The following is a 141,846-nucleotide window of genomic DNA, read 5'->3' on the forward strand; positions in this document are numbered from 1 at the left end:
TTATCAGAACCTGTATTAAAGATAACCACTTTTTATTTTTAAAACCTGTATGTTTGTTAAACATGTATTCTACCTTTCCAACCATCACTGCTCAATGCAGCTAACAGCAAAACAATATATAATAAAATACAAAACAAGAAAAGAAACAAACCAAAATCTGCTGACAGATAAAATTGGGGTACTTATTTTTAGTTGATCTATCTATCTATCTATCTATCTATCTATCTATCTATCTATCTAGATGAATTCAACAAAATAATCAAATAAATATTGGAGTCCTATAAGTAAGAGGGCCACGGGGACCCACTGGGTGACTTTGGGCCAGTCACAGCCTCTCAGCCCAACCCACCTCACAGGGTTGTTATTGTGATGATAAAATGGAGAGGAGGATTATGTATGCCACCTTGGGTTCCTAGGAGGAAAAAGGGTGGAATATAAATGCAATAAATAAATAAATCAGTGCAGAAACCTCAGCCCATAGACCTCACTGCCATTCCTCGCTCCTCACCATCTGCCTGAGGTGAGTACTTCACTTTGCTTAATAGTAGGCCCCTTGCTCATGCGTGACCGTAGGCAGGTACCCAACAATGCGGACTCCTGGTGCTATCAAGACTTGTTGCCAGAGAGGAGAGCCACATGGGAAATCTCGTAGTCTTCTGGAGAAGAAACCCACCTGCCCGGCACAACTGGAAAAGTTCAATCTAAGCTCCTGCCCTGTTCTCCTGGTTTCTTGAAGAGGCAGGCACCCATGTGGGCTCTGCCTGCAGTAAATTCCTCTATTATTTGTAGAAAAGTAAGCTCTTAAGGGGTTTAGCTTGATTACTAAGCAATGTAGGTAGGCAAATCCAAGCAAGCTTGAATGTGGACCAGCAACGGGCCACGTTAAAGAGGAGGTTTAATTTATTTCGGTGGGCCTTTTCAGAGTTTTGACATTGTTTAGGATTTAATTGCTGCTGTTGGCTGGCTGGCTTTCTTTTAATCTGCTGTTTTAATCTGGTTTTTACAGTCTTTATGTTGTTGATATTAAGATTGGTTCTTTTTTGCAGTTTTTTTAAAAAAACTTTTAATTTTGTTCTAAGGTTGTTTCCGTGACTGTAAAGTTGCAACCCTATTCACACTTACCTGAGGTACCATAAGTCAGATTGAAGTCAATGAGACTTTGTTAGTCACTTTGAGTAGTTTGCACTCTGGGGAAATGATAAACAATAACAACATTTTTTTAAAAAAAAATTACTGATATCTTTTCTTGGGGTTCCCAGCAATAGCTTTCTATTTAATTTTTTAGGAACACTGGTATTATCCAGATAAATAAAATACCTTTAAAAACAACAACTTAGAAACATTACTCTGTGCTGGTCAGGGCACATCTGGAAGACTGTGTCCAGTTCTGGGTACCAGATTTTAAAGAAGACATTGTTAAAATGGAGCATGGAGGGAAGCCAGAATGGAGAGGGGTCTGGAAACCAATTCCAATGAAAAACAGCAAGATTAGCCTGGACACGTTTAGCGTGAAAAAGAAGAGAATGAGGGGAGACAAGCCAGCTGTCTTCAAATATTAGATGTCAGGTGTCTTTCATTCCGTTGTCCGCTAATTGATGGAATTGGATTTTTAAAATCAGAATTAAATTTTGTTCTACTTGCGCTAATTCACAATAGTGCTAATGTGAATTAACACAACCGCCACCACCCAAAGTGAAAAACTGGTCCAGACGTCCGTGGGACCTGGCCGACTTGGGATCCACAGAAATCTGAAGTCATTGGAATCCATTGCGGAATGCTCTAACATTCCTAGTTATTATGCAGAAGATGGAACAGACTTTTCCTCTGTTGCCCCGCAGGGCAGGGCTACAACCAATGGGTGGAAATTGCAGACTGGTAGATTTTGGCTAAAAATTAGGAGAACCTAAACTTAAGAGCTGTTCAACAACAGAGCATTCAGCCTGGGGCGATGACGGACTCTCCTTTGCTGGTGGTACTTAAGCAGCAGATGGACAGCCATCTGTCAGGGATGTTGGAGTTGCATTCTGCATTGCAGATCCTGCGCTGAACAGGGGGTTGGACTAGATGACCTCTAGGGTCCCTTCCAACTCTGTGGTTGTATAAATTATATACTATTTATACTTACTGTACTGTTTATAATTATGATAAACACTTCTATAATGTCAGTGTGAGCAAGTCAGGTCTGTTTATTTGTTTAAAACTTTTCTACCCCACCTTTCAACCAAGGTGGCGGACAATGTATCACATTAAATAATAACAAGTAGTAGAGGACTTCAACCACTATTTATTATATAGTTCTTTGTATTCTGAACCCAGGTCAAAATTTATTTTGAATCTGTTATGGGATATATCTGACAGTGATGATCAAGTTAAAGTTATATATTTGCTCTCTGGTGCTGACAAATTTGTGATAGACAGAGTTGCAAGATTCACAGTGGCTGCCCAAAAGTTGAGAAGATGATTCATGGATGTCAATATGGTGAACTGTCATGATGAAATTTAACAAGAAGTTTTAACATATCAGTAGTAGTAACTTTTATACATTTACGGACCTTTTAACGTAAATTCTTAGTATCTTTTATTTTAATTTTTTTGTATTAAAATGAACTTTTACATATTTGTGGGCACCTTCTAATGAAAACCTTTTTAGTATCTTTTTGTATTTTACTTCTTTGCATTGTAGAGTTTTGCATCTGTACTTCATCTGTAAAGTTGATATGACCATGATGGTTGAAACAACAAATGAACTTATTCACATTAAATAACTTCACAAAAAGGGAACGCTGCTTTCGGGCTATGCACACATTAAATTAAAGCCCTCTTCTCAAACGCTGCACACCAGAGGTGGGCAGATTTCAGGTTTGTAGGATCTTCTTGGTGGCTTTCCTGGCTCCTGAAATCTATCAACCAGAGCCTGGTGCAAAACACATATACTCTTAGAATTAAATCAATCTGAGCCCAGGAATTGGATTAGAGCACTAGAACTGAGCTCAACAGTCCTTTAACGATGACAACAAAATCCCTCTTTGTTACCCGCTCTCTGCAAGCTTTCTTCATCTCTGCAGTATCATTTCAGAGAATCATATTGTTGCCGCTAATGTTGAACAATTGGTTTCAGAAATCCTTGGCCATCTACTTCAAACCACCAAGAGATTTACCAGTAGATCCCAAATCACCTGTGCCTTCCAGAAAATACTTCTAGAAGAGATACAACACAATAAAGACCATTACAGAACAGCAAAATTCAGGTGGTAAATTATTGCTAGGCGGCCAGCTGATGAGAACGGTTTTGATCTGGCATTGAAATATGACTTTTATCTTCGTGTTGTGGGTTTGGTTGATTTCGTTTTGAAAAAGGAATAAAAATATTTTTTAGAAAAGAAAAGAAATGTGAATATCTTACATGACTGGAGAATAGAGACGGGGTAGGAGTTCCACAAATCAGGTAGAAGACTTGCTTCCTGACAGCCTCCTGCTGAAGATGGAGGAGATTGTGAAGAGCGGATTTCATTTCCATCGTGAAATGTACAAGACGTACAGTGCAACCTTATGCATGGCTACACAGAGGTAAGTCCCTTTGACTTCAGTGGGTCTATTTCTCAATTAAGTGTGTAGGTAGGATTGCAACCGAAGGTGTGCATTCAGGCAGCTGAATGTGGTGGTAAAACGTGTGCAATCAGATTGATGAATGTCACTTTTCATAATTAAAACCCACATGCACACCATGCAGCAGCTAGCATCGCAGGAAGCAGGCTGGACTGCAATGTTTCTCTCCCTGAGGTGCTAGGCTTTCTTTTTTCATTGCAGGGTAGGTGTTTTCAGACCAGAACTGTAAACAGCAACAACCCATCACCACCACCATTTATTCTCCCTCTGCTGTCTGAAGGAGTAAATTCTATTCTATCACCTCATGCTACCTCATATGTAGACTAGAGTACTTCCAGGCAAGGCTTCTATTCTGCAATCACCCTGCTTCATTTACAGAATTTAACGAGCGCTGGTCCAGACATCGTCATCAGCCTCGTGTGTTTTCCCATTGCTGCTTCTATCTTTTTTTTCTCACCACAGAAAATCCATTAAGGAGGGAAAGATGGAGCGGCTACACAACATCTTTTGAATGGAAGCGCTAAGAGGAACCCTCTGCCTGACCCGAAGCATCCTTACCTGAAACACACTTAACTTTGGCAGGGGGTGATCGGCTGCATCCCCCTTGTGCAAAAGACGCAGTTCACCGGGACACCGGATCCCCTAGCGAAGTACCAACAGCTCCATTCTATGCATGTTTACCCAAGAGCAAGTCCCGCTGGGTTTAATGGTACTTACTCCCAAGTAAGTGTGCATCGGCCTTAGAGCTTGAGAGAGGAAGGAAACGGGTGCCTAGGAAAACTAATTGTCAAAAGGCAGTGGCCATAAATAACATAGTAAGGATTACCAACATGGAGTGCTGGACAAATGTTCTTTCATTTTTATTTATTTATTTGTTTGTTTTGGTTCTTGCTCCCTTTAACATAAGAAGAGCCCTTCTGGATCAGACCAAGGGTCCAAGGGTCAGACCAAGGGTCCATCTAGTCCAGCACTCTGTTCACACAGTGGCCAGCCAGCCATTGGCCAGGGATGAACAAGCAGGACAAGGTGCAACAGCAACATTTTCATCGAGCTGTCCACCACAATCCACTTTGCTATGTGTTTGTGCAATAGGATGAAGCCGTCTTTTGTTTCATTTCAGCAAGGCTACACGCTTGGTTCCATAGTGTGTGTGTGTGTGTGTGTGTATACACACACACACACACACACACACACACACACACACACATGCTTGCCTTTTCAATGCCACATCATATATATGATGTGGCATTGAAAAGACAAGCATTCATCCTGTGAGCAACTCCCTGAAGTCAACTCTAGGAGCAACTACTACCTCTTGGAAGTCAGCTCCGAACATGCTGTGTTCTCCTTGAATGACGAAATGTTAGTAAGCAAAAAAAGAAAAAGAAAGGCAGAGTTCTTTGTCACGAGGGGACTGCTTCATAGCAACTGAACACAGAGAGCGAAAGAGTGTGCACAGTGAAAACGCCTGTGTGCTCCTTCGAGGGCTTCTTGCTGTTTCTGGCCTGGTTTCCTTTCACGCTCCAAAACGTAGCAAAATGTGTAGATGTAGATGTACATGTAAACACCCCTTTAAAACGAAGAAGAAAAGGAGGAGGAACAGTCCTTTTCACTGCCATTTCTCAGCCATTAATAGTGTTGTAGTGCAGGGGACCCCAACCCCTGGGCCATGGACTGGTATCAGTCCGTGGGGTGTTAGGAACCGGGTCGCGCAGGTGAGCTGCTTTCACCCCCCCCGACCCCAGCATACCTGGGCGCGGGGCGCCATCTCGCTTGCCCAGCTGAAGCGAAGCCAGGCAGGTGGCTTCGGAATGGCACGCCCGGCCAGAAGCCGCTCTGGGAGAGTGACTTCCGGGCACGCCGTTCTGAAGCCGCCTGCCCACTCCAGCGTCTTGGCTTCGCTTCGGCTGGGCCCACCCAGCTGAAGCGAAGCCAGGACGCTGGAGTGGGGTTTTTTTTAGGTTTCCCCCCCAAAAACCATCCCCTCAAACCCCCCCTCCCCGGTCCGTAGAAAAATTGTCTTCCACGAAACCGGTCCCTGGTGCCAAAAAGGTTGGGGACCGCTGGTGTAGTGGAACCAGGGCACACAGGAATAATCACCATCATCATCATCATCATCATCATCATCATCATCATCATCATCTCTATACTGCCCAATAGCTGAAGCGTACTGGGTGGTTTACAACAGTAGATGCTAAAAAGAGAAATCAACTCTGGTGCTTGACAAACGTATTAAAAACTATTTTATTCTTAAAATCCAAAAATGCTCTGCTCAACGCTGTAACTGCGGGTGAGAAAACCAGTGAGACACAATAGCTCCTGCTAGCACGGCAACTGTTTCCAGCTCCTGACGAAGGACGATACGTCCGAAACGTTGAGCAGAGCATTTTTGGTTTTTAAGAATAAAATAGTTTTTAATACGTTTATCAAGCATCAGAGTTGGTTTCTCTTTTTAGCATCTACGCTTATTGGTGCGTTTCCCCCCACCCCCCCTACATCGGCATACCAGCATCTTTTGGTTTACAACGGCTCATAATAAAATACAGCATTAAATATAAATATATACAAAATTTAAAACAATTTAGACAACTAAATTACAACCATGTAAGGCTTTGTAGGTTCAAAGCAGTACCTTGAATTGGGCTCAGATGCATACAGGCAGCCAAAGTGAGCAGTGGTCTTCGTTTTCTTTTTTCGATTAGCGGAGATGCTGACAGCATCTGCACCCTGAATTCCCTGCGCAATCAATCCTCACCGTAGCTGGGTGTCATGCCTCCCTCTTCGTCCTCTGGTGAGGATGTCTCTGGGGGAGGCATGATACTGTGGGAAATGAATTTTCCCAGGAATAATATATCGTTCTCTGTTGTAACACGTAGAATTTTCTGGTCTTGAATGGGCAGTTGACCCATAACCTTCACACAAGCCCTGCTTCTGGTGGAGGTGAAAACGGCTAGAACTGGTTTGTTGATATGGATCAATAGAGCAGGCTGCATTTTTGGACCTCCTTGGGGGCATGGCTCTGAGCACTGTCATGATGAGTGTCTGCAATTGAAAATGTACTGCTGGCCCCATTGGTTATGAAGACCAACATAGACTGGAACAGGCAGAAGATTCGTTTCACCCAGCAAATTATTTCCCTCAGATGTCTCTGGAAAGCTCACCAGCAGCAGTGAAGGCAACAGCATTCTCCCTTTGTTGTCCTCTAGCAACTGGCACTCAGAAGTAGGGATGGGGGGGGGATGTGTTCAATTTGCATTTTAATGCGAATTTACCTAATTTCGCACTTTCGAATCGCAATCTAGTTGTCCTTCGAAATTTGCACTTCTCTGAATTTTGCAATGGCGTTTTCCATTTTTGTGGGGAGGAAAAAGCATACAAGAATGTGTATATTTGGGGGAAATAACATTTTAAAAAAATGCTTGCAAAAATGTGTATATTAGGCAAAAATGCACGTCTGGAGAAATGTGCTGAAAATACTCATGCATTTTCATGCAAACTGAAAAAAATATATCTCAAAGTTTAGGAAACACCAAACTTAAGAATGGAGAAATTCTCAAAGTTTGGGATGAATCTTATTTACAATTGGAAAAAATAAGAAACTGACAGGAACTGAAATAGACCAATTCCTCCATGCTTCTGAAGCATGGAAGTTCTTATGGGCCCCTCTAAATGAGCAATTTATTGCACACTCATGATCAGCCACTCACAGAGGTTTCCGGATCCATTCCATGACATCGTCAACGACCAGGACGTCTCCCGCAATATCCCCTGGAAATCCTGGTATGAAAAGAACCACTTTAACGTGGTAATAGTCAGGAAAAAACAGGATCTTCTGCCACTAGATGGCACTGTCTCAATAGAAGTGAAGAGAGGGGAATTATTACATTCAGAGCATGGTTGCCCCTTTCCACCCATGTAATGCAGACCACAACAATCATGTTAAAGAACCAGGAAGCACAAAGCCCTGGGTAAGCAACACAATTTCCTCTTAATGTTGTGACATTCTAAAACCCTCATGACCAGTAGCCATGGATAGCCCTGTCCTTCTCCATGGATTCTTCTAACTCCACCCCCTTTAAAGCCAACTAAGCCAGGAGTGGTCTGAAAGTTGATCAGGAGTTAGTGGCAGATTTCTGGGTGATTTAAGGTAGATTGACAAAGGTTTCTGACTCCCAATTGTCTAACAATAGAAACAGCAAAATGGCTTTCCCCACCTTTAGGCTGCTGAAATGAAGGAAGTTTGGGGTACCTGTGAATGGACCTTTGTGTGAAAGGACTGTGAGCTCCCCAAGCAGCATATTGGAATCAAAAGCTCCGTGCAGTGAGCAATAACCCAGTTATGGTTGCCAACTTATGAACTGGCCCATGTAGATGTCTCTTTCTTTAACAGTAGTTTTATTGGGCAGAATTAACACGTGAGAGAATGTTTAAGACAAAAAAGCATTCCAGGTTGTGTTGTTTTTCTTGCTAGTCATCAACATTATACTCAGTATTTGCACTTTTTATTTCTTATCACCAGGTTTATTAAGCCCAATTCAGCCTTTCCCAACCTGGTGCACTCCAAATGAGGTGGACTACAACTCCTATTATCCCCCAGCCAGCTATAATTCCATAATCTTCTCCTCCCGGTTGGGTAACACCTAATTCAATGTGCCTTGTGATGATGATGATGATGATGATAGAAATGAAAATATCGACGCAGAGCCAAAGAACAAAAAACAAGTTGCACTACAATCGTTTGGAATTTCCAGTTCTGAACATCACCATATATGATAAATATGAATGAATCGTGCCATTTAAGGAACTGTTCTTGGGAATAGAGTTGCACAGTCTGGGTGCTATCATGTAAAAGACCCTGTTCCTGGTAGCTGCCTCCAATCACCTCTTAAGATAGGGGCTTCAGCAGATCCTAACATTGGGTAGGTTAACATTTCAATTCGTCCTTGTCAAGCCATACCTAGAATTATGCAAGGAATTTGCTGATTCAGTAATACAATCCACCATCTCTAATCATTACCTGGCTGTGGATTCCCAGCTCTCCTTCTTGAGTCCAGTCCAGTTCACTTTTCTTAGTACCCTATTTCTTTGATTCTAAGACGCACTTTTTCCCCATATAAACATCTCTAAAAATGGGGTACGTCTTAGAATCGTGGGTGTCTTAGGTTTTTTTTTTCTGTTTGGGGTACTGAAATTAGTGTGCGTCTTACAAATCGATGGCGTCTTACAATCGAAGAAATACGGTATTTAGCAGGTAGCTAATTCCCCTTTTGCTTCCAGAAATCTAAACATATGTGATAACCAAATTATTCCATTGGGCTCCTTTTATAGCCCTTTACTTATCATAATGGCAGCAGGGCTCAATTAATACCTGGCATCATGGTGACACCTTGTGGTAGAACCAGGGAAATACCATGCGTGAAATGTCAAAATGTTCAGGTTACTTATTTATTATGGTTCAGATTTTTCTTTTCCACTGACATTTGAATGGAACTCGTGGCCAAACTCTGTCCACCCATCATCTCAGAGGCCTATCTACATATCCATCTGGTGACCCTCAGAAGAATCTTTTGGTGAGTTTCTCTGTGCAGAGGAAGTGAACCTCATTCCTTCTGGACTAGACGTCCCCTGCTTGGGAACCACCAAGTGGAACACAGCCAATCAACCCTGGAACATGGCTTATCTAATGTGTATTTCCAGTTTATATATCTCAGATATATAATATTCCATAAGATGTGGTGATAGCCACCCATTTGGATGCCTTTAAAAGGGGGTTTGGATAAATTCCTGGAGGAGAAGGCTATCAATGGCTACTAGCCCTGATGGTTGTGTGCTATCTCCAGTATTTGAGGCAGTAAGCCTGTGTGCACCAGTTGCTGGGGAACATGGGTGGGAGGGAGCTGTTGCACCATGTCCTGCCTTGTTGGTCCCTGGCCAATGGCTGGTTGGCCACTGTGTGAACAGAGTGCTGGACTAGACGGACCCTTGGTCTGATCCAGCCTGGCTCTTCTTATGTTCTTATATATCTTAGTTTGCCGATATATTTTATGGTATTGCTTCATTGCTGTTTATGTTTAGTTCCTTTGCACTGCTTGTTTATTTTGATTCTTGTTAGAATTACATTTGAATCTACTTATTATTTTTACATTTTTATTTGTAAATCTTTTTGAGTATGATTCATCATAGAAACACAGGACATATTTTTTGGAAAAACTAAACCAACATGTGTAGGCTTGGTAGACATGATTGCGCCCAGATTTCCCTGCCAAAGGCGCATTTAGTGCACACAGTTAGTTATAATATGTGGCGTCTTCATGTTTACCTCTATGCCCGGAACATTTTGCCATGCTGATTTCTGCAGATCAAATCTCTCTTAAAGGGGGTAGAGCATGCCAGTCTGTTTTGGGGAGTTGTTTTTTCTGGCCAGCTGATAATCCTAAATGGTGATGGGGAGTCGACAGGTGTGACGTTTGGTGGTGGCAAAGAATGTTAATCCGCTGTTAACCTGCTGTATCTGCTTCCATTTTCGTCACATAATTGAGATCTGAGCACTATGTGACCAGTGTTTTCTGCTACATAACCCATAGGTGGCACTGTGGTATAGCAGAATAGCACAAATACACAAGATGGAAATTGCATTTTCTTTGGCTTTCACAATTAAATGCCCCATTTTCCCTGTTATAAAAAAAGACACTTGCTGAAAGTGCTGGTTTGACACAAATGCGAAAAAAGAGGATCAGATGTCGACTAAAGCGCCTGTAAACAACTGTGAATAAGGAATAACGTGTGCACGATAAATACCTTATGTAGAAAAGTAAAAACAAGCCGGCCACAGTGATGAAGACTAGGAGCATGGGGCTCTTGTCAGTAGGACGTGGGCCCTCAACAGCTCCTCAACCGCCCTACCCTTGATGCCAGCCCTGCTAGACATGATGGCTATATATTCCTGCCAGGATCAGGAGCAGTATGCCTTTGTATACCTGGGTGGGAGGCTGCTGTTGCTCCCATGTCCTGCTTGTGGGCTTCCTGTGGGCATCTGTTGGGACACTGTAGGAACAGAATGCTGGGTTAGATTAGCCCTGACAGTTAGACTGATTTTAAAATTTGTAGTGCAAACACCCTTTCTCTCAGAGCTGTTTACCACCTTTGCTGCTATAGCATGGTTTCTATGAGGATTCTGGGCTAGCAAATATCACCAGCTTTTCTTTTTATATCCTCCTCCTCACTAAGCCAATCCAGGGCTTGGCCTAGTGGGGATGCTTGACACTTCAAGGCATGAATGCTGAAGATGGATGCACAAACCCGGCAGAGGCAAAGTTACTAACTCACTTCTGCAAATTGCCAGTGAGCTTCCATTTGCCTTATCTCCCTTTTCTTTTGCTTTTTCCATTTCGCTTCGTCTTACTTGACACATCTGTCTCAGCAAAGCGCAGCCGCACGCTTAATTTGCGGAAGCTCCCCCGCCCCCCCCAAATGTGACATGTTGTAAATTGCCTCATACGCTGGATGGATGACTGGATGTGAATGCGGGCAGGAGGGAGAGGAATTAGAAACCCTGAAATGACTAATTTATTTCTATTCTTACTTTAACTACAATTATATTGTGCCGTTCTGCCAACGTTCCCGAGACGGTTCACGACTAAAAAAATGAAGTGCGAAAATTTAGTAGTCATACGCAACACCAAAGAGGAATAAGCAAATTCAGCCAGTTATGAAAACAAAACATAACACTACATCCCCCAGCATTCTCCAAACAGCTATGGGGAGAAAAAAGGTCCTACAACCCCCAGCATTCCCCAGCCAGCTAAGAAAAAAAAAGTCCTACAACTCCCAGCATTCCCCAGCCAGTTGGGGAATGCTGGGAGTTGTAGGACCTTTTTCCTGTCTTACCATGCACAAGATCGCACTCTAGATATATCAACCCTAACATTTGCCAGAAAGCAAAGATAGGGGCAGACCATAGAAACAAGCAGCGGGGAGCCTTTGAGGCCAGATTTCGTCAGGCTCCTCTTTTGCATTTTGCTTTTCTCTCCGCCCTCCCAAAATACACCTAGTAGTAGCTGGCTCTCAGCCTCTTGCCTAACCCAACACCCCCCCCTTCCTCCTCCAAACCAGCAGCATGAGATCATTGCTACGGAAATACTTCGCTCTTCATGCTCCGCCACGCGCACCCCTGCCCATGCGGCTGAGATGGTTCTCTCCTCCTCCTCCTTCTCCTCCTCCTCCTCCTTCAATCTCTCGCCACCTCCACCCCCATCCGCCAAGGCAGATGGTACATTCCTCTGGTACAGCATTCAGGCTGGAGAGCCATTCCCTGAGCAAAAAGGCTGCTGCTGCTGCTGGCTCCCTTTTTGGGGGGGCTTTTGGAGAGAAAGAGCCTTCCCCCCTCCCCCGTGGTGGGCAGCAAGGATCCGCAGCCTGGCGCCAGGCCTCCTTTCTCCCCTCCTCTCTCGGGTGGCATGACACTTTTTGGCAGCAGAGAAGGGTGCTGGAGATGTGAGTATTGGCTGCACCTCCATAATCCCATTGTGTTCGCTTGCGTGCATGGCTCGAGCCGCTTGCAGCCCCAGGACAAAATGGAAAGGATGCTGCCGCCAGGAGGCAACCAGAGGAAGCCAGGCTTTTTTTGTTTTTGGAGGGGGGTTGGGTGGGATTCGAGAAAGGAAGCTAAAATAATAATAATAACAACAATAATAATAATAATGAAAATTCAGGATCCCCTCCCCCACCCCCACCTAGCCCTGTCACCCACAGCCCCGTCTCCCTTGGGTGCTGGGCTTAGTGGCGCGTTCCCAGGAGGGTAGTACCCATATATATATATTTATATAATTTTGCTAGGAAGGAGGGTCAGGGGCGGGCGCGCGCGCGGGGTGGGGATGGCTCGGACGTTGCTTTTAATTTTTGCTCGTAAACAAAGCTGGCCATTTTTTTTATTTAATTTTTTCGCTCGAAGTGACTTAACTCCCGGTGAAAAGAAAGTTAGATCGGAGCAGCGATGAGAATCGGCCAGGATTTGGGCTGCTAAGGAGAGGTCGTTAAGGCGACTGGGGTTTAGTGGGTTTTGCTCAGTGGGTTTCCACCCAGCCTTGGGCAGGAAAGGGATCGGCCTTTCGGAACCACGGCGCGCACGGGCACAGGATGCCAAAGAACCGGGGGTGCAGGAGTGGTTTATTCTCCCCTTCGGGAAGCCGCTCTCGGGCCTTCGCGCATGGCTTGAAGACCTGGCCTTCCCCATGTACCGAGAAACGTATACAGTAGCAGCGCGAGGCTAAAGAACGCATCTTTGGGGCTGTGAACGAAGGCGAGAAGCCAGTTCTTAACATGCCTTGCAGGAAACGGGGCTCAGGACACCTGGGTTCATTTTGTGGCTCTGACACTTAACTTGCCGGAGGGCCTGAGTCAAGTCACTTGATGCCAAACAGTGCAGCGTGCCCTGTAATTTTAGGTGCCCGTTCCAAGAGAGTACGAACCAGTTTCAGAGATGATGGCAGAGCTCTCCTGCACCAGCAATTCACTGGCAATCTGGTGCCCAGGGGTGGCATCAGAAAACCCCCCAACAATAATTTACATGGGCAAAGGAGTGTAAAAGTAGTGTGTGTGTTGTTGTTGTTGTTGTTTTGAGTGGGCAAGTTTTATTTTACTTACTAAACCATCCCAAACAGAAATCTCTCTATTTTAAATTATTTACTTATTTATTCATTTCATTTATATCCCACATTTTTTCCTCCGAGAGACCCAAGGTGGCTTCCACGATCCTCCTCTTCTCCTTTTTATACCCACAACAACAACCCTGTGAGGTAGGTCAGGCTGTGAGTCAATGACTGGCCCAAAGTCGCCCAGTGAGCTTCAGGGCTGAGTGGGGCCTAGAATCCGGGTCTCTCCACTACACCACAACACCACATTAACACTCTGATCTTGAACATATGTAACACTGATTTCAGTATGATTTACATCTCAGTAAATATATTTAGAATTGCGGCCTTCGTTAAGATTTAAGGTTGTGTTCTATTTTTCAATGTAGATACTGTCTGTAGATGCAGTCTGGGCCCAACTCCCCATTCTGATCTGTCTTGTAGAAAGTTTTGCTTTAAACAGCATTCAAACTAGGAGGGAAAGCCGTGAGCGAGGCAGTTTTATCCTCCCTTGTGGTTCAGCCTTTGCAGGTGCCATTATTTAATTTATTTTTATTTATTTATTACATTTATATCCTACCTTTTTTCCTCCAAGGAACCCAAGGTTGCGTACATAATCCTCCTCTCTATTTTATCCTCACAACAACAACCCTGTGAGGTGGGTTGGGCTGAGAGTCCGTGACTGGCCCAAAGTCACCCAGTGGGCCTCCATGGCCGAGTGGGGACTAGAACCCAGAGCTCCCAGTCCAACACTCTAGCCACTACACCACACTTTTCATTTATTACATTTCTATATCGCCCAATAGCCAAAGCTCTCTGGGCGGTTCACAACAGTGAAAGCCATACAATATTACATTAAATACAATATAAAAGTTTACAACTATAGTATGAAATAAAAGTAAAAACCAAAATAGAACCTAGCAGCAATGCAAAGATTTCGGCTCTCAAACTCTGGACTGTAGAGATTAATTTTGACTTTACGTGAACCTGAAAAGCTGAATTGGTTTATATACATGGGAAAGGCTGTGACGTTTCACACTGCAGTGCCACGTGACCTCTGGGATTGGCTTTGAACGTCTGTTGAGTCGATTGGGAATGAAGTTGCCCAACCTGTCCTTTCATGCTTTTGCTCTGGTTGGCTCTGCTTTTTGTCTCTTGTTGCCACGTCTTTCTTTCTCCCTAGATCTAGACATGGCCCGAGAGCCTAAGTTGAGCCATGCTCGTCCTGGTCAGAAGAGACAGCATGGCGGAGGCCTCTACCCGTGAGTTCTTAATGGTTCTTGGGGGTTGAAGCAGAATGGGATGGTGCTATTTACTGTATTTAGAGAGGCTTTGTGCATGGTGTTGATGGGGTTACAGAAAAAAAGATCTGTCCAGGAATAGAAGAAGAGGGAGTTAGTACCCGCCTACAGTAGCTGTGGGCCGTATTCTTGCCTTTGAATTGGGTGTACTCGATCATATGCATTTCAGAGCATGTGTGAATATGCAGGACAGGAACAGCCAATAGATGGGACAAGTGAAATGCAGTAACTATTCCAGAGACAGAATATCCAGTTCCTCAGTTCCACATCTACTATTGCTCCCAGCAGCAAGGGATGTCAATCCAGGAGTCTATATGTGTTGCTTGCGCATGAATGAGCATGGTGGAAACGGAGACCTACGGGCTATATCTTCCCCATTAGTTCCTTCGTTACAATCTGAAAAGCAATGTACAAATTTTGATGCGTAGTCATGTGGGACTGAAGCTGAAATTTATCTATATCCCACCTTCTTTAACAGTTGCTCAAGGTTGCAGATATTCTCCTTCACAACCACCCTGTGAGGTAGGTTAGGTTGAGAGGTAGTGACTTGTGGCCCAAGGTCAACCAGTGGCTGAGTGGGGAATTGAACCCGGGCCTCCCCAGTCCCAATCTGACACGAACCGCTACACTATACTGGCTCTTCAAACATACTTACTAGGAATAAAGCCCCGTTGAACATAGTGGGACATCCATCCAAGTCAACATGCATAGGATTGTGAGTTTAGCCATGCAAATAAATCCAGGCTTGTAGTAAACAGAAGTGGGCAGTGTTGTTGGACTGCAACTCCCATGAGCCCTAGCCAGCATAGCCATTGGTGAGGAATGATGGCAGTTGTAGTCCATCAATATCTGGAGGGCCACAAGTTATCCACCTCTATTGTAGAGTAACAATTCGGAATCCACAGGAGACCGCTACAGCCAGAAAATGAAATAGATCTCAGAAAAGGAAGACTTTCATGCTTTATTAGTTCTGGACATGATTGCACAAAGGATGTGATTGGCGGGCACAGTCCCATGGCTGCTTTAAGTCTGTGGTAGACATGGGAACAGCACATGAAGAAGTCTTATATGTGCTGGCTTCATCTCCCTGGCTAGCTGACTGTGTGAGCACCAGATTCACACAACCACCTAGCCAAAGATTGGAAACAGACACATGTATTTTTCCTACTGACCCCATGTACAGAATTTGTTTGTTCAGAAATATGGTGCTAGGGGAAAAAAACTTTCAGCAGTGACACTTTCAGCTGCTGACCCCCACCCCTTCCCCTTGCCAAGCCAGGAAGTAAGAGTTACATCTAGTTTGAGCTAATGTGGGTTAAGACAACTGTCCATCCCAGTAGGCACAGCAGTTCCGAGTCCTTACCAGTGCCTGACATTTAAAACTGAAAATAACGTAAGAACATAAGAGCCCTGGTGGATCAGACCAAGGGTCCATCTAGTCCAGCACTCTGTTCCAGCTGTCGACCAGGAACCCACAAGCAGGAACCCACCAGCTGTCGACCAGGAACCCACAAGCAGGACACAGGTGCAACAGCACCCTCCCACCCATGTTCCCCAGCAACTGGTGTATATAGGCTTACTGCCTCGGATACTGGAGGTAGCGCATTGATAGCCTTCTCCTCCAGGAATTTATTCATTCCCTTTTTAAAGTAATCGAAAAGGTTGGTCACCACTACATCTGGTAGTGAATTCTATTGTTTAACCATGTGCTATGTGAACTGCTTGATCATTACACCGTGCTTGAAGAATAGAGGTAGGATCTCCATCTAGTAGGGGTTGGAGGGAAAGGTACAGCTCCTATCTTTTAACAAAAGTTTGATCTGTAGAAATCGACAGGTAATGCTATTCATGTTGAACATGCTCACTTGTTAATGACCCTGTTCAAATGACATGCTAAGCCATGGTGGTTAAGCATTCTGAGCTAAACATTATTGCTTAGCATGTCATGTGAACCATTATTTAGCATGTCATGTGAACCATTCCTAATCATGGTGGTTACATAACCACAGTTTAAACATACTCACTAACCATTAGCGGCCTAACCATGGCTTATTGTGTTGTCTGAACAGGCACCTTAGTTGCAGATGAAACTGCTGTTAAACAGGGGCCAATTCAAATTTGGCAACCCCAAGTAAGGGCAAGAGGACCCTGAGTATCCTGCTGTATTTCATCTGTGCTAAGCACGTGCTCAGGGCTAGTTCTGATATAGGACTAATTTTTTTGCCCTGGTGTTTCCTAAAATAGGGGTGGGCAGGAAGTAGATCTCCAGATGATTTAGAGGTCAACTCCCAGCAATCTTGACCATTGGCCATGGTGGCAAGGGCTTCTGGGATTTGAAGTCCAAAACATTTGTAGATCTGGCTTCTGCTTACCCCCTGTCCTAAACTGAGATGGACTGAGAAATGAGGCACTCAGTCATTTGCTGACTTACTTCAGGGGCCGCTGAGAATTATGGCTGCTCCTTTCTGTGCATCTCTGTCCAGGGTCATGGATAGCTCCTCTCAAAGCCAGCATGGGCATGCAGTGTCCTTGGGCGTCTGCTCGGGCCCACATGTCATGGTAGGGTTCATTACCATTGCTGCTTGTTCTGGGCCCCTACGCCTGGATATAACATTGGGGAATTGTGGAAAATTTAAATAGCATTTGCCTGGTGCAGCACAATCGCTTGGGTCCCATCAAAAGAGTGTCACCAGGTTCCTACCCCACCTAGCAGAGGGCAGGAGCACCAATGATAAAGGTAGTGAACGTTATGCCAAGGGCACCTCAGTGTTGCCGCTGGCCCTGTTTCCTATCTGGGCGTGTATACACTGCAAACCTAAGACAAATTCCTGGAGGAGAAAGGCTATCAATGGCTACCAGTGCTGATGGCCAGGTGCTCCCTCCAGTTTCAGAGGCAGTATCCCAATATCAGTTGGTGGAGAATTTTAAATCACAGGCACTCATGTCCTGATTGTGGGTTTCTAGCAGGCAGCTGGTTGGCCCCTGGGTGAACAGAATGCTGGCCTAGGTGTGCCGTTGTTCTGATCCAGCATGAGTCTTCTTATGTTTCTACGTTCTTAGATTTAACTGTCATGGTGACTCCCTGAAAGCATATTGGGAACTAATACTTCTCTACCAAGGCTAGGGATCTTCTAACAGAGAATTCTCAGCATCTCCATATAACTACTATCCCAACAATTTAAAACACGTTTATAGAATATAATGTACATTTAAGTTGTAGTATTGTTCCATGTTAGGCATGTATTAATCGTTTTATGCTCTGATACTATCCCTTTCTACTGGCTGTATTAGCTTTGCCCTATCGTTAAATGTCATAAGCTAATGCAGAAACAAAGCAATCTCTTTAAGGTGCTATCTTTTTTTCTCGCTTTACTTCCATACTTTTCATCGCAGCTAGGCACACAGAAATTAAGTAGGCAAAGAATTTAGGTGAAGGTTTTAGAAGATAGCAAGGGTATACGACGTGAGGAAGGTTTTCGACTGCTAAATTTCTTCATGGCAGCTGGAGCATCCTGGAAGTTGTAAGACTTTTTTTTGTCCAAACATGCATAGTATTGCATCCTTAATTAATTAAACAAACAGCCCATCAAACATAATTGTGCCTGCTCTTTTGCCTCTAATGGCATTTTTGAGATGCAGAATCTAGTAGGAATAGTTTTTTGTGGCATGGATGTAAAGTGAAGACAAACTCCGCTTCCTTTATGTTCTTCTTCGTGGTCTCTGTGCATCACACATATGGGCTCTGCGCCTGCGTAGGGCCAGCTCCGGACACTTCACTAGCTGAAAACATTTTTAGGCGGGAACTCCTTCAGATAAAAAAATGGCAGTCTTATGTTGAGTCTTGCTTTGCTTATTCCCCCAGAAGGATTTTGCTGGCCTGCCTGAATTTGCACAGACTTTTAAACTCTTTTTTAGATGCTGTTGAGAAATGATGCACGTGCACATATAAAGACACACACTGAACCGCATGTACTCAAACAACGCAGGAAGATTAAGATCTTTGGCAAAGGCATGATGTTCAGTTGGTGGACTACACACTAGACAAAGTGGGGAAATTTGCTTATTAACACAAAGAAAGCTTAAACGTGAAAAACACGTTTTTATTGTACCAGTAATATTTACAGAAAGAAAAGACTGTTTAATACACCATCCCTAGCATTCGATTGGCATACTATTCCCTTATGATCCCTTACAGTAGCATCAGAACAAGAAAAGACAGAGACAAAGAGGTATGGTTTACCAAACAGGGAGCAGGGAGAGAGCTAGGGCAAGCTTAAAGGCAGTGGAGACTACTCAAGTTTCAGTGGCAGAGGAGTAGACAGGGCCTCTTCCACAGTGGCACCACAACTCTAGAATAAGTTGACATCAGGGCTCCGCCAGGCCCACTTTTGCAGGCTTGTAGGAAGGCCCTGAAAACTGATTATTTTACTCCGTCCTTCCCCTGATTATATTTTATTGGACTGGGTTGTCAATTGCAGTTGTGTGTTGAAGGTTTTATTTTATGCTGGTGTTGGTTGGTTTTTATGATGTTTGTTGCTGTTGTTGTCCTTGCTGGGTTTTTTTTTTATTACCACACCAGTTTTATTCTGTGAGTTTTATTCTTGAATTCCACCTTGGGAGGGCTCCTGCTCTGAAAGGTAGCCAAGAAGTATTAATAATTTATTTTTTTTATTACATTTCTATACCGCCCAATAGCCGGAGCTCTCTGGGCGGTTCACAAAAATTAAAACCATTCAAAGTATAAAACAACAGTATAAAACCATAATATAAAATACAATATAAAAGCTCAACCAGATAAAAACAGCAGCAATGCAAAATTACAAATTTAAAACCATATTATTTAAAATTTATAGATTGTTAAAATGTTGGGAGAATAAAAAGGTCTTCACCTGGCGTCTAAAAGCATACAATGTAGGTGCCAAGCGAACCTCCTTAGGGAGCTCGTTCCACAGCCGGGGTGCCACAGCAGAGAAGGCCCTCCTCCTGGTAGCCACCTGCCTCACTTCCTTTGGCAGGGGCTCACGGAGAAGGACCCCTGAAGATGACCTTAGGGTCCGGGCAGGTACATATGGGAGGAGGCGTTCCTTCAGATAACCTGGCCCCAAGCCGTTTAGGGCTTTAAATGTTAATACCAGCACTTTGAATCAGGCCCGGACCTGGACTGGCAGCCAGTGAAGCTGGAAAAGGACTGGCGTAATGTGGTCTCGTCGGCCAGTCCCTGTTAGTAAGCGTGCTGCCCTGTTTTGCACCAGTTGAAGTTTCCGGACCGTTTTCAAAGGCAGCCCCACGTATAACGCATTGCAGTAATCCAAACGAGAGGTTATCAGGGCATGGATAACTGTAGCTAAGCTATCTCTGTCCAGATAAGGGCGCAGCTGGTATATCAGCCTGAGCTGATAAAAGGTGCTCTTTGCCGCTGAGTTCACCTGTGCCTCAAGTGACAGTTCTGGATCCAAGAGCACCCCCAAACTACGGACCCGATCCTTTATTTAATAATAATATCAGGCAGATTCAAAGGAATATAAGGAGAAAGAGAGTAACGAAGTTTTACCTGTTTCAGAGGAGGGGGTAGCAATAGACTTCACTTCCTGGTCAGTCACAGCCATATTAGCTGCCTGGTTTTTTGTACAGAAATTCACAAGCGGGTAGTAATCGCTCCTTCTTTAAAAGACACCACAGTGATCTCTGTTCCCATACAGGCAAAGTCTCCAAAGGAAATGATGGGGGGATCAACAGCATGCTAGGCTACTTTTAGGGACCCCTGATCTCCCTGCATGCACGGTTTAGAACCCTGTTGCCAAAGGGGGATTTGAAATGGAGGGCAGTGAAGCAGTGCTCTCTCTCCTGGCACTTAACTAACCCAAAAGAAAATAATATATTAAATATGGAGAAGAGACTGGGGAAGTGATAAGAGGAGGTGAAAGGGGGGTGCTAGGTGGATGCCTGGCTTGGGATCCTGCAAAACTTCAGCAAAATACCTTTGGTCAGAGATGGCATCAAGGGTAAACATGGTTCCCACCACCACCACCACGAGGGCTCACAGCCCAGCAGGGTTCCACTGGCAAAAGCCCCCTGGAGTTGCTACTCTTCTTCACGACTACAGCCGGCTTCTTCACCTGCCTCTCGCTCTGGCTCAGACAACAGTGTTGGGGAGAAAGCCGCTGCTTTCTTGCTCACTTTGCGTATCAAGCAAGCGGTGATGAGAAAGAGGATGAGGAGCAGCTGGTGACAAGGGTGGTGAGAAGGGTGGTGAGAAGGCAGCCTCACTGACAGAGCCTGTTGAAGGTGTCGTGCCCAAAACCTGGAGCTGGCACTGCCCTGAGTCCTGTGCTTGGCCACATAAAGGGTAAACCTCTGCTTAAAGCCAACAGTCCTTAACCATCGCAATACTTACCCCCACTGCCAAGCATGGGCCTCCCCGGATCTCCAAGCGACACACCGACTTATGTAACATTAGTATATTGCGGTTATGTACACAGTGTGGAGGTCCCTTGAGTATCTCAGGCAGGGGGCTGAGCTCTCTGTGTTGATGGGCAATGGGTGCCTCAAGCAGGGGATGGACCTCTAGGGCAACAAGACAGCAAGGTATCACAAGTGGAGAGGAAAGCTCTAGTGCAGAAACATGGGAGGGATTGTGGTCCGAGCAGGTCAGCAGGGATGGGCAATGTGCCAGGCGAACCCTAGGAGAATCACAGGCAAGCGCAACAAAAGTGCTGTGTATGCTGGAAACACCAAGAGTTTGGATTTAAGGGGAGCGATGGGGTTCAGCAGAGAGCACCAAGGAGACAATGACTTTCGGTGGGCTCAGGAAGGAGTTCAATAGCTTGGAGTTGGGGACTAAGGAACCTTCCAGAGATTCCTGGCTGAATTTGGGCTGCTTCTGAGAGCCAACCTGGCAGCGGTGACAGAACCAAATGGACCATAAGGGATAACCTGGGGGTGTTTTAGCCTAGTAGCTTTATCCAGAGGTAAGGATGCTTCAGGATATCCCACCAGGGTTCTAGATCTGCCCATTTTAGGTTGCCTGACCACGGTGATGCCTTGACTGTTAGAAAGGCACCTGCCTGTATCTGCTTTACATACTCCCAGAAGGGCAATTCCTTTTTAATTCGATTTGGATAAACATCATGCAGGTCATGAACTTTAGGTCCATCAGGGGGTCCTAGCTGCCCAGTGCAGCCTTCTGGAACAATAAAATATAAAATACACGTGTAAAAGTCATCATGGCTGAGTCACTCAGTAACCTTACCTATGTTTGAAAAACGACTAACATGGAAGAACAGAACAGGAAGAGTCTAGTTCGCCTCAGGTAGGACTCATATACCTGTAATGACTTAAAATACCTTTTCTGCGCCTGCCATGTATATCCAAAGTGCCGACGCTTTTGCCCCCTGTCAACTCCCATTATTTTCCTCAGCAAAATATCAGCCTGTCAGCAAGGAGAGGGTATTATTGGACAGGAGTTGTCTCGTTTCCCTCGCTTTCGGAAATGGCTTGAGATAAAGGAGCGGGCTGTGTTATCTTTGATCACTGCATTGGTTCCTCGTGTTTGACCCTCACATGGGGCTTGTTTCATTGCCAAGAAAACAGATTAGAACCCTAGGATTAAGCAGAGGGTTTTTTCCCCCCGAAGCTATTTATTTATATGGATGGTAATGAAAATTATTTGGCTGCAGCTGTTTGGACAGGAAGCCATCGGTGGTAGAAAACAATCGCTTTCTCATCCTGTTGGATTCTGATGGAATCTGAGAGTAATTAGCCAAGCATAATCTCAGTCTAATCTCTCTGGGTCAAGGGCTAGCTAGCTGTGACATGAACAGCATTCTGGCATAGGGCAGATTTGGGTCCAAAGGAAAAACTAGACGGAACAGGGTGTATACTGTTACTCTGTACAGCACCATGTACATTGATGGTGCTATATAAATAAATAAATAAAGCAATAAATAATAATAATAATAATATAGGATCACAAAAGGCTGCAGGAAGTTGTGAACGGGCAAGATTAGGAAGGAGGGTTTGGAGCAAAAAGCATGCTCCAGCAAAGAGGATCAGGATCACAGACGTTTCCTATTTTTTGTTTATTTTTTACTTGTCCTACACCTGCTTTTTTAAAGGCAGACAGATATGCAGATATGGAGCTAAATTGGTATGGAACCGTTTCATTTCTGTGTGACTAAAGGCATAAAAACAGAACCTTTAAAAAAAAGTTGGCAACACTATACGCATAAGGAGACAGAGCTCCAGGTGAGATGACTGGGTTTTTCTGAGAGCTGTTAAGCCCTTTAGCAACAACTCTCCGTCCTTTCTTTTGTAAGGGCTTCTGGAAACAGTGAGGCTAGGACCACGACACTAGGCCCGGCTCTGTGCGTGCTCATTTCAGCAGGGAGTGACAGGTTGGAGAACAAGGCCTGACACCCTGTGCCGAGAGTGGCCTTTCTAAACAGGCACTTTATGGTTTTCCTCGTTCAAAAGAAGGAGCAGCACTAGGTTCTGCCCCTTAAAAATGCCTCAGAGAAGGTTCTCTTTGGGCAGTGCCGGCTCTACCATTTATCAGGGTGAAGCAATGTCGTCAGGCGGCAGATGCTGGGGGATGGCAGCAGTGTGTTGGAGGAGAGACCTGTGTACCTCATGGCCTGCTCTATGTTCCCAAAGTTAGCCTGCTGCCTTCAGGTTCAATGGAGGAAGCTGTCCCATCACCAGTGTTGAAGAAACGCTCTAGGCAGCTTTTGTACATGAAATAGAAGAGGGTGCCATCTTGTTCTTTGCCTCAAGCAGCAAAATGTCTCTGGGGCTAGTGTTTGCATGATGTATATGTCAAGCCACTGTTCACTGTGGTTTGTGTATTCTGTATATGCCAGATTCTTCCCTTGACAGAGCGATATTTTTTTTTTTGCTGAGGCCTATCACATTTATACTGGATTTATGCCAATCTAACGAATGGCTGTCCCACCCCCCCGAGAATCCTAGGAATTGTAGTCTTTCTTGCGAAGGTACTGAGAACGTTTCCTTAGAAAATCATAACCCCCCCCCCCTTTACAGAATTACATTTTCCAGAAGGACGACGAGCATCCTTGGACATTTGCTGGGCTTGCATTACTATGGCAGGGACTAGTTATACTGGCATCTTGCCTGGGCACCTTGTACCAGGCAAGCGGCCATTTTTAATTTCCCACAATTCCCACATAAACATCTCTTGGGGGCATTGTGGGTAATATTTAAATGGCAGCTGCGCAGCATTGATCAGAAGAGTGTTGCTGCTGGGTAAGGCTGTGGGGAGGGGCCTCCTCATTCTAGGAAGGGGGCCATCATGCACCAGGCCCCCTCAAGTTTGGAGCTGGCCTTGGCTCCAGTGTTATCTGCAGAGAGCATTACCTAACTGTAAAATCAGTATCCGACTGTAGTGCAATTTTGCCTGGTGAGAAGGGATGTGATCCGGAGGACAGTGAACGCTGGAGAGCGCTTAGATGGGTCCAACAGCATCCACGTTCACAACAGCAGCCTTACAGATCTATCTGCCTCTGTAATTGCAAGAACGCGAAACCAAGAGATGGGACCACTGAGCCAACAGATGGAAACTTGGAAAACAAAAGGAATGAACAAAGAGTCCCAAAATAACTTCCAGGGGCAAACAATAGCTGTACCACAACAGCTTCCCCCCTAATTCCTGGCTTCATCTCTTCTTGTAGCTGCCAATGTTCTGCCTCACCGTGCCTTTAAAAGGAGGGGTGTTTCTATTGCAGGCTAGCATGAGCCTTTCTTAAATCCCTCTGAAATACCATAGACCCCTTTGTTCTACAATCCAGGGTAACACATCCTAGGAGCTGAACACTCCCTGGCTTTCAAGTCTCCACCACCACTAGCACCATTTGGGCACTGTGTGGGTTTGGCTCTTGCTGAGTTTCAGGAGCCGTTCCATTCCCAGGCAATGAAAGAGCCTGTGAAAGGGGAGGGGGGGGGGGGAACCACACAAAAACAATAGAATTTATTGTAGCATGAGCGTTCGCAAACAGAAGCCTGCCTCATCAGATGGCCTACTTCCATCACTTAGGCCCTTGCCTATGAGAGCTCATGCCACAATAAATCGTTTACTCTCTAATGTGACACGTACTTTTCTGCCTTTTTGCTGCTATCGACTAAACACAGCTGTTTGCTTTCAGAAACGGCACCCAGTCACTCTGTTCCACGGGAGCCGGAGAAAGCAGGGATGTGACGCGGAAAAAAGCATGCCATAAGCAGGGCAGTGTGTAGTCTCTACTCTAAAAATAATCATGCACCCAAGAAAAAGCTGGATTCTGTGGTTAAATTAATGCAAGCAAATGTGTTTATTTTGCATAAATTCTACTTCTTATAGTTATGGGGAGAAGCAAACAGCTGTGCCTTGCGGTGTAAATCCTGCTTTTTCTGCTCTGGCTTTTGAGAGTTCAACTATTTTCTAGATATTTAAATATGTAGTCATCAGGGCTAGAAACTTATTTTGTATTGTTCAGCTGAGATTTGAAATTCCGTGTTTGCACTGTGGGATTACATAATATAGTACAGACCATAAAAAATACTGTTTTATATTAAATCAGAATATTATTCCACGTAGCTCAGCATAGTTTGCTCTCACTGCTAAGCGCTCATGCATTGCAAAACAGTTGCTTGCAAAAGTCCACATGTCCAACACAACCTTAGAGCCAGTTTATTCGTTATTTCTAAATTGCTTTTCAGTTGCCACTCCCAATGTAGTGTACAAAAGAGTCAAAATATTTTAAAGGCAGAATAAAAGTATCAAAGTTGAAACAATGAAAACGCAGAGCACGGTTACTTCCAAAAAGAAGAATGAAATTGCTTCAGGAGAGAGGATGCCAAATGAACAGCTCACGGAAGAGTTCTAGCGCTCTGGAACAGGGCCTGAAAAGGCCGTGCTTCTTGTAGAAACCATTCAGCCCTCCATGTGTGATGGGACTTGAATTAGGGCTGTATCGGTAGATCTTAAACTTTAGACAGGCTTAGAAGTGGGAGTGTTGACTGTGAGATCCCAGCCCCAAACCATTTAGGATTTTATAGGATTTTAATGCTGCCAGTGGTGTTAAGAGCTGGCAGTGTCTAATTTTAGACAAAGTTTACTGCTTTGAAATTGCTTCCCAAATCTCCACCTGAGGTGGGGCTTCACCTTGCTTCATAGGTCAGGCTGGCCTTGTGAGGCCTAGCCAAAGGAAGACTGGGGAAAGGGACAGAAGGTATTTGGACGAGTCTCCAAAACCGTGGCTTGGCCAAGGCCGCCTCTGTTTTAGAAGATGAATGAGCCCGCATCCGTGGGATGAAGGCACCAGCAGAAGTGCTTCCCTGCTGTGACAGTGATGTGTGGTATTTTGCTGTGACAGTTGCTGAGTGGACAAGCCGATCAAGCTGCACAAAATCCTCTCCTTTCGGCATCAAGGCGTAAGCTCCGGAGATTGACGGTAGAGATTCACACTGAGGGGGAGGCTTCCGGGAGGAAGTGAAGCTGGGGGAAAAATTCAGTTATTCTGCAAAACATTTCAAGCATGTGTCTCGCAACTTTGCTCCCACGCACTCCCCCGTGGGATGATGATCACTTTCCAGTGCTGCAGATAGAACTGTGAACATGCACATTTGTACACATGCATGCTCATCCGAATGCATGATCAGTTGGAGGGCATGCACACACACACAACGTTTATTCTGAGCACGTCCCTGGATGAAATGACTGGATTTGTGTGGCCTTTTTTCCTTTTGTGAATTCTGTTGTGGCAGGAATGTTGGAACAGAAGGAGCCTGTAAAATGGCACATTCCAATTCAATCCAGGAGAGGGCACGGCCTAGCTGGTTTCCCAGGAAACCGAGGCACAACTGTATATTATACAGCGCCCTTGTACCGTTTCGGAGTTGCGTAGCGCGGAGGGAATGTTGGCAGGTGCGGGTTGCCACGTACTTCAGAGAAAAGCTCCACCTGTTGAAAATTCCTCTTCCTGACAAGATCTTAAACGTCCACACACTGTCCTCTTTTGCATCCAGTCGTCATATTACTGTCCATAACCAAGTCAGCACCAATGAGATTTTCCGAAATGTTTCCCATTCTTTCCCCATACCCCAAAGCTCCTAGCTCACAAGGCGTGAGATTTATTATTGGCATGTCAGCTTTCTTCCGAGGAAGTATACTTGCTGACAGCTTTATTTCCCCCCTCCCTTTTTTCTTCATTTGGATCTGTGGGATAGACAGTTCGTGCGCAAAAACTACCAACCGTGAAATTTAACATCAGAAATCTCTCACTGAAGATCAGTGGAGTGTGAGGGTTGCCTGCTCCATTCCTGATGGAGTGAGATTCTTCACTAAAGAAGCTTTAGCTAACCCACCCATCCCTGGCAGTGTCCCCCCCCCCCACCTCAAAGAAATAAAGGGACTTTGTGTGTAGGGTTTTTGCGATCCCAGGAAAAATAATCCTTGCCTCTCCAGTGTTCAGAATAACCTCACGTACGAGTTTCCCCATCATGGCCCATTGGCACCATAGCTGCAGGGTGGCCTTTGAGGGAGTCTTCGGCTTTCATTAAAAAGAAAAAGTCTCTGGCTCTTTTACTTGTAGAAATATAACGAAAAGCATGCAAGCAGAATTTATGGAATTGTTTAGTAAAAAGTAAGCTAGCTCCCACCTTCCAGCATTCTGGCAAGTGGGATAATAAAGGCCCTGAGATCACTGACAAGCATATGCACTTATTTTCAGATGGTATAAACTCCTTATTAATATATAACAACACTAAAGAACATTCAAAATATTACACTAACTATATTTAGGTTCTGGCTATTCTGTATTGATTCCTCTTGTCCCCTCGCTCCAAAATTTCACGCAATGGGGTATAACCTTACTCTGTGCTCAAATTACGGGAGACAAGGTGTGTGGGTAAATGGAATCTGTGAACTCCGTCTCCTCGTCCTCCAGTTTTAGTCAAATCATACCCCCTGGTAGTCTCCCAGAAACAGTAGGTAAGGGGACGGCCAAAAAGGTAAGGCGATTTGAGCACTGACCTTCTCTTCAGTTCTCTCAGGTTCTCACATGCTCTGGAATCACTTAAAAAAGAACCTGGAAAATCACACCAATGCCTAAACTCTGAACCCGAGAACGTGTATTTTATATCACTTAGTTCACCGTATGCTACTGCAAACCTGTGGTGTTCATTGGCTACAAAAATCAGATTTGGGGTGGGGTGTTTTAGGATCTTCCTTTATTCAAACCAAAGCACCGTAGGTATCCCTGTGGCATCCCTTACGGAGGTTAAACAGCTGAGATACGTGCCCTGTAATAAACCTGCACTGCGGTTCCATCATGAGTCACCTCTAGGATTTCATTAGGGACAGAACGTCATTGTGGAAACTGAGAGCCCGCATGGCCATGGGACTGATGGGAGAAGAAGTGCAACTCATCAGCTAGGGAAGCTTGAGCTAGAATAATTGGTCTTGGGACTGGGGAGACCTGGGTTCGAATTTCCTGATTTAAACTAAAAACATAGGCATTTCTGTGCAGCTATATATCATGCCTGTATGTCGTGGTGGAGGTGGGGGTATGGTAACCAACATTGGAAAACTTGCAAGCAAATGGCATAGAATGATTAACATTCTCTCTCCTTTGCAGCAGCAGCTGTGACCTGGACTATGAGGAATATGAGCTTTATAAAGATGATCTGCCATACAGGTGGGTTTGATGCTTTGGTTCACCTCGCTTGGTGACTGCCCCCTTTCTACGCATTAACACAGCAACAATGGAAGTGGTTTTTTACACGCACACACACGCGCACAGAGCAGTCCTCAACATGTGCCCCCCTTTGAATCTGAGCTCTGTTTTAATGACTCCTGCTCTCTTCCTGCAGGGTCTACGAGTACCAGAAGATCCCTCCTCTCATCAGTCACATTCCTGTCAAGGCCAGGCGAAGCCATTTAGGAGCTGGGGGCAAGACCAGCCTGGGCCCACACACTGGGTTGAGAGGCAACAACTCCACAGCTGGCCGTACAAAATGTAAGCGTTTGGGAGGGGGGATCTTTGGAAGAGGCTTTGGTGTCAGGGAGCCCTGCCACCAAGCCTTGGGCACCGTCCGAGTATTTGGTGTCAATACGCCTTCTCGCATCGTATCGCATGTCATCTATATCGTCGCTTGTGGTGGCAAAGCTTCTGACACCGATTGGCTGAGCTGATGTGGTACCACAGAACATTCACAAGCATTCCAGTTGCTCAGTGGACAAAGCTATCAAGTGTGTTCGCAGTCCAGCTTCTCTGAGAGATGGGAACGCTAGTTGCCTTCACATTGGTGAGCAGGCTGGGGGTGGGAAACGCAAAGCTAAAGGGTAGGGAGGCTAGAAGCAAGGTGGTTAAGGAAGACTGCAGAGCAGGCCGTGAACTGGGAAATGGTAAAGTATGGGAAAGAACGTTTAAAGAAAAGATGGATAGAGTGAAATAAAGCAATATCTCATGTTCACTTGAATTAACCTGTCAGCTTTGGAGCTGCAGGGTTTTTTAAAAATTTCATTTCCCCCCCTTGTCATGATATAAACACTTCATGTGTTTATCATACGAGCATGCTTCTTCATTTTGAGAATATGGGTTTTGGGGTTTAAAAAGCAATGACACCCAATATGCACAGGCCACTGCCACGACACAGGCTCTGAACACCAGACCCGGCCGAGGCTACTCCCTGCTCAAGCCAAGCACCACCGCTTGATATGCCTGAGGCAAGGGATAAAGCCCACCTTCCTCCAAACTATGTGGAGAAAGGGGTTTAAAATGGAGAAGGATTTTAACATATATAATAATGCGCTGTGAGTTATATCTGCTTAGGTGAATGATTGTCAGACTGGGTGTTATATGTGTAAACTTAAGATGATAAATGCCAAACAGACACGTGGGATTTTTGTGGTAGTTTAAAAACAAAACAAAATTTATTTTTAAAAGTTCATAAGCTTTGTTTCAAATAACAACATTTAAAAACCTTTTTGAAACCTTTCATACAATCCGGTCACTCTCACATTCGCGCTTTCCTTTTTCTCACACAATCACTCTTGAACTTTCTTTATTATCAGTATTGATTAATATACTTCCACTACTTGCACACCACACTCTAAAGACACCACTCACTACACTGACCCTCAAATTTCCCAGAACTTAAGTACCATAAACACAGAGAGCACTACAGACTCTAAGAGTACCTAACAAGTCTCCCTGAAAAGGTTTCCTGAAAAGAACAAGAACAAGAACTCTCCATCCCCTGAGTCCTTCCCTTATATATCACTCCTCCCCCCTCCCAAGACATTCTAACTCCGTCCACTCAGGCCAACATTCTACAAACCAGAGACTTACAAACTGCAGACATACATTTGGAATTGACTTGTGGGGTGTAACGCCACAGCCACCTACGCACCCATTCACACCAAATCAATTTGGTGTAATATACTCATCTAAGCATGCTTTGGGATCCCCATGGGGTTAAAAATAAGGCTCCTTTTCCCTATGGCTTCCCTGCTCTGAGTTGCAGTAAATTCAGGCTGCTTTTCATTGGCCCCATTCAGAAGACACCTTAAACCATGGCTTTAACCATGGTGGTTAAGCCAGAAAGCCAGGCTGTGTTCAGAAGACACCTTAAACCACAACTTTAACCATGGTGAATAAGGGAAAAAGCCTTATTTACCATGGTTAAAGCTGTGGTTTAAGGTGTCTTCTGAACACAGCCTGGCTTCCATGGTTTAAGGTGTCTTCTGAACAGGGCCATTAAAAGAATTGGGATGTTGTTGCATGCCTTTACATCTTCAGCCTTTGGGAAAGGCACCCTCAATGGACCCCGCCCTCGGTCAGTCTGCTTTCTCACCACCATTGTCGCAAACTCCTCTTCCTCATCATTGCCACCACTTGCTTGCAGAGAGCCAGTGAGCAAGTACGCAGCGGCAGGTCCTCCTCCTCACCACCCATTTTCTGGACCAGAACAAGAGGCGAGGGAACAAGCAGGTTGCAGTGGTCAAGAGGAGGAGCACTTCCAGGGCCCCTGCTGGCAAGTGCCCCTTGGCCGGTGCCCAACCATGCCTACCCTTGAGTCTGGCCCTGCGGTCAGTGACAGAATCAGTGAATTGCAGGCAGACACCTATAACTCATGCAGGCTTCTACAGGGTGCCAATAATGTAGCTCAACCCACTGACTCTCCACTTCCCACTTGCTCTCCCAGTGCGAGCAGAAGAGCTACACTCCATCAAAGGAGAACTCAGCCAGATCAAAGCCCAGGTGGACAGCTTGCTGGAGAGTCTGGATCGGATGGACCAGCGACGGGAGCACCCTCCAGGTGAGGCCACAGTCCCGTCGGCACGCACCGGCTCAGTTTGCTATTAAAAGAAACGACGGAAGCGGTCGTTGAAGTGAACTTGCAAAATAATAATAATATCCAGCCAGGTCAGGACATGTAAGGGATGCGCTGTGGCAAAGGAAGTCTATGGCAGGATAACACGCCCACAGAGGATGGGTGACACGGAGCCCTAATGTACCTCAGGCAGCCTATGTATGTATATATCAAATAGATAAACTACGTTGGCCAGCACACTTGCCTGATTCCCCAGTTCCCTGATCCCGTAGGTTCCAAGGAGGGCAAGAAGAAAGCTCCAGCCAGTGGTGAAGCCGCATATCCGGGAGGGGACCCCGTTCGGAGGAAGGAGAGCACGGAAAACGATGGCCGTGCTACTCTGCAGGAGGTGGACAGTGCAGAGGAGAGCACAGATACCGAAGAGGCAGTAAGTAGCGACCCCAAACTTTATATTGCCAAAGTAAAGCTGCAAAGAGTGGGATAATTGTGAAACGACAAGTCCCTCTCCCTCTCATGGCAATTCAAGACTCCTTGGGTATTTCTGAAATATTTATTAATTTATTAGTAGTATTTATAGACCGCCTTATATGCTAAAATAAAGGCATCAAGGTGCTGTGGCGACAATGATATTTCCGTGTTCTACTATGCAAAGGCAGATGCTTCCCTTTATTGCGAGGGCCGTGGCTCAGTGGTGGAGCGCCTACTTTGCATGCAGAAGGACCCAGGTTCGATCCCTGGTATCTCCAGGTAGGGCTGGGAAAACTCCTGCCTGAAACCCAGGAGAGCCGTTGCTACCAGTCAGTGTCGACAGTCCTGGGCTGGATGAATCCAATGGTCTGACTCGGGGTAAGGCAGCTTCCTCTGTTCCTCTGCCACCAGCTCTAAGTTCAATCCCGTTATCTATGGGAGATATTTCGCGAAGAAAACTCACCCAGGAACATCCGTGGCAAAAGCCCATGGGAACCTCCTTCCAAATCCTTTACGGAGCAGTAGGCAAGGCAGATCTTTTGTACGCAATGAGTGTGTGTGTGTGTGTCATTCCCTATTCATTTCTGCCACCTCCTCCCCAGCCTGCATGATCAGTTATCATCTCTTCCACAGCACCCGAACGAGAGTGGGGTCTGCGTTGCTCTTTAGAACTAATGAAGTGGAAACCAGCTTTTTCCATCCAAGCGTTCTTGTGCTAACCAAGGTCTGCTCCTGCCCTTTGAGATACAAATTAAAGGCACTGAGAATCCCATTAAGTAAGGGTTGCAGCTTGGCATCTCATTATATGCCCCAACACACATACATGCGCAAACACCTTTCCAAAGCTTTCAGGTTGAAGAGCTGTGAGGAACAGCTTGCTGTTGCCGCTGCCGCCTCCTCCCACCATCCCTGTGCTAGCTGAAGAGCACACGAATCCCACTATACAGAAGGAGAATGAGTAGGTTGTGATATTAATGTCCCCCGAAGGCCCCTGTGCTTCCCAAAGCAGGGATAAAACATGAAGCGGAATCCCTTCTGAAGTGGTGATATGTGACTCATGCTGCTATGGGGCTGTTGTCATCTCTTGGAAGAGTCTTGCCCAAATTGGTGCCATCCAGAAGTCTTGGATTACAACTCCCATCATGCTCCAGCCAGCATGGCTGACTGGGGCATGTTGGGAGTCAGGGGTCCAGCACAATAGGCTGCGTTAGACCATCTATAGCAGTGGTCCCCAAACTTTTTCAGGTAACCGCCCCCTTGGTTCCACAAACTCATGCCCAGTGCCCCCTGCGCATGGCCCCTTTAAATGGGAAGCACCCGCCCCAGGCTTGCCAAGGGAAAAGAGAGCGAACACCTCTGTTTTGCAGCCAGCGTGGCGGGGCACACCAAGCAGTGTATGTCTCTTCATTAGCGTTTTGGTGCTTTTGAAACATTTCAATTCACCGTTAAAAGGACTCTTCTTAAACGGTATTAATACATGTGTGGATTCTTCCCCTATATGGCTTGGGACCAAACTACCTTCTCCCATAGAAATGTCCCTGGGTTTTAAGACCTTCTGGAGAGGCGCTTCTCAGAAAAGACCACCTCGAGCGCCCCCTGCTGCCCCTTTGCCTCTTAGCGCCCCCCTGCCGCCTCCTTGCCTCTTAATGCCCCCCTATGCAATCCCACCGCCCCCAAGGGGGCAGTACCGCCCACTTTGGGAACCACTGATCTATAGCATCCTCCCCATTCGTTACAATGGTGTCACTACACTACTGTTATTTCATCCGATTCGATCTATACCCTGCCTTCCTAACAAAAATGACACACAACTGCCTTTTTTTGCTCAAGTTTTCAGGAGTCTCAAAATCTTTGAAAGGGGGAAAAAAGGCATTGTGTGAAAACTTGGGATAGAAATGTACTAAGCCGTTTATTTATTAACAATTTTTTATATACCGGTTCTCACTTGAAAATATCCTGAAGAGAATATTACAAGAGAATATAAACAAACAGAAAAGAAACACTGAATAGACCATGCACACATGCAGTGGTGTCACAAGGCTGGTACAAAGCCAGCTCTCGGAAATCCAAAGCAAAGAGACGTTTTCAATAAAAGCTGAAAACACACCGGCATTGAGGCCCGCCATACTTCAGAGAGGAGAGCCTTCCACAGGGCGGGTGCCACCGCAGAGAAGGCCATTCTCTATGTCGTGGCCAAATGGAAATCAGTAGGCCGTGGCATGGACAACAAGGCCTCCCCGGAAGATTGTAATGGCCCAGGAGGTTGGTATAACAGGGAGATGTTGAGGTAACCTGGTCCTAAGTTGTATAGGGGTTTGTGTACTAATACTTAAACCTAGCTTAGTAGCAAACTGGCAACTACTGTGTGTCCTTTAGCACAAGTACCCTAGTCAGTAACTAGCTGCAGGTTCCAAACCATCCTTAAGGGCAGCCCCACATAGAGGAGAAGTCCTTGCTTGTGGATCAGTTTCTCACTGTCTTTGAGCAGAGCAGTTGTAGCTGCCTTACCAAGGACCGAACTGTAAATATTCAGATTTTGAAAGTACAAGTAATTTTGATCTGGTTCACATTATATGTTTGACAAATGACGAGGGAGTCTGTACAAACCTAAACCGTGGGCTTGCTGGAATACCTGTTGGCCTCAGGTACATGACAACTTTGCAACAAAACAAAAGTAGAATTTTGACTTACATGCAGTGCAATCCTATAGATGTTTACTCAAAGGTCAGTTCTGCTATGTTCAATGCTGCTTACTCTTTTGTAAGCGTACTTAGGATTGCAGCCTTAAAGAATGCAGGAGAATCCTGTTTCCTTTTCTGACTTTTGTTATTACTGAAGAAAACCCATAATAAAAATTCATACAATCTAGCTTTGGTGTTTAAAGAGGCCCAGGACTTTCTGTGCATGCACTGGGAATTTGAGGACTTCCCTTTTCACTTTGTGGGGCTCTTTGGATCCCATGTAAAGTTCAGATGCCCAAAAAATATTGCACTTTTTAAAAAGAGTTTTAAGAAACATTGAGTTAAAAATTAACACGGGAAGCTGTACACTTTGTACATGTGCAGAGGTGGGGAAAACCACTGGGTTCATATGGAAAACACTTTAGCAATCCTGAAATTGCTGCGATTTGCAGAGAGCAGATTATTTATCTCTTAGCACAACGAAGAACCAAAAACGGCACACTGTGGTTTCAATACTGTATGTATGGAGTTATGACCGAAGGACCAGACTTATACAGCATCTTGTCTCATTACAGGCGAGGAATCACACGTTGGATCCTGAAAGCAGCAAGTAAAAAGACCAGAAGCGCTATAACCCCTTGCCTAGCATTTCCTTTCCTGTGTGTTGTATTTCTTTCAATGCCTCCAGCTGGTGCCGCGTCTGACAACAGGTACCTGCATTTAGTGCTGGTGCAGAGGAGAAAAGAGGTCTGCGACGCTCACTCGCACCTTCACCTGGTCTGGCAGCGAGAGACTCCTGACGTGTCGAGGGAGAAGCAGCTTGGTGTTCTTTGTTGTGAAAATTAAAATATGCCGATGTGGGAGGAAGGTGGGGAAATGTGACTGCACAGTTGAACCAGCTCATAATTAAGCCGAAATAAAGCAGTAGCTATCTCCTACAGGTAGAATGTGTTGATGTTGATTTACTGGCCAGGTACATCACCTGGATGGCCACAGAGTTGATGATCACAGGCTGAGCCAGAGGAGGGATCCTCCGATCCCAGACTCGTCCCGCCTCCATAGCCTTGGGGAATGGGTACTATCTAGTATCTAATTCTGAGATTAACGCCGCAATCTATGCACGTTTAGACCGAAAAAAGCCCAACAATTCCTAGCATGGCTGGCTGGGGAATGTTGGGAGTTGTCAGGACATTTTTCGGTCTGCAACATGCATAGGATTGCACCGTTAAGAGGGCACACCTAAGGACCCTGGGAGAACGTTCCAGAAACTGTAGGTTATTGCGGAATTCCCCCGCCAAATCCATAGACACAGCTACAACCTTGGAATGGTGAACCTGAGCGAGGATTTCCGCCCCACCCTCCCGGCCGCCTTGGAAAGCACCCTGGCGGTTTCATTACCCAAGGTCAGAGCTCTGACCTTGGATGAAGATGCAAACGAGGGGGAAGGAACAGGAGGTGCTGCAGCGGAACATCTGTAGAGAGGACGGAAAGGCAAAGATTGTCTTTGTCACTGCTCCTGCTCCACGTCTGCTGGCGCACATAGGACTTTCAGTGTGCTCCCTAGATGCCACTGGATTGCTCTGACCAAGTCATACGATGAGCACTGTTGGATCAGACCAAAGGTCAATCCAGTTTCCATAGTGGCCAAACAGAAGCTTCTAGGACAGCCCAGAAACAGAAGACCAAAGGCATAGCTCTCTCCTGCTGTTCCCCACCTCCCACCCAGTAACTGGTATTCAGAAGCATGCTGCCTCTAAACATTATGGCTCCATTTAGCTACCATGAGTAGGAGCCATTAATAGACTTTTCCTCCTTGGATTTGTCTCTTGAAAGGCATCTAGGCGTGACCATCGCCACATCTTGTGGCTACAAATTCAGTCAGTTGTGTGTTGTGTGAAGAAGTGCTTCCTCTTGTCATGCTGATCAGTCTTATTGGTTGATCCAGAATGCTACTATTATGAGAGACGGGGAAAACTTCTCTATATATCTCCCCCTCACCACCCCATCATGCACAATTTTATCTCTATCACGTCCCACTTTAGTTGCCTTTCCCACCCCCCGAAAACCGGCCTTCTGCAACTCTCCAGAGGCGTTGGACTGCAACACCCATCATTCCCAGCCAATGGCCACAGTGGCTGAGAATTTTGAGAGGTATAGTCCCAAGACATCTCGAAGGCACCAGGTTGGGTAAGGTTATTCTAAACTAAAGGCCCACTTCTATGCTGGGAGTTGTTGGACTTCTAAACACGCACGGGATTGCACCTTAAGTCATCCCAATTGTTGTAGCCTTTCCTTTTAGGGAAACTGCTCCAGCGACCCAACTTCTTGTTCGGTCTTATTTTGGCATTTGTCAGGAGGCCTTTGGAACAAGAACTTACATGCGACATTGCTAGTGTTAGACTGCCAGTCAACTGACCATCTGTTATTTGATTACAGTCAAGTATTCCACAAAACCAAGAATGCCCCTGTGGAGGTAGCTGGCTACCTTTTTATCGCAACCTCTGAGAACAAAGGCAGGAGTGATTATCGCAAGTCCGTTGTGCCAGCAGGTTTGAATTGGTCAAATTCACAAGCCTAAAACATCCAGTTGGCATCAGGCATGCACTGGCCACGAGGTTCCTCTGACTTGCAGAATGGAGTTTCTTTGGTACTGGAACTCTGAGATCCACCAACCACACCAGAGACAGAATTAAAGAGTTCTGAGCCCAGGAAATTCTCTTGAGTACCAAAACTGAACACAGCACACAGTACTTCCATAACCCCAGGCACTCACCCACTTGTGGTTACCCCCAAGGTCTCAATTTCAGCAGTATGACTTAGGTGGGAGGAGGTCAGTTTATTGCTGCTATTCTTAAATAACTGGGAGTCAGAAATACTTGCTGATCTACTGCAAATCACCCAGAGATCTACCAATAGTCAGATCTACCTTCTGCCCACCGTTGAGCAAGACAGAAAATATATGGAAATCAGAGCCAGAGGTTAAGCAAAATAGTTTTGTTTTAATTATAAACAAGAGACCTTGCAACAAATAATCAATAAACTCTTCTTTGTGAAGAATAAATTTTCAAGACTTCGTTATAAAGCCAAAAAGCTATCAATAAGTCTCGCTGAATTAGAGCAACTCAGAATGTGCCCAGTTAGGGAGCAAATTGTACAGGAGGTTGTTTCTTCATAGTCAATCTACAGCCTATTTTGAACTTCTTACTCTCTATGCAATATGACCCAATACCATTTACTGGCTCGCATTCATCCCCCCTGCAGGAAGAACCCGGTTTAGTTTTTATGATATCCATTTGGGGTTGACCTTTTACCAGGAAAGGTCACCCAGAATTTATTATGCTATTAATTTGGCAAAGGAGATTTAAAGGAAAGTAAGTCTAAAGTACAAGATCAAGAACAGAAAATTACAAGGATATAAACTTGGTGCATTTCCTAGAAAAAAGATTCCAAAAGGGGGGATGAAGTTTTGTTGATTTTAAGCAAGAAGTTTTTAAAAAATCAGCGAGTACCACCAGAAAATGTTTTCATCTTAACAACAAAAAAATTGCTTCAATGGAAAGCACACCGGCTTCGAAAATAACTCTTCTGGAATCAGTGCAACTCGCTTCCAAGTAAGCATGTTACAAAGCAAGGGGTGAGAATGTGAACACACGTTTCCCAAGCGTAAACGTTGGAGGATCAGGTGAGACACAGCATCTCTGGGTTACCTAAGGGACACAGATCCCCAACACAAAATATCAGCATAAAAAGAAAACCTGGGGTTAACCAGCAGCAACTCACAAATGCATTCTTTTTCTTGAGACCCAGTTTGAAATTTTGAGACTGTAAGAAAAAGCAACAACACCCTTCCTCAAGTCTTGTGTTGGACTACAACTCTCATAACCCCCCCCCTGCTGATTGGGGGATTATGGGAGTTGTAGTCTGGCACATCTGCAGAGCACCAGTTTGGGGAAGGTTGACATAATGCTTATCAGGCAGTTCTTTCATAGAGTGTAGTTGCCAGGGTTCATTTTTTTTCCTGCATGCTGAAAAGATGCTGGGCCCACTGCCTTCAGAAACCTTCAGGCTAAGCTTCCTTCCCAAATCGAGGCTGATTGCAGCATCCGCGGGGTCTTCTCATGCTGATGCTGCCAGTTCTGCTGTGAAGGAGATGCCGGACGCTTCGGTGAACCGGCCGGGGAAGTGGAATGGCCCTCTGTTCCGCTTGATGCCGTCCTACACTCGGGGGCTGCAAGGCAGGAAAGCGGGCAGCCCCCTCTGCGGATGTTCAGATGCAGGATCTAGAAGCACGTGTTCCTAGGGATGCTGTGGGAATCTGGGCCCAGCAAAGCGCAGCGCGGCTGGGTAGGTAGGTGGGTGGGTGGGAGGCCGCCCCGAAGTCTCGCAAGGGAATGGGCGTCTCAGGCGGTGGCGGGCGGCTCCGCCGTGTCCATGCCCGACGGCTCTTGGGTGCCCGGCGCCCGGCGCTTGGCGGCGCGCAGCAGGCTCTGGCGCAGCAGCGGGTACAGGCGCTGGCAGCCCTCGAGCGCCAGGCGCAGGGCTTGCGCCCAGCTGTCCGGGGCGCCGCCCTCGCCGCTGCCCAGCAGCCCCGCCACCTGGTTGAGCGAGGGCAGGAGCGCCACGGTGAGGCGGGCGGCGGCGGCGCGCTCCTCGGGCTCGCTGGGCTGCAGCAGCCACGCGCCCCCCGAGGGCGCCGGCGTCCGGCAGAGCGCGCAGGCCACCACCAGGTCGTAGACCTCGACGCCGGCGTCGGCCAGGGCCAGCCCGGCGGCGCACAGCGCGGCCGCCAGCGCCGAGCCGCCGTCCTGCAGCAGCAGCGCGCTCACCTCCAGCTGCGCCCGCGGGTAGCGCGCCAAGCGCACGGCCGGCTCCAGCGCCTCTTGCAGCGCCAGCGCCAGCTCGGGCTCCCGCTCGCTGGGCCGCAGGCGGGCGCCGCGCCCCGAGAACGGCGCCCGGCGGAACTCGCACACCAGCCGCCCGCGAGGCTCCCCGGCGCTGCTGGCCCCGGCCGCGTGGCCGCCGGGGACTTCGCGGGGCCCGGCCACGGCGCACAGCACTTTGGTGCCGCCGTCCAGCTCCACGTAGGCCGAGCCCTTGGCTTGGCTCAGCAGCCCCACGCGGGCGAAGAGTGGCTGCAGCGCCGACGGGTCCCGGCTCCCTGCCGCCGCCGCCGCCGCCGCCTCCTCCCGCTCACCATCCTTGGGCACGAAGAGCAGCGGCGTCTGCGACTCCTCCGGGCCCGGCACCCGCCTGTGGTCCAGCGGCATGGCCTCGGCCTACGGCGCGCGTGGCTCCGGAAGGGGAACAGGCCGAGGGAGACGCCCACCGGCCAACGGCGCCCCCTGCCGGCTACGAATCTCCGCGGAGAGCAGCCGTCTCGCCGAGCCCCTTGCTGCGCCATAACGAGGGACGGACCATGAAAGGGGAGCGGGGGTTGGATAGGGTGACCCTATGAAAAGGAGGACAGGGCTCCTGTATCTTTAACAGTTCTATGGAAAAAGGGATTTCTGCAGGTGTCATTCGTATATATGGAGAACCCGGTGAAATTCCCTCATCACCACAGTTAAAGTTGCAGGTGCCCTGCCCTCTTTTAAATCTGGTCACTCTAGTATAGCTCCTGCAGCTTTAACTGTGGTGATGAAGAGGGAATTTCACCGGGTTCTCCATATATACAGAGGACACCTGCTGAAATTCCCTTTTCTAGGCAAAGATACAGGAGCCCTGTCCTCCTTTTCATAGGGTCGCCCTAGGGTTGGAGGCCCTTCCGGCCACGCCAATTTCTCCGCTCGCGGCAAGAAATCCAGCGTTCCAGGATCTCCAAGCAGTTTTCATGCTAGAAACCCTCGAGCGAGGGAGTCTTGCTTGCATTACGGCGCAATGTTTCTCAGACCCGTGAAGCATCAAACTCTTGCAAATGAGCCTTGCGCTTATTCTGCATACATTTTTGTGCTTTGTGTAGAAATATCATAGGTTGTCGCTCTTGTGTTGGCAGCCTAACTCACCTCCCGCTATACCTGCGCGATTACATATCCTAGATCAGCTCACAAAACCCCCTAGGCAAGGTGAGCTACTTTCACACACACACACACACACACACACACACACACACACACACCAACTTTGATTTTTAAGGACAGATGTTTCCTGGAAAAAATAAGCACAAAACTTGAAACTGCTAAATTTATTTTAAAATGCAAGAAATACGTCATGCCAATTATAGCAAACAAATGGGAAAGGACCATCTATGGGTCTAAAATGCATTATTTAATAGGAATATCACCTCCAAATCATCCCCCCTCAACTCACACACGCGCGCGCACACACACACTCAGCATCACTCACTCCAAACAAACACACACATGAACACATGCATTCACTCAAAGACCCCATGCACCCATACATTCTCTCTCTCTCTCTCTCTTCTGGGCGCATTCTGGAAGTCCGAACGTGGAGCCACCCCAGCGCCTTTTTGGGACTGGGAGCTTAAGAGGCAGGCTTCTTTGGGAGTGTTGTGTATTTTAAACTTTTTTTTTTTTACATTTCTTTTCCTATGTTTTAAAATGTATGTTTTAAACTTTGTAATACCGCCTTGAGGCCCAGTATTGGGCAAAAGGCGGAATACTAATATAATCTCGCCTGCCCAGGCCCAGCTGAATCCTTGGGCTGGCTCACAGCCAACGCGCGTAAGTGCTGCGCTGTGCCCGGCGCCCCTCTTAGCTTGGCACTCTAGGAGGCCGCCTGAGTGGCCTCTATGGTAGCACCAGCCCTGCTTGCAATAAATGGGACTCAGTTTGTGCAAACTGAATCTGTTTAGCATCTAGTCATTTACAGGTGCAATCCTAGGCTGGTTTAGACAGGAAAAAAAAGGTTCTGCAGCTCCCAGCATGGCTGGCTGGGGAATGCTGGGAGTTGTAAGACTTCCCACCCACCCCATCTAGGATTGTGCCCTAAGTTGCTGAGACACACAGTAGGGTTGTTGTTATGTGTCCAGGTTACTGGCTCCATTTCTATTGCCACCCACCACCTAAGCTAGCTGTTAGAGAGTGCGATTAGAAATATCAGCTTTCAATGCAGAGGAAACAAATTCAAACTAGGCTTGAACCCAAGCAGAACTGCTTTTAGACAGCCTTTCTACCTCTCCCCAGAAGTCCCATCCCCTTTCCTGTTACTCACAGCAGACATCATGCTAGGGTGAACAAGGTAGAGCGGTGAGCCTATGCCGATTCCTCACTTGTGTACTTGGGTGGCAAGGATCATTGTAGGCCAACAAAGCCCTTGCAAGCAAGGCTTGTGTGCAGGTATGGCCACCAAATGTACCTGACAACAGGGGTGCTTGAGTAACATTCCATTCACTTCCCGGAAGGTGTGGCAGTCATAGGAATCAATGAGACAGTGGGCATAGCTGGCCTCAGTGTCAGCCACTATTGTGGACTGCTACAGCTCCCTAGTGATGACTGTTCTGCTGCGGCTGGTCTCTCTCGTTCCTGTTGCAACATGACTTCCTATTTTTTCCAGGCCGTATTTAAGAAACTGTGCACTATACATTGGCTGTTTCATGGAGCTGTGGCCTAGCTCAGCCACCCTGAATTAAGAATGCCCCTCGCCTGGGCATTTATTATTTTGGATCCTACCTTTGCCGAGATACAACTAATCCCGATATATCCAAGCACTGAAGATTTCACCTTGGGTGTATGTGAATAAATAGAATTCTCATTGTGGGCAAAACGTTGTAAACTGCCCAGAGATCCTAGGCTGTTGAGCAGTATAAATATGACATAAATAAATACACTGCGTCTGTTTGTTTATTCAGCACAGAACCTACTTGACCACGACTCTTCGCGCCACAGCAGACCAGCCTGACTAAGGCTTGGCTACAACAGAAGTTAATACTACAAAGAGCGAGAAGAACTCCCACAGTTACAGAGAGAAGGAACAACATAGCAGCCTTGATGCTCACCCCTGGCACATGCTCACAGGACAGCGGACATGTCAAGTGTTTGAACATGGACGGGGGAGGGAGGGAGGGAGGGGGGTTGTGCGCAGAGTTTGCCCCTTGGAAACTGTACAACCTCAACTGAAATTTAAGAATAGTGCATGTGTGCAAAAAGGTGGGCAATTAATTGACAGCAGGCGCCCTGAGATGGCTCAGTTATTACCATGAGGCTGGATTAGAACTCGTGCAGTCTTGGGCTCTTAGCATTCAGGTCATTGCCCACCCACTGACCCCCACAGCACCCTTGCTTGGTTAGTGGCTGAGTTGAGAAGGAGAACTGTGCAGTCTTCGTCTCCAGGAGACGCTACTAGCCCCTAACCTCTTGGCTAAGCAGAGCAAGGCGTTCCTTTCTCGAGTTTGCTGCCAGGCCGGTTTCAGTTCTTCAGCTCGCCCAGCTTCAGCTGGGCAAAGTCCGTGGCCACCTTCAGGGCTTCATCGAGGCAGCCGGTGTTCTTGCCCGTCGCCTGGGCGGAGAGGTCTTTCCCGCCGCCTTTGCCATCCATCAGCCCCGACACCTGTTGCACCCATTCGCTAGCCTTTAGCCCTTTGCCGGCAACATCCTGAGAGAAGGCAAGAAAAGGGGGAATTAAGGGTGCAATCCTAGGCGTGTTTAGGCAGAAAAGAAAAGGTCAAAAAGAAGAGGAACAGGTTCTCAGGATGCAAAATACTTATTTTCATAAACCTCCATAGCTTTCAGCCTGGTCTTTATTCTGGGCCTTCCTCATGGGGGGGGGGGAGGGGTTAGAAGGTAACAGCGGCAGAATTTCCTCTAGCAAAATAATTGTCTCCTGTGGTAATCTAAGGTGACTCACAGGAGACAATAATTTCACTAGAGGGAATTCTGCAGACATTATCTTCTTATAACCCCCTGACGACCTAGAATAAAGAACAGGCCAAAATGTGTCAGGCGTTGTGAAAATAAATATTTTGAGGACCTGTTTCTCTTTTTTGACCAGTTTTGGGTATTTACCTCCTTTTGTTTTTAGATAGAAAAAAGGCTTCTAATTTCCAGTATTTATTTTTATTTTGTGTGTGTGTGTGTGTGTCTAAACAGGCATAGGATTGCACCCCAAGAGAGTTTTCCACCATAAAAGAGTTTTCTGGGGACTTTTGGAAATGGTAGGAGCCATGTTGTGTCAGACTGGGCATAGTGAGACAGGAGGTGGCTCTTCAGATGACGCTATGCATGGAACTCACTGCCACAAGGTGTGTGGGCAGCCACTGGCGTAACTGGATTTAAAGGTGGACAAGACAAAACCCATGAAGGGTGGGACTATCAAGGACTTATCAGCCACGACATCAAAATAAAACCCTCGGGTTCAGAGGCAGCATGACAATGAACACCAGCTGTTGGGGGTGGGGGTGGACAGGTAGGAGGGCTAATGGGTTCACTGCATGCTTGTGGGCTTCTTGGAGACAGCCGGTTGGCTACTGCGGAAAGCAGAATGCCGTAGATGAGCCTTTAGCCTGATCCAGCAGGGTTCTCTTGGTGTCAAATGCTCACAGGCTATTAATTCGGTAACAGAGAGCAGAGTAGTGGTAGCAGCAACTAGAACCGCACACGCTGCACTACAAAGCCTTAAGACAAGAGGCCAAAAGATGTGTGTGTGTGTATCGGAATATCACAGGCAGCAAGCCTATAGACACCATTTGCTGGGGAACATGGGCGGTAGGGTGCTCTCGCATCCATGTCCTGCTTGTGGGTCCTTGGTCGACAGCTGGTTGGCCACTGTGTGAACAGAGCGCTGCGCTAGACGGACCCTTAGTCTGATCCAGCAGGGCTCCTCTTATGTTCGTGTGTGTGTATGTGTTTATACATAAAATAATAACATCTTCTTTTACCATGGCCTTATTTTACCAGGGTATTTCTTTGTTATTATTATTGCTGCTATTTTTTGTCCCTGCTGGTTTTATTGTTTTAATTGCTGTTTTATTACTTTTAATATTGTATCTATTTCATTGTAAGCAGCCTTGTGAGGGCTTTGCCCTGAAAGTCAGCCAAGAAATGTTTTAAATAAATACATATAAACAATCCACAGACACTGAAGCAACCACCACCAAGAGTGAAGCTGCTTCAACTCCAGGCACAGACAGAATGCAGGGCCTCCCCTCCAATTATTCAAAAATCCTCTCTCTGGCCGGTTGGCGACCCATAGAGTCAAAAGCGCTGAAATCCCCTCCGCCCCACCCTGATTTACCTGGGGGACCTGGCATAAGCAGGTGATCTTGCCAGCTTCATTATCCACTGTGAAAAGCATGGCGGAGGTCTCGGGGGAATGGGTCTTCAAGAGCTTTAAGGATTCATTCAGCGCCTGCAGGACAACATGTCTGTGGTTAAGTCATCCAGCCCTCCTGGGGTGCCCAGATGGCCCCACCCCCTCCCCTAGCCCCACCCCCTTTCCCCCAACTACCAATCATTCAATGGTTTTCCAGCTTTTGTGCATCAACCCCCCCCCCCCCCCCCAATTTTAAAAGGCAGAAATTCCTCTCCTAAGACTTAATGACTGGCAGTTTTAAACTTAGATATGCTGGTATTTTTGGTATTCTGGCCTCACCCCTTTGGCCCTGCCCCCTTTCCCCTTTGGCTCCGCCCAGCACTGGAATGCAACTCCCAAGAGTTTCTCTGGAATTGACTGTATGTGGTCTTGGTATCTGATGGGTGAACCAGGCTACTCTCAAAATTCAGGCCAGGCACAGAGGAGATTCGCAGCAGAACTGGAGAGGAACTGGATGCTCCCAGAATATGAATGCTGCACTGCACCCTATTTTTGCCTCTCCAAGCCTATTGGCCCGGATTTGCAGGTTCTCTCTCCGCTCCAAGCAACTCTACCCACTTCCTAACAATGGGGGCTTGTGGAGGCCAAGGAGAGGAGCGGCTGTTGCCATTCAGGTGAGCTACCTTAGCAGAAGCACCGCTTTCCATTTCAAGGATGACCAGTGGCTGGTTGGGGTGAGCCTCAATCAGCTGCTTCGTCTTGTCCAAAACCTAAGGGAAGAGATGAACAAGAGAACAGGGTGCACGTTAGCCATGAGAACGCCACAAGGATGTTCTTATCAGAAGGCAGGAGATGCTTCTTCTGGTCCATTTTGAATTCTGGGAGGGTACTGATCTGAGAGTACGAAACAGACATAGAGCATGTCTTGGGGAGGGAGGGTGGGTGGGTGGGAATTGTATTTATTTGCTGCCGTTTAGCCAGGATCAGCAACCAGAGTAGCTTTCAACAATTACAGTTCAACACAAAAGAGATAGTATACAATGACCACAAAGGGCACTCTCTCCTGTTGGTGGATGAAGACAGAGGCTCAGTTCGGACAACACATTAGTCAACACAGTGTGGAAGCTCCACTCAATGGTAGAGTTTTTAGGGAGCATTCCCCACACATGTTCTAACTCCACCATTGTGTGACTGGGCTACTGTGGACTTGAGGAAAATCCACTGCAAAGTTTGACTGACAGTTCCTCCACCCTCTCTCCTCCCCCGGTCCTCCTGATGGTATCCCATCAGCCATTGCTGCAAAACAATAATCAATAATAATCAAAACAATAATCCCGGCATTTCTCCTAGAGTGGCACTCACTCCTTTTGCCACTCTTGCCATGGAATTGTGTAGCCATTGGGAAAAGTCAATGCAACGCAACAGAAAACTCCACGGAGCCCACCACACAACACAACGGTTGTGCAGGAACTCTCCCCTGCAGAGTGGCGTGGAGTGTTTTCCAAAACCAGTCCACTGCTGTGTGGAGTTTTCCCACCAGACATCACGTTTCTCAACGGTGGTGTAAAAACTCCACCGTGGAGTTCTAAAACCACCATTGACTAACTGAGCTGGATTCTAGGATCTGCCTTCCGGAAGAAGCAACAGCTGGACTCGGGTACTGGCTGACAACAATAATCACATGGAAAAAGAAATCATAGCCATTTCTATACGGCCAAGACCTTCATAAATGGCACTGGGAAGGAGGAGAAGGAAACGGAGATGAGAAAGGGACATGCTCACTCGTTTCTGGATGTCGGCTTTGCTAGCACGATCTAGATCGTCCATAATCTTCTTCAGTGCTTTCAGGGCCTCTCTTAGTTCATCTTTCTGCCACTGGGGGATGATGGCGGTGGCCAGAGACTGCAAACAAAAGAGAAAACCTGAACATAGGGAGGTATGGACTTCGTTAAATCTATTCCATTAGTGTTTCGTGGATTGGCAGGCGTGTTTCATTCCATCATTTGCTCATTGAATGAATCGAAAATTTATTATTATTATTATTATTATTGGGACACACAAGGTTTTTGTACTACCTTGCACAAGTGTGGATTTGCACAAATTCCCTCCGGAAATAAAAACAATGTTAGCTGTTTTTATGTTTTTAAATTCTGCATATTGATTTTTTTATGTTCAGTATTTTAATCTTTGTGAAACTAGCCAGAGAGCTTCAGCTATGGCGTGGTATGTAAATATTAATATTAATAATAAATTCTGCCACAGAATCCGTATCAGGCTCATAGAAATCTGAACTCATTAGAATGCGGGTTTCTCCATCGTCCCTACTTGGATTTGAAGTCTTGTACAGCTTTTGACTTGAAGTCTTTGGCCAACTTTTACAGGGACACCCAATTTGCTGTGTTCCCATTCCCACAAGCAGGACTCCCTACGTTTATTGCATCTATAACACTGGTTCCCAATTAGCTAAGTACTGCGGACCCCTTGTTTTTCAAATGCCAAGCCATGGGCCCCCTACTTTTGAAAAAATTGTTATCTCTATGGTAGTTACCTGTGCAAAGCAATTTTTTTGGGAGAAAATAAGGAGTAGCCCCTAATAAGCAAAGGATTTTAGGTATACTAAAAAACAGACGATAAAATTTGTGATATTACCACACAAAAATGGCAGTGATTTAGTTAAGAATATAAAGACGAATTTAATTTTTCTAACGTCTAGTTTACAATTGAACAAATTATGACTTGTCTAGCAGCTACTAAACCTAAATGTGATGGGAGAAATCATGCCTCTTTTTGTCCCGAACAATCCCTTCCACATCCGGTTCAATATTTCCAACTTTTAGGGCCTTGCTAGACCTACCTGATAATCCGGAGGAGAGATCTTGCGTTAGGAATAACACGAGATCTCACCCTTATTCAGACAGGAGCCGCAACAGGCTCTGGAGGAGAGCTGTTGCGGCCGCCATTTTTTTATTTTTAAAGAGGCAGCAGGAGCCAGGAAAGGTAAGTAGTTTTTTTTAAGTCTCCTTCTCTCCCCGCCGACACCGCTCTCCTTCTCCCGCCCGCCCCCCACCCGCGATGTCCAATTCCCCCCCAATGTCTCCCCCCCGCAATTCCCCCCCATGTCCCCAGCCTCCGTTTCCCGCCCCCCCCCCCCAATGTCCCCGGCCTGTGATGCCCGGCCGGGAGATATGGCAGCTCCGGGCATCACAGGCCGGGGACTTGGGGGGGCGGGAAACGGAGGCTGGGGACTCGGTGGCAGGAGCGCTGCAGCCCGTCCGCTGCTTTTCCTGGCTACGGCAGACCGGTCCACACGCGCGTGGTCCTGGCCTCAGCCCGACCTGAGGCCGGGACCGCAGGAAGAACCGCGCTACAAGTGGTTCTGGTTAGCGCGGTTCCAGGGCGGCTCGAGCCCTGGCTGAGGCCAGGATCCCGTGCGTCATTTGGACACACAGGGGCGAGCACGGGCCTCGCACCGCGCTAACCCCTGGTTTAGCAAGGCCCTTAATCTCAAATCTGGATCAACATTGAGCCGATTTCTATGCTTGTTCTTCATATAACAAAATGTCGAAAATGTTTGTTCACAAAGATACGTGGAACAAAAGGGAACTAGATGTTTCAAAGCTTTTTCACCTAACTTCTTATAAGCCGGAAAAACCTTCAGCCAGAATTGGTCCAGTCTATATTCTTTGAAAAATTTGATTTCTTTGATATATTCTTTGATTTCAGTGAACCATCACAAGTCACGTCAACAAGTGCATCTTGCTCTTCCGCACATAGAGTTGTTAGTGGTACATCACCACATCCAAAAGGATTCCTTCTCCATGAGTTTTCAGGATTAGGTGCAGGGAAGTAACCTCTGAAGCTAGTCACTACTGAGCAGGTGCTCAGTAATGTTATATTTTACTTCTGGTAAGAATTCATCATCAGTGGACTCCAGAAATGAATGATGAATATGTGAATGGTGCCACAGACCCCCTGGGTGGGTTATGTGGACCCCCTGGGGTCCGCAGACCACCAATTGGGAACCACTGATCTGTAACCACGGCATGCAAGGGCAGAGTTCACCCACCAAGAATCTCACTCAAAGCAAACACGTATCTAGCCCTTACGGCTCTCTGAAGGTAAGTTTGAACAATGCCTAGTTTAGCCTCTGAAATGTACAAAGGGCCGAAGGAGGCCATTCCGGGGCCTGGTTCAGGTCTTTGCACAGCATTTTGTTACTTTTCCGCAGCTTGCAGTAAGTCGTTATGCACACAGGCAAAATCACAATGCGAAAATAATTTTACACGATTAATTAGCCTCACAGAATTTGCATTCCCTGCACAGAGAATTACACGCGGCCTTGGTAAACAGTCTTGCCTTATCAGTCTAACCCAGCATGGCCAGCAGGCTCCAGTTCAGCCTTCAGTAAGCTGGTGCTGTCGAAGCGGGTTCTCATATGACCGATCCGACTTAAGAGGTCTGGGTAAGGTCCTGAAATCGTACCTCTCCAAGGTCTGCGATCTCACGCTGGACGTCTTTGTTGGGAGCAGTCTGGACCGTCACTTTGGCTTCCAGGTCAGCCAGCAGCTTCTGAAGGCTGTCAACTTTCCTCAGTGCCTTAGAGAGAAGAGAGTGCAGAATTCTGAGACAGCGGTTAAACAAAAGAAGGGAGAGCGTGGCTCTCCAGCAAGCCCGGACCCGAAACTGGCTAGAAGCATCATCAAGTATAGCCCTCACAGCTAAATGGGATTCACTGCAAATCATAGAACAGTAGAGTTGGCAGGGGCCTAGAAGGCCATCAAGTCCAACCCCCTGCTCAATGCAGGAATCCACATGAAAGCATCCAGCTGTCTCTTCAATGCCTCTCGGGTAGGAGACACTCTGCACGCACTGACCCTCCCCAGTGCACCTTCCCGGTCCCCCTCCACTCACCTTCTGTGCTTCTGCTCCAGTGACAGCCACTATCCTCCGGATGCCCTTTGCAATAGCTTCCTCCGACACAATGACGAAGTGGCCGGCGTGGCTGGAGTTCTGCAAGTGCCTGGGAAAACATCAGGGATGAAGGAATTTCACACACCTTTATAGCATCGCCTGCCCAGGCCACTGAAGCAGCCTAGCTTCAGAGGCCCCATCAGCAAGGGGAAGGGGCAGGTCTTCACCGTACAACGCCCAGGATTCGCCTTCCAGACTGGCCACCCAGGCAGGGAAGTGCACAAACAGGACATCCAGGCAAGAGATGCATTTGTTCACGTTGGGTTTTCCCATGTGACCCTCTTTTCGTCTTATTTTATTTTCTTCCCCAATGCATGTCGGTCTTTAATGATTTAGACTGCAGAAAGTCCCTGTTTTATTCTTAACTAGCAAACAGATCGGCTTGACACAAAGAAGCCTTCAAGCAAAGTTACACAGCTGTTAAGAGTTGGACTCATTGTGCTCAATAGCGCTTCGGTTCGTAAAAGCGATAGCAGAGGGGCCTGATTCGCCTCTGACAAAGGTGGAGACGGATTGGGTCGGGGGAGCTGCGGATCGAGACGAAGCAGATCAAGACAAAGCGGATCCTTCGCCTCGATCCGAAGCTCCGAAAAAAAGGTAAGTATGGGGGGAGGGGGCTTACCTGGCATTGCCACAGTCCATGCAGCGAAGGCGGCAGAGCCAGGTAAGGGAGCAGGGGGAGAGAGGGGGCTTACCTGCCTCCGTCTCGGTTCGGCGTCAACTGAGGCCCAGGCCTCAGTTAAAGCTGCCGCCGGACCGCAACAAAGGCAGGTAAGTGGTGGGGGGGGAGGGGGGCCTTACCTGGCTCCGTCGCCCGTCGCCACCATGGTCCGTATGGTGGCGGACGGTGGAGCCAAGTAAGGGGGGAGGGGGACTTATTCGCCCCCCATTTTGTCCCCCCTTCCCCACTTACCTGCTGTCCGCTGTGGAGGCAAGTAAGTGGGGAAGGGGGGCGCAAAATGGCGGGCGAATCACAATCCAACCCTTCGGATCTCGCTCCAGGATCCGATCTGGAGCGGTTCAGGGAAGGATCGGAGCGTTCCGGATCGAGCCTCGAAGCAGTTCGGGGGGCTGGTGTACAACCCTAGTGCTCAACCCCTCTGAGTGACACCACATTTGCTTGCCATCCTCAGCACTGCCTCGTCCATGGTGCACCCCTGCAGCCCCCTGAGAGACGGGGCTCTGTCTACTCCATTCTCCTCCAGGTGAAGGGAATGAGTCGGAGATGGTTCAGTCACCACCCAGTGACTGAAGCTGGTACTGCAAACTTCAAACACACAGACCCTTAAATTAATTAATGCTTTTTGAAAAGTCAAGTAACTCGGGGTTTGCACCTTGGGAGTCCCCTTAACATGGGTGCCACGTTGCCATTTTCTAGGTTTCACAATCCTGGCACTAAGGTGCTGACAGACAGACATATCCATCATCATCATCATCGTTAATATATTCTGCACAGCACCTAGCAATTTTAGGCTCTATCAGTAAGAAGTACAATTATTATTATTATTATTATTATTATTATTATTATTATTATTATTATTATTTATATAGCACCATCAATGTACATGGTGCTGTACAGAGTAAAACAGTAAATAGCAAGACCCTGTCGCATAGGCTTACAATCTAATAAAATCATAGTAAAACAATAAGGAGGGGAAGAGAATGCAAACAGGTACAGGGTAGGGTAAGCAGGCACAGGGTAGGGAAAAACTAACAGTAGAAAGTAACAGTAGAAGTCTGCACAACATCAAGTTTTAAAAGCTTTAGGAAAGAGAAAAGTTTTTAGTTGAGCTTTAAAAGCTGTGGTTGAACTTGTAGTTCTCAAATGTTCTGGAAGAGCGTTCCAGGCGTAAGGGGCAGCAGACGAAAATGGACGAAGCCGAGCAAGGGAAGTAGAGGCCCTTGGGCAGGCAAGAAACATGGCATCAGAGGAGCGAAGAGCACGAGCGGGGCAATAGTGTGAGAGGAGAGAGGAGAGATAGGAAGGAGCTAGACCGTGAAAAGCTTTGAAGGTTAACAGGAGAAGTTTATATTGGATTCTGAAGTGAATTGGAAGCCAATGAAGAGATTTCAGAAGCGGAAGTTTCAGAAGTTAAGAAGCCTTGCTTCTTAACCATGGTAGGACAACCCACAGCAGCGACACGTTTCTCTGCCCCATCAGGTTTGCAAAACTAGACGAAAAGGATAAAGCTGGTACAGACTAGAGACTGCATGCAGCAATTTCTAAACGTCTCGGTTCTACAGAAAGCTCCATGCGTGCGTAGAACGCAGCTCTCCACCCATGGATCCGAACCCTCTCTGCCCTCCGGTTGTACTCACGTTCCCCCGCAGAACTCGACGGATGTGACGGCGCCAGCAGCGCTGGAGGGATCAGCCACCATGTCCTCGATGGGTATGCCGATCGAGACAACACGGACGGGGTCGGGATATGTCTCGTCAAACACCGCTCTCAGGCCCTGGATGGCTTTGGCCGCAGCCAGGGGGCAGTCCTTGGCATACACAACCTGGGGAATAGACCGCAACGGAGTCAAGAGCAAGCCGGTTGTGGTGAAAGGCAACGGGGTCGCAGTACCAGGGGTGGGAACCCAGAGGGCCAGCGGAAGAGGTACGGGGCAATCTGCCCCTCCTCTGCCAGCCTGCTTACTCGCCTGGATAGAATTCCTTACCGCCTATGGCGACCAGGCAAGGAGTTAAAAATATAAGGCTGGCTTCACACAAAGGGCATGCAGGAAAGTTGACGAGCCTCGTGGGGATTCGCTCACCAGCCTTCACCCGGCAGTGAAAGTGGCGCCCTGCCCCATCGTACCTTCGCTTCCTGAATCATTCGATTAGCGATCGCTTCCGCCTTCTTGATTTCCTGAGTCGACATGGCTCCCTTGGCAGTGAAGTCAAACCGCAGCCTGTCTGGTGCAACCAAGGAGCCCCGCTGGTCGGCCTCCCCCAGCACAGAGCGCAGAGCAAAGTTGAGGATGTGGGTGGCTGTGTGGTTGCTCATGATGGGCCTCCGCCTTGGCTGCAAGGCAAAAACGGATGCGTGAATTGGGACGGGTGGGGGAAGCAGCGTGGCCAATCGTCAGGGATGTTGGGAGCTGAAGTCCAAAACATCTGGAGGGCATCCGTTTGGGGAAGGTTGGGTTGGAAGGTCAAGTAAGACTCAGGGAAACCAAGGTTCAAATCCCCACTCGGTCATGAAGCTCACCGACTAATGTTTGGCTAGTCATGCTCTCATATAATACCAAACAAAAAGTTAAGGACATACAATAGAACAATGTTTAATGTACAAAAATAAAACAAAGGTTAACAATAGTATTGCTTTAAAAGTGCAACCTCATATTGCATAAGAACAAATATCTATCAGGCACAATGTGAAGTAATTGTGCCTGATAGGTATTTGTTCTTGTGCAATATGAGGTTGCACTTTTAAAGCAATACTATTGTTAACCTTTATTTTATTTTGGTTTGGTGTTATATGGTTGTTTGTTAAGGACTTCACTTTTTCTTGCATTTGTTAGTCACGCTCTCAAACACCACAAGTTGGTGGTGGTGGTGGGGGGAACACCACTTGTCCTTAACCCAAAACACAGAAAGACTGCCTCTTTGTGATCTGCCTGCCCGAGACCTGAGATATGTGGAAGGAGCCCTTCTCCGTGCCCCACCAACGCGAGATATACACTATGGTGGGACATGGGTAAGGGCTTCCTCTGTTTATTTATATTTATTTATTTAGAATATTTATATACCGCTCCCCATTGAAAAAAATCGGAGCGGTGTACAAGATAAAATGAAAATAAAACCAGAATAAAACAGTTAAAACCAAATTTAAAAGAAGCAAAAACAGAGATTCAAGGCTGCATGTTAAGGAAAGGCTTCTTGGAATAAAGATGTTTTCAGGAGGCGCTGAAAGGAGTACAAGGTTGGAGCCTGTCTGACCTCCAGAGGCAGGGAATTCCACAGGAGGGGGGCCACCACGCTGAAGGCTCTTCCCCTGGTGGATTCGAATCGGAGGATGGCTCTATGTGGAACCACCAGGAGCAGGCCCTCGGATGACCTCAGTGACCGGGCAGGTTGGTAAGGGAGAAGGCGCTCTCTCAGGTATCCTGGTCCCAAGTTGTTTAGGGCTTTGTACACAAGTACAAGAACCTTAAACCTCGCCTGGTAGCAAATAGGCAGCCAGTGCAGTTCCCTCAGCAGAGGAGTTACATGCTGAGGCCCGACTGGCACCAGCACTCGCTTCATTAAGCCATGGCTTTTAACAGAGCCTTTGATGGCTAAATCCACCAGCCTGCACACAGTCTTGTTTTAATTGGATTTTCCTGTTTTAAAATTTCATATTGTTTTTAACATATTAATGGTTTCATTTGTTTTAGAATTGTATATTTATTGTTCTGTTTTATACGTATGATTTTATCTGTGATCCTTGCGATATAGGGCGGGATATAAATATTTTAATAAAATTAATAAATAAATTTGTTTTTTAATTCATTTAATGTAATAAATATTTTTGCACGCATCTTTGTCGACATAGCAATCACGTTGTAACTGCTGGTGCCATTTATGTTGTTTTCCTTAACTCTGTTGCGGTCAGTCCGTTAGCCACGCTCTCAGCCTGACCTACCACACAGGGTTGTTGTGAGGGTAAAATGCAGGACGGGGCGGGAGAAACAGGTACATCCTTTTGAGGAAGGAGGGCAGCATGAAAATGGAATGATTTAATGAGTGACAGGATCAGATCCTAGCTCAAAACACTTTGATGTTAAACCCTTCTTTTTTTACCATCATGTATTTTTATTAACGTCTGTATACTTATATCTTGGCCCTGTGGGGAAGAGGAAGAACCGAGGGGACAGGAGCAGGCAGAAGTAACATCGGGGCCTGCTCCTGCTGGACTCTTTCCCCCCCCCCCACAGGGCAAACTGCCATCTTGGCCCTGAGGGGAAGAAGAAGGACCGAGGGGACAGGAGCAGGCAGAAGTAACATCGGGGCCTGCTCCTGCTGGACTCTTTCCCTCCCCCCACAGGGCAAACTGCCATCTTGGCCCTGAGGGGAAGAAGAAGGACCGAGGGGACAGGAGCAGGCAGAAGTAACATCGGGGCCTGCTCCTGCTGGACTCTTTCCCCCCCCCCCCCACAGGGCAAACTGCCATCTTGGCCCTGAGGGGAAGAAGAAGGACCGAGGGGACAGGAGCAGGCAGAAGTAACATCGGGGCCTGCTCCTGCTGGACTCTTTCCCCCCCCCCCCACAGGGCAAACTGCCATCTTGGCCCTGAGGGGAAGAAGAAGGACCGAGGGGACAGGAGCAGGCAGAAGTAACATCGGGGCCTGCTCCTGCTGGACTCTCTCTCTCTCTCTCTCTCTCTTTCTTTCTCTCTCCTCCCTCCCTCCTTGACTCCTTTTCCTTGTGTGTCATGTCTTTATTAGATTGTAAGCCTGAGGGCAGGGACTGTCTTTTTTCCTAAGTGTAAGCCGCTCTGAGAGCCTTTTTTGGCTGAGGAGCGGGGTATAAGTATGATAAATAAATAAATAAATAAATAAATAAAATAAATACTTATATGGTTCGGGTCCAGGTTATTTGAAAGAACGTATTCTCCCTTATGAGCCTGCCCGTGCTTTGAGATCTTCTGGAGAAGCCCTTCTTTCAGTCCCACCTTCTTCACAGGCACGCTTGGTGGGAACATGGGAGAGGGCCTTCTCGGTGGCTGCTCCGGTGCTCTGGAACTCTCTTCCCGGGGAAGCTAGGCTGGCTCCCTCCTTGATGGGCTTTCGGAAGCAGGCTAAAACTTTTTTGTTCCAGCAGGCCTTTGGAGAATAATCTGGCCCTCCATCTATGTTAATGTCTTATAATTTTGTTGTGTATTTTAAATGTTTATGGTTTTGTTCCCCCCCCCCCCCCATGTATATTTTAAGCTTTGTAAGGCCGCCTTGAGGCCCAGCATTGGGCAAAAGGCGGGATACAAATAAATATAATAATAATAATAATAATAATAATAATAATAATAATAATATGTAATGGTGGTCTGTTGACTGTAAATAAAGATTGATTGAGTCACTCACCTCATCAACATACAGCCGGACAGTATCTCCCACTTTCAGGCTCCCGTAGACTGTGCCCACGTGAAGCACGTAACCTCCACGCACCTGCACATTTTTCACGGTAAACTCCGTCTTCTGCAGAAATTGAAAATGAATCATAGAATAGTCGAGTTGGAAGGGGCCTACAAGGCCATCAAGTCCAACCTCCTGCTCAATGCAGGAATCCATCCTAAAGCAACAGCTAAGCACTCACAAGCACAGGAATAGCGTCAGACGGGTGCCGCTCTTTCAATCTGTCACCCAACCAACAGCAGACGTTTACGTATTTTTTTAAAGCTATTTATAACTATGCCGTTTTCCCACTACAAAGCAACTCACAAATGTAAAATAAACAACGAAATCCGTATTAAAAAGAGAAACAAAACGAAACAAAAAAAGCACAGACAAAAAGAACACAAACCAAACAGAAGCGATCAGCCAGACAATAAGACAGCAGTAAATGAATAATAATAAATAAAACAGCAGAAGATATACCTGAACCATTACAGGTCCAGATGAATAAGGTGCAATCCTACACATGTTTAGACAGGAAAAAAGTCTCAGCATTCCCCAGCCGGTATGGCTGGCTGGGGAATGCTGGGAGCTGTAGGACTTTTTTTTCTGTCTAAAAATGCATATGATTATGCCATAAATGATGATAATGTTGGCACCTCACACATTTGTGGTGAAGGGTATTCCACAGATGGGGGTGACACCATGGAGCAGACCCTCTCCCTGGCCGCCACCCACCTCATCTCTGAAGGTGGGGTCAACTGGAGGAAGGCCTCTCATATACAGCTTAAAGATCAGGGAGTTTGTTACAAGAGGCAGATCCTGAAAAGCTAGAGGGATACGACATTTCAGAAGCTGTTACGTTCCTCCACCACTCTTCCTGGGGCAGCTATGTCACAGTTATCAACACCAAAGCAAGAGGGAAGTGTTCCGTTGCCCACGAAGCCCTCTCACCCAAGTGATTTCAAGTACCAAGGTTACCGGGCAGCCTTTTAGCCCAACTTACATCCTCACTGCCTTCATCCTCCTTGACAAGGTAGCCTTCATCATAGATCTGCCCTCCCTGCTCAGCATAGAAGCAGGTCTGGTCCAGGACGACCCCACACTCTTGGCCTGTAGACACTTCCTCCACAAATGTCTTCTCCCGGCGGAGGGCTTTCACCGTGGCCACAGGGCTGTCAAACTCTGCACATCGAGAAAGAAAGGTGGGGTTAGGGACGCACAAGCCTCTGCCCTGTGCTAGGTGGCAGGGAGAGCCAAAACAGGAGAGCATCAAGGGGGGCTGGCAAATGTAGATGCCCCCCCAAACAGAAGATGTGGCTTTGGCTCAACGTGGCAGAGAAACTCTCAGTTCCTTTAAAAAAATCCTCAATGAGAAGGGAAAGATTAAACACTGAGTCAGGACTGCCCCCAAAACATTACTTTTTGTCCCTCATAGTCTAAAAAATCTTTATTTTAGGGAATGTAGGAAGTTGCCTAATATTGAGTCAGGGCACTGATTTATCCCACCCAGTACTGCCCATTGTGACTGTCAGAAGGGAGCGTAAGGAGGTAAGAAAACCAAAGATCTATCGAACACAGCATCCGCCCTTCCACAATGGCCAACTGGATGCCTCTCGGGAAGCCCACAGGCAGGGCACGGAAGGCAGCTGCCCTGCCCAACTGTTGCCTCTGTCCCCAGCAACTTATGTTCAGTGGCATCTTTGGAAGGTTCATATAACAATCATGGTTAATACTACTGATCGACTTAGGAACATCTGAAGCTGCCTTATACTGAATCAGACCCTCGGTCCATCTAACCCACTGTTGTTGGCACTGACTGGCAGCAGCGGCTCTCTAGGGTTTCAGGCAGGGATTTTTCCAGCTCTACCTGGAGATGCTGGGGATCAAACCTGGGACCTTGAGAGCCAGTGTGGCGTAGCGGCTAGAGTGTTGGACTGGGAGTCAGGAGATCCAGGTTCAAGCCCCCATTCGGCCATGGAAGCTCACTGGGAGACTTTGGGCCAGTTACTGATTCTCAGCCTAACCTACACCAGAGGGTTATTATTATTATTTATTTATTTATTTATTTATTTATTTATTTATTTATTTATATAGCACCATCAATGTACATGGTGCTGTACAGAGTAAAACAGTAAATAGCAAGACCCTGCCGCATAGGCTTACAATCTAATAAAATCATAGTAAAACAATAAGGAGGGGAAGAGAATGCAAACAGGTACAGGGTAGGGTAAGCAGGCACAGGGTAGGGAAAAACTAACAGTAGAAAGTAACAGTAGAAGTCTGCACAACATCAAGTTTTAAAAGCTTTAGGAAAAAGAAAAGTTTTTAGTTGAGCTTTAAAAGCTGTGGTTGAACTTGAAGTTCTCAAATGTTCTGGAAGAGCGTTCCAGGTGTAAGGGGCAGCAGACGAAAATGGACGAAGCCGAGCAAGGGAAGTAGAGGCCCTTGGGCAGGCGAGAAACATGGCATCAGAGGAGCGAAGAGCACGAGCGGGGCAATAGTGTGAGATGAGAGAGGGTTGTTGTGACAATAAAATGGAGAGGAAGAAGACCACAGAAGCAGCCTTGAATTTCTTGCAAGAAGAAGAAGAAAATCTAGGATATAAATGTACAATGGCAGTAAGAGCTTAAAGTTAAAATATACGGGGAATTTGGGCCCTCTACCCTTTTGCCTTTGGCCTCGCCCACCACCGGAAGATGTCCCCAAAAGCTTCTCCAAATTGAAATGAGCCCTTGAACATCCTGCCTAAAACAGAAGCAAACTTAAATCTGGGAGGAACATTCTAAAGTAAAGTCTCCTAACTGGAACATGCTTATAAATAAGGTCGAATCTAGATTCTCCTAATTCAACTGTTTGAATTAGGAGAATCTAGATTGAGTTGAGTTCTCCTAATTCAACCCAATTATCCACTGGATACACAGGTTTTTAAAACAAGGTTTTAAAAAAGACTAACATGGACGTTTTGAAACTGTGCGTCAAGGCGGACATCACAGCAATGGAGTGAGAGAGAACACACTGTGTTAGCGGGAAGAGCTGGAGCTTACCATAGGTGCCACTGGGATCCGACGAGTAGCTGTACTTCAGGGAGTCGTCTGTGGCCTCCAACCCCCTGGAGCGGAGCTCTTCGATGGCGTAGATGTCCAGCATGATGAAATCTTCATCGCCGCCCCCCTTGCCCTGGGACTTGAGCTGGGAAGGTAACAAATCCAAGGGTGAGAGGCAGGCAAGGAAGCCCACATCACACCAGCGATATCCTAGCCATGTTCACCAATTGGCTGACCATCCTAGCTTTCCATCATGTAGCCAAGAGACAAAGGCTAGAAGGGCTGGAGCCAGCCCTTTTACCCTAAGCTGCACCTAGATTTCTTCAGGCTGCTTCTTTCTGCTCCTTCCTCATGCTCCGGTCTTTTCTGGCTCTCTCTTTCTCTCATACCTTCTTCCCCCAAAACAGAAAGTACTATTTCAGTCTTGAATAAATGAAACTTAACTGGAGAAATGAATCTTAACCAGAAAAACCTCTCAGGGATATGCTTTCCCAACGGAAACCTCCAGGTCTCTAAGGCCTGACTTTATTAGCTTCCCTTTGTAGGCCTCAAAACTTCACAGCCTGTAACCACCAAAGTTTGAAGGCCTTACCACAGAAGTTTGGGTAAGTGGGGCTTACCTACACAAAGACTTGCCCTGTGTGAACTGGTTCATCATGAATGCAACAATGCTCAAACAAAATTCAAGGGATTTTTCCTATTATGGCAAAAGTTGGACTAACTTTTAGCTGTACTCCTTTTGTTGCCAGCTGAAGACCTTTTTATTCTTTCTGTATTTTAACACTTAATTTTAACTTAAATTTTACTGTTCTAACTCTGTATTTTAATCTTATATCAATTTTGCTGCGTGGTTTTATCCTGGCTGTGCTTTTTATACTGTATTTTGTATTTGTGCTTTTAACCTGTTGGTTGTTTTATTATGGTTTTAATTTTTGTGAACCGGCCAGAAAGCTTCGGCTATTGGGCGGTATAGAAATGTAATAAATAAATAAATAACTGCATTTTGCTCTGGATTTTTCCTCTTGTGCCTTCTCCAGAGGAGCTTAGATTTTTTTAAAAAATTAAGTATCTATTATGTGTACATCCTGCTCTGTATATGGGCACTCCTGGTAGTCTTCCACCCAGACTGATCAAGTTAACATCCGGTAAGCCAGCCTTCACCAGGCTGGGGAAGAAAATCCAGATGCTTTGGATCTCAACTCCTTTTATCCCCAGCCAGGTGACCAATGGTGGAAAGTAATGGGCATTGTAGTTTATTTATTTATTTATTTAGAGTATTTTTATCCCACACCTCAGCCAAAAGGCTCTTGGAGCGGCTTACAATGTATCAATAAAGAGGACAGTCCCTACCCTCAGGCTTATATTCTAAAAAAAGACATGACACACAAGGAAAAGTGGATGGGGAGGGAAGAGGGAGAAAATAAAAAAGAAATTAAGGAGACTGTTTAGGCTGGTGGGAAGGCCCTGCTCCGTCCTCTCATCTCCCAATGGAGGGGCAAACCAACAGCTCCTTCTTCCCCACAAGGTGAAGATGTTAGCCCTGGGGGGGGGGTTCCAAATGAAGCAGGCTGTGATGGTCCCTGCCTGCTCCAGTCTCCCTCAAACATCTGGAGGACACCAGGTTGGGGAAAGCCGTGCTAAGCACTTACACCAGATGTTATTGGACTCCAATTACCATCAGTCCCAGACAGCTTTTACAATGGTGAGGGATGATGAACTACTCCCATCAACATCTGGTGGGAAATACAGGTTCCCCACCAACTTACATTTACTATTTTGGTGTTTTTTTGAAGAAAGCAGACCTTGGGATAAACGTTTTATAATATAGATGGGCCAAGGTATTCAAACCTAAAGGTACCAAACTCCTTTGATATGCCCTGGTGAGCCTCACGTTATCCTCTAAAGGTGTCATCCTAGGTATGTGTAAATAAGTCCTACAGCTCCCAGCATCCCCCCAGGCAGTCATGCTTCCAGGGGAATGCTGGGAGCTGTAGGACTTTTCCTTGTATAAACACGCACAGGATTGCGCCCTAAGCTGTTGATCGCCGAGTCCTACCTGAGCAGTCTTCCTTTCCTCCTCAAAGCCCTCCATGTCAACTTTCAGGCCCTTCTCTTCCGCAATGAGCCCGGTGAGATCCACAGGGAAACCGTAGGTGTCGTACAGCAGCCAGGCAGTGTCTCCTGGAGAGGAGGATGAGAAAGAAGGAGCCATCCATGAAAATGCTGGTGTAGCATCTAATCGGTCCAAGTTCTCCCTCGTGGCATTTCTGCAGGGTTCACAAATATCGCCCTGGCTTACTAGACAAGCCTCAATTTCTCCTTGCTACCAATTCCTCAAGCCATCTAGCAAGGACAGACGATTCCAAGGTGAGAATGTGTCTTGTCTTACTTGTGCAGAAGCTTGGAGAAGATACTGTGAGCGAAATGCCTGCTCTCTCTTTCCTTCTCCAAAATCCCTTGCAAATGAAAGAAGATTTTAACTGTGCACTGCCCAGAGAGCTTCGGCTGATGGGAAGTATAAAAATGTAATAAAGAAATAAGAGTTGGCCTTTTCTTTGAGCCCAAGGCTGTCAATCACAGAGGGCTGGAGGAAGAGACAGGATATTCCATCACTTGTGCCCAGGGCCATGAGAGAAACATCTACTGTTTCTTTTCTTCTCCAAACTGTGCCCAAGTGAGAGCCTGTCAGGGGTTACTGGGAGTCTCTCTCATCAGAGGGCAAGGCATATTCACCTAAGGCAAGCAGGTAAATAGAACTGTGGGATCGCTACACCAATTCTTTACAAGTGTAGAGAGAAAGCTTTGTTCTTTTGGTTTTCTTAAAATTGATTTTAAAAGAAAAATCCAGAGAAGTAAGCTTCCTATTTTTGGAATTTCTGCATTTTCCTTGCAAGCTCCCAAAGGAGGAATCTTTACTCCAAAACACATAGAGCTGCATTAAACATCTCATGTTATCACTCAGCATTGGAGTCCTTTCTCCCCTTTGGGTGTGCATGCTCAGAGGAGCCAAGATGGAACACAGAGATGGCTGCTTATTATATAATCAAAGATGAAGAAAAAAGAAATTGTACCAAAATGTGGTGCGTGTATGTGTGTGTGAGAGAGAGAGAGAGAGAGAGAATAAGGTTTGCTCTCGTGTTGCCTGGGTCAGGCATACATTGGAAGCTGGCCTTCTCTCCCATCAAGCCCAATCACATCAATCCTGTACCTTCTGCTCCCATAAATAGACACTTTTACTTATAGAAAAATTGATCACTCCATCTGGAGTCAGGAAAGAAGATTCCCTTCCAGCCCCACTCGATCATATTGGCTAGCGTCCCCGAGAGTGGGGCACTGCTTTAGAACATAAGAAGAGCCCTGCTGGATCAGACCAAGGAACCCAATAAGCAGGATGCAGGTGCAACAGCACTCTACCGTCCATGTTCCCCAGCAACTGGTTATATAGGCTTTCCCAAGCGGCATGCAGCTTGGCTCACTTCCTTGAGCTACTCATATGCAAGGGTTGCGCCTGATGGCTCTTTCTTTCATACCAGGAATAACCTTGCTGTCCCCCAAGCTCTGAATCTTCCTGTCGAGGATGCGGCGGCCTCTATTGAGCGTCTTCAAGAACTGAACCTCCTCGTCATTGATAATGTCTTTCACCATCTCCGGGTCTTTCTTCAGTTCAGGGAAGGCACCGCCCTGAGAGGAATAAGGAGCCATTAGATCAAATCAACACCAGCACCCCATGCAACGTGAAAGCCTCAAGGCAAGAGAAAAGGACAAATGTTGTTGTTGTTGTTACCAGCGATTGTACCACCACGTCAACCAGTGTGGCAAAGAACCCTTTGGGAGCACTGAGTTTCTCATGAGCATAACGCACAGCACGTCGAAGGATGCGCCTCAGAACATACCTGTGAAAGGGGAATGGAAGGCTGGGATTAGTCTCATTTACACAAAACACATTAGAATCACCTCAGAATCGCATTAAGGAACAAGATTTATCGGCCTACTCTCCTGCTGCACAATTAAGGGACCGTTAATACCATGGTTCTCCTGGGATAGGAACCTCTGAACTCACTTTAACCTGCGATTCGGTCAGTCCTGTTGAGATCAAGGGCTCACAACACATCTTTATTTCAGAAGGATGTGTGGCTGACATAACTGGAATTCGTAGCTCACACAAACAGGCGTTGTTACCTCAGGAGAATGACCCTGAAACAGCGATCTGTGAGACTTCATTCTAGGAAATGGGCCCTGTGAGGTATGCAGATTTCTCCTATCAGGGCTTTCCATCCTTTTTCAGCCAGCTCCACACCGCAAGTCCCACATTGAACAGCTGAATCGCATGCACCCTCACCCTCTGCCGGTGTTGTCGGGCCTTCCACCATCTGAAAGGGCCACAGTGATGGTTCGGGCGTGGTCAGCCAGGACCCGGTACGCCATGTCTATGCCATCTGCATCCTCCTCACCAACTTGCCCCGTGTATGGCCTGCAGCCAGTGCCCTACAACGAAGAAGGAATAAAACAATGGTGAAGAGAAATGAAAAGCTTAATGAATGAGAGTAGGCTAATGTGCAGGAGATTACGGCCATTAAAGCTTTTTACTGAGGTCCTACTGGCCTTCAACAGTACCATCACCCTCCATTCCCCACTTGGCACTAGCGTTAAGCAGCAGCTTCGGAAATGAGAAAGTCCAGCTCCATAAGGATGTTAGAAACTGTATCCCAATCCCACAGAGCACTGTAACTGCGATCAGACAAACACAATTACAGTTCTTCTTCAGACTTTCCCAGTCAACATGGGAAGGTGAGGAATGGAGCTGCTGTCCTTTCCACCATTTTCTAACGCCTGCTACGGAGCCCTAAAAGGGTCAAATCTAGCTAGCAAAACAAACTAGATTTGACCTGTAGTGCTCCTGATGCCATTTTTAAAAATTCATTTTTTGAGACTGTTGCCTACCCCAGACATATACCCTGCCTTTCTGTCCACAGGCCCTCAAGCAAACTTACAAACCATAAACACAACCTGTCATAAAAATCTTACTGAAACAGCTACAAAAACGCACACACAAAGATGATAAGAGCAACACCCGCTACCCAAATATTCCTCGTCCTAGCTCACCAAAGGCCTGGGAAATTAAAGGCATTTTAAATTTAAGTGATAGGAGGTGATAAAAGGTTCCTGGGGAGCATTTCACAATTGGGACAGCGCCACCAGAGTCCCTGGTCACCGCTCCGTTTACCACTGATGGCCAGGGCATGCGGAGACAGACCACCAATGGAAAATCTTAATGGAACGGCAGGTTCATAGGTGAGAAGATCATGGCCTATTACGCATTTTCACACATTGGCCAGAGAGGGAGCAGCTGCAGGGAACTCACGTCACCTCTCTCTGCCAGAAGAATCACAGCACTCCAATGAACAGTTCCCTGAACCTGCAGACTCTGGCTTCATCCATTGGCCAGAGGACTAGAGGCCACAGGGAGTCCGCAGCCCCCCCCCACATCCTACCTCCCAGGATAAACTTCGCAGCAAGGGGGAAAACAGCCAAGATCCATACACTGGCCAGAGAAGTAGCAGCTTCAGGGAACATGTTTCGCCTTTCTCTGCCAGAAAACAGCACCTATGAGTATTTTGAAACTAAGAATTGGTGCCGGAGTGTTGTTTTTCCCCCTCCTCCCTCCCAATCCCTTTTCCTTTCGTGTTGTATCTCTTAGATTATAAGCTTGAGAACAGGGACTCTCTCATTCGTATTCTTTGTAAGCTACTCTGGGAGCCTTTTGGGGCTGAAGAGTAGGGTAGAAATGCTGTAACTGACTACCATCCAGAGGCAATCCACATGTTCAACATATTAACCCACATAGAACATCTGGACTGGTACCTTCTGGATAGCCTCAAAGTAAGGCACAAAGAGATCCGTATCGTAGTTGGACATCTTGTTCTGCAGCACAGACACCAGCCTCTCCAGGCCCATACCAGTGTCTATGCTCTTCTTGGGGAGAGGTTTCAGGGTCCCATCAGCTTCTCTGGTACAAGAAAGAGAAGTACAGCCATGTAAACACAGGAAATGCAAATAGAGAGACTCACTTCTCCCTGATTCCCCAAAATCCACAAGATTTATAAAGTCAGTGTACTAAAACGGAAGGTGCAAATCAGAGCCAATTCAGGGCAAGCCAAGGAGGAATAATCTGGTCGCTAACCAAGGAAAATCCCCTCTGAGAAGAAAGAGCTCTAAGGTGAGTTCCCTTCACAGTCCAGCACAGTGAGCCTCCCTGGGTCATGAAATGTGGTTCATGCCATCCCAAGAGAAAACAGACAAGCTGGGAGGGCTCAACGATGATCCTAGGCAGGTCAATGAGACTAAAAATAAAGGAACCAGACATTTGGATTGCTTTAAGAGAAGCAGGGACAGCTAAAAATGCCCCAATGTGATATTACAGAGGAGTTTTATCAGGCTCCTCTTTCAAGCATCCCCAGAGAGAGAGATGGAAAGCAGGATGTGATGTTTTACTGCTTATGCCTATGGTATAAAGTATAAAGTATAAGAATTTATTAAGGTTTGCAGTTTAAAGTAAGTACTCACTGTATGGTTGTTACAGATTGGTAAGTATGAGCCATAGAAGGGGGGGAATGAGTGCTGGATGGATGTTCGTGTGGAGCGTCTGGATTGGCTGTGAGAAGGGGAGGAGTCGGAGGACTGTGGAGAATATATAGGCTGCTGCTGAGGAGAGACGGTATGAGAGGAGAGGATTTTATGGGGATAGATAGGAAGGGTCCGCGTGTTTGTTGTTTTGGTGGATCAGAGTGTGGGAAAGAGAATAGTGTAGTTTAGAAAGGGGTAGAGTAGGTAGTAGGCATGTGCTCCGCTCCGATTAGGAGCGCAGAAGCAGTAGCGGAGCGGGGGGCTTCGCCTGCCCTTAAGGCGGAGGCGAAGAGGATTGGGGGGCCGGCGGAGCATGGCGAAGACGATCAAGGTGAAGGCGGCTCCTTCGCCTCGATCCGGAGCTCCGCTGGAAAGGTAAGTGGGGTTTACCGGGCCCTGCCGCTGTCGCCCATGCGGCGACAGCGGCAGGGCCCGGTAAAGCCCCCCTCCTCTCCCTTACCTGCCTCCGTCCGCGGTCTGTCAGCATCTTCAATTGAGCCCGTGGTTCCAGCAGGAAGTCTGCTGGAACCACGGGCTCAATTGAAGACGGCGACGGACCCGCAGACGGAGGCAGGTAAGGCCTCCCCTCCCCGTTGGTCCCTTACTGGGCTCTGCCGCCGTCGCCGCATGGGCAGCGACAGCGGCAGGGCCCGGTAACCCCCCCGCCCTCCTCTCCCTTACCTGCCTCCGTCCTCGGTCCGGAGCTCCGATCCGGATCTGGAGCTCCGGGCGGAGCAGAGTGGGCACAGGCGGAGTGGGGGCGGGGCGGAGCGGCCCGATCCGAAAATGGCGGATCTCGAAATGAAGCAGAGCGGGGGGTCTGTGCACACCCCTAGTAGGTAGGAATACTTGAAGTTGTATATTGTGAACATTAAAATGAAGTAACCTATGAAACCATTGCGCTTTGCATCAGCTCTGCTGAAAGACCAGCATCTTTGGGCTCATCCACTCACTGAACTGTTTGCATTCCAGCTAGTCAATATAGGAACCAACCAGCTTTAAGAAGTGGTCTGAATTTTGCTTTTTTCTCCCCCTCCCTCCCTCTCTATCCATGTTTCATTTTGTGCTACATCTGTTAAACTGCAAGCTTGCAGGCATCTTGATTGCATGTAAGCTGCCCTGACATGTGGCTGAACAGTGGGGTAAAAATATTTTAAATTATCACGATTTTGGCTACATGCTCGGAGGACGGCAACAAGGGAGAGGGCCTTCTCAGTGGTGGCCTCCCAATTATGGAACGATCTCCCCGATGAGGCCCGACTGGCACCAACATTGTTATCTTTTCAGTGCCAGGTTAAGACTTTCCTTTTCTCCCAGGCATTTAACAGCATATGTTGAGTTTTAACTGACTCCAAAATGAACTTTGGCCTGGCTGAGTGTTTAAAATTGTTTTAAATGTTAGCTGTTTTTATACTTTTTGTTTTTAAATTTTGTATATTGATTTTTAATGTTCAGTCTTTTTAATCTAATCTTTTTAATCTTTGTAAACCGCCCAGAGAACTTCGGCTATGGGGCAGTATATAAATGTAATAAATCATCATCATCTTAAACATCCAGATCTGCAATGAAGGTAGGAAAGTTCCCCCCATTAGATACAGAAGATGGGGGCAGCAGGTGGGTAGGTAAGAGGCTGGAATCCTGCATTACCCTCAGACTGACTGCAAAGCAGAGAGGAGAACATTCGTGATAGCAATGTTTGCCCCACCTGTTGAATTGTATGAACACCAAGTTCCAGATCTCGAGGACGTTGGGATCGTCTTGATTGACAAGGTGTGAAGCATCCCGGTCTCCAATCCGATCATAGTGCATTTCGCTGCAAGGTCCACACGGCCCCGTATCTCCCATTTCCCAGAAGTTATCCTTCATGCTGCCGGGAAGAATCCTACTCTCTGCCAGACTGTGAAAGAGGGAATGGCCAGTGAGCGATAGGGCGGCACAAGAAAAAGACCACAGGTCACAGGTTCCTTGACGTGGTTCAAAAGAAGCCAATAATGGCCTAAAATATGCCAAAGTCACTTGACCTTTGGGACCCATCCAGCTGATTCCGCCATTTTAAACACGGAGGATTTTCATCACATTAACAAAGGTGACCCAACAAGCCGGTTTGCACATCACAGCTGGCTCATAACTCACAATTGAGCTATGGCACATTCGGCTGCTGTTTTGATTGCTCAATCCCCAACCGGGGCAATCAGGGGTTGCACCATGTCATCTAAACCCAGTCATTGTGGGTTATTTGAGGGTTAAACAACCCTTGCTTGACCCCTACTGCAAATTATGGGTTAAGCGAGGGTAGTTTAAACCTCAAATAACCCACAATGACCAGATTTGGGTGACAAGGTGCAACCTCCAATCGGCCGAAACAGGGGTTGCATAATCAAAACTGTCACGGCACACATCACAGGGCATAATAGGTTAAATAACCCATTATGAGCCGGGCACGTTTGGCAAACTGAGTCAAAATATAACATTAAACCCTATCTTAGCACTACAGGCACTACATCAAGGAATTCACACAAAACTCCAGGCAGAGGCATAAAAAGAACCACAGGGACTATTTTATAAAGTCCCTTCTGCTTTCTCCAAACATTTCAATTGCCAGGAATTGTTTAAGAGAAATGCTAGTTAAGTTAAACAAGCCAGAAAAAAACAAGCTGGAGTTTATAGTTGGCTTGTTTAGCTATGGATTAGTGTATTTTAAACTACAATTCCTCGTTCACATGTAAAGATAAGCCAGGAATCTGCTTAAATGAAACGGAATCCTGATTTATACCTCCTTTTGGCCTCACGGGAGGTTTAAGCCGTGTTTTAGCGTTACACAGGAACGCTCCTAATGCAAGGAAGAAAGAAGCAAGTTAGGTCATAGCAAAGTTTGGAAATAAAAGAAGGGATTTTATAAACTGGCTCTCGAGATTCTGTTTATGCCTCTCTGCATTTTCTTTGTCCTCCTTGGTTGTTTGTGGAAGACAACAGAAATAAAACACAGGGAGTCATGCCGGAGGAGAGGGGGAACAGGGAAGGGTATTTTGTCCCCAAGGCATACAAAAGTAGCTCCCTCCACATCCCTGGAATTTCCGAAACAACCCCAACTCACCCTAGATCCAGCCAGATCTGTTTACAATCTAAGTCTGGCTGCAGACCTGCTGCCTCGTTACCCCCAAAGTATGTGACATACAGCCTCTCTATAGGGATGCCAAACTCTCTGGTGAGCAGGTCCAGGGCAAATTTGCAAGCCAGTTCCTGGAGGGGGAAAGAAAGAAAACAGGGCCATGAAAGTCTTGATACACAGAATAATCTACTAGCTTTCCAAAGGAGCTTTAGGGTGCAATCCTATGTATGCTTAATCCCAGCATTCGCCAATCAGCTATATTGTAGGATGTTTTCTGCCTAAATATGCATAGGATTGTGCCCTGAAACGCTAGCTTATTATTTAGATGATGCAGCGGCCACCACCAGCAGAGGTGATTAATTAATGGTCCACCTCAAACTCTGCCCTCTACTATTACATTTTTTAAAAAACCAAACTATTCCAAATTCTGCAATAAACAAAACTTTACAACCAGAGCAACCTACCAATTTTAATGCAGCAGTAGAATTGGAATTTCTTTGATGTTAAACATGCGATCATTAGAACTGATCAAGTACAAACCAGCTATCTACCTGCTCGAGGTTGCCTGCAACGTGCCCAGCATACCTTGAAGTAATCTCCAAAAGACCACGAGCCCAGCATCTCGAAGAACGTGTGATGGTAGACATCCTTGCCGACGTCATCCAGGTCGTTGTGCTTCCCACCCGCCCGAATGCACTTCTGCGTGTTGGCCGCCCGTGTCAGCTTCGCCATGGGGTGGGAGGGGTCGATCGTGTTGAGGAAGATGGGTTTGAACTGGGAGAGAGAGATGAAGATGTTCAACATGAGATCATGCTTCCAGATCAGGCTGCCTGATAGCCACCGCCACTGCACCCTATAGCAATGAATTCCCAAAATTAACTATGCATTACGTGGAACACTACAACCTTTTCTCTGTTCTAAACCTCCAGCTGATCAACATCGCTGGTTGACCCAGAGTTCTAGAATGATGGGAAAGGGAGGACATTCTCTATCTATCTGCCCTCTTCATGCCATTCATAATTTTATAGACATTGATTGTGCCTGACCTGATTCATCCCAGCATTGGCAAAGAGCAGGGTTGGGTCGTCCATGGGGATGGTGGCGGAAGAATGCACATAGGTATGCTGGTTCTCCACAAAGAAGTTGAAGAACCGTTGACGGATCTCGCTGGCTGTTAACGTCGTCTCCATCTTGGGATTGCCACTCAGCACTGGTGAGAAAGAGGGGAATGAGAAAGCACAGGACTTGAAGGAAACGCTAAAAATGCTATACAGGGACAAGCTGTGGTAGCTGGGAGCTGGAACTTCAAGTTGCAGTAGTTGCCACAAGCATTTTACTCCAACTGCATCTTCTTAGAGGTTGCAACCTTTGCGTAATTCAAATTACAAGGACCATCAGTCCCCAGAAGGCCTGAGGAGTGAGAAGGAGCTTCTCACGATGATCTACAAAGTCAAATGAAAACACACTCTAAACCAAGTGTGGGCAGACTTCAGGCTTGTGGGATCTACTTTGTTTTATTAGAACCCCGAGCTCCACCCATAAGAGTCAGGTGCAAAATGGTGGCTCAGAGTGGTGCGAATTCCTTACTGCATCCGATGTGCCATACACTGAGATGGCCTGCATATACCAGGATAGATCTATAATTGTGTTACGACAGATCAGGAAGTCTAACACTTTAATTTAATTAAGGGCTTTTGGTTATTGCTATTGTTATAAAAAAGGAGTCAGAAACCCTTGCTAATCTAGGAGGCTTAGAACACTATAAAAATCACAGTATCATAAATATAATGCCTTTGATCTATCAATCTACTGGTACACCCGAATCTTACACACACCCCTGCTCTGAATGATGCTATTTGTGAATAAAGTTCATATGTGAAGAACACACAAAGACATATCCTTGATTATCAGCTCTCCATTTCTGGACTTCTGGAAGAGAATTACGAATGCATTTTCCAGAAGGTCTATCAAACTTTCCATTTGGGGATGCCTTTTAGGAGTCAGGGAGGGGTATCTGTGTACTGAATCGTTCCAGTTAGTCATGCTAATTTCTTATGTTATAAAATGACAACGCAATACATCGATTTTACAAATTTGTTTTAATATTATGGGGCCTGGATAAAAATGTACATAAACACAATGCACACCCACTGTTTCTTTGGAAAAGCTAACAAGGGGACAGTGCACTCTAGCTTAGAGAACACCAGCTGCAGAAATGGCCCTGCAGTAGCAGCAAGAATTTGACAGCTAACCACCTCTCCAGATATCTCTGGCTTCTCTTTAACTCCTCGTGCCAAAACACACAATACTTCAACCATCCACCTGATTCTTGTGCAGAAGAGAGAGGGTGTCATTTGAGAAGGACACAGCAGCTTTCAGGGGAGGGAACTGCTGACAGGAAGAACAGAGAAAACAGATCTTATAATTGCTGCCTGCTCTAGTCGGGAAGACATCAAAGGTAGGCGTCTCTCCAGGCTATATCTTCGGCGACAGCCACAAGGTGACTGCAGAACAAATAAATAGCTCCAGATGTTTCAACCAAGCAAGCCAAGGCCTGCATTTCAGGCAATGGTGAAATCTAACCAGGATCACTAAACAATCATAAGGAAGAAAGGAAGAATTACTTTCTAGCCCCACAATCCCACAAAAAAGTCAGTTTATTTTATTTATTTATTTATTTTATTTTTCAACCACTCAATAGCCAAAGCTCTCTGGGCAGTTCAGAAAAAATGCACTTCAGAATTTCTTGATAATAAAACCATAACATGGAGAACCAGTGTGGTATAGTGGGTAAGGTGTTGGACTGGGAGTCGGGAGATCCGGGTTCTAGTCCCCATTCAGCCATGAAAACCCACTGGGTGACTTTGAGCCAATCACAGATTCTCAGCCCAACCCACCTCACAGGGTTGTTGTTGTGAGGATAAAATGGAGAGGAGGAGGATTATGTACGTTGCCTTGAGTTCCGTAAGGAGGAAAAAAGGCGGGATATAAATGCAATAATATATACATACATAACATAAAACCTTTAACATACAAAATTTTAAACAATTTAAACTAAAGAAGGCAAGTGTAGACATGAGCCTACGTAAGGATAACAAATTGTCCTGACCTTAGTGAGCCAGAAACGAGGCACCAGAATAAGAATAATAAAAAATGTAATTCATTGGTTAAATACAGACAACTATCTGAAACTTAACTGCAGGATTGCATGTCATCACATATTAAATTGCCTGTCTACATGGTCCTGGCAAGGAGAATCTTACCATTACCACCCCACCACATCCCTATCCTGGATTTCTGATCCAGAGTAAAAGTGTGGAGAGATTCTCCTGACCACTTGGCAGGGGGCAATACAGATGCAACCCCACTTTTAAGACTTGCTATTTATTTAATTTATGGTGACCTTATGAAAAGGAGGACAGGGCTCCTGTATCTTTTAACAGTTGTATTGAAAAGAGAATTTCAGCAGGTGTCATTTGTATATATGGAGAACCTGGTGAAATTCCCTCCATCACAACAGTTAAAGCTGCAGGTGCCCTGCCCTCTTTTAAATCTGGTCACTCTAGTATAGCTCCTGCAGCTTTAACTGCTGTGATGAAGAGGGAATTTCACCAGGTTCTCCATATATACAAATGACACCTGCTGAAATTCCCTTTTCTATGCAACTGTTAAAGATACAGGAGCCCTGTCCTCCTTTTCATATGGTCACCCTATTTAATTTATATCCCACTTTTCCCTCCAAGGAGTCCAAAGTGACATACATGATCCTCCTCCTCCCCCACTCCTCATCCTCACAACAACCCTGTGAGGTAGAATAGCCTAAGAGCAAGCGACCAGCCGAAAGTCACCCAATGAACTTGATAGCAAGGTGGGGATTAGAACCTGGTTTTCCTGAGGTCCCAGTCCAGCACTCTAACCACTACACCATGTTAGGCAAACGGGTCGCCAGCATTCACCAACACGTGCATATCCACCTTTACCCAGGTGCCATCATGAATCAAAGCCCCAGCCTTCAGACACGCCCCCTCCAGCCCCAACCCAGGGATCCCACCGGCATGAGGAACAGGGAGGTATGTTTGCAGCTCGCCCATAGCTGACATCTCAAGCCACGACCATGAACCAGACTCCCATGATCCCCTGCGGCTGTGGTCCATGAGCAGCCCCCGGAAGTGCTGGGGACCAGCTTGACCTTTCAATGGAAGCAAACATCCAGAAAGGACTCCCAGCATCCATTTAACGCCCTTCTACCCAAATAGTCACACCTTGCCTCTATTACCTGTCTCTCAGCAGCCTTTCCGCCAGCAGCTGCAGCAATGCTTTCGCCGCGCAACCAAACCTGCTGCAGCCTGAGGTTTTTTTCCAGCCCGCCCACCCCGTCAGTGTGCGGACAAGGAGCCGAATTGCGATTGGATAATGCCGCTGCCCAACAGCCTTTACCCCGCCCAGGACTCGCCGATTTGACAACGTCACGGCGAGGCCGGGGCTTTAGTGCGGCTGATGCAACGGCACTGAAACTAGGATCACGTGGGTCCCCCGAGAAAGGGCTGAAGGCGGCAAGGGCGCCGCCATTACGAAAGGGAGAATCCATGAGGAGAAATTTCAGAGGGGTGGCCTTGTTGCTCTGTTACATACCATGACTGAAAATGACTCGTGTGGACTCCTATGCATGTTTTCTTTTGGAGGGGGGAGTCCTACAACTCCCAGCATGCTCCAGCCAGCCATGATGACTAGGGCATGCTGGGAGTTGTAGGATTTCCCCCCCCGGCTAAATATACATAGGATTTCGTCTTAAACAGACTTATTATGGTGGCTTAATCTACACCACGCACACACACAAATCAGTTAGTCTGAAAATTGCCACAATTACCCCCTTTTTATTTTTCTATGAGAAAAGAGAAGATAGGGCATATGGTGGGAGTTGTAGGACTTCTTTTTGTCTAAACGTGCCTAGGATTATTATGACCTTACTGTAGGGTGACAGTATGAAAAGGAGGACAGGGCTCCTGTATCTTTAACAGTTGTATTGAAAAAGGAATTTCAGCAGGTGTCATTTGTATATATGGAGAACCTGGTGAAATCCCCTCTTCATCGTAGCAGTCAAAGTTGCAGGAGATATACCAGAGTGACAAGATTTAAAAGAGGGCAGGGCACCTGCAACTTTAACAGTTGTGATGAAGAGGAAATTTCACCAGGTTCCCCATATATACAAATGACATCTGCTGAAATTTCCTTTTCAATACAACTGTTAAAGATACAGAAGCCCTGTCCTCCTTTTCATATGGTCACCCTACTTACTGTCTTTATTACTCTCCACTATTTGGAAGCAGGATTCACCTTCCTATCATAGGATCAAGATAAAACTAAAGAGGGAAGGGACAGTGAAGGCCCAATCCTATGCATGTTTGGTCAGGAAAAAAAAAGACTGTACAGATACCATGTTTGGTGTGGTAGAGCATCTGCTTTGCATGCAGAAGGTTTCAGGTTTAATCCCCAACATCTCGAGGTAACGCTGGAAAAACTCCTGCTTGAAACCTGGGATTTGCTAGTCAGTGTTGATAAAACACGGCTAGATGGAAGAATAGTCTGACTCCATCTAAAGCAGCTTCCTGTGTTCTTATGCTCTTCTAATTGTTAACAGAAATTATTCCTATAAATATGTGCTCGATAATGGGCATAGAATGGACCTAATTCCTCCAAGGAACCCAAGGCGGTGTACATAATACTCTTTCTCTCCATTTTATCCTCACAACAACAACCCTGTGAGGTGGGTTGGGCTGAGAGTCTGTGACTGGCCCAAAGTCACCCAGTGGGTTTCCATGGCCAAATGGGGACTAGAACTCAGGATCTGGTGGATTCCTAGGGTGGATTCCTGCATTGAGCAGGGGGTTGGAATCGATGGCCTTTTAGGCCCCTTCCAACTCTGCTATTCTATGATCTCCAGACTCCCAGTCCAACACTTTAGCCACTACACCACACTGGGTTTACTGTTCAACTGCTTTCTTCAGCTGCTTTCTTTATTCAGAATCAATGGGGTGGGGGTGAAGGGGGTAGAAGGAAAAGGGCACATTAAACTGGGGTGGTGGTGGTGGTGTACAATAGCAGCTAAAAAGTTACTTTTATATTTAGTAAAAACAGTGGGAAAGGCTCAGTGGTGGGTTCTTGCTTCTGTATCTCACTCGGTCAGCTCCTCTTTCTGTCCAACGATGGCTTTCACTCTTCAAAAGAATCTTCTGCATCCCCCTGAAAGTATCACACACCTTCAGGTATGGTTCTTAAATGCTGCTTCATGAAATAAACTGGTTAATTTGCTTGTTTGTTTATATAAACATATATTCCTTTTTGGCTCTGTGCAGAGCCCCCAAAACAGCTCAGAAACATATTCTGGTCTAGGTTATACGAAAGGACATATACCAGTAGTAGCACAAACAGAGGCAATCATAAAAGCACAGAAAAGTTAGGAATGTAATGTCAAAGGTTATCGTGCCTAGGAGGTTAAATATCTAGTAAAACGAGAAACCATCAGCGTAAACATGAGATAATCAAGTAGAGATGGCTTGATTAAGATGAAAGAAAGAAAGAAAGAAAAAAAGAAAGAGAAATGCTATTCTGATAGGAGAAAGAAGTGTGGTGGAATGTTTAATATATGTTTATGTTGTTGCCAGCTAGTGGTCCAAAGAGAAGTGTTTGACTGGAAAAGTTGGCATTGAAGATGCTCCAGTTCTGTGCTTTTGAGTGTGTTTTCAAGGTGGTTTGCCAAATTGAGAACTGTATGACGAAAGACCAAGAAATTAAACCAGTTGGGGTGGAATCCTATGAATGTTTAGGCAGAAAAAAATGTCCTGCACTCTTTGAACGCCATATCTAAATTCACAGCGATCCACAAGCTCACAGACAGCTTATGAGCAACAAGAATAGCAAGGCAGCCAATATGGTATAAGGTCACCCATGGGTGTTCAGGGTGTTTTTCATGCCCCTATTCACTGTCATGGGGTTCGATGCCTGGAAATAGTGAATAGGTGAGTGATGCAAAACTTCTCCTGCGCAAAAACAAAATGCCAATTTGGTGAAGTCAACTGAGAGCACATTTCACAATGTTCCTGTGCCAAGTACAACAATCAAAGACAAACTGAGGGGTTTTTGATAGCTGTTCTGCTGCACCCCTTCTGGTTAGTATTTTGTGATCGCAAACTTAATTTAAGCGTTTTATAAACTAGATAAAGGATTTCTTCAAGCAAGGTATTGTGGCTTGGGACCACAATACCTGATGGAACGCCTCTCCCGACACGAACCTACCCGTACACTACGCTCAACATCTAAGGTCCTCCTCCGGGTGCCTACCCCAAGAGACGCTCGGAGAATGGCAACCAGGGAGAGGGCCTTTTCAGTGGTGGCCCCTCAATTATGGAATGATCTCCCTGACAAGGCTCGCCTGGCACCAACGTTGTTATCCTTTCGGCGCCAGGTCAAGACTTTTCTCTTTTCCCAGGCATTTAACTGACCCCAGAATAGTTGTTTTTAAATGAATATTGCCTGTTTTTGTTTGTATTTTATGCTTTTTATGCTTTTAATTTTTTTATATTTCTTTTTAATGTTCACTGTTTTAAACTTTTGTAAACCGCCCAGAGAGCTTCGGCAATGGGGCGGTATATTATTATTATTATTATTATTATTATTATTATTAATAATAATAATAATAATAATAATAATAATAATAATAAATAATTCACTGCCAAAGAAGTTGTGGTGGGCATTCATTTAGATGGCTTTTAAAAATACCTCAAAGTATCTGCTGCTGTGGTCAAATAATACTGGACTGTCATCCCTGTATTTCTTGTAGACTTTCCAGAAGCATCTGTAAGATCCGGAGCTTTTCTCCACAAGACTGTTAATCTCTGTATCTACATTCAGTTCTGTCACAGAACTGAGGTCTGAGCTCTACCCAAAGAGCTTTTCCTTTCTTGCTTTCCTGCTATATGACCTCTAGATGGTGTTATGCTACAGTGGAATATTGCAATAGCACAAGTCGGAAAATACCTTTTCTTCCACTTTCAGAAATAATATCCTATTCTACCTGCTCTAAAAACAAACAAACAAACAAACAAGGAAGTGCTCTTAAAAAAACAGAAGCAAATCTGGAGGATCACAATGTCATCTAAAGAAACGGTAAACGACCATGAGTAAGGAATTATGAATACACAATAAATTCCTTGTATAGGAAACCTCCCCAGAGCTGAAGTTCCAGCCACAATTCAGCACAGATTTGAGATTTAAGAAAATGGAACTAAGCTCATCTGTGCTGGATAACAGACTGAATACCCAAGCATTAACATATGATCCACTCTGTGCTGAGAGACAGCAGTGCCCCATGCCATGCGGTGGGATTCGTGGCTCAACAGGGATTGAAAGCCAGGATTCATTCATCAAGGTTCAACCAGCGTAGGCTGGTGGCTCCAATATCAGTGGGGCAGTGAATCAGCTCTGGGCTTCAGTCAGGACTCGAAAGGAGCTATCCAAGGTGTGAAGTTCTAACTGAAACCCAGAGTGGATTCAGCACCCCACTGACATCAGAGCCAACAGCCTACACTGAGTTCAACATTGTCCAAATTATGAGAAATAAAAGGAGAGAGCATGCAAAAGGCGAGGGAACCCATCACACACAGAGAGAGAAACACAGGGCATGGCTAGACGGGGCGATATTCTGGGTGATATTCCACAGGTCATCCCAGGAGCAGGGAGGAATGATTCCTCCCTTTCCCTGGGATATCGCCCTACCCATTAATTTTGATTTTTCCGCTGTCTCGGGATGATTCCGAGACCATGGAACGTGTGGCCCACAGTCGGGGTTTCCCCCTGGCTCCTCACGAGTAATGCGAGGAGCCAGGAACTGGGCACAGAGTGCCCAGCTGCCGCCAAGAAAATGGCTCGAAGGAGCAATTTCTATGATTTCCCAGAAACAGTCCTAAAAGTGCGAATTGAAGTTCTCTTCAATTGCTATCCAAGTATCTTATAATTTCACTGAAGACCGCAGTCCAAAAATTTCAGAGGTCCACCACATATGCTGGGTGGATCCTAGATCCTTGCATCCCCTCCAGCACAATCTTAGCAATATACAATTTTTGAAGAATCTTCAAAGCTATATTAATAGTTATTGTTTTAAATGGGAATTTTTCCAGCACTGAATTCTATAAAGTATCCTCTATTTCTATTTCCCAGTCCAGTTCCTACATTCATTTTAAACTGTTGATTGATACTATTGCCCCGCTCGTGCTCTTCGCTCCTCTAATGCCATGTTTCTCACCTGCCCAAGGGTCTCTACTTCCCTTGCTCGGCTTCGTCCATTTTCTTCCGCTGCCCCTTACACCTGGAACGCTCTTCCAGAACATTTGCGAACTACAAGTTCAATCGCAGTTTTTAAAGCTCAGCTAAAAACGTTTCTTTTTTCTAAAGCTTTTAAAACTTGATTTTGATCTGACTTTTATACTGTTAGTTTTACTCTACCCTGTGCCTGTTTGGTGCATTCTCTTCCCCTTCTTATTGTTTTACTATGATTCTATTAGAATGTAAGCCTATGCGGCAGGGTTTTGCTATTTTATTGTTTTACTCCGTACAGCACCATGTACTCTGATGGTGCTATATAAATAAATAATAATAATAACTGAATCATAGAATCATAGAACTGTGGAGTTGGACGGGACCACAAGGATAATCTAGTCCAACCCTCTGCAATGTGCAGGAAAACCAATCAAATCATCCATGAGAGGTGGCTGTCCAGCCTCTTCTTAAAAACCTCCAGAGATGAGAACCCACAACCTCTGTAGGTAGACTGTTCCACTGTTGTACAGATCTTATCGCAGGAAGATATTCCTGATATTTAATCGAAATCTAGGTAGCTGTAACTTAAACCCATTGTTTTGGGTCCTAATTTCTGTGGCAATAGAAAATAGTTCTTGACCATCTTCCTTGTGGCACCCATTGGTGTACCTGAACACTGCTAACATGTCTCCCCTCAGTCTTCTTTTCTCTACACTGAACATCCCAAGTTCCTTCAGCCTGTCCTCTTAGGGCTTGTCCTCAAGTCCTTGTATCATCTTTGTTGCCCTCCTCTGAACCTGTTCTAACCTGTCAATGTCCTTCTGGAAATTTTGTTCTGACTTTATACTGTTAGTTTTACCCTACCCAGAGCCTGTTTACCCTACCCTGTGCATGTTTGCATTCTCTTCCCCTCCTTATTGTTTTATTATGATTTTATTAGAATGTAAGCCTATGCGGCAGGGTCTTGCTATTTACTGTTTTACTCTGTACAGCACCATGTACATTGATGGTGCTATATAAATAAATAAATAATAATAATAATAATAATAGTGATAGTGCCCAGAATTGTACACAATACTCCAGGTGTGGTCTCACTAGTGCCGAATAGAGAGGAATAAGGACTTCACGCATCTTTGATACAATGCTTCTTCTAATGCAGCCCAGAATGGTGTTAGCCCTTCTAGCGGCTGTCTCACACTGCTGACCCATGTTCAGCTTGCTGTTGATGACCACACCCAAATCTTTCTCCGATGCCATGGAGTATACATCTTGTATGTATACCCTACATTTTTCCTCCCTAAGTGTAATACCTGACATTCCTCCTAGTCTTTAACTGGAAGCGTCAGAGATTGAATCTGAAACATGCAAACTGTGCACCTTACTACTGAACTATGGACTCAGGGCCTCTCTTTCCCTACATAATCCCATCACTCTGCAGTGACACCCATTCAGCTCATGTTTGTACAAACAGTTAATCAAGCCATGCTCCTCCCAGGGTAAGACGCAGGTGTAAGAGCCCCAGGCAGGTGAACAGAAGAAGCCAAAGGTAGGCACGCCTCTCATTGTATTTACCAGATTGCTGAACAAAGTTCAGTTATTCCCAGACTGTGAGTTTAGTGACAAAATGTCTCCACTGACTCGCAGTGTCCTGGTGACAGGCTCCAACCGAGGAATTGGACTGGAATTGGTACGACAGCTGGCAGAGATGACTGATCCTCCAGAACACATCTTTGCAATGTGTCGGAACCCCAATGGACCCCAAGGAAAGGTCTGTAAAAAATCAAAGGTAACGGTAGGGAAGTATTTATTTTATTTATTTATTTATTTATTTATTTATTACATTTTTATACCGCCCAATAGCCGAAGCTCTCTGGGCGGTTCACAAAAATTAAAACCACAATAAAACACCCAACAGGTTAAAAACACAATTACGAAATACAGTATAAAAAGCGCAACCAGGATAAAACCACACAGCAAAGTTGATATAAGATTAAAATACAGAGTTAAAACAGTAAAATTTAAATTTAAGTTAAAATTAAGTGTTAAAATACTGAGTGAATAAAAAGGTCTTCAGCTGGCGACGAAAGCAGTACAGTGGAGGCGCCAGTATAGAGTACCTTCAAATGTATTCTTCTCAGAGAGGTTCAGCTATGGGGTAGTACAAAGGTGATGATGATGATGATGATGATGATGATGATGATGACGATGATGATGATGATGATGATGTGTGGTCTTTGGTGGTCAGATTTTCCTACGTCAGTTCGCAACATTATAAACAAATTAAAAACAGCAATTCTGTATAAAATAATAACAAAACAAGGGCCAGATTCCAAAAAAGTATTTGCGCAGTCTTGAAATGATATTTTATTCATTTATCATAGAATCGTAGAATAGTAGTAGAAGGGGCCTATAAGGCCATCAAGTCCAACCCCCTGCTCAATGCAGGAATTATTTATTTATTTATTTATTTATTTATTATATTTGTATACTGCCCCACAGCCGAAGCTCTCTGGGCGGTTCACAAATCTACCTTAAAGTATCCCTGACAGAAGGCTGTCCAGTTGCATCTCAAATGCCTCTCATGCCCCTGGCTCCGTTTCCCCCCCATCCCCTGGCTCCGTTTCCCCCCCATCCGCCCCCCAGCTCCGATTCTCCCCCATCCCCCCTGGCTCCGTTTCCCCCCAACCCCTGGCTCCGATTCCCCCCATCTCCCCACCCTGCCCTGATGGCCACAGCACTCCTGTGGAGTGTTGCGCGCCATCCACCGCTTTCCCTAGCTACTCATGAGTAAATGTGATAGCCGGGAAAAGCGGCGGAACGGGCTACACGCCCGCGGTCTCAGGCTCAGCCTGAGACCACAGGAATACCGGGCCACAACCGGTGCCAGTTATCCTGGGCCAAGGTAGGGTTACCCCTCTGTGAGTCATGTGGATGAACAGGGGCCAGCCCAGGGCTCGCACCGGGCTACCCCGTGGTCTAGCAAGGCCCTGAGATGATCAAGAACATGATCCTGGCCCTCCTCTGTGTAACAACCTTTCATGTATTTGAATTTAATACATTTCTATTCCAACTTTCTGCTAAGGCACCGAAAGCAGTTTGTTTATTTATTTATTTTTATTTATGTATTTATTACATTTGTATACCACCCCATAGCTGAAGCTCTCTGGGTGGTTCACATAAGATAAAAACACTTAAAAACAATATACAAAGATTAAAAAACACAAAAACAAGCAAAATACACATACATTTAAAACCACTATAACAACTTTAAAAATGATGAGCCAAAAAAACAGACCAACAGTCATTACATATTGCTAAATGCCTGGGAGAAAAGTCTTGACCTGGCACTGAAAAGATGACAATGTCGACGCCAGGCGGGCCTCGTCAGGGAGATTGTTCCACAGTTGTGGGACACCACAGAGAAGGCCCTCTCTCTTGTTGCCACCCTCCGAGTTTACCATTTCTAAATACAGAAACTAACAAACAAATGTCACACACACAGACACACACAATTTCACTCAAACAAATGCAAGATGAAAGGCCAATTCTCAGGTCAGACCTTCCTGAGGCATACAGGTTTTATGTAACCTCAAGTCTCCCTGAAGAGGAGATTTCACAGGCAGATCATCACCGCTGGAAATGTCCTCTACCTGTTAGCCACCTGGCTCAGCTCTGACAATGGAGGTGCTACAACCGACAGTGGAGGAGATGTCATGACCTGCCAAATGGGGTCTATATGAACTGGAACAGCGAAGGTAGGGAAAGGAGAGCCATCCCAGGACAAAGGGTGTCTAGACCCTCAAAAAGAAGAGTTTGGATGGCTTTAAACCAGGGAATGTGTGGTCCTCCAGATGTTGTTGGACTATAACTCCCATCACTCTTAGCCAACATGGCTAATTGATGGAAGTTACCATCCAAAAACATCTGGTGAGCCAGATGTTCCTTATTCCTATTTCAGATCCAACCAGGTGGCAGCCAGACTGGGCCAGTTTCAGAAATACAGTCCCCCTAAGGTCAACAGATTGAAGAGAAGTTTACAACGTTTTATTGATTTATTTGCTACATTTCTATATCACCCAATAGCCCACACACTCTGGGTGGTTCACACGGGTTGGGATATTGAGCTTCTTCAGATGAGCGTTTTATAACATGCTCATGACTGGCTACTCATGGTTGTTCGCGGGTCACCTCCTGCTCTTTTTTCTGTCACAAAATAAGACACACACACCCCCAAACCCAACTTTTCTGTGCTATAGCGATATTTGTCGCTATTTCCTTCCATGTGCAGGAGAAGTTCTGCTATAAAATGCCCACTAGAGGGTGCTGTCCCACAGGGTCACAGGGTGGCTGCTTTCTTCCCCGTGTGATTCTGCTCATTGCTAATTGTGGAAGAGAACCAGGAAGCAGAGTGATGATAAGGAAATGTGATTTCCCACCAGTCTGAAAATCCTCATCGTGGGGGGCGGAGCTTGGCAGCCATGGCGGTGGCAGGTTTCTTCTGAGGCTCTGAGCGGCGTTGCCGGAAAAAGCAATTATCTATTTTCTAATGGGCATAAATCTTTGAGCAAACGACAGGAAATGATTATAAAAGCTATCGGAGCTGGAAAGTGTTGAGAAGAGCCGATGGGATGAGGTGAGCTTGACGGAATGTCTTTATAAACTGCAGAGGCGAAACCGAAAGTAACATGATTGATGTCGCAGTTTGAAAAGAAAGAACTTATGCTTGTTAGACGTTGATCTGATTTACAGCGATCCTCACTTCTCATCCTTTATCTTAAGTTGGAAAGATTGAAATACTGGCTTTGAAGTTGTTTGCTGTAATCTTTGTAAAGTGGAAAGTGGAAGCTGTTTGCGGTGTGCCGAGAAGGGGGGGGTGAAGGGGAAGAAACAGCATTCTGTGAGGGAGATGTGGGATTTTGAGAAACTGTGAATGATTGGATCTGATCCCCTCTAGTGAATGCTGTTGTGAACTGAATGTATTTCCTCCCCCTCGGGAAGAAGGTGGTGTGTTTGGCACATAGAAGAGAAGCCAGTAAAAGTTGCTAAGGAAGTGGGGGCTCTAAGATTTATGCCCTACTCAGAAGGGTCCTATGTCCAACATTAAAAAAAAGATTAAGAAGTGGGAAAAGTTGAATATACAAAAAAAGAAACCTTCAAATCATAATTTAACCCACCTCTCCCACCTGGAAGATACAGCCCCTGGAACAGACCAGGAAGACGAAGTTATAGACCCAGTTTCTTTGGATACAGTACCAAATAAAGAAAAGAATATGGCTGAAGGGGGAAAAGCAATGGACAGCAACTTTCCCTCCCTAGCAGAAATTAAGGCAGTTATTGTAGAGAATAATATCATCATTTTTAAAAAAATGGATCTGCAAATGAATGAATTTAGACAACAAATGCGTGTTCTTTCGGATAAGACCGCAGAAAACTCGGATAAGATCAAAGAGATAGAGGCAAAAGCGGAATTGGACCAGAAGAAGCAAGAGGCCTTTGAAAAATCAACAAATATTCAATTTAAGGAATGGGAATTACGTCTGATCGCCTTGGAAGACCAATCTCGTAGATCTTCGATTCGAATAAAGCAGCTGAAGCAGATACAAGGAGAAGATCTTAGAGAAATCATTCTGAACTGGTTCAAAGAGCTGATGCCTGACATACCAATAGATGGATCGGATCTGGACCGAGTCCACCGCGTGGGGGGGCAAAACTACAAAGGGACTAGAGATATTTTGGTGAAATTTGGTAACTATTATAAAAAAGAGCAAATCATGAAAGAATTGAGATTTTTGACCCAGTTACAATATAAAGGCAAAGCAGTGCAAATTTATAATGATCTTTCTCAACATACATTAAATTGGAGACGGAGTATTAAACCAATAACTGGAATGTTAATGCAGAACAAAATTCCATACGCATGGGGTTACCCGGTTTTCTTAAGATTTACATATGGGAGGAGGGAACACAGAGTAACCTCATTGGATCAAGGTAAAGAATTGCTGAAGAGGCTGGGTCTGGACGGGGAAGCAAATGGGGCTGGAGTGGGTGGGGGAGGGAATGAGGCTGGGACATCTGGAGAGTAAGAGAATTGTTAATTATGTTTGGAGATAATTGCAAATAGAAATGCTAATATAGAAACCTGCCGGCCAGGCGCAGCACTGCCTCCCCCCCCCCTTTAAAGTAGATGGCTGGAGTACTAGACTCACGGGGATATGGGGGGGGATTAGAGTGGGGGGGTGGGGAGGGGGGGAAGGTAGGAGAGGAGGGATTGGGGTAGGAGGGTGGGGGTTTTATGTATGGAGTTTGTTTTTTTATGTAAGCAAGTTTGAACTGCTGAGCACAAGGGATCGGAAGAGATTTCAAAAGGGTGATTATGGATAAAAAGATAAAGGTATCAACACTCAATGTTAAAGGTTTGGGGGCAGTCGTGAAAAGGAAGAGAATAGAACAAATGCTTAATAAAGAGGGATCAGATATTATAATGGTCCAAGAGACACACCAAGGCTCCGAGAATTCGAATATGATAAAATTAAAGTGGTTAGCCTATTATGAAAAGTCATTAGGGACATCGAAAAAAAATGGAGTGGCCACTTTGATTTCAAAAAAAAGTGGGTTTATATTAGAAGAAGTAAAAAAGGATGATAAGGGCAGATATCTTATGTTAAAAGGTAAAATTGAGGGAAAGGTCTATACTTTGATTAATGTTTATGCCCCAAATGAGAGGCATAGAGAGTTTTTTATAAAGTTGTTTAAAGAAATAGAAGAATTTAAGGAGGGGTATGTTATATTAGCTGGGGATTTTAATATGGTTATGGATAATAAACGGGACAGGTCAAATCCCACTAATGCTGAAAAGAGGAACAATATGACTATATTGAATAAATTTGTAAAAGAAAATGATTATTTAGATTCGTGGCGTTTACTTAACGGGAATAGGCCTGGATTTTCATACTTTTCCCCAGTTCATCATACATACTCCAGGATAGATTATATATTTGTTTCAAAAGATTTTGCAACGAGGATTTGTAAAATGGAAATGGGGGTAATAAAAGTAACTGATCATGCCTTGTTAAGTCTAGAATTTACAGTTAAGAAAGATTATAAAGAGGCATATAGATGGAAGCTGAATACAAAGATATTGAAATATAATAAAATAGTAGATAAAATTCGGAAGGAACTGTCGGAGTCATGGGAAATTAATGAAAAAGGAGGAACAGCTGGGTCAGTCATTTGGGACACCATGAAGGCTGTAGCAAGAGGAATCTGTATTAGAGAAACATGTAGTTTAAAAAGACAACAACGTGCAGAACAGGAAAAGTTAGAGATAGAAATTAAAAACTTGGAGGAAAGATATTGGCGAGTTAAAGATAAATATAAATTAGTGGAAATACAAGCTAAGAAGAAACAATTAGAAAATTTAAATATAGAAGAGATTCAAAAGAATTTAATGTATATGAAAAGGGAATATTTTGAAAACAGTGATAAGAACTCGGGGTTGCTTGCCAAGCTCACACAAAAAGAAAAAGGGAGGAATGGGATAGAAACGTTGAAAGATAGCCGAGGGAATTATTGTCATGCAATGAAAGCTAAAATAAAAATTTTTCAGGAATTCTATCAGGAATTGTATAAGGGTAAAGAAATTCAACAAGAAAAGGTGGAGGAGTATATTGGAAGGTTTATAAAGAAGGGAATAAAATTAGAATATAAGGAGTTAATGGAGTCAGTAATAACTCAAAGAGAAGTTGAAGAGGTTATTGATAAGTTAAAAGTTGGTAAATCACCGGGAGCAGATGGTTTGGGTCCAGAATATTATAAGGTCTTCAAAGACTGTTTAGTTCCAAAATTAATGGAACTTCATAATAGGATATTATCAGGAGAGAAGATACCTGAATCATGGGAACATTCAGTGATAATTCTGATCCCAAAACCAGATAAAGATTTGACTAATCCCGATTCTTATAGACCTATTTCTTTAATAAATCAGGATGCTAAAATTTTTACATCTATTATGGCCAAACGGCTAAATAAATTTTTGGCAGAATATATAGGAGCAGATCAATGTGGGTTTGTGGTAGGAAGGCATATGCATAATTTAGTGGGTAGAGTTTTAAATGTAATAAATGTAATAAAAAAAGCAAATATTAAGGCAGGTATTATGGCATTAGATATTTTTAAAGCTTTTGATTGTGTGAGCTGGCAGGCACTAAAGAGTATTATAGATAAATTGGGATTTGGAAATAAATTTAAAAATGTAATAGAACAGCTATATTCCCAAAATACGGCGGTAGTGGTGGTAAATGACGGACTTACTGAAAAGATACGACTAGCCAGAGGAACAAGACAAGGATGTCCGCTCTCGCCGGTCCTGTTTGTAATGGTTATGGAAGTTTTGGCGAAGGCACTAAGGGAGGATGAAGAGTTAGAAGGAATTGGAGAGGTAAGGGAAATAAAGTTAAACATGTTTGCGGATGACACTTTATTGACCATTAAGAATCCATTAAGAAAATTAGAAAGAATTAAATATCAGTTGAGGGAATTTGAGGAAATTACAGGGTTAAAAATAAATTGGTCTAAATCAGAGATGATGTTGTTTAACTATACCAAGAAGGAAGAAAAGGATTGGGAATTTAAGGGAATGGAATTGAAAGTTAAGAATGAGATTAAATATTTGGGAATTAAAATTACAAAAAATTTAGAGAATCTTGAAAAGGAAAATTTAACGAGGTTAAAGAAAGAGGTATTAGAGAAATTGGAGAAATATAAAAGATTAAATTTATCTTGGTTCGGAAGAATAGCCTTAATAAAAATGAAGATATTAGCTAAAATTAATTTTGTATTTAGAATGTTACCTATAAAAATATCAGAAACCGAGATAAAAAGTTGGCAAAATATTATTAATAAATATTGTAATGGAGAAAAGAGAGCAAGAGTGAATAAAAATAATTGGTACCTAAGCCAAAAAAAGGGGGGAATGGGTCTCCCAAACATAAAATTATACTACGTAGCAAATAGATTAAGACATGTTGTAGAAGCAATTATGGGAGTAGGAGATTTATATTGGATGGAAGAAAAAACCATAAATAAGGTAGAGATGAATTTGGAGAATGTTTTTTTTAAAGACGGAGGAAGAAAGTGGGTTGGAAGTATAGATAATCCACTCCTGAGGACTCAATGGGAAATTTGGAGTAAATTTAAAGGGAAGCTGCTTCCGAGCAACTCTCCCTTAGCACCGATAATAATGTTAAAGAATTTCCCAGAGGATCTAAAGGGTAGATTATGTAAAATATTAAAAGAGAAAAATAAAATAAGATTAAAGGATTGGGTAAGAGATATTAAAACAAGAGAGGATATGGAAAATTTGTTAAAGGAGAAGAAGCTATCTTGGCTAGAATATGGTCAATTAGAGCAATGGAATAAAAAGTGGATTAAAGATAATAGAATGTGCAGAAAGATGACGAGGTTTGAAGAATTAGTAGTAAGTAAGGAGGAAGGGAAAGGAGGGAGTATAGTTTCAAAAGGATTAATGAGTGAAATATATAAAATATTGTTAGAGAAGGAGTTTAGAGAGAATACAGAGAAAATGGTTTGGGAATCAGATTTGAAGATACAAATAGGGCGACAGAGCTGGGAGGGACTATGGAAACAAAGAGTGTTGAGAAGTTTATCAGTAAGAATAAAGGAGAATTATTTTAAAATCCTATGGAGGTGGTACCTAACCCCGGTTAGATTGAATAAGATAAGTGATCAACATTCAGCAAATTGTTGGAGAGGTTGTGGGGAAAAAGGAACGTATTTACATATGTGGTGGCAATGCAAATATGTACAAAGATTATGGAAGATGGTGTTCTCTGAAATTGAAGAAATAGTGGGAATGAAAATAGAACAAACACCAAAAATAGCATTGCTGTCACTATTTGAAGATATAAAATGTGGAAAAGGAACTATAGAGCTGATATCGAATTTGTTGGTTGCAGCACGACTGATGGTAGCTAGGAACTGGAAGGTCCAAGGGGAATATTCTATTGAGGAATGGTACAAAGAAGTATGGGACATAGCCATTAATGATAAACTGACATGTAATATTAAGTGGAGAAAAGGCGTAACTAAAATAAATGAGTTCGAAGGAATTTGGAAACAGTTCCTAGTGTTTGTGTTTACTAAGGGAAGTGGGAAACCACCAGCAGAAGAAACGATTAGATTTTGGACTCAAGAATGATCCCGAGGTGGGGGGTGCACTTTTATGTTAAGAACGAAGATGTTGTAGTATGATAAGGTATATGTAATAGTTTTTGATATTTGTACTCAACAATCATTCAATATGTATGCAGCAGATATTTGATGTTTTTTTTTTTTCTTATTGTGTTTTGTTTCAGTTATATTTTGGTAATGTTTATCTATGTTTATATAGTGTTGAAAATGAATAAAAATTTAATAAAAAAAAAAAAATGAAAATCCTCATCGTGTCACAGAACAACTCAGGAAAATATCACTTTTCCATTTGGCCCACTACTCTCATCTCAACTATCTTTCTTTCTTCCAATTCCAGAGCCTTCGTGACTTGGCTGCCAAGCACCCCAACATTCATGTGGTCCAGCTAGGTACGGAATTTACTGGTTCTGGTACTCAGGGCCGGCGCGAGACTATATTGTGCTCTAGGCAGGCGCGTTCTGAAGCCGCCGCCCCCCGCTCGCTCACTCACCGCCTCCTCACTTGCCTGCCCACCCGCTCGCTCGCTCACTCACTGCTCCCCCCGCCCGCCCCCCGCCCCCGCCCGCTCGCCGCTCCGGCTCCCCCCTCGCTCATACGCTCCGGCTCCCCCCATTGCTCGCCCGCCGCCCCTGCTCGCTCGCTCACCGCTACGGCTCCCCCCTTGCTCGCCCGCTCCCTCCCGCTCCCAGCTTTGAAGCTAGGATGCTGGGGTTGGGGGGCGGGGCAGAGGCTTTGAAGCGGCGTGCCTGGAAGTGGCTTCCTGGCGTGCCATACTGAAGCCTCCGCCTCCAACCCCAGCATCCTGGCTTCGAAGGATGAACTATGGACTCAGCCTTCGAAGGTTGGGCGGAGGCTGGGGTGGCGGCTTTGGAACAGCACACCCGGAAGCCGCTTTAGGAGAGCAGCTTCCGGGTACGCTGTTCGGCGCCCTCGTTTGCTTGGTGCTCTAGGCGGCCGCCTGAGTTGCCTCTATGGCAGCACCAGGCCTGCTGGTACTGCCCCAGCAAGAACCCCATCCTTCCCTGAACACCAGGAGGGAAACCTGGCCATTTCAATGTATGTGAGCTGTTTACAATTTGACACTCCATGTGCATAATTTGCCATTTAAACTTCGGTACCTCCGCTCAAAATGTAAAGTATGAATCAACTAATGGGAATTTGAACCTTGGTTCCCCTACACACCTCAATCCACCACATGGACCTTTCCCTTGTTGATCTGAGACCGGTCTCATTTGCTCTCGTCCTTGCATGACAGAGGTGGTGGACCAGTCCAGCGTGAAGGCAGCGGTGTCCGTGGTGGAATCCCATCTGAAAAGTAAAGGCCTGAATTTGCTCATCAACAATGCAGGCGTGAACTCCTATGCCACACTGCAAACCGTGGAACAGCAAGAGATGCTGTCCGTTTTCAACACCAATGTAGTGGGTCCCATCCTTGTGGTACAGGTAAGCGTATCCTTGTCTTCTCTCTGGTTTAGGGCAGGAGGAAGGGAGAGAATGGGAAATCTGGCCTCATACATTTAAAAACAAAACAGTCTTCTTGGTGTAGGGATGTTAATTTCTGAGCTTGATTCAAGATGCTAGTTTTGACCTACACTTACATGCCTTGGGACCGCAATACCTGATGGAACGCCGCTCTTCCTACTTATTGTCTAAGGCCCTCCCCCAGTTGCCTCCTCTGGGGGAGGTTCAGAGGATGGCAACAAGGGAGAGGGCCTTCTTGGTGGTGTCCCCCAATTAAAGAATGAACTCCCAGCAAGGTCCACCTGGCCCTAGCATTGTTATCTTTTCAGCACCAGGTTAAGACTAGGGCTGTGCTCCGCTCTGCTTTGGTTCGGAGAAGCGATAGCAGAGCATCCTGATTCGCTTCCGACAAAGGCAGAGACGAATCGGATCAGGGAGGCTATGGATCGAGGTCAAGCGGTTCACCTCGATCCAGAGCTCTGGACACAGGTAAGTTGGGGGAGGGGGACTCGCCTGGCGCCGGCGCTGCAGTCCGTGCGGCGCCGGCGATGGAGCCAGGTAAGGGGGGGAGGGGGCTTACCTGCCTCCGTCGTGGGCTTCAACTGAGGGCCAGGCCTCAAAGTGGAAGCAGGCCGCAGCTTGCTTTTGCTTTGAGGCCTGGCCCTCAGTTGAAGCCTGCAACGGAGTCAGGTAAGGGGGGAGGGGGGAGGGGGGCTTACCTGTGTCTGTCGTGGGCTTCAATTGAGGCCCCGGCTTGAAGCCGGAAGAGAAGGTTGCAGCCTCTTCTGGCTTCAAGCTGGGGCCTCAATTGAAGCCTGCGATGGACACAAGTAAGGGGGCGAGGGGGTCGGCTTACCTGGTGGCGGCAACGGCGTCCATGTGGCGATGACGGTGGAGCCGGATCTTGCTCCACGGAGCGGAGCGCGGGATGGGCGAATCGACCCGAAGCAGTTCGGGCCCGATCCGAAAGTTCCGGATCGGGCCACGAAGTGGTTTGGGGGGTCCGTGAACAGCCCTAGTTAAGACCTTTCTGCTCCCAGGCATTTGCCAGCCTATGATAGGTTTTTAATCAGGTTGTGGGATATTGTTTGAATGTATGTATGTGAATATGCTGTCTGTTTATATGTTTGTAGCTAAACTGTGTTTATATGATGTACGATTTGGTATTTTAAAAAGTTTTTTAACCTTTGTCAACCACGCAAAAACCTTTGGCTATGGGGCTGCATAGAAATGAAAATGAACTGAACTAAGCTGCCATGCGGTATTTAGAGGCAGAAGACATGGGGTTTGGGAATGACCGCTGATAAGAACATAAGAAGAGCCCTGATAGATCAGACCTAGGGTCCAGCTAGTCCAGCATTCTGTTCACCCAGTGGCCAACAAGCAGCCCATGGGAAACGCACAAGCAGGACATGAGTGCAACAGCACTCTCCTGCCCATCTTCCCCAGCAACTGGTGTACCTAGGCAAACTGCCTCTCTTATGACAGAGGTGTGTGACAGGGAATAGCCAATGGGCTTGAACAGTATTCTCTGGTAGTGATGAATGTGACAGCCAATAAACAACCAAAAGAGAGGTAGTGTTGGACAGATGTGTTGGACAGATGTGTTGGACAGCAACTCCCATGCAATCAATGGTCATGCTAGCTGGAAATGATGGGAGTTGCAGTCCAACACGCCTAGAGGACACTCAGCTAGGGGAAGATGGACTCACTGGCAGTAATCAACAGGAGTTGATTGTAGCCCACAAAAGTATTAATGAAGCCATCAGCCCGTCAGTGGGGATCGGAGGTGACACCTAGAAAGATAGCAGTTAGGATATGAAACAGGCCCACGGGATCAGAGAATAGGGCTGGATTGTGCCAAAGAATAATAGGAGCGGGGAGAGGGGGAGATGAGTAATGTCATTGTGTTAAAAAATGTATGGCGTCAATAATAGCCAATAGGTTTGTGACTCATCAGAGCCCTCATTCTTGTGACTTGGTGCTCATTGTGCATTTCAGGGATTCCTGCCTCTGCTGAAGAGGGCAGCCAAGGAGACAGCAACAGAGGGGATGAGCTGTGCTAAAGCCGCCATCATCAATTTAACCACCAAATTGGCCTCCATTCAACGGGGTTTTGAAGTCACAGAGAGCCCATTGTACCCATACCGTGCAAGCAAGGCAAGTCTTCATTCTGAATGGTAACCAATGGGAGCCCAGAACATATACCCAGCCGTTCAATCTGCCAGTCCTTGAACCCCGTAACCTTTAATAAATGCAAAGCTGTTGCAAGTTGGAAGCAGCTGTTGGAGCAGGGGATCTATAGATGGGTGCATCCCAGAAAAAAAAAAGTAGCAAGTAGCCCCTTGTAAAAGGATTGACTCTTCTTCTTCTTCTTCTTCTTCTTCTTCTTCTTCTTCTTCTTCTTCTTCTAGGCTGCCTTGAATATGGTCACTGCATGCCTTGCTCTGGAACTGAAAGGGGACGGGATCTTGTGCACTGTGATCCATCCTGGCTGGGTGAAAACAGACATGGGAACAGAGAAGGTACCACGCAGAAGGGAAGCTACATTTCTAGATGGCCCCTCCAGCCACTCTGGGCTGAGACATTTGGGTCAAGCAGCAGGTTTTGTGAAAGATCACACCACTTCAGACTAGAGGTTGAGGCTCGATGGATGGAATTATCACCTAAGGAGAAATCATTCCCACTCTTATTGGTTGTCCACTTGTGATTGCTCACTCATGGTAGTTTGTGGGTCCTTTACATGATACTCTCCTCCTCCATGGCCTTCTCCATTCTTTGCAACTATGTTTAGCAGGTTTTTTTTTCATGGCTTATTAATCATCCTGAGCACCACCACAGCAAACCATGCAGTCTCAATTTTTCTCGAGAAAAATAAGCCATACACTGCATGGTTAACAAGCCACCCAGCAGAAAACGTCCTGGGTTTGGTCAACACACTAACAACGGTTCAACCAACAACCCACAGTTCAACCAACAACCCACACGCAACCACTGAGTGTGGGTTATTGTGCTGTGCGAACCCAATCCCTGCCTGCAAATTAATAGCACTAGTACCTTGGAGAGCTCCTTTTGCTCTTTGTCTTGAAGCACTCATCCTGTAAAATATGAGAGAACAACCCACGGCAGTAAACATTTCATCTAGAAGCAGCGTTTTAAGGACTAGGAACCTCCTGTCTGGAAGCACCTCCGGTGAAGAAGAGGCCAGGACTTCTGACAAGCTACACCGGCTGAAATTCCCTTTTCTATATAACTATTAACAGTGCAAGAGTCTGTCCTCTTTTTCACCTGGCCACCCTGTAAACAAGAATCAAGGCTACCTTCACCTCTTTGTGAGAAATAGGCCTAAATCACATTACAAGGCTGAGCTTAGTTCCTGGAGATTTTCATGGCGATTTCTGAATTTTATTTTTCGTCTATTCTGGACTTGTTTGTCCCTGCATTGACTCATAGGCTGATAGGCAGGAGAATATTCTTAGTCTGGACAATACTTGATTTAACGGCATTTAATGTATTATATTTCTATACCACTCCATAACTGAAGCTCTCTGGGTGGTTCACAAAAGTTAATCATTGTTTTATCCAAAGTGTAAAACCATTTTCATAAAAACCTATAAACAGACAGCACACACAGAAACAGCATGTATCTAAAAACAGTTTCATGCAATCATCCAAAGATAATCCTGGACCTGATCAACACCTCATCATATGCTGCTAAATGCTTGGGAGTAGAGGAAGCCAAAAAGATAGCAATGTTGGTGCCAGACAGGCCTTGTCAGCGAGATCATTGAGGGGAGGGCACCACCAAGAAGGCCCTGTCCCTTGTTGCTACCCTCTGAACCTCCCTTGGAGGAGGCACCTGGAAGATGGCCTTAGAATGGCATGGTGGGATGGAGTGAGGCTGTGCATCAAATAGCACTGTACAGTGCTTCTTTTACTTCAAAATGCGGTAAGCCCAGTGGAGGCTGGTGGCTCTGATGTCAGTGGGGCTATGAATCTGCTCACAGTTTCATAGAATCATAGAATAGTAGAGTTGGAAGGGGCCTAAAAGGCCATCAAGTCCAACCCCCTGCTCAATGCAGGAATCCACCCTAAAGTATACCTGACAGATGCTGAGGGACGAGAGTGTTAAGGCCCACACCACTCATTCAGGTCAGATGCCTGAGGCTGAAGCCCTGAGACTCACTTGGCAGAAAGAGCAGAACGGTCCCCAAATATAGCAGAGATGGCTTACCCTGTGGAGGTTGGTGGCTCCAATGTTCCGGGTTTGGTCAGAACCAGTCAGAACTCTAAAGGAGCCATCCAAGGTGCTTCTGATTGGTTCTGACCAAACCCAGAACATTGGAGCCACCAACCTCCACAGGGTAAGCCATCTCTGCTATATTTGGGGACCCTTCTGCTCTTTCTGCCAAGTGAGTCCCAGGGCTTCAGCCTCAGGCATCTGACCTGAACGAGTGATGTGGCCCTTAATACTCTCCTCCCTCAGAAACATAACCATGCCTTTCTTTTTCTCACAGGCGCCCTTGACGGTGCAGTGCAGCGTGGAAGGCATCCTCAAAGTGCTTGCGAATTTATCGTCATCATCCACAGGAGCCTTTCTGGACTGGGAAGGAAACAGCCTCCCCTGGTGAGGGGACTTCACCCTTGCCCATCTTTCTGCTAACACCTGGCAAATGTGAGAACTGGGAGGAGAAAACTCTTCCATGATAAAGACATCCAACATCCTATTTGTTTCCACTGGAGTAAGAACCCCTTGCTAGGGGTAATGTGAATGTTGAAGTACCCGTGCCGTTGTTGTCAGTAAATGCACCATGCTCCACTGAACCACCCACAACTCCCTTTTCCTTCCAGGTGCCCTGTGTGATGAGTTTTTTTAATTCTTTTTTTATTATTATAAGTTTCAACAAAGCAAAAAATATATATGCAAGTACAAGTACAAGTTCAAAGGCCTCAGTTTCAAATATCACAACATTCTAAAGAAAAGGAAAAAAGGGAGTAAATTGCACATAAATTTCAGTAAAGACGGACCAGATATCCAAATACAATTCCATTCACGAATGGCACCTATATGGCACTCTTTCAAATTATGCCAGTGTTGTTAGGTCTTCAATCCATTGCATTATGGGCGGTGAGCTTTGTGAACCGCCCAGAGAGCTTCGACTATTGGGAGGTATAAAAATGTAATAAATAAATAAATAAATAAATAAATAAATAAATCTTACCAATATTGTAGCATCAGTCTTTCAGGAGGCAAGATGACATGGAAATCCCATGTATGCTGGAACGTGTGTTACATTCCAAGAAGCAGGTACATAGTTTAAGAAAACATGTACATCAGAAAATATTAAAGAGCTTTCCAATACAAAGTTTATCCATATGATGACTTCCCTAAGCAGGTACATAGTTTAAGAAAACATGTACATCAGAAAATATTAAAGAGCTTTCCAATACAAAGTTTATCCATATGATGACTTCCCTCTAGTTATCTCATGCCACCCTGTATTATTTCCCTATTTTGTGTGTGTATCCATCCCAACAGGTTCTATCCACATTACTGGGTTCTCATGACTGCATAGCCATGTAAGTGGAGAAATGACAACCCTCCTCCTCCTCCTCCTTCCTCAACCCTTTTTCTTCACTTGCTGGGATAAGGCAAAGCAGAGAAAAGACAGCTGAGCTCTTGGCTCTGCTGGTTTCAAAAAGACAACATAAAAGAAGGGAAAGAAGCTATTTTAACTCAGCAGAGTCCCATGACGTGGTGGTGGGTCTACTTTTGTTGCCAAAAGGAGTGGGTTTTGCAGAACACTTTTGCAGAACACCTCAAGTGTGCCCAACTTCATTTTGCTCATTGTTGGGGCCGAGGTGGCATGACATAAAACGTTCGATACTGGTTCAGGCGATGGGGGGGGGGTCCCCCCTCTTCTTCAAGCCTCCTCTGACCCTCGCAGCCCTGAGAGGATTTCTTGCTTCTTCCCAAGCTCTGCAGCTCTGCGTGAGCTAGAGAAGACTGAGTAACACAGACCCCCTGCAAAGAGTGTTTCTGAGGAGCGAACATTAGAGCCAATCCCTTTGTGTAATTCTTGCTGCCCACAAAGAAGCCTCTGAAGGAGGGCCTCTCAGACTCATCAGCAATGCACAGCACAAAGAAAGATGGATGCTGAACTAGCTGGCACATGGGGGAACAACACTAGAACTGGCAGCTATAGCCCCATGGAGCTCAGTCATGCAGTGTTCCCTCATGGGGGTGGGGAATTGTTTTCTAAAAAACAGAAAAACAAAACAAAAAGTAAAGCCCAAAGCCCAAAGAAGAAGAACTGGTGGAGAACATGAAATGCATTGGCATCAATGCCAGCTGTAAACAATTTTCCAAATAGTTGCAGTTTTGGCTGCCTTGGCTCTCAGACAGGCTTCCTTCCAACAGTTTCTGATAACAGCCCCAGCTGGTGTTTATGAGCAAAAGCTCACTGCAACTGAGAGCAACCTTGCGAGTGAGGCCACAGCCTAGTTCCCATGCGCCACAGCTACCATCCCATGTTCTTCACAGACCCGACAACCCGACCAACAATTCGAGGAAAGGGTTGTGTAAATACGATTTCGTTTCACTGGTGTGAGATGCCACCTTTGTATTCATTTTAAATCTGTGTCTCTAACTGCTGTTGAAATAGACCTAAATCAGTTCTTTTCCCAGATTATATTCCGTTGTGTATCTGTAATCTCTTCCCAAATTTCATTTCCCAAAACTATTTTTAATCCTCCTGTTGTTGCACTACGATGTGTTATTAACCAGCTCTAGATTAAACTAAGCTGTTTCACCTGGCTTGCAAGGTAGCACTTTCCTTTTCAAAGATGATGACGGACTGGCTTGCCTCATTACTTCTGTATTGGTTTTGAAGCAAATTTCTGTATTTGAGTAATTTGAAACCAGTTTCTTTCTGTATCTTGTAATCCCTTGCAACTTTTCTGTTGAAATAGGTTTTCCTCTCTGTGTGATGTCTCTGTAGCCCCGTTCAGACAACACGCTAAAGTAAACCATGCTGCTTAGCCACAAAATGGTTAATGGAATGCATTAAGGTTAATGTATTCTGTTAACCATTTTGCGGTTAAGCAGCATGGTTTAACGTGTTGTCTGAATAGACCAGGGTTTAGTCTGGTGCGAGCCCTGGGAGAGCCCCTGTGCGTCCAGATGACACACAGGGGATCCCGGGCTCAGGCAGGGGTCAACCCTCCCTTGGTCCCGGGTAACCAGAACCGCTTGTGGCCCAGTATTTCCTGCGGTCTCAGGCTGAGCCCGAGACCACATGCATGTAGACCGGTCCAGCACTTTTCCTGGCTACCACAATTACTCGCGAGTAACCGGGAAAAGCGGCGGACAGGGTGCAGTGCTCCATAGGAGCACTGGGCCCATTGGGGTAGGGGGAGAGATCACGGGGTGGGGAGATCACGGGGGGAAGCAGGGATCGCGGGGGGAAACGGAGATCGTGAGGGGGAAAGAGGAGATCGCGGGAGGAAGCGGAGATTCTGGGGTGAAAGTGGAGATCGCGGGGGAAGCAGAGATCGGAGGGGAAGCGGAGATCGCGGGGGAAGCGGAGATTGGAGGGAAAGCGGAGATCATAGGGGAAGCGGAGATCACGGGGGAAGCAGAGATCGGAGGGAATCATGGCCAGGGTGGGGAAAGGGCGGGGGGAGCGGGGAACCCTTTTTTTAAAAAAAACCACCCCACATACCTTTGTTGCTGGTGCGCTCCTGTGCACCCGTCCCTTTAAGACAAAAAATGGCAGATGCAATGGGGCTTTCCTGTAGCCCGTCACGTCTGACATGTAGACTGGGGCGATGGCCTGTGCTACTTGTAGCGCAGGCTCGCCCCTCCTCCCACACGGATCACCAGGTAGGTCTAGCAATGGCTTATGTATTCCGTTTTCCTCCCGTTTTTTGGACTGCTTGTATTTATCCAGATCACTGAATTCTGGATAGACATAAAGTTTTAAATTTGGAAAACCAAAGCCTCTACTTCTTGTTTGTCTGTACAGCCCAGGGGATGCTGTTCCCTTCCCAGTTCAGAAAGGCTCCAGTTGATGATAAACTAGTGAGCACCTTGAGGGTGCCTTTGCACGCTGCCTGTAGGAGAAAGGAAAGCAAGTCTATGGTCTGGTGGGAGGGAGATTTAAGAACTGCCCTACTGGTCCAGTCATCAGAGTGACTGTAGAAGGGAGCTGCTCTGCCTATGAGAAGTTAACATTGCTTGTTCCTCATCTATGCAATAGTAGAAGAAACTATAGTCCTTCGCACCATTAGGTTCACGCATCCTCCAAGCCATTCTCCTGGCTATCAACCACTGAGCTCAAGGGGGCAAAAACAGAGCCAGGACAGGCCTGGGATGTTGGAGAAATCCATTTGGGGCATGGAGTTCAATGGGTTGCCCCTGCTGTGGCACACAAATTGATCTGCAGGGAGTTAGGACAAATGGTGGATTTTCTAGGAAATCTGTCCAGGTGTGTGTGTGTGTGTGTGTGTGTGTGTGTGTGTGTGTGTGTTTGAAGAGCAAAAAGTTCTGCATTTTGTGCAAATTTCTGAGCAAATGCTGAAAATTATGGATAGATTTTTGTGGATTATGGCCAAATTTGTGATTTGCACAAATTCGGTCATAATTTGTGTAAGTTGCAGAAACTTCCAGCCCTGCCTACAAATGTGCAATAAAGTCCCAAGAGCTTGGTTAATAGCCTGCAGTTTAGCTCACAGATGCAAAGTGAGTTGTACATGCCATGGAACTGCATCCAGCCAAAAAAGTACTAGATTTCCCAGTGATAGACATCTTTAAGCTAGCCCAAACAGGTCATTTAAGATTGATTCGAGTAAATTAAGAAATTGACCTTATACTCCAACTAAGATAGGGGCAGGAAACCTCAGTTGCATGGGCCAAATTTGGTCCTCTGAGTTTTCTAGTTTAAGATACAATATGCTGGTATTTTTTTGTGTGCCACCAAAAGTATAAAAAACAACAATATCCATTTAAAACAACTATTCTCGGGCCAGTTAAAAACTCAGCATATGCTGTTAAATGCTGTTAAATGCCTGGGAGAAGAGAAAAGTCCTGACCTGGCGCCGAAAAGATAACAATGTTGGCGCCAGGCGAGCCTCGGTGGGGAGATCGTTCCATAATTGGGGGGCCACCACTGAGAAGGCCTTCTCCCTTGTTGCCTTCCTCTGAGCTTCCCTCGGAGTAGGCACTCGGAGGAGGACCTTTTATGTAGAGCGCAGTGTACAGGTAGGTTCATGTCGGGAGGGGTGTTCCATCAGATATGGTGGTCCCAAGCCATGTAAGGTTTTATAGGTCAAAACCAGCACCTTGAATTGGGCTCGGAAACATATAGGCAGCCAACGCAAGTGGGCCAGAATTGGTGTTATATGTTCAAACCTTCTGGTTCCGGTTATCAATCTGGCTGCTGCATTTTGCACAAGCTGCAGCTTCTGAACCACTATATATAATATAGTGGAGCACTGTGTGTGTTTTTTGTAGTGAGAGGACAGCCCATAATCTATAACTCAACCCTTTAGAAATCACTTCAGTTTGTTAATGCACCAACTTCTGACACCCCCAATCTCTATGTGTCTGCTTTGACTTACCTTTCGTGTCTTGGAGCCATATCACACATTATCCAGGGTATCCAAATGTACCCTCATTAGGGAGCCTCAGCCAGTCTTGGCTCCTTCATACCATGCATTTTAAAACCTCTTGAGTGGACACCAAACATTAAAAATTGCACTAGAAGAAAAGTTTTAAAAGGGATTGTAGTCTGGCTTGCAAGTAGAAAAGCAGAGGAAGACTTGGCAGAAAGAAGTTTCTGTGCAAGTTAGAAAGAAAGAATTTTTAAACCCTGATCGGTGCAGGAAAGAGAGGGAGAGGCACCTTGGCAGAGATGCATCTTTTCTCCATTGCAATGTTAATTCCTTTCTCTCAAATAAAGGTGTGTTGGACCATGAGAAGTGCCTTGATTTATTATTTATTTATTGCATTTATATACTGCCCCATAGCCAAAGCTCTCTGGGCGGTTTACAAACATTAAAAACAGTAAACATTAAAAACAGATATATAAAGTTTAAAACCATAAAAATCATAAAAACAACAGTAGTGATGTTTGGGCCACAACAATGCTTTCCCAAGAAACCAGGAGCTGGATCGAGTAACACACTCTGTGCTATTCTCCTCCTAATTCTGGCTGAAAATCCAAAGCTGAGACAGCCTGGATTGGTGATTTCTTTTAGCCTTTCCCCACTCTTCATGTCTGGGACAGGCAGGGCTGGTGCTGCCATAGAGGCAACTCAGGCGGCGGCCTAGAGTGCCAAGCAAACGAGGGTGCCGAACGGCACACCCGGAAGCCCCACGTCCTGGCTTCAAAGCCAAGAGCGGGCCCGGGGCGGAGGCTTCAGAACGGCATGCTAGGAAGCCACTTCCGGCGCACTGCTTCGAAGCCTCCACCCCGCCCCCCAACCCCAGTGTCCTGGCTTCAAAGCCGGGAGCGGGTGTGGGGCAGAGGCTTCAGAACGGCGCGCTAGGAAGCCACTTCCGGGTGTGCTGCTTTGAAGCCTCCACCCCGCCCCCCCAACCCCAGTGACCTGGCTTCAAAGCCGGGAGCGGGCGTGGGGTGGAGGCTTAAGAACGGCGCACCAGTAATCCACTTCCAGGTGCACCAATTCGAAGCCTCCGCCTCGCCCCGCCCCCAAACCCCAGTGTCCTGGCTTCAAAGCCGGGAGCGGACGTGGGGCGGAGGCTTCAGAACGCCATGCCAGGAAGCCACTTCCAGCACACTGCTTTGAAGCCTCCACCCTGCCCCCCAACCCCAGCGTCCTGGCTTCAAAGCCAGGAGCGGGCGTGGGGCAGAGGCTTCAGAATGGTGTGCCAGAAAGCCACTTCCGGCGCACTGCTTCGAAGCCTCCGCCCCGCCCCTCCCCCCAATCCCAGTGTCCTGGCTTCCAAGCCAGGAGCTGGCGCAGGGCGGAGGCTTCAGAACAGCGTGCCAGGAAGCCACTTCCGGCACACTGCTTTGAAGCGTCCACCCTGACCCCCAACCCCAGCGTCCTGGCTTCAAAGCCGGGAGCGGGCGTGGGCGGAGGCTTCAGAACGGTGTGCCAGGAAGCCACTTCCGGGTGCGTCCCTTCGAAGCCTCCACCCCGCCCCGCCCCCCAACCCCAGTGTCCTGGCTTCAAAGCCGGGAGCGGGCATGGGACGGAGGCTTCAGAACGGCGCACCAGGAAGCCACTTCCGGCACACTGCTTTGAAGCGTCCACCCTGACCCCCAACCCCAGCGTCCTGGCTTCAAAGCCGGGAGCAGGCGTGGGGCGGAGGCTTCAGAACGGTGTGCCAGGAAGCCACTTCCGGGTGCGTCCCTTCGAAGCCTCCACCCCGCCCCGCCCCCCAACCCCAGCATCCTGGCTTCAAAGCCAGGAGCGGTCGTGGGACGGAGGCTTCAGGACGGTGTGCCAGGAAGCCACTTCCGGGTGCATCACTTCGAAGCCTCCACCCCGCCCTGCCCCCCAACCCCAGTGTCCTGGCTTCAAAGCCGGGAGCGGGCATGGGACGGAGGCTTCAGAACGGCGCACCAGGAAGCCACTTCCGGCACACTGCTTTGAAGCGTCCACCCTGACCCCCAACCCCAGCGTCCTGGCTTCAAAGCCGGGAGCAGGCGTGGGGCGGAGGCTTCAGAACGGTGTGCCAGGAAGCCACTTCCGGGTGCGTCCCTTCGAAGCCTCCACCCCGCCCCGCCCCCCAACCCCAGCATCCTGGCTTCAAAGCCAGGAGCGGTCGTGGGACGGAGGCTTCAGGACGGTGTGCCAGGAAGCCACTTCCGGGTGCATCACTTCGAAGCCTCCACCCCGCCCTGCCCCCCAACCCCAGTGTCCTGGCTTCAAAGCCGGGAGCGGGCATGGGACGGAGGCTTCAGAACGGCGTGCCAGGAAGCCACTTCCGGGTGCGTCACTTCGAAGCCTCCGCCCCGCCCCGCCCCCCCAACCCCAGCGTCCTGGCTTCAAAGCCGGGAGCAGGCGTGGGGCGGAGGCTTCAGAACGGTGTGCCAGGAAGCCACTACCGGGTGCGCTGCTTTGAAGCCTCCACCCCGCCCCGCCCCCCAACCCCAGTGTCCTGGCTTCAAAGCTGGGAGCGGGCATGGGGTGGAGGCTTCAGAACGGCGCACCAGGAAGCCACTTCTGGCACACTGCTTTGAAGCCTCCGCCCCGCCCCCCAACCCCAGCGTCCTGGCTTCAAAGCCGGGAACGGGCGGGCGCACGGACACGGGGGTGAGGGTGGGGCAGTGTCCGAGAAAGCTGCCAATAGACCAGCTAATTAGACAGATATACAGATGTGGGCAGCGTGCCCAGACAAACCCCAAGAATTCGGCCACAAACTCAGCAAACAAACGGTGGAGTTTGTCTTTAGCTGTGCTATGAAATAACACAGTTAACTTTTTAATGTCAGAGTACAAGATGTTTAAACATGAGGCAGAGTCCAGTTCCGTTCCAAGAGTGAAAGGCTTACGAGAGGTAGAGAGAGAGTCCAAGAAAACTGTCCAGAAGTCCAGGGATACGAGCAGGTCACGAATTCCAAGCCAGTCCGAAGTTCAACCAGGATACAGGGTCACCAAGATCCGAAACAGGAAGCAAGAGCTTTCGCCAGGATGCTCAGTTAATCTCTGGCAAAGTTCCTGTTGCTTCCCAGCTCTCTAAATACCCCTCCCTGGCAGCTACAAGTGTTCCCTATTGAGCTGGCGTCTAGCATAAATATGCAAAGACCTGCGCTGGGCTTCCTTTTCTGCCCCATGCTGCCTAAACAACTGTGCAGGTAAGTTTGTTGCTTCTCCCTCTGTGTCTTCTGAATTGGCCAAACTCCCTGCTGGTTTAATTACCGGCACACTGTTACTTGGCTCTGCCTCCACTTCATTCTCTGAGTTGGCCCCACTCCCAGCTGGCCCCAGTTTAGCAGCCGTGACACTAGCCTCTGCTTCCTCCTCCTCTGAGTCCATCCCCAGAAACTCTTCAGAGGGCCTAACAGGCAGAGGCTTCAGGACGCACCTGCCTAGGGCGCAATGTAGTCTGGCGCCGGCCCTGGGAACAGGGAAGCGGGGGGGGGGGTTCAGCAGAGACTGCATCCCTCCACAATATGGTCAGAGCTTGCATGATCCCTCTGGTTCAAAGACTCTACAAATCCCAGTAGCTTCTCTCTTACTCAGTCTCTCTCTCATTCCCCCTCCCCTCTCTCTTACACACACACAGACTCCTTCTTTCTCTCTGCTAAAACTCCTTTCCAGAATAGTAACATCTCTTCCCCTTCCTTTCTATTCCACTGGATGGTTGCCCTGTACTGACTCTTAGCAACACTGAAGACAAGCAGCTTATGCAAGACGTATTGAGGCAGCTGGGAACTAGATACCACATGTCAGAGCTGGTATAGAGCATTATTAATTGAACAAGAGTATAGAGCCTTATCAATTGGGCAAGAGAGATGGCAGTGCTGAAGGCATGCAGCGTCCTGGTGACCGGGTCCAACCGAGGCATCGGCTTGGAGTTGGTCAAGCAGCTGGTGGAGAAAAGCAACCGACCTCAATGGATCTTTGCTACCTGCCGGGACCCAGATGGACCACGTGCCCAGGTGAGCCCCAGGGTGGAGGCAGCTGGAATTCTAGGGTAGTAAAAAATAGCCGAAGGCAAGGGTGGAACCAAGTAATCTTCTACAATAATGTTATTAGTAAAAGTTTTATTAAAGTGCCAGGTGCCTACGCATTTTGAATGCGGTTGCGTTCTTCCTCAGGGCATTATAACGTTAGTGCAGTTGTCTGCAGAAGCTGCTAGAACCGCGTAGGCACCTGGCACTTTAATAAAACTTTTACTAATAATATTATGGAGCTGGACCATAAGGAAAGCTGAGCGAAGGAAGATAGATGCTTTTGAACTGTGGTGTTGGAAGAAAATTCTGAGAGTGCCGTGGACTGCAAGAAGATCAAACCAGTCCATACTCCAGGAAATAAAGCCAGACTGCTCACTTGAGGGAATGGTATTAAAGGCAAAACTGAAGTACTTTGGCCACATAATGAGAAGACAGGATACCCTGGAGAAGAGGCTGATGCTAGGGAAAGTGGAAGGCAAAAGGAAGAGGGGCCAACCGAGGGCAAGATGGATGTATGATATTCTGGAGGTGACAGACTTGACCTTGGGGGAGCTGGGGGTGGCGACGGCCAACAGAAAGCTCTGGCGTGGGCTGGTCCATGAAGTCACGAAGAGTCGGAAGCGATTGAACGAATAAACAACAAAAAGAAGATTACTTGGTTCCACCCTTGCCTTCGGCTATTTTTTACTCCCCTATGGGGTTTTCCTTGCTTTCGCACTTGGAATTCTAGGGTGCCTAAACAATGCTTTTTAACTTCTTATGCCTTTGGCACTTTTCCCGAGCCACAACCATGCATCAAATACATCTCCAAGGGCTTGTCTATATGGCTTGTTTACCCTGACCTAAAGGCACATATTCACGTTTCAGGATTCATGTCGCACCATCCATTTGCCGTAGCGCCGGGTTTTTAATGCGATTATGCGCATATCAGCATTTGTGATTTACTGCGACTTTTAGATCACATCCAACTTTGCACCGCATTATGGTTATGTGCCCTTGGGGGAATTAAATCACATTTTGACATGTGGGTGGAGCTTTGAGGGTAGGACAACATGATTGGCCGATTTCCCACCTATGGCTCTCTCATTCGTTCACGTGCCATTTTTAGTTTGAATTCTCTGATTCTGTTGCCTCGTTTGTCTGTTATATGAATCTGCGGAGCTTCGCATATAAAATTTATAGCTTCCATCATCTCTACTCTGTAGCATCGTACCATCGTATATGTGTATATAAGCATGAGCATGTGAGCATTTATAACTGCAGTATAAAAAAATTCATGAAATAAATCATTGTTGCTGCTGCAGTGTGATGCTCTTTACCTAGATTCAAATCAACAAAAAATCAGGATTATATTTAATGTGGAGCAATCCCGTTGTCATACAGACGGGGGCCAGGTGAGAACTGAAGCCAGGTGGAACTTAACCTCCAACTGTCTTGCCTTTCTTCAACGTCTCACATAGTCCAGACAGAGACGTTGCACCCTCAGTCTCTGGTCTTGGTATCTTTCAGGATTTGAAGACTTTGGCTGCCACATACCAGGGAGTGGAGATCATCCAGCTGGGTATGTTCCTGCCCCCCCCGCCACCACCACCCCCGATCCCTTCTTCCTACACGGATGGGGACCTGTTCACACCAGCTTGTGCTGCTATTTGCACAACTGCTGGGGTCTTTAAAAATGGATGCAAGTAATTGTGTGCAACTGATAATGTTTCTTTACCTGGCATTTGTCTTAGGGCCAAAGTGGACGAGATGCCACTCATAGAATTAGAAATTGCATGCTTTTCAGGTTTGTCTAAAAGGAAGTGACGGGGGGCTCAATCCAGATTGGGAACATAGCAGGGGTAAGCGGTTAGAGTTCAGTCACTTGCGACCGGCTGTTTACTTTTTAATAGCCACTCGCCCAATGGCTAAATGTGGGAATTAGTATTACATTGTATTTATTTACACAGAATGTCCCTGTTCCTTTTGTCCCGTTCCCCATGCCTTGATTTTGATCTGCTGTTTTTTTGAAATAGTGCAAGTTATAAAGTCCACATGTAGAGTTAAACGGGAGGCCATAGCTGTTATCAGCATTACCTCCAGGGAGTGACTCTACTTTGCAAGCGTGGCAAAATTCCTGAAAGGCTTCTTTTTGGAGCTACGAGCCTCCAAAAAGAAGCCCAGAAGTATGAACTGTGTTTGTTAACCCAAGCATTATATGTAGTGATTGGGTAATGTTACTCTCTGCCTGAATTGCTGAGCCACATTCCTTTAACATGCCTTGATGCTTCGAGATATTTCTCCTCCTCCCAGCTACTTCCACAGTAGAACTTACATATCCATTTCCTTAAGGCAAAAAAACCAGAGGGACGTTGTACAAGACTAAAGTCATGATGATATTCATGGATCCCCTATAACAGCCTTCTCCAGCCTAGTGCCTTTCAGGTACTTTAGACTTCAGCTCCCATCAGCCCCAGCCCGCAGGTCAATAATCAGGAATGTTGGGAGTTGTAGTCCAAAATATCTGGATGACACCTTCTTGTGTGAGGTTGCCCTATGCCATTGCTGAAACAAAGATAAACAGGTCTTGTGGGACAGCTAAACGTGATGTGACTGATCATGCAGAAATGCCTTCACTCACCTGGGTTTTCTGCTGGGAGCATAAGAACATAAGAAGAGCCCTGCTGGATCAGATCAAGGGTCCATCTAGTCCAGCATTCTGTTCACCAGTGGTAAGTCAGCTGTCTCTGGGAAACCCACAAGCAGGACAATAGCATCCTCCCACTCGAACTCCCCAGGAACTAGTACTGACATGCTGCCTGTTACTGGAGGCAGCATGTAACCAATGAAGGTAGCATGTAGCCATCATGACTAATTCCCTTGAAAGCCTCCTCCTCCATGTCTTTGTCTAACCTCCCTTTAAAGCCATTGAAGATGGTGGCCATCGCCACATCTTGTAATGGTGAGTTCCATAGCTTAACTATGCCCTGTGTGAAGAAGTCCATCCTTTTATCTGTTCTGAATCTCCCACCAATTAGCTTCATGGGATGGCCCCATTGGGATCTGGTATTATGGGAGAGGGAGAAATATGGCTTCCAATCCACTTTCTCCACACCATGCAAAACGTTGTACACCTCTGTCATATCTCCCCCTACTCACCCTTTTTCTAAGCTGAAGAGCCCCAGACTTTGTAAGCTTTGCTCCTAGGGGAGTTTCTCCAGCCTGTTGATCATTTTAGGGTGCAATCCTTTGCATATTTAGAAAGAAAGAAGTCCTATGCAGTGAATTGTAGGACCTTTTTCTGCCTAAAGATGCATAGGATCTGGTTTACTCATACATGACAGGTAGACACAGCATGTCCCTGTGTAATACTAGTGTTTGCAAAACACGGCTAATTCATGTGTACATTTCATATTTTTATTTTCCTAGAATACATTTTATGTGTGGGCCTAAAAAATGGTGTTGTGTGAAATGATCTTCAGTCCTCTGTACTTACAGAACAGCAACACTCTGGAGCAGTGGTTGTATTGTCACATTCCAGTCCACACACAGCCCTGAAGCGCATTGGGATGGGGTTTACACAAACCATCCCGAACAACTCAAGAACAAACCGTGGGTTCTCAAGGTGGCTTGTTTGAGAAAAATAAGTCGCTCTGCATAGTTAACTAGGCACCTTACAGGAAACCTCCTTAGTTCAGACAACACACTAACCCACTGTTCAAGAAATAGCCCATGGTTGAACAACAACCCATACTCATCCACTGACTGTGGGTTAGTGTGTTGTGTGAACAGCCCCTGGGTGACCCTGGGCTAGTTGTTCCCTCTCCTCCTAACCCCACTCACTGGGTTGTTGTGATTGCAAAATGTAGGGAGGGGAGAACCATTTACCCTGTCTTCTGCTCATTGGAGGAAAGGCAGAATATACATCTAATAAGTAATAATAATAAAACACTGCATGGTTCAGTTATCTAACTATGGCAGGCAGCCTGCAGGGCTATGAGCTTCATCAGATGTGGGGTGGGGAATTGCAGTTCCCTACCGTCGCTTCTCTGCCTCTGCTCCTGTCCCTCAATACTTCCTCTTTCTACCAGGGAAAGAAAGAGGAAGTAAACAGACCATGTGGCCCATTCAGGGGCTGTTTTTATTGCACACAGCAGGAAATGGTGGCACATCCCATTTTTAAAAAAGTCGGCTTAAAAGGGGTCCATTTTGTGACAGAAAACAGGCTAGAAGGAAGGAGGTGCATGGGAGGCGGATGACCTAATCTAAATCATGTGCGAACATCCGTAAGTGGGCAGTGCCGAGCATGTGATAAAATGCTCTATATCACATTAAACATCTTTCTCTTCCCTGCTGTAGACACCACCGACCCATTCAGCATCAGGGCTGCTGCAGCCAGAGTCACCGAGCGGCTGAAAGGAGCAGGGTTGAATCTGCTGATAAACAATGCAGGGATTGCAAAGCCAAATAGTCTGGAATCCGAGACACCAGAGGACATGATTGAGGTGTACAAGACCAACGTGATTGGGCCGTTGGTGATGAGCCAGGTAAGGCCATGCTGTGGTCCCTTCATCACAGGAACATCTCATCACGTTGCAAAGCCTTAAGTTTCATGGTGCTTCACAGCCAGGGATTTATTGGCAGGGTTGATTTCCCCCTAGCCAAGTGTATCGTGCCTTCAATAGCTGTCAACAGGGGCAGCTTCCCGAGTCTGTGAGGTGGTTGACACTTACCCTTGTTAACCCAGAATTCCACAAATGACAAGAAAACTTTGGCATGTTCTGGTGAGTTACTGCTGAGCTACCATTTGCTCTCACACGGCGGCCTTCGAAAGGTGAGGAGAAGCCCGGACCTTTCTCTGATTCTTTCCTCTCTTCTTCAGGAATTCCTGCCCTTGCTGAGGAAAGCAGCTCAGGAAATCCCCCAGAAAGGGATGACCTGCAGCAAAGCAGCCATCATCAACTTATCCAGTTCATGCGGCTCTATAACAAATTTGTTTGCATGGGAATTTGGACACATCATCAATTACCGTTGCAGCAAGGTACGGAATATCAGTGGTTCAATGGTGAAGTATTGGCACTGTTGATATTATAATGCTCTTGGACCCGAAATCTGAGTGGGAAGAACTCCAGAGCCTCCCCCTGCCATGGTTTTAATACCCAGAGCTTGTTTCTCCTGGAATGAGGTACAGGAGGCTTGTGGCGTTTTCCTGAAAAATATACATTTACACATCTGTTTGAGTTGAGCATAAGGTAGGGCTCAGAGCATTAACACCCGAACAATTACTGCTTTTCCACCAGGTTTCTGGCATAGGATGGTCTTAGTGTGTTTCTTCCAGTTCCCCTAAAAAGCCTGCTGGCTTCTCCTTTGTCTCTTCCTTCACACAAACTTGACTCGCTCCATCACCTGGCTGGTGGAGTGAGGGGGAGATAATGCCAGTTCACCTCTGCCCACCATCTTCTATGGGTGAGTTTACATGGGGGAGAATTTCCCTGTGGGCCTTCTCCTCACAGCAGCTGTATTTTGAATATTTGAGCCATGGTGGGGGTGCGCTGTAGCTTATTGTTATGTGTGAATCTAATGAAGGTGGGTTGTTGGAGTACTTGTCGGAGAAGCCATGAGCTGTTTTAGGGTTGTGGGTGGTTTGTCAAGCACCTCAACAACCCACTGTTGCCAGGTTCACATGTAACGGCAAGCTCCTTGAATATTCAAAATGGCAGCCACTGCCACAATCAGCCGGCAGCCTCTCATTATGTGCGAGTCAGGTCATCACCTTCTTTTTTTTAATTTTTATTAAAGTACTACATAAAATACAAACCAACATAACAGTTTAACATACCATACAAAAAGAAGAAATACATAACAGATTACTTGAATATATAATTGTTAACATATAATACTTTATCCATAACATAATCCAACATAATTCAACATAATCCAACAAGTGCTCCCCCTTCCCTTCGGGATCATTCCTGTTTCCAAAATCTTAACACCTCTTCTGCTGGTGGTTTCCCACTTCCCTTAGAAAACACAAATATTAGGAACTGTTTCCAAATTTCCTCAAAATCATTCGTTTTTACTATACCTCTTCTCACTTTAATATTACATGTCAATTTATCATTAATAGCAATATCGCATACTTCTTTATACCACTCTTCAATACAATAATCACCTTGAATCTTCCAGTTCCTAGTTACAATTAACCTTGCTGCAGTCAGCAAATTTGTTATCAATTCCTTAATTTCTTTTTTCCATTTTAAATCTTCATATAGTGAGAGTAATGCAACACTTGATGTTTCTTCTATCTTCATTCCAACTATTTCTTCAATCTCAGAAAACACCATCTTCCACAACTTTTGCACATATTTGCATTCCCACCACATATGTAAATACGTTCCTTTTCCCCCACAACCTCTCCAACAATTTGCTGAAAACTGCTTATTTATCTTATTTAATCTAACCGGGGTTAGGTACCACCTCCAAATAATTTTATAATAATTCTCTTTTATTCTCACTGACATATTTCTCAACACTCTTTGTCTCCATAATCCTTCCCAACTCCGCTGTCCTATTTGTACCTTCAAATCTGTCTCCAAAACCATTTTTCCTGAGCTGTCCGTCAACCCTTTCTCAAGCAATATTCTATATATTTCACTCATTAACCCTTTTATCACTGTGCTTTCTCCCTTATCAATTTCTTTTTTGACAATTAATTCCTCAAACTTCATCAACTCTCTACAATCTCCATTTTCGCTTACCCAATTTTTAGTCCATTGTTCCAATTCCCAATAGTTTAACCAAGTTAATTTTTAATCTTTTAAAACCTCTTCCACCTCCCCTCTTGTATTCATCCCTCTTAACCATTCCCTTAATTTCATTTTATTTTTCTCTATTAAAACTTTGCTTAGTCTACTCTTTAAGTCCCCAGGGAAATTCTTTAACATTATTACCAGTGATAAAGGGGAGATGCTCGAGAGCAGCTCCCTTTTATATTATGTCATCACCTTCTTGGGCCATCATAGTTCCAATTGAGACGTCACCTGAAAATTTGGGGCTATCATCATTCTTTCATCAGGCCTTAAGAGATATTTCCTCAGGGCAACCCACACAGAGAGCTCTAGTGTAGTCACAGAGACTTTAGAAACAAGAATCACAGAATTGGAAGTGATCCTGATGAGGATTTTTCAGACAAACCCAAATCCCAGATCAGATCATTAAAAGAAGAAACTGTGAGCTTCCCTACACAAATGATTTATTGCACACTCATGACTGGCCACTCACCAAAGGTCCTTTACACAATGCCATCAATCTCCAGGACGTGTCCCGCGTTTCCTCCCGTTTATCCCTGTCTCAAAAAGATCAGAGATAAGCTGTAATAAAAGGTAAAGGCACTATACTGACAGTGTGCAATGCCAGAATCACACTATAATACAGCCACTAGATGGTGCTGTTTCATGGAACATATAGATCATTGCCAAGAAAGGAAGTTTTCAAATCCAGATCACGTGTTTGTTGTCCAAGGCCTGGGCCTGTTTTTTTAGGCACATAGTTTTTTTTTAAAAAAAAGTTGTTCTAGTGGTTTTAAATGTATGTGTATATTGTATGTTTCTGTGATTTTTAATTTTTGTATATTGTTATTAAGTGTTTATCTTATGTAAACTGCCCAGAAAGCTTCAGCTATGGGGCAGTATACAAATGAAATAAATAAATAAGGCCGTGTCTACACAAATGGCGCACAGGGACTCCCAGGGGCAGGGGGAGGGGCATGCGGTTTTCCCAGGGATAAAGAAAGACTGTGAAAACCTGACTCTTCCCGCAGTACCAGGATGGTTCTGAGTAAGTGCCACATGGCTCCATGCCCATCAGGGCAGAGAGTGCCAGCAATTTTGCCACCCCTGGTATGGCGGGGTGGTGGTTGTTGGGGGGGTGGGTTCAGGTTTTTTCATGTGTTTTTTTAAAACTACGCACATTTTCGATGGAGCTGGGCCTCACTCCGAATGACTGGCCCTGCTGCTTCAATTTTTTTTTTTTAGAAATGGCACCCGCACCATCCCTGGACACGTGGCACAGGGGTTTGGACCCAGGGGGAGGATCATAGAACCAGGAAATCCCAAGATCCTCCCCCCTACCTCCCGGAAGGCCAGGAGGTGTAGAAATGGCTTAAGAGAGCCCATCGTAAACCTAGAAAGACTCCGGAAGAAGAAAGCCCAATAAGGGTCCAGGATTTTTGCTTAATGTAAAGAAGCTCTGTCTTTTCATTACATATTCCTTCCCAATCCTAGGTCTACATTTTTCCTTCGTTCTCTCCATCTCACCACACTGTCAAGTGTCTAATTTTAGACAGTAAGCTCCTTGTGGGGAGGTATCCCTTCTTCACTTTCTTCTTCTCTATCATCATCATCATCATCATCATCATCATCATCATCATGTAAAACAAAAAATCTCAAGGGAGAACATCAAACAACAAACGAAAGAGCCCGTCTTTGATCTGCAGGGTTCTTCCTACGACCTGCTGCCATCTCAAGGAACTGAAAGGTATCCTTCACCTCCATCCCTCCGCTTTGTCCTCCCTCCTAGGCTGCCCTGAACATGCTCACAAGGTGCCAGTCCCTGGGATTTGCCAAGGATGAGATTCTGTGCATTTCGTTGCATCCTGGGTGGTTACAGACAGACATGGGAAATGGACCGGTAAGTGACTCATAGTGGAATCTCATTCCCAGAGGTCATCCCATTTAATTATTTTTTACTTTGTTTTACTTAATTATTGCGCACAGGGCAGTGAGCTTATAGCCAAGAAACACAATATGGACCAAGTATTCAAACAAGAGAAAAAGGATCTGTGTTCCCATTCTTGACTGAGTTACATCAACAGTACAATGAAAACGGATTTCCATGAAGTGGTTTGATTTCGCCACCCATCTCAGAACTCTGCCAAGGTGGCTTGGTCTCTCTGAAAGTCCGTTTTTCCAAATAATTATGAAGCAGCTGGCACCTATTTTCCAATGTTGCACAATTTCTAGCAGCACTGCAACAAATCTTTTCTTCCTCTCTCTCTCTGTCTCTCTCTCTTTCCTAATACAAGAACCCGGTGTCGTCACATGAAGCTGTTGGGCAGGAGATTTAGGACAGATAAAAGGAAGGACTTCTTCACAGAGCTCATAGTTAAACTACAGAATTCAGTACCACAAGGTGCAGTGATGGCCTGGCCACCAGTTTGGGTGGTCTTAAAAGGGGGTTGGATAAATTCCTGCAGGAGAAGGCTATCAATGGCTACTAGACCTGAAGGCTATGTGCTACCTCCAGTATCAGAGGCAGTAAGCCTATACACAACAGTTGCTGGGGAACATGGGCGGTACGGTACTCTTGCAACCAAACCCCGGTAGTGGGTTCCTGGTTGACAACTGATTGGTCACTGTGTGAACAGAATGTTGGACTAGATGGACCCTTGGTCTGATCCAGCAGTGGGAAGAGGGACAGGCTCTGGGCAGATGTTACCCATAATTGGTTACTCTTGTCGGTCACTCTGCAAATCCTTGTGTCACTCACCGCTTCTCTCTTTCCAGTCACTGGCCCCAACAAAACTGGACGAAGGTGTGAGAATCATCCTGAATACATTGGCCTGTCTCTCTGAGAAAGAGAATGGAGCGTTTGTGAACTGGGACGGAGAAATCATTCCCTGGTGAGACACTCAACTTTCGACGTGTCCACACTTCAGGAGGAGCTCCTTGCTCCGGGTAAAGCAAATGCCTGAAGAGCTGAGCCTTTCACTGCAATAAATACATTTCCTGCTGAAAAAGTTGCAAGCCCCTCTTTATTCCTGCTGCCCTGTGTGCTGGGATTCCTCCCACTAGGGTTATATCTCACTTTACCAGTGTGTTATTTGTTTTTGAACAGTGCAAGTCTTGTGTGTCTCTTCTTGGCCACAATTGCGCAAATCAGCATCCTTGAACACAGATTCCAAGCGGAGGGCAATGAACATAGTATGAGAAATGGTGGGATAGGTTATTGGCTTGTGTGACAAAATCACAACGCTTGCCATGTAGCTTTATTAATGAATATGTGTGTTTGCTGTGTGAAACAGAATACAGGTACATTACGGTTAATTGTTTTGCTGAGAGTGAGTGAAAGAGGCAGGTGTGTGTGTGTGTGTGTGTGTGAGAGAGAGAGAGAGAGAGAGAGAGAGAGAGAGAGAGAGAGATTATAAAAGGCAGGAGCAGAAGTTAGTTGGAAAAGGGTCTTAGGGACTGATGAAGCTATATCTAGTTAGTGGGGGTTAGAAGGGGTAGAGTAGGCAGGGTAAGACCAAGAACTAATATAACATCTGTTGTATTAAATAAAGATTAATTTGTTCAGCTTTCTGCGCTATCAATAGTGTTCATATTTCCTGGGTGCTTCTCCGGTGTGAGTAAAGAGAACCAATTGGGCACATTGGGTGTCTCTGGTACCTCGTCTCCATAGGTCAGTGAGGACAGCTCACCCAAAGTGAAAGCAGACAGGCCTGAGGGCAGTTTGCACCAGAGCTTCCCTCTTCTTTTCCTCCAGAATCTGCCGTGGTTGATACGACACCAAATTCTTTAGGATGGTTAAAACAAAACTAAAAACGTGATAAGCTCCAAAAGGATCTCTCCAAAGTGGAAGGTGTGGAGGAACCCGAAAGGGCAGGTTCCCTTGGTTCACTGAGTGGTGGTCAAAGACTCTCAAGACACCATTTCTCTCATCTTGGAAAAGTTTTATTATGAGCAGCCTGCAGTGCAGCAAGGTGGCAAACCCTAGAGGATCTGAAGGACTGCCCACTAGTTGTAGTGCAGAGTGCAGATAATTCTAAGACTAGAAAAACAACACATAAATGGGTATTGCAATCCTGGAACATCTGGTTCTTTGTGGTTACTACTCTTCCTGTCCTCGCTAGGAGGCTCACACTCTGACTAATGTGTCAACATTTCTTGTTGGTTGAGCAAGTGTTGCTCAATATATTTTCCATTACAGTTTGGGTCAAATTGCTATAGAACTTAATTTCTAATAGAAAGGGCTTACATCAAAACAGGGTGGGCACAGACAAAACAGCCCATTCACACATTTCCTCGACAGGGGTCAAGAGAAGGCCAAGATAAGCAACGGGAGGGGCTGGAGGCCGTATTTCCAAAAGTGCAAAACGTGGCCTCCCAACCTCTCCCTACGCAATGATCTAGGCCTTTTTTGCCCGGTGACAATGTACCTGCCAAAAGAAGGCCCGGATGGGCAATGAGAGGGGCTTGGCCAGCGCGACTTTTCCCCAGACAATTAATTCAATTATAGGATTCCCCCCCGACCCCAGTTTGCCCACCCCTGTTTCCAGACCTGTCCAGGCAAAACCAGACAGTTGGTCACACTACATTAGAAGCTTCAATTAAGTACGGCTCTGCTCTGAAATTATTTGATGGGTTTGGAAGCAGCAAATCTTCGCTCTGGGAAATCGAATGCTCTGCAGATGTTCGCAGTTACCAGATAATTCTAGGGCGGAGAGCACACCCCTAGCCAAGACCCTTGTCAAAGAGCAACATTGTAAAGGCAACATTGCCTTTAGTCTCTTTGAGAAGGCTCAAAAGTGTTTGCTTGCCATTTGTCACACACACACCAATCAATGTTTTCCCAAGAAACCAGGAGCTGGATTGAGTAACTCACTCTGTGCTATTCTCCTCCTTATTCCGGCTGAAAATCCAAAGTGGACACAGCCTGGATTGGTGATTTCTTTCAGCCCTTCCCATTTCTCCACTTCTGGGACAGGGAGCAGGGCGGGGGGTCAGCAGAGACTGCCTCCCATCACATTATGGTCAGAGCTTGTTTGATCCCTCCTGTTCAAAGACTCTACAAATCCCAGTAGCTTCTCTCTTACATAGAGCTTTATTACACCAGCATCATACTGTGCAATTATTGTGAATTGCATGCAAAGGACTCCGAAATTTTCCATCTTATAATCTGCTTTGATTGTGAAGTATTCCCATGCATCCTGCTTTAATTGTGCTTCAAAGGCAAAAGCCTCGCCGTATTTTCCTACTAGTTTTCGAGCGTATCATTTGTTGTTTTCCAAGCAGACGCTGGGACGCAGGAGCAGGATTTGAAGAAAAATTAAACAAATGCTTACATCTGCATAAGCTTTAAAGATAAAGAAATCAAAATTGGCTCAGTAATAGATATTAAGGAGAGCTTTAAGCATAACAAATTGAATTGGATTGGGTCATCCATTGATTTTTTAATGATTTATTTTACATTTCCCTGGTATGCAAAGGATCTAGATGCCCCGTAGCAACAACAACAACAACCGTGACATCTTAGCGCTGTAGGGGATAATTCAAGGGAAACAGGTATGTGGGATGATGCTCTCAGTCTCTTTCTCTTACTCCTACACACACACACACACACACGCCTTCTTTCTCTCTGCCACATCTCCTCTCCATCAAGGTAATAACCCCTCTTTATCCAGTCTCTTGCCAGCATCCCTCTGGGGACTGTCGAGGAAATCAAGCTAGGTGGTTCTTTTACTATGCCCCTAGGTATAGGAAAATGGCCCTATAATCCTTAGCTATATAAACCATAAAGTTCATGGCTTCCTGTTCTTTTAAAACATATTTTTAATGCTGCAATTGCTTTCATAATTAAGTTGATGCTGAAACGGTGTGACAAAGACGGTGTCCACCCCTGCAGTTAGAGGGTGGAAGATATCTGCAAGGCAAGATAACCGAGAAAGTAACAGATGTTTTTCCTGTAACTGTGGCAATGTAGTATCTTCAAGTCAGAGAAGTATTCAAACTCTGTACATGCCTAAATGCTTGGCTTCTCATTGGTTGTTGTGTTTCAGAGCTGTATTATGATTGGTGAGAAAGTTCTGCCATTGTATCTAAGGAGAACTGACTCTATAAACATGTGAGCCTTTCCTAAAATTCTTGGGCAGTTGCTCAGGTCTTTTGGGACTGTCACCCTGCAGCGCTGTTTGTAATAAACCTTCTAAGGAAAGAGAAATTGTGTCTTGAGAGTCTATGACCACCACTCAGCGAACCACAGGGACCCGTGGTTTCGGGTCCCACCATAGGAACTCAGGAAAATCCTCTTCCTTTCCATTGCATTGGTTTGTTGCCCTGTATTGACTATTAGCAAACACCAAAGACACACAGCTTATGCAAGATGATTGGGGCAGCTGGAAACTAGTTATTACTTGGGTGGAGCTGTTATAATTATCAGTTGGGCATAGGTGACAGGAGAGATGGCAGTGCTGAAGGCATGCAGCGTCCTGGTGACCGGGTCCAACCGAGGCATCGGCTTGGAGCTGGTCAAGCAGCTGGCGGAGAAAAGCAAGCGGCCTGAATGGATCTTTGCTACCTGCCGGGACCCAGATGGACCAAGTGCCCAGGTGAGCCCCAGGGTGGAGGCAGGTGGAATTCTAGGGAGCCTAAACAATGCTTTTTAACTTCATATTCCTTGGGCAGTTTTCCCAAGCCACAACAATGCATCAAATGCATCTCCAGGTGAGAACTGAAGCCAGGTGGGACTTAACCTCCAACTGTCTTGCCCTTCTTCGATGTCTCACATAGTCTAGACCTTGACGTTGCACCCTCAATCTCTGGTCTTGGTATCTTTCAGGATTTGAAGAATTTGGCTGCCACATATCAGGGAGTGGAGATCATCCAGCTGGGTATGTTCCTGCCCCCACCTACTTCCCCCCCCCCGATCCCCTCTTCCTACACGGATGGGGACCTGTTCACACCAGCTTGTGCTGCTACTTGCACAACTGCTGGGGTCTTTGAAAATAGGTACAAGTAATTGTGAGCAACTGATAATGTTTCTTTACCTGGCATTTGCCTTAGGGTCAAACTGGAAGAGATACTAAAAAGTGGGTAAGAGATAATGGAGATTGTAGAGAATTGATGAAGTTTGAGGAATTAATAGTTAAGAAAGAAAATGATAGGGAGAAAATAACAGTGTTAAAAGGGTTGATGAGTGAAATATATAGAATACTGGTGGAGAAAGGGTTGATGGATAATTCAGATAAAATGGTTTGGGAAACAGATTTGAATGTACAAATAGGACAACAGGGCTGGGAGGGACTATGGAAACAAAGGGCGTTGAGAAATATGTCAGTAAGAATAAAAGAGAATTATTTTAAAATTATATGGAGGTGGTACCTAACTCCGGTTAGATTGAACAATATAAATAATCAGCAATCAGCAAACTGTTGGAGAGGATGTGGGGGTAAAGGAACGTATTTACATATGTGGTGGGAATGCAACTATGTACAAAAATTTTGGAAGATGGTGTTTTTGGAGATTGAAGAAATTGTGGAAATGAAGCTAGAACGAACACCAAAAGTTGCATTACTGTCACTATTTGAAGATTTGAAATGTAAAAAGGAAATTAAGGAATTGATAACGAATTTGCTGACTGCAGCAAGATTGATTGTAGCTAGGAACCGGAAGATTCAAGGGGAATACTCTATTGAAGAATGGTATAAAGAAGTATGGGATATAGCTATTAATGATAAATTGACTTGTAATATTAAATGGAGAAGAGGTATAGCTAAATCAAATGATTTTGAAGGAATTTGGAAACAGTTCCTAATATTTGTATTTTCGAAGGGAAGTGGGAAACCACCAGCAGAAGAAAGTATGAGATTTTGGAATCAGGAATGAGATCCCGAGGTGGGGGGTGCACTTGTATGTTAACTTTGATTATGTTATTTAGATAAGATATTATGTATTCAACATTTCAACATTATGTAGTATGTTGTTGTTTTTGTGTTAATGTAAATATGTATGTTTAAGTATTGTAGAAAAATAAAAATTTATATATAAACAACTGGATGAGATGCCACTCATACAATTAGAAATTGCGTGCTTTTCAGGTTTGTCTAAAAGGAAGTGACAGGGGGGCTCAATCCACACTGGGAACATAGCAGGGGTAAGCGGTTAGAGTTCAGTCACTTGTGACCGGCTGTTTATTTTTGAATAGCCATTCACCGAATGGGTAAATGTGGGAGTGATGTTTCATTATCTAGTTTGGCCCTTAGTTCATACTGCTCACCAATAAATTCAGTTTTAGACAACTTTTCATACACCTGATTTTCCATCCTCATTTGATTCCCTCACTGCCTTCCTGCCCTTGCCGTTTCAAACTCCCTGTAAAAGTTCCTCCAAATTAAAAGTTATGGATTTTTTAAAACATGCTTGCTACACAGCAACCACCATTTATAAATGTAACAAACAGATCAGTATGAAATAGGGTGACCATATTTGGGAAACCAAAAAAGAGGACACCTAGTGTGTGTGTGGGGAAGCAGCTTTCTGAGTCCTGCAGAAAGTACGTTATTCCCCGCCACCTTAAAGAACCCGATTGGAGTGGAGGAGGGGAAAGGATTTCATTCTGCACCACCACCATCCACTCCAATTGGGGCCTTTTCTATAATGTCCACAAATGACCCACTTTCCCCTTTAAGACCTCAACTGGAGCTCAGGGTGGGGGAATGATGTGCCTCAAGAAAGCATGTCATTCCCTCCTGCCATGCTAATGGCAGCCTTAAAGGGGAAGGTGTGTCATTCCAGGACATTATTGAAAATTATAGAAAATCCCCCCTGACACCATGGAAAGAACAAAAACCAGGACAAATCCGGGGAAATCCTGACAGTTGGTCACCCTAGTATGAAAACAGGTAAGCTGGAGGAAAAAGAGGGGGCAGGAGAGGGAGGGGGGAAGGTAGGTAGCTAGGTAGGTAGTTGGTAGAAACCCTCCCAGGTGATCTTCAGTAGAGATTTAGTATTACATTGTATATATTTTCACAAAACACCCTTTGTTTCTTTTATATGTCCCTTTTCCCACACCTTGATTTTGATATGCTGATTTTTGAAATTGTGCAAGTACACTTGGAGAGTGAAACCAGAGGTCATAGCTGTTATCAGTGTTACCTCAGGGAGTGCCTCTTCTCTGCAAATGCAGCAAAATTCCTGAAAGGGTTCTTTTACATCAACTGGGATTGTTTAGGTTGGAAAAAAGGAGGCTAAGGGGAGACATGATAGAGGTGTACAAAATTATGCAAGGTGTGGAGAACGTGGATAGGGAGACATTTTTCTCCCTCTCCCAAAATACTAGAACCCATGGTCATCCCAAGAAGCTGATACCAAGAACCTAAAGTGGCATTGTTATCATTATATGGAGAATTGAATTGTAATAAAGAGACAAAAGAATTGATAACGAATTTGTTAACAGCAGCAAAATTAATGATATCTAAGAACTGGAAGGTTCAAGGGGATTATCATATAGAAGATTGGTATAAAGAAATATGGGATATTGCTATTAATGATAAATTAACATATAATATGAAAGTTAGAAGAGGAATGATAAAAATGAATGACTTTGAGGGAATATGGAAACAGTTTCTAGAATTTGTATTATTAAAGGGGAGAGGGAAAACAGCTCCAGAGGAAGCAATGAGATTTTGGAAACATGAATAAGATCCCGTGGTTGGGGGGAGCACTTTTATGTTAAGTATGATTATGTTAAGAGAATTAAGTTAGAATATATGTTTATCAAATGTTTATTTCATATTATTGTGTATTATGTAGTATTGTTTTATATTGTATTGATGTATTGTTTGATGTATTAAATAAAATAATAATAATAATAATAATAATAATAATAATAATAATAATAATAATAAACACAAGAAGCTGATTGGTGGGAGAGCCAGGACAAATAAAAGGAAGTACTTCTTCACACAGCGCATACTTAAATTATGGAACTCTCTACCAAAAGATGTAGTGATGGCTACCAATTTGGATGACATTCAAAGGGGGGCTGGATAAATTCCTGGAGGCAAAGGCTATCAATGGCTACTAGCCCTGATGGTTGTGTGCTATCTCCAGTAATCAAGGAAGTAAGCCTGTGTGCACCAGTTGCTGGGAAACATGGGTGGGAGGGTGCTGTTGCACCATGTCCTGCTTTGTTGGTCCCTGGCCAATGGCTGGCTGGCAACTGTGTGATCAGAGTGCTGGACTAGATGGACCCTCGGTCTGATCCAGCAGGGCACTGATTATGTTCTTATGTTCTTAAGTATGAATTGTATTTGCTAACCCAAGTATTATATGTAGTGAATGGGTAATGCTCATCACTGCCTGAATTGCTGAGCCACATTCCTTTGGTTGCTCAAACATGCAGTGATGCTTTGAGATATTTCCCCTCCCCACACCTACTTCCACAGCAGAACTTACATCTCCATTTCTTAAAGGCAAAAAACCTGGGGCACATTGTACAAGACTTAAGTTACGAAGATATTCATGGATCCCCTATACAAGACTTCTCCAGCCTAGTGCCCTTCAGGTACTTTAGACTTCAGCTCCCATCAGCCCCAGCCTGTAGATCAATAATCAGGAATGTTGGGAGATGTCGTTCAAAATATGTGAACAGCACCTTCTGGTGGGAGGTTACCCTATACCATTGCTGAAACAAAGATAAACATGTCTTGTGGAAAAGCTAAACGTGATGTGACTGATCATGCAGAAATTAAGGCTGTGCTCTGCCTCGGCTCAGTTCCGAGGCTGTTCTGGCAAAGCCCGAGGCAGCCCAAAGCCGAAGCCAATTGGCTCTGAAGCTTCAGGCCACCTCAGCGCTTCGAAGCTGGCCCTTGGCGGGACCCTTACCTGCTGCCTTCACAGCGGCAGAGGCAGAAGGTAAGTGGGGAAGGGGAGGCTTACCTGCTGCTGCCGTCCACCGACATCGCCTGTCCAGCAGCTTCCACTGGTGGTGACGTATAAGACCGGAAGTATGCGTCACCACCAGTGGATGCCGCCAGACGCAAGGGCAGCAGCAGCAGCAGATGGCGTAGGACCAGGTAAGTGGGTGGGGTGGGCAACCCTCGAAGCACCCCCGAGCCAAACCAGGGCTACTTTGAGGGTTCCGAACCAGCCTCCGAGGCAGATAGGGTGGGTGGGTGCACAGCTCTAGCAGAAATGCCTTCACTCACCTGGGTTTTCTGCTGGGAGCATAAGAACATAAGAAGAGCCCAGCTGGATCAGATCAAGGGTCCATCTAGTCCAGCATTCTGTTCCCCAGTGGCAAGTCAGCTGACTCTGGGAAGCCCACAAGCAGGACTTGAGCACAATAGCATCCTCCCGCTCGAACTCCCCAGGAACTCGTACTGACATGCTGCCTGTTACTGGAGGCAGCATGTAGCCAATGAAGGTAGCATGTAGCCATCATGACTAGTTCCCTTGAAAGCCTCCTCCTCCATGTCTTTGTCTAACCTCCCTTTAAAGCCATTGAAGATGGTGGCCATCGCTACATCTTGTAATGGTGAGTTCCATAGCTTAACTATGCCCTGTGTGAAGAAGTCCATCCTTTTATCTGTTCTGAATCTCCCACTAATCAGCTTCATGGAATGGCCCCATTGGGATCTATTATGGGAGAGGGAGAAATATGGCTTCCAATCCACTTTGTCCACACCATGCAAAACGTTGTACACCCCTGTCATATCTCCCTCTACTCACCCTTTTTCTAAGCTGAAGAGCCCCAGACTTTGTAAGCTTTGATCCTAGGGGAGTTTCTCCAGCCTGTTGATCATTTTAGGGTGCAATCCTTTGCATATTTAGAAAGAAAGAAGTCCTACACATAGCCATGCAGTGAATTGTAGGACCTTTTTCTGCCTAAAGATGCATAGGATCTGGTTTACTCATACATGACAGGTAGACACAGCATGTCCCTGTGTAATACTAGTATTTGCAAAACACGGCTAATTCATGTGTACATTTCATATTTTTATTTTCCTAGAATACATTTTATGTGTGGGCCTAAAAAATGGTGTTGTGTGAAATGATCTTCAGTCCTCTGTACTTACAGAACAGCAACACTCTGGAGCAGTGGTTGTATTGTCACATTCCAGTCCACACACAGCCCTGAAGCGCATTGGGATGGGGTTTACACAAACCATCCCGAACAACTCAAGAACAAACCGTGGGTTCTCAAGGTGGCTTGTTTGAGAAAAATAAGTCGCTCTGCATAGTTAACTAGGCACCTTACAGGAAACCTCCTTAGTTCAGACAACACACTAACCCACTGTTCAAGAAATAGCCCATGGTTGAACAACAACCCATACTCATCCACTGACTGTGGGTTAGTGTGTTGTGTGAACAGCCCCTGGGTGACCCTGGGCTAGTTGTTCCCTCTCCTCCTAACCCCACTCACTGGGTTGTTGTGATTGCAAAATGTAGGGAGGGGAGAACCATTTACCCTGTCTTCTGCTCATTGGAGGAAAGGCAGAATATACATCTAATAAGTAATAATAATAAAACACTGCATGGTTCAGTTATCTAACTATGGCAGGCAGCCTGCAGGGCTATGAGCTTCATCAGATGTGGGGTGGGGAATTGCAGTTCCCTACCGTCGCTTCTCTGCCTCTGCTCCTGTCCCTCAATACTTCCTCTTTCTACCAGGGAAAGAAAGAGGAAGTAAACAGACCACGTGGCCCATTCAGGGGCTGTTTTTATTGCACACAGCAGGAAATGGTGGCACATCCCATTTTTAAAAAAGTCGGCTTAAAAGGGGTCCATTTTGTGACAGAAAACAGGCTAGAAGGAAGGAGGTGCATGGGAGGCGGATGACCTAATCTAAATCATGTGCGAACATCCGTAAGTGGGCAGTGCCGAGCATGTGATAAAATGCTCTATATCACATTAAACATCTTTCTCTTCCCTGCTGTAGACACCACCGACCCATTCAGCATCAGGGCTGCTGCAGCCAGAGTCACCGAGCGGCTGAAAGGAGCAGGGTTGAATCTGCTGATAAACAATGCAGGGATTGTAAAGCCAAATAGTCTGGAATCCGAGACACCAGAGGACATGATTGAGGTGTACAAGACCAACGTGATTGGGCCGTTGGTGATGAGCCAGGTAAGGCCATGCTGTGGTCCCTTCATCACAGGAACATCTCATCACGTTGCAAAGCCTTAAGTTTCATGGTGCTTCACAGCCAGGGATTTATTGGCAGGGTTGATTTCCCCCTAGCCAAGTGTATCGTGCCTTCAATAGCTGTCAACAGGGGCAGCTTCCCGAGTCTGTGAGGTGGTTGACACTTACCCTTGTTAACCCAGAATTCCACAAATGACAAGAAAACTTTGGCATGTTCTGGTGAGTTACTGCTGAGCTACCATTTGCTCTCACACGGCGGCCTTCGAAAGGTGAGGAGAAGCCCGGACCTTTCTCTGATTCTTTCCTCTCTTCTTCAGGAATTCCTGCCCTTGCTGAGGAAAGCAGCTCAGGAAATCCCCCAGAAAGGGATGACCTGCAGCAAAGCAGCCATCATCAACTTATCCAGTTCATGCGGCTCTATAACAAATTTGTTTGCATGGGAATTTGGACACATCATCAATTACCGTTGCAGCAAGGTACGGAATATCAGTGGTTCAATGGTGAAGTATTGGCACTGTTGATATTATAATGCTCTTGGACCCGAAATCTGAGTGGGAAGAACTCCAGAGCCTCCCCCTGCCATGGTTTTAATACCCAGAGCTTGTTTCTCCTGGAATGAGGTACAGGAGGCTTGTGGCGTTTTCCTGAAAAATATACATTTACACATCTGTTTGAGTTGAGCATAAGGTAGAGTAATGCAACACTTGATGTTTCTTCTATCTTCATTCCAACAATTTCTTCAGTCTCAGAAAACACCATCTTCCACAACTTTTGCACATATTTGCATTCCCACCACATATGTAAATACGTTCCTTTTCCCCCACAACCTCTCCAACAATTTGCTGAAAACTGCTTATTTATCTTATTTAATCTAACCGGGGTTAGGTACCACCTCCAAATAATTTTATAATAATTCTCTTTTATTCTCACTGACATATTTCTCAACACTCTTTGTCTCCATAATCCTTCCCAACTCCGCTGTCCTATTTGTACCTTCAAATCTGTCTCCAAAACCATTTTTCCTGAGCTGTCCGTCAACCCTTTCTCAAGCAATATTCTATATATTTCACTCATTAACCCTTTTATCACTGTGCTTTCTCCCTTATCAATTTCTTTTTTGACAATTAATTCCTCAAACTTCATCAACTCTCTACAATCTCCATTTTCGCTTACCCAATTTTTGGTCCATTGTTCCAATTCCCAATAGTTTAACCAAGTTAATTTTTAATCTTTTAAAACCTCTTCCACCTCCCCTCTTGTATTCATCCCTCTTAACCATTCCCTTAATTTCATTTTATTTTTCTCTATTAAAACTTTGCTTAGTCTACTCTTTAAGTCCCCAGGGAAATTCTTTAACATTATTACCAGTGATAAAGGGGAGATGCTCGAGAGCAGCTCCCTTTTATATTATGTCATCACCTTCTTGGGCCATCATAGTTCCAATTGAGACGTCACCTGAAAATTTGGGGCTATCATCATTCTTTCATCAGGCCTTAAGAGATATTTCCTCAGGGCAACCCACACAGAGAGCTCTAGTGTAGTCACAGAGACTTTAGAAACAAGAATCACAGAATTGGAAGTGATCCTGATGAGGATTTTTCAGACAAACCCAAATCCCAGATCAGATCATTAAAAGAAGAAACTGTGAGCTTCCCTACACAAATGATTTATTGCACACTCATGACTGGCCACTCACCAAAGGTCCTTTACACAATGCCATCAATCTCCAGGACGTGTCCCGCGTTTCCTCCCGTTTATCCCTGTCTCAAAAAGATCAGAGATAAGCTGTAATAAAAGATAAAGGCACTATACTGACAGTGTGTAATGCCAGAATCACACTATAATACAGCCACTAGATGGTGCTGTTTCATGGAACATATAGATCATTGCCAATTGTGTTTTAAACTGTTGGGTGTTTTACTGTGGTTTTAATTTTTGTGAACCGCCCAGAGAGCTTCGGCTATTGGGCGGTATAAAAATGTAATAAATAAATAAATAAATAAATAAATAAATAAGAAAGGAAGTTTTCAAATCCAGATCACGTGTTTGTTGTCCAAGGCCTGGGCCTGTTTTTTTAGGCACATAGTTTTTTTTTTTAAAAAAAAGGTTGTTCTAGTGGTTTTAAATGTATGTGTATATTGTATGTTTCTGTGATTTTTAATTTTTGTATATTGTTATTAAGTGTTTATTTTATGTAAACTGCCCAGAAAGCTTCAGCTATGGGGCAGTATACAAATGAAATAAATAAATAAGGCCGTGTCTACACAAATGGCGCACAGGGACTCCCAGGGGCAGGGGGGAGGGGCATGCAGTTTTCCCAGGGATAAAGAAAGACTGTGAAAACCTGACTCTTCCCGCAGTACCAGGATGGTTCTGAGTAAGTGCCACATGGCTCCATGCCCATCAGGGCAGAGAGTGCCAGCAATTTTGCCACCCCTGGTATGGCGGGGTGGTGGTTGTTGGGGGGGTGGGTTCAGGTTTTTTCATGTGTTTTTTTAAAACTACGCACATTTTCGATGGAGCGGGGCCTCACTCCGAATGACTGGCCCTGCTGCTTCAATTTTTTTTTTTAGAAATGGCACCCGCACCATCCCTGGACACGTGGCACAGGGGTTTGGACCCAGGGGGAGGATCATAGAACCAGGAAATCCCAAGATCCTCCCCCCTACCTCCCGGAAGGCCAGGAGGTGTAGAAATGGCTTAAGAGAGCCCATCGTAAACCTAGAAAGACTCCGGAAGAAGAAAGCCCAATAAGGGTCCAGTATTTTTGCTTAATGTAAAGAAGCTCTGTCTTTTCATTACATATTCCTTCCCAATCCTAGGTCTACATTTTTCCTTCGTTCTCTCCATCTCACCACACTGTCAAGTGTCTAATTTTAGACAGTAAGCTCCTTGTGGGGAGGTATCCCTTCTTCACTTTCTTCTTCTCTATCATCATCATCATCATCATCATCATCATCATCATCATGTAAAACAAAAAATCTCAAGGGAGAACATCAAACAACAAACGAAAGAGCCCGTCTTTGATCTGCAGGGTTCTTCCTACGACCTGCTGTCATCTCAAGGAACTGAAAGGTATCCTTCACCTCCATCCCTCCGCTTTGTCCTCCCTCCTAGGCTGCCCTGAACATGCTCACAAGGTGCCAGTCCCTGGGATTTGCCAAGGATGAGATTCTGTGCATTTCGTTGCATCCTGGGTGGTTACAGACAGACATGGGAAATGGACCGGTAAGTGACTCATAGTGGAATCTCATTCCCAGAGGTCATCCCATTTAATTATTTTTTACTTTGTTTTACTTAATTATTGCGCACAGGGCAGTGAGCTTATAGCCAAGAAACACAATATGGACCAAGTATTCAAACAAGAGAAAAAGGATCTGTGTTCCCATTCTTGACTGAGTTACATCAACAGTACAATGAAGAGAAAACGGATTTCCATGAAGTGGTTTGATTTCGCCACCCATCTCAGAACTCTGCCAAGGTGGCTTGGTCTCTCTGAAAGTCCGTTTTTCCAAATAATTATGAAGCAGCTGGCACCTATTTTCCAATGTTGCACAATTTCTAGCAGCACTGCAACAAATCTTTTCTTCCTCTCTCTCTCTGTCTCTCTCTCTTTCCTAATACAAGAACCCGGTGTCGTCACATGAAGCTGTTGGGCAGGAGATTTAGGACAGATAAAAGGAAGGACTTCTTCACAGAGCTCATAGTTAAACTACAGAATTCAGTACCACAAGGTGCAGTGATGGCCTGGCCACCAGTTTGGGTGGTCTTAAAAGGGGGTTGGATAAATTCCTGCAGGAGAAGGCTATCAATGGCTACTAGACCTGAAGGCTATGTGCTACCTCCAGTATCAGAGGCAGTAAGCCTATACACAACAGTTGCTGGGGAACATGGGCGGTACGGTACTCTTGCAACCAAACCCCGGTAGTGGGTTCCTGGTTGACAACTGATTGGTCACTGTGTGAACAGAATGTTGGACTAGATGGACCCTTGGTCTGATCCAGCAGTGGGAAGAGGGACAGGCTCTGGGCAGATGTTACCCATAATTGGTTACTCTTGTCGGTCACTCTGCAAATCCTTGTGTCACTCACCGCTTCTCTCTTTCCAGACACTGGCCCCAACAAAACTGGACGAAGGTGTGAGAATCATCCTGAATACATTGGCCTGTCTCTCTGAGAAAGAGAATGGAGCGTTTGTGAACTGGGACGGAGAAATCATTCCCTGGTGAGACACTCAACTTTCGACGTGTCCACACTTCAGGAGGAGCTCCTTGCTCCGGGTAAAGCAAATGCCTGAAGAGCTGAGCCTTTCACTGCAATAAATACATTTCCTGCTGAAAAAGTTGCAAGCCCCTCTTTATTCCTGCTGCCCTGTGTGCTGGGATTCCTCCCAGTAGGGTTATATCTCACCTTACCAGTGTGTTATTTGTTTTTGAACAGTGCAAGTCTTGTGTGTCTCTTCTTGGCCACAATTGCGCAAATCAGCATCCTTGAACACAGATTCCAAGCGGAGGGCAATGAACATAGTATGAGAAATGGTGGGATAGGTTATTGGCTTGTGTGACAAAATCACAACGCTTGCCATGTAGCTTTATTAATGAATATGTGTGTTTGCTGTGTGAAACAGAATACAGGTACATTACGGTTAATTGTTTTGCTGAGAGTGAGTGAAAGAGGCAGGTGTGTGTGTGTGTGTGTGTGAGAGAGAGAGAGAGAGAGAGAGAGAGAGAGATTATAAAAGGCAGGAACAGAAGTTAGTTGGAAAAGGGTCTTAGGGACTGATGAAGCTATATCTAGTTAGTGGGGGTTAGAAGGGGTAGAGTAGGCAGGGTAAGACCAAGAACTAATATAACATCTGTTGTATTAAATAAAGATTAATTTGTTCAGCTTTCTGCGCTATCAATAGTGTTCATATTTCCTGGGTGCTTCTCCGGTGTGAGTAAAGAGAACCAATTGGGCACATTGGGTGTCTCTGGTACCTCGTCTCCATAGGTCAGTGAGGACAGCTCACCCAAAGTGAAAGCAGACAGGCCTGAGGGCAGTTTGCACCAGAGCTTCCCTCTTCTTTTCCTCCAGAATCTGCCGTGGTTGATACGACACCAAATTCTTTAGGATGGTTAAAACAAAACTAAAAACGTGATAAGCTCCAAAAGGATCTCTCCAAAGTGGAAGGTGTGGAGGAACCCGAAAGGGCAGGTTCCCTTGGTTCACTGAGTGGTGGTCAAAGACTCTCAAGACACCATTTCTCTCATCTTGGAAAAGTTTTATTATGAGCAGCCTGCAGTGCAGCAAGGTGGCAAACCCTAGAGGATCTGAAGGACTGCCCACTAGTTGTAGTGCAGAGTGCAGATAATTCTAAGACTAGAAAAACAACACATAAATGGGTATTGCAATCCTGGAACATCTGGTTCTTTGTGGTTACTACTCTTCCTGTCCTCGCTAGGAGGCTCACACTCTGACTAATGTGTCAACATTTCTTGTTGGTTGAGCAAGTGTTGCTCAATATATTTTCCATTACAGTTTGGGTCAAATTGCTATAGAACTTAATTTCTAATAGAAAGGGCTTACATCAAAACAGGCTGGGCACAGACAAAACAGCCCATTCACACATTTCCTCGACAGGGGTCAAGAGAAGGCCAAGATAAGAAATGGGAGGGGCTGGAGGCCGTATTTCCAAAAGTGCAAAACGTGGCCTCCCAACCTCTCCCTACGCAATGATCCAGGCCTTTTTTGCCCGGTGACAATGCACCTGCCAAAAGAAGGCCCGGATGGGCAATGAGAGGGGCTTGGCCAGCGCGACTTTTCCCCAGACAATTAATTCAATTATAGGATTTCCCCCCCCCCAGACTCCAGTTTGCCCACCCCTGTTTCCAGACCTGTCCAGGCAAAACCAGACAGTTGGTCACACTACATTAGAAGCTTCAATTAAGTACGGCTCTGCTCTGAAATTATTTGATGGGTTTGGAAGCAGCAAATCTTCGCTCTGGGAAATCGAATGCTCTGCAGATGTTCGCAGTTACCAGATAATTCCAGGGCGGAGAGCACACCCCTAGCCAAGACCCTTGTCAAAGAGCAACATTGTAAAGGCAACATTGCCTTTAGTCTCTTTGAGAAGGCTCAAAAGTGTTTGCTTGTCTTTTGTCACACACACACCAATCAATGTTTTCCCAAGAAACCAGGAGCTGGATTGAGTAACTCACTCTGTGCTATTCTCCTCCTTATTCCGGCTGAAAATCCAAAGTGGACACAGCCTGGATTGGTGATTTCTTTCAGCCCTTCCCATTTCTCCACTTCTGGGACAGGGAGCAGGGCGGGGGGTCAGCAGAGACTGCCTCCCATCACATTACGGTCAGAGCTTGTTTGATCCCTCCTGTTCAAAGACTCTACAAATCCCAGTAGCTTCTCTCTTACATAGAGCTTTATTACACCAGCATCATACTGTGCAATTATTGTGAATTGCATGCAAAGGACTCCGAAATTTTCCATCTTATAATCTGCTTTGATTGTGAAGTATTCCCATGCATCCTGCTTTAATTGTGCTTCAAAGGCAAAAGCCTCGCCGTATTTTCCTACTAGTTTTCGAGCGTATCATTTGTTGTTTTCCAAGCAGACGCTGGGACGCAGGAGCAGGATTTGAAGAAAAATTAAACAAATGCTTACATCTGCATAAGCTTTAAAGATAAAGAAATCAAAATTGGCTCAGTAATAGATATTAAGGAGAGCTTTAAGCATAACAAATTGAATCAGGTTGGGTCATCCCTTGATTTTTTTATGATTTTTTTTACATTTCCCTGGTATGCAAAGGATCTAGATGCCCCGTAGCAACAACAACAACAACCGTGACATCTTAGCGCTATAGGGGATAATTTGAGGGAAACAGGTACTTGGGATGATGCTCTCAGTCTCTTTCTCTTACTCCTACACACACACACACACACACACACACACACACACACACACGCCTTCTTTCTCTCTGCCACATCTCCTCTCCATCAAGGTAATAACCCCTCTTTATCCAGCCTCTTGCCAGCATCCCTCTGGGGACTGTCGAGGAAATCAAGCTAGGTGGTTCTTTTACTATGCCCCTAGGTATAGGAAAATGGCCCTATAATCCTTAGCTATATAAACCATAAAGTTCATGGCTTCCTGTTCTTTTAAAACATATTTTTAATGCTGCAATTGCTTTCATAATTAAGTTGATGCTGAAACGGTGTGACAAAGACGGTGTCCACCCCTGCAGTTAGAGGGTGGAAGATATCTGCAAGGCAAGATAACCGAGAAAGTAACAGATGTTTTTCCTGTAACTGTGGCAATGTAGTATCTTCAAGTCAGAGAAGTATTCAAACTCTGTACATGCCTAAATGCTTGGCTTCTCATTGGTTGTTGTGTTTCAGAGCTGTATTATGATTGGTGAGAAAGTTCTGCCATTGTATCTTAGGAGAACTGACTCTATAAACATGTGAGCCTTTCCTAAAATTCTTGGGCAGTTGCTCAGGTCTTTTGGGACTGTCACCCTGCAGCGCTGCTTGTAATAAACCTTCTAAGGAAAGAGAAATTGTGTCTTGAGAGTCTATGACCACCACTCAGTGAACCACAGGGACCCGTGGTTTCGGGTCCCACCACAGGACCTCTTCCTTTCCATTGCACTGATTTGTTGCCCTGCATTGACTATTAGCAAACACCAAAGACACACAGCAGCTGGGAACTAGTTATTACTTGGGTGGAGCTGTTATAATTATCAGTTGGGCATAGGTGACAGGAGAGATGGCAGTGCTGAAGGCATGCAGCGTCCTGGTGACCGGGTCCAACCGAGGCATCGGCTTGGAGCTGGTCAAGCAGCTGGCGGAGAAAAGCAAGCGGCCTGAATGGATCTTTGCTACCTGCCGGGACCCAGATGGACCAAGTGCCCAGGTGAGCCCCAGGGTGGAGGCAGGTGGAATTCTAGGGTGCCTAAACAATGCTTTTTAACTTCATATTCCTTGGGCAGTTTTCCCAAGCCACAACAACGCATCAAATGCATCTCCAGGTGAGAACTGAAGCCAGGTGGGACTTAACCGCCAACTGTCTTGCCTTTCTTCAACGTCTCACATAGTCCAGACAGAGACGTTGCACCCTCAGTCTCTGATCTTGGTATCTTTCAGGATTTGAAGACTTTGGCTGCCACATACCAAGAAGTGGAGATCATCCAGCTGGGTATGTTCCTGCCCCCACCCGCCGCCCTCACCCCGATCCCTTCTTCCTACACGGATGGGGACCTGTTCACACCAGCTTGTGCTGCTATTTGCACAACTGCTGGGGTCTTTAAAAATGGATGCAAGTAATTGTGTGCAACTGATAATGTTTCTTTACCTGGCATTTGTCTTAGGGCCAAACTGGATGAGATGCCACTCATAGAATTAGAAATTGCATGCTTTTCAGGTTTGTCTAAAAGGAAGTGACGGGGGGCTCAATCCAGATTGGGAACATAGCAGGGGTAAGCGGTTAGAGTTCAGTCACTTGCGACCGGCTGTTTACTTTTTAATAGCCACTCGCCCAATGGCTAAATGTGGGAATTAGTATTACATTGTATTTATTTACACAGAATGTCCCTGTTCCTTTTGTCCCTTTCCCCATGCATTGATTTTGATCTGCTGTTTTTTTGAAATAGTGCAAGTTATAAAGTCCACATGTAGAGTTAAACGGGAGGCCATAGCTGTTATCAGCGTTACCTCCAGGGAGTGACTCTACTTTGCAAGCGTGGCAAAATTCCTGAAAGGCTTCTTTTTGGAGCTACGAGCCTCCAAAAAGAAGCCCATAAGTATGAACTGTGTTTGTTAACCCAAGCATTATATGTAGTGATTGGGTAATGTTACTCTCTGCCTGAATTGCTGAGCCACATTCCTTTAGTTGCTCAAACATGCCTTGATGCTTCGAGATATTTCTCCTCCTTCCAGCTACTTCCACAGTAGAACTTACATATCCATTTCCTTAAGGCAAAAAAACCAGAGGGACGTTGTACAAGACTAAAGTCATGATGATATTCATGGATCCCCTATAACAGCCTTCTCCAGCCTAGTGCCTTTCAGGTACTTTAGACTTCAGCTCCCATCAGCCCCAGCCCGCAGGTCAATAATCAGGAATGTTGGGAGTTGTAGTCCAAAATATCTGGATGACACCTTCTTGTGTGAGGTTGCCCTATGCCATTGCTGAAACAAAGATAAACAGGTCTTGTGGGGCAGCGAAACGTGATGTGACTGATCATGCAGAAATGCCTTCACTCACCTGGGTTTTCTGCTGGGAGCATAAGAACATAAGAAGAGCCCAGCTGGATCAGATCAAGGGTCCATCTAGTCCAGCATTCTGTTCCCCAGTGGCAAGTCAGCTGTCTCTGGGAAGCCCACAAGCAGGACAATAGCATCCTCCCACTCGAACTCCCCAGGAACTAGTACTGACATGCTGCCTGTTACTGGAGGCAGCATGTAGCCAATGAAGGTAGCATGTAGCCATCATGACTAGTTTCCTTGAAAGCCTCCTCCTCCATGTCTTTGCCTAACCTCCCTTTAAAGCCATTCAAGATGGTGGCCATCGCTACATCTTGTAATGGTGAGTTCCATAGCTTAACTATGCCCTGTGTGAAGAAGTCCATCCTTTTATCTGTTCTGAATCTCCCACCAATCAGCTTCATGGAATGGCCCCATTGGGATCTGGAATTATGGGAGAGGGAGAAATATGGCTTCCAATCCACTTTCTCCACACCATGCAAAACGTTGTACACCTCTGTCATATCTCCCCCTACTCACCCTTTTTCTAAGCTGAAGAGCCCCAGACTTTGTAAGCTTTTCTCATCAGGGAGTTTCTCCAACCTGTTGATCATCAGCCTTTGCATATTTAGAAAGAAGTCCTACACCTAGCCATGCAGTGAATTGACCTTTTTCTGCTTAACGATCCATAGGATCTGGTTTACTTATACCTGGCAGGTAGACACAGCATGTCCCTGTGTGATACTAGTGTTTGCAAAATACGGCTAATTCATGTGTACGTTTCATCTTTTTATTTTCCTAGAATACATTTTATATGCGGGCCTAAAAAATGGTGTTGTGTGAAATGATCTTCAGTCCTCTGTACTTACAGAACAACAACACTCTGGAGCAGTGGTTGTATTGTCACATTCCAGTCCACACACAGCCCTGAAGTGCATTGGGACGGGGTTTACACAAACCATTCTGAACAACTCACGAACAAACTGTGGGTTCTCAAGGTGGCTTGTTTGAGAAAAATATAGCCTGTCTCACTTTCATCACATTAACCATCTTTCTCTTCCCTGCTGAAGACACCACCGACCCATTCAGCATCAGGGCTGCTGCAGCCAGAGTCACCGAGCGGCTGAAAGGAGCCGGGTTAAATCTGCTGATAAACAATGCAGGGATTGCAAAGCCAAATACTCTGGAATCCGAGACACCAGAGGACATGATTGAGGTGTACAAGACCAATGTGACTGGGCCGTTGGTGATGAGCCAGGTAAGGCCACGCTGCGGTCCCTTCATCACAGGAACATCTCATCATGTTGTAAAGCCTTAACCTTCATGGTGCTTCACTGCCAGGGTTTCATCGGCGGGGTTGATTTCCCCCTGGCCAAGTGTATCGTGCCTTTAATAGCTGTACAGCAGACAGACTGTCAACAGGGGCAGCTTCCCTAGTTAGTGAGGTTCTGGAAGCTCACACTTCTTATCCCAGAACTCTACAAATGTCAAGAAAACTCTGGCATGTTCTGGTGAGGTAGTACTAGGCTACCATTTGCACTCATTTGGCGGCCTTCGAACGGGTAAAGAGAAGCCCAGTCCTCTCTCCAGAGAGTGTGTGGCTGTCCTTGAATCTTTCCTCTCCTTCTGCAGGCGTTCCTGCCCTTGCTGAGGAAGGCAGCTCAGAAAAAAACCCAGAAAGGGATGAGCTGCAGCAAAGCAGCCATCGTCAACGTATCCAGTGAAGCCGGCTCCATCACAAATATGTTTGTATGGGAAGTAGGACAGGTCATCAGTTACCGTTGCAGCAAGGTACAGAATATCAGTGGTTCCATGGTGAAGTATTGGCTCTGTTGATGTAATGCTCTTGGTGAAGGGGAGATAATGCCAGTTCACCTCTGCCCACTATCTTCTATGGGTGGGTTTACGCAGGGGAGAATTTCCCTATAGGCCTTCTTCTCACAGCAGCTGCCATTTTGAATATACGAGTCACGGTGGGGGTGTGCTGAAGGTTTTGTTATGTGTGAACCTAGTGAGGGGGGTTATTGGAGTGCTTGAAAAGCCACCCAGAAGCCATGCGCTGTTTTAGGGTTGTGGGTGGCTTGCAAAGCACCTCAATAACCCACAGTTGCCTGGTTCACATGTAATGACAAGCAACTTGAATATTCAAAATGGCAGCCACTGCCATAATCAGCCAGTAACCTCTTGTTATGTGCGAGCCAGGTCATCACTTTTTTGGGCCATCATAGTTCCCATTGAGACGTCATGTGAATATTTGGGGCTATCATCATCATTTCATCAGGTCTTAAGAGGTATTGTCTCAGGGCAATCCACACAGGGAGCTCTAGTGTAGACACAGAGATCTTAGAAACAAGAATTGCAGTATTGGAAGTGATCCTGGGGGAGGTTTTTCATACAAACCCAAATCCCAGAACAGATGGTTAAAAGAAGAAGAACTTGTGAGCTTCTCCACTCAAATGATTTATTTCACATTCGTGATTGGCCATTCACTGAAATTTGAAAGTTTACACAATGTCATCAATCTCCAGGACATCTTCCCCATTTTCCTACATTTATCCCTTTCTCAAAAAGATTGGATATAAGCTGTAATAAAAGGTACACTGACAGTGTGCAAAGCCAGAATCACACTATAATACACCCACTAGATGGTGATGTTTCATTGAACATATAGATCATTGCCGGGAAAGGAAGTTTTCAAATCCAAACCACATGTTCGCTGTTTAAGGGAGACCAGCGTAAACCTAGAAAGACCCTGGCAGAAGAAAGCCTGATAAGGGTACAGGATGTTTGCTTAATGTAGAGAAGTTCTGTCTTTTCATTACATATTCCTTCCCAATCCTAGGTCTACATCTTTCCTTTCTTCTCTCCATCTCCAACCCACCCCTTTGTCTGTGTCTAATTTTAGACAGTAAGCTCCTTGAGGAGGGGGGGGGCAGGTATCCCTTCTTCAACTTCCTCTTCTTCTCAATCATCATTATTTAGAGGTAAAAACCCACAACCCTCACATCTCAAAGGAGAGCATCAAACAAACAAAAGAACACGTCTTTGATCTGCAGGGTTCCTCCTTTGACCTGCTGCCATCTCAAGAGGTATCCTTCACCTCCATCCCTCTGCTTTGTCCTCCCTCCTAGGCTGCCCTGAACATGCTCACAAGGTGCCAGTCCCTGGGATTTGCCAAGGATGAGATTCTGTGCATTTCGTTGCATCCTGGGTGGTTACAGACAGACATGGGAAATGGACCGGTAAGTGACTCATAGTGGAATCTCATTCCCAGAGGTCATCCCATTTGTTTGTTTGTTTATTTATTTATTACTTTGTTCATATAATTATTGTGCACAGGGCAATGAACGTATAGCCAACTAATGCAATATAGAACAAGTATTCAAACAAAATTAAAAAAAAAAACTATGTTCCCATTCTGAGTTACATTAACAGTAGAATGAAGAGAAAACAGATCTCCAGATTTGGCCACCACTCTCTGAACCCTGCCAAGGTGGCTTGGTCTCTCTGAAAGTGCGATTTTCCAAATACTGGTAAAGCAATATTTTCCAATATTTCACAATTTCTAGCAGCACTGCAACAAATCTTTTCTTCCTCTCTCTCTCTCTCTCTCTCTGAGGGAATCTACACGTCGTACTGAAGGCGCTTGCGTGCGCTTCCAGTGCGCCCTCAAAACGATGGTGTAGACGGAGAAAGAAGAGATGGAGGAAGAGGCGGAGGAGGAGGCGGATGGAGTAAGAGCCACCATCGTTTTGAGGGCGCACTGGAGGCGCACGCAAGCGCCTTCAGTATGATGTGTAGATTCCCTCTCTCTCTCTGCCGCTCTCTCTTTCCTAATAAAAGAACCCCGTGTCCTCCCATGAAACTGTTTGGTAGGAGATTTAGGACAGATAAAAGGAAGGTCTTCTTCACACAGCTCGTAGTTAAACTCTGGAATTCGCTACCACTAGATGTAGTGATGGCCACCCATTTGGATGGCCTCAAAAAGGGGGTTGGGTAAATTCCTGCGGGAGAAGACTATCAATGGCTACAAGTCCTGAAGGTTATGTGCTACCTCCAGCATCAGAGGCAGTAAGCTTATACAAAACAGTGGCTAGGGAACATGGGCGGTACAGTACTCTTGCAACCAAAGCCTGCTAGTGGGTTCCTGGTTGACAGCTTTTTCGCCACTGTGTGAACAGAATGCTGGACTAGATGGTCTGATCCAGCATAGCAGTTCATATTTTCTTAAAAACCGAACTACTCCACAGTGTGGTAAATTGCCTCTTACATTCTCCGTTAGAGGTAGCAGTGCTGAGGGGGGCAGGATCTACACTACTGCCTTAAAATAGGTTCTAAAAGTAGTGACATCTGTTGGGACCCAGGACACACTCCATATACCGTTTTCAAACCATTTTTAAAGATCTACACCTGCTTGGTGTAGACCTGACCAGGGGCTCTGGCCCAACGATGCAACCAATCCTATCTGAAATCAGCCCAAATACTCCAGCCCATAAATGTTGTCCCTGGGGACAGCCCCACCAGATATGAACAGTGATCGAGCACTTCCACATCTCCTTGAGTAAAGTGGGAACAGGGACAGGCTCTTGGCAGATGTTACCCATAATTGGTTACTCTTGTCTGTCACAAATCTGTCTTCTGTCTACAAATCCTTGCGTCTCTCACTGCTTCTCTCTTTCCAGACACTGGCCCCAACAAAACTGGATGACGGTGTGAGAATCATCCTGAACACACTGGCCTGTCTCTCCGAGAAAGAGAATGGAGCATTTGTGAACTGGGATGGAGAAATCATTCCCTGGTGAGACACTCAACTTTCGACGTGTCCACACTTCAGGAGGAGCTCCTTGCTCTGGGTAAGGCGAATGACTGAAGAGCTGAGCCTTTGACTGCAATAAATACATCTCCTGCTGAAAAAGTTGCAAGCCCCTCTTTATTCCTGCTGCCATGTGTGCTGGGATTCCTCTAACTTGGGTTATATCTCACCTTACCAGTGTGTTATTTGTTTCTGAACAGTGCAAGTCTTGTGTGTCTCTTCTTGGCCACAATTGCACAAATCAGCATTCTTGAACACAGATTCCATGAAAAGGAGGACAGGGCTCCTGTATCTTTAACAGTTGGATAGAAAAGGGAATTTCAGCAGGTGTCATTTGTATATATGGAGAACCTGGTGAAAATCCCTCTTCATCACAACAGTTAAAGCTGCAGGAGCTATACTAGAGAGGCCAGATTTAAAAGAGGGCAGGGCACCTGCAGCTTTAACTGGTGGTGTGATGAAGAGGAAATTTAACCAGGTTCTCCATATATACAAATGACAGCTGCTGAACTTCCCTTTTCTATGCAACTGTTAAAGATACTGGAGCCCTGTCACCCTACTGGCAGTAAACATAGAATGAGAAATGGTAGGATAGGTTATTGGCTTGCGTGACAAACTCACAACGCTTGCCATGTTGTAGCTGTGTTTGCTGTGTGTATCAGAATGCAGGTATGTTAGGGTTCATTGTTTGGCTGAGAGTGAGTGAAAGAAGGGAGTGGCTTGTGTGTACTTGGGTGTGTTTGTGTGTGTGTGTGTGTGAGAGAGAGAGAGAGAGAGAGAGAGTTTATAAAAGGCAGGAGCAGAAGTTGGTTAAGAGGATCTTGGGGACACAGCCTTAGGGACTGATGAAGCTATATCTAGATAGTGGAAGTTAGAAGGGGTAGAGTAGGCAGGGTAAGACCAAGAACTAATATATCATCTCTTGCATTAAATAAAGATTAATTTGTTTGTTTTTAAAGTATAAAATCCCATGTCTTGTTCAGCTTTCTGCACTATAGTGTTCATATTTCCTGGGTGCTTCTCCGGTGTGAGTAAAGAGAACCAATTGGGCACATTGGGTGTCTCTGGTACCTCGTCTCCATAGGTCCGTGAGGACAGCTCACCCAAAGTGGAAGCAGACAGGCCTGAAGGCAGTTTGCACCAGAGCTTCCCTCTTCTTTTCCTCCAGAATCTGCCATGGTTGATACGACACCAAAATCTTTAGGATGGTTAAAACAAAACAAAAAATGTGATAAGCTGCAAAAGGATCTCTCCAAAGTGGAGGGAAATGTGCATTAAATTGGCAAATGAAGTTTAACTTAAGCACGTGTAAACTGATGCACATTGGGGCAAAAAAGGATTAATTTTAGTTTATATTTTAATTTTGTTTTATGATTGTTTATGAGACTGCTTTGAAAGGGCTTTTTTTTTACCCTGAAAGACAATGTACAAACATTTAAATAAATGTATTAAAACTATAACATTAACATGTCAAAACTTCCCGTACAATCTAACAATAAAATACAGCAGCCGTAAAGATTATTAGACTCCAGCAAGGAGATCATTACCTTGTCATGGTGCTGGAGCTTGAGCACCTCAAGGATGCCATGAGCTAAACCGTGAAGGGACACCCAAGACGGGAAGGTCATGGTAGAGAGGTCAGACTAAATACGATCCCTGGGGAAGGTCATGGCAACCCACCCCAGTATTCTTGCCGTGAAAACTAAATGGATCAGTACAACCAGAGATATGTCGGTATACCATCGGAAGATGGGACTCCCAGGTCGGAAGATGGTCAAAATGCTACTGGGGAGGAACAGAGGATAAGTTCAACTAACCCCAGATGTGATGACGCAGCTAGCTCAAAGCCGAAAGGACAGCTAGCGGCCGACGGTGCTGGTGGTGAACGACGAATCCGATGTTCGAAAGATCAACACATCATAGGAGCATGCAGTGTGCAAGGGACCAAAGTCAACTGTGGGATTGTACGTACCAGACCTGCTCTTGAACCTAACAGGCCTGCTGCAATGGGTCTTCAACGCCTTCTGGGAGCCAAGAAGAATGGACAGGTGTGTGGACCAGCTTGAACATATGCATATAGAAAAGCTATGGGGGAATTGAACTCACCACATTCCCTGAACTTCGCCTTGCAGCTTGGACTACCTCGCTCCCCTTTCCAGTGGGTTCAAAAGTTTACACAGGCTAGAAATATGAAAACTATTCCAAACTTTGCATTCAATATTATGAATATCCGTCATCTCTTGAGTCAAGCTGTGGCCAGAGAGCTCTAATGGACAGCAATTGAGTCTGGGTGAGGCTCAGCAGTCTTTAATGCTGCGGGCTTTTGAGGTGACACCCTTCCAAACCGGTCTTGTAGAGGTGTCAGTGCACCCCTCTACTTAATACTGTGAAATCCTATGGCAATTTCTGCCTGGTACGACCTCATAGAATCACAGAACAGTAAAGTTGGAAGGGGCCTATAAGGCCATCGAGTCCAACACCCTGCTCAATGCCGGAATCCACCCTAAAGCATCCCTGACAGATGGTTGTCCAGCTGCCTCTTGAGTGCCTCTAGTGAGGGAGAGCCCACGATCTCTCTTAAGTAACTGGTTCCATTGTCGTACTGCTCCAACAGTCAGGAAGTTTTTGCTGATGTCCAGCCGGAATCTGTCTTCCTGTAACTTGAACCCATTAGTCCGTGTCCTGCACTCTGGGAAGATCAAGAAGAGATCCTGGCCCTCCTCTGTGTGACAACCTTTTAAATATTTGAAGAGTGCTATCATGTCTCCCCTCAATCTTCTCTTCTCCAGGCTAAACATGCCCAGTTCTTTCAGTCTCTCTTCATAGGGCTTTGTTTCCAGACCTCTGATCATCCTCGTTGCCCTCCTCTGAACACGCTCAAGCTTGTCTGCGTCCTTCTTGAAGTGTTGTCACTGTTCCTTTGAAGTTCCATCTCTCCTCTCCAGAGCACACAGCACTTGTCCCTAGACCACAAAGAAATGCCCACTTCCTGTACACATGAGACCAGACTTCCCTCCCTGCTGCTATCCAAACAAGACAAGGTTAGTCTTACCTCGCCAAGGATGGGCACTACTACATTAGTGTTGAAAATTGATCAACATAGTTACCTGTGTGGGAGCAACGGAACCTGTTGGCTAGCCAGGTTGTATACTAAGAGACAAGAGGTGGGCTGCCTACAGTTGCTTCTTTGTTATTTCTGGTCTTCTGCAAAGTTCTGCTGATTTCAGTGTATTGTTCATATTCTTTCTTCCAAGTCTTTGCACAATGTGGAAACACGCGTTGGTTGGCTCCGTGTCCTGGACAGGTTCTACACAACTGCTTTATGATGGTATGGAAGTGCACTGACAACTGCTGGGGTCCATGACACATTCAGTGATCAGTGTGGTGTAGTGGCTAAAGTGTTGGACTTGGAGTCGGGAGATCCGGGTTCTAGGCCCCACTCAGCCATGGAAACCCACCGGGTGACTTTGGGGCAGTCACAGACTCTCAGCCCGACCCACCTCACAGGGTTGTTGTTGTGAGGATAGAAATGGAGAGGAGGAGGATTATGTACGCCGCCCCTGGGTTCCTTGGAGGAAAAAAGGCAAGATAAATGCAATAATATACCATTTCCAAACTGCTTTCAATGTGTTATATTCTGCTTGGTGTAGATTTGGCCCTGGTTATACATTAATTGGGCTCAACTTGGGCATCTTATATCTTAAAAGATAAAAGAAATTTATCTTTTCAATGCCAAAGGACATTACATTTCCCCCAGGAGCCTTGTTTCCCTGTTGGCACACATATGACATTAATGATTAACTGTATCTTGTTCTTCAGATTCCACAGTTAGCTTTTAACATACTCACACCTGTTTTCCCCTCACCCCACCCCAGTTCTTTAACCTCTGTTGTGTTTTTGGTAACCCTGCACATTTCTCCTGGTAATTTCCCTCCATTCAATCCTCAGGAACCGTTTCATACATAAGGGGTCCATGATATGATTTTATGTGGCATGAGCTTCACAACCAGGCTGAGTCGGGATTTGAACCTGGTCCCAATCCAACACTCTAACTTGTCACAAATCTCGGGAGCCAAAGATATCTGTCTGAAGCCAAGGGAAAAAAAACCAGATTTAGGGATGCGCTGAAGAATAGTCAAAGTCCTTCTGGGTTCGAGAATAGTCCAAGCTGGGTCCAGGAGCTGGCAGGAATACTACTGCTATGGGCAAGCAGAAGCAACAATTGCTTACAGCACCTGAATTGGGTTCGAGGCTTGCCTTTATGCCGAGTCTGATGGACGAGTAAGACAAGATGGGTTGAGCTGCAGCTATCTTCTGTTTGTCCGTGTGCTGGGCCCCTCCCCAAACATTCTCAGGCTTAGGGTGACCATATTTTGGAAACCAAAAAGGAGGACAATATGGCCGCCCTCAGGAGGCGTGGCCACCCCAACATGCCCACCCCCAAGGCGGGGCCAACTCACCAAGGGGGCGTGGCCTTGGTCACATGTCTAATTCTACACCTTACAATTAAGACAAAAGCATTCTACATGAAATAATAATAATAATAATAATAATAATAATAATAATAATAATAATAATAATGGTGGTTGTTAGTATATTTCTAAAGAGGTCAAGGAAGCATAAATGCCCCCCCCATTATTTTCTCCTTACAACAACCCTGTGAGGTAGGGTGGGAAATGGTGACTAGCGCCCAAGGCCACCCCTTGCACACACATATTATGTATGCAAGTAAAAGTATTGTGTTTACATACACACACACACACACACACAAACTGACACTGTATTTATGTGCAAGATTTCTATTTGTTTCTCAATTGAAAATACATAAAAATACATATAGAACACAAATCCACCATCACTGAAAACCATAAAAACAACAGTAAAAAAAATCAATGAATCTTATCATCATCATCATCATCATCATCACCATCATTATCCATTATCGTATCACCATCAACGTCATTACAAAATCATCATCATTATCACCACCCACCAAGCAACCAGCTGTCACTGGACATGAACAAAGGACTAAGCTGCAGGCCCAGGCAGGCCCCAAAATCAAGCCTCATGCGCCATGCAGCGGAGGTAAGGGATGGGCTGGCTGGCTGGAACCCCGGGCTGCTGACCCAGCGAAATCCAAGCTGCCAGACCTCGCGGCTGAGGATGGGGCGGTGGAGGGTGGCCGCACTGCAGCTGCCCCAGGCCAG

The 141,846-nt window shown here is 45.7% G+C and overlaps 6 protein-coding genes across 10 annotated transcripts; 4 read left to right on the forward strand and 2 right to left on the reverse strand.

The window, feature by feature from the left end:
- The first annotated feature begins 11,895 nt into the window (after positions 1–11,895).
- Positions 11,896–34,961, forward strand: LOC134408581 (heterogeneous nuclear ribonucleoprotein C-like). Its single transcript, XM_063140909.1, has 7 exons — positions 11,896–12,099; positions 14,419–14,497; positions 28,165–28,224; positions 28,400–28,545; positions 30,737–30,850; positions 31,138–31,292; positions 34,590–34,961. Exons 1-7 carry the CDS (start codon positions 12,063–12,065, stop codon positions 34,626–34,628), a joined length of 630 nt encoding a protein of 209 aa, XP_062996979.1. The 5' UTR covers positions 11,896–12,062; the 3' UTR covers positions 34,629–34,961.
- Positions 34,962–36,993: 2,032 nt separating this feature from the next.
- On the reverse strand, positions 36,994–39,295 carry EXOSC6 (exosome component 6). The gene has a single exon (XM_063140992.1). It carries the CDS (start codon positions 39,279–39,281, stop codon positions 38,415–38,417), a length of 867 nt encoding a protein of 288 aa, XP_062997062.1. The 5' UTR covers positions 39,282–39,295; the 3' UTR covers positions 36,994–38,414.
- A 2,739-nt stretch (positions 39,296–42,034) lies between these two features.
- On the reverse strand, positions 42,035–72,399 carry AARS1 (alanyl-tRNA synthetase 1). 2 transcript variants are annotated; one of them, XM_063141181.1, is made up of 21 exons: positions 72,331–72,399; positions 69,101–69,264; positions 68,640–68,828; positions 68,040–68,185; positions 66,651–66,842; positions 64,184–64,328; positions 62,661–62,806; positions 62,106–62,214; positions 61,852–62,002; positions 60,378–60,502; positions 58,322–58,466; positions 56,281–56,459; positions 55,245–55,358; positions 52,001–52,207; positions 51,514–51,698; positions 49,135–49,243; positions 48,706–48,819; positions 46,006–46,125; positions 44,907–44,993; positions 44,206–44,319; positions 42,035–42,567 (listed from the first exon to the last, which is right to left on the reverse strand). In XM_063141181.1, the coding sequence occupies exons 2-21, from the start codon at positions 69,242–69,244 to the stop codon at positions 42,382–42,384; spliced, it is 2,907 nt and encodes a 968-aa protein (XP_062997251.1). In that variant the 5' UTR covers positions 69,245–69,264; positions 72,331–72,399; the 3' UTR covers positions 42,035–42,381. The 2 variants fall into 2 exon arrangements, with proteins under 2 accessions (XP_062997251.1, XP_062997249.1); XM_063141179.1 differs by lacking the exon at positions 72,331–72,399 and adding an exon at positions 70,377–70,481.
- A 6,591-nt stretch (positions 72,400–78,990) lies between these two features.
- LOC134408663 (C-signal-like) lies at positions 78,991–93,667 on the forward strand. Its single transcript, XM_063141023.1, has 6 exons — positions 78,991–79,134; positions 87,913–87,964; positions 88,831–89,018; positions 91,038–91,196; positions 91,451–91,561; positions 93,554–93,667. The coding sequence occupies exons 1-6, from the start codon at positions 78,991–78,993 to the stop codon at positions 93,665–93,667; spliced, it is 768 nt and encodes a 255-aa protein (XP_062997093.1).
- Positions 93,668–101,853: 8,186 nt separating this feature from the next.
- Positions 101,854–136,757, forward strand: LOC134408767 (C-signal-like). Of its 3 annotated transcripts, none has more exons than XM_063141185.1 (6): positions 101,854–101,865; positions 104,197–104,248; positions 107,026–107,213; positions 107,549–107,707; positions 111,244–111,354; positions 112,230–112,796. In XM_063141185.1, exons 3-6 carry the CDS (start codon positions 107,163–107,165, stop codon positions 112,347–112,349), a joined length of 441 nt encoding a protein of 146 aa, XP_062997255.1. In that variant the 5' UTR covers positions 101,854–101,865; positions 104,197–104,248; positions 107,026–107,162; the 3' UTR covers positions 112,350–112,796. The 3 variants fall into 3 exon arrangements, with proteins under 3 accessions (XP_062997255.1, XP_062997254.1, XP_062997253.1); XM_063141184.1 differs by lacking the exons at positions 101,854–101,865; positions 104,197–104,248; positions 107,026–107,213; ... (1 more) ...; positions 111,244–111,354; positions 112,230–112,796 and adding exons at positions 102,181–102,672; positions 130,729–130,780; positions 132,897–133,084; ... (1 more) ...; positions 134,958–135,068; positions 136,509–136,757; XM_063141183.1 differs by lacking the exon at positions 101,854–101,865 and adding an exon at positions 102,212–102,672 and having other exon boundaries at positions 112,230–112,780.
- Positions 115,894–137,262, forward strand: LOC134408768 (C-signal-like). 2 transcript variants are annotated; one of them, XR_010026124.1, is made up of 7 exons: positions 115,894–116,050; positions 116,281–116,332; positions 122,383–122,570; positions 122,906–123,064; positions 125,706–125,816; positions 126,697–127,134; positions 137,235–137,262. XR_010026124.1 is itself a non-coding variant. In XM_063141186.1 (6 exons), the coding sequence occupies exons 1-6, from the start codon at positions 115,904–115,906 to the stop codon at positions 126,814–126,816; spliced, it is 777 nt and encodes a 258-aa protein (XP_062997256.1). In that variant the 5' UTR covers positions 115,894–115,903; the 3' UTR covers positions 126,817–127,218. The 2 variants fall into 2 exon arrangements, 1 of the variants encoding a protein (XP_062997256.1); XM_063141186.1 differs by lacking the exon at positions 137,235–137,262 and having other exon boundaries at positions 126,697–127,218.
- The last annotated feature ends 4,584 nt before the right edge of the window (positions 137,263–141,846 follow it).

Source organism: Elgaria multicarinata, chromosome 14 (genome assembly GCF_023053635.1).
Source record: "Elgaria multicarinata webbii isolate HBS135686 ecotype San Diego chromosome 14, rElgMul1.1.pri, whole genome shotgun sequence".
NCBI classification, from domain to species: Eukaryota; Metazoa; Chordata; class Lepidosauria; order Squamata; family Anguidae; genus Elgaria; species Elgaria multicarinata.

What these genes read in the sequence shown, in the direction of transcription:
- LOC134408581 (XM_063140909.1), top strand. Translation starts at nt 12,063, where the DNA reads ATGACACTTTTTGGCAGCAGAGAAGGGTGCTGGAGAT. An exon ending in CAGAGAAGGGTGCTGGAGAT is followed by an intron (nt 12,100 to 14,418) that starts GTGAGTATTGGC and finishes CTTTCTCCCTAG; the next exon opens with ATCTAGACATGGCCCGAGAG. An exon ending in AAAGATGATCTGCCATACAG is followed by an intron (nt 28,225 to 28,399) that starts GTGGGTTTGATG and finishes CTCTTCCTGCAG; the next exon opens with GGTCTACGAGTACCAGAAGA.
- EXOSC6 (XM_063140992.1), bottom strand. Translation starts at nt 39,281, where the DNA reads ATGCCGCTGGACCACAGGCGGGTGCCGGGCCCGGAGGAGTCGCAGACG.
- AARS1 (XM_063141181.1), bottom strand. Translation starts at nt 69,244, where the DNA reads ATGGAGACGACGTTAACAGCCAGCGAGATCCGTCAACGGTTCTTCAAC. An exon ending in CCAATGCTGGGATGAATCAG is followed by an intron (nt 68,829 to 69,100) that starts GTCAGGCACAAT and finishes TCTCTCTCCCAG; the next exon opens with TTCAAACCCATCTTCCTCAA. An exon ending in GGATCCCAGTGGCACCTATG is followed by an intron (nt 56,460 to 58,321) that starts GTAAGCTCCAGC and finishes CTCGATGTGCAG; the next exon opens with AGTTTGACAGCCCTGTGGCC.
- LOC134408663 (XM_063141023.1), top strand. Translation starts at nt 78,991, where the DNA reads ATGTCTCCACTGACTCGCAGTGTCCTGGTGACAGGCTCCAACCGAGGA. An exon ending in CATTCATGTGGTCCAGCTAG is followed by an intron (nt 87,965 to 88,830) that starts GTACGGAATTTA and finishes CTTGCATGACAG; the next exon opens with AGGTGGTGGACCAGTCCAGC. An exon ending in GTCCCATCCTTGTGGTACAG is followed by an intron (nt 89,019 to 91,037) that starts GTAAGCGTATCC and finishes TGTGCATTTCAG; the next exon opens with GGATTCCTGCCTCTGCTGAA.
- LOC134408767 (XM_063141184.1), top strand. Translation starts at nt 102,526, where the DNA reads ATGGCAGTGCTGAAGGCATGCAGCGTCCTGGTGACCGGGTCCAACCGA. An exon ending in CAGATGGACCACGTGCCCAG is followed by an intron (nt 102,673 to 130,728) that starts GTGAGCCCCAGG and finishes GGTATCTTTCAG; the next exon opens with GATTTGAAGACTTTGGCTGC. An exon ending in CAGACATGGGAAATGGACCG is followed by an intron (nt 135,069 to 136,508) that starts GTAAGTGACTCA and finishes CTCTCTTTCCAG; the next exon opens with ACACTGGCCCCAACAAAACT.
- LOC134408768 (XM_063141186.1), top strand. Translation starts at nt 115,904, where the DNA reads ATGGCAGTGCTGAAGGCATGCAGCGTCCTGGTGACCGGGTCCAACCGA. An exon ending in AGTGGAGATCATCCAGCTGG is followed by an intron (nt 116,333 to 122,382) that starts GTATGTTCCTGC and finishes TCCCTGCTGTAG; the next exon opens with ACACCACCGACCCATTCAGC. An exon ending in GGCCGTTGGTGATGAGCCAG is followed by an intron (nt 122,571 to 122,905) that starts GTAAGGCCATGC and finishes TCTCTTCTTCAG; the next exon opens with GAATTCCTGCCCTTGCTGAG.